At 40.3% G+C, this 144,179-nt stretch overlaps 6 protein-coding genes across 6 annotated transcripts; 4 read left to right on the top strand and 2 right to left on the bottom strand.

Annotated features, from left to right (window-relative positions):
* Positions 1 to 7,152: 7,152 nt before the first annotated feature.
* Positions 7,153 to 12,258, bottom strand: LOC146607358 (mitochondrial coenzyme A transporter SLC25A42-like). The gene is made up of 8 exons (XM_085347406.1): positions 11,948 to 12,258; positions 11,403 to 11,558; positions 10,155 to 10,266; positions 9,891 to 9,916; positions 9,283 to 9,449; positions 8,870 to 8,986; positions 8,545 to 8,696; positions 7,153 to 8,426 (listed from the first exon to the last, which is right to left on the bottom strand). The coding sequence occupies exons 2-8, from the start codon at positions 11,487 to 11,489 to the stop codon at positions 8,101 to 8,103; spliced, it is 987 nt and encodes a 328-aa protein (XP_085203532.1). The 5' UTR covers positions 11,490 to 11,558; positions 11,948 to 12,258; the 3' UTR covers positions 7,153 to 8,100.
* An 833-nt stretch (positions 12,259 to 13,091) lies between these two features.
* LOC146607357 (MAU2 chromatid cohesion factor homolog) lies at positions 13,092 to 24,388 on the top strand. The gene is made up of 18 exons (XM_085348092.1): positions 13,092 to 13,332; positions 13,648 to 13,731; positions 13,892 to 13,987; positions 15,937 to 16,031; positions 16,388 to 16,415; positions 16,624 to 16,779; positions 17,349 to 17,495; positions 18,348 to 18,438; positions 18,543 to 18,646; positions 19,188 to 19,265; positions 19,518 to 19,583; positions 20,137 to 20,220; positions 20,573 to 20,622; positions 20,725 to 20,802; positions 20,885 to 20,996; positions 21,717 to 21,807; positions 21,976 to 22,103; positions 23,398 to 24,388. The coding sequence occupies exons 1-18, from the start codon at positions 13,099 to 13,101 to the stop codon at positions 23,470 to 23,472; spliced, it is 1,797 nt and encodes a 598-aa protein (XP_085204218.1). The 5' UTR covers positions 13,092 to 13,098; the 3' UTR covers positions 23,473 to 24,388.
* A 2,429-nt stretch (positions 24,389 to 26,817) lies between these two features.
* Positions 26,818 to 59,090, top strand: gatad2ab (GATA zinc finger domain containing 2Ab). Its single transcript, XM_085347829.1, has 11 exons — positions 26,818 to 26,932; positions 46,784 to 47,092; positions 53,806 to 53,929; positions 54,180 to 54,311; positions 54,967 to 55,038; positions 55,838 to 55,954; positions 56,134 to 56,334; positions 56,434 to 56,683; positions 56,813 to 57,219; positions 57,347 to 57,569; positions 57,777 to 59,090. Exons 2-11 carry the CDS (start codon positions 46,797 to 46,799, stop codon positions 57,908 to 57,910), a joined length of 1,956 nt encoding a protein of 651 aa, XP_085203955.1. The 5' UTR covers positions 26,818 to 26,932; positions 46,784 to 46,796; the 3' UTR covers positions 57,911 to 59,090.
* Positions 59,091 to 65,210: 6,120 nt separating this feature from the next.
* Positions 65,211 to 108,329, top strand: yjefn3 (YjeF N-terminal domain containing 3). The gene is made up of 6 exons (XM_085348098.1): positions 65,211 to 65,278; positions 96,059 to 96,167; positions 102,564 to 102,674; positions 106,414 to 106,527; positions 107,754 to 107,904; positions 108,133 to 108,329. The coding sequence occupies exons 1-6, from the start codon at positions 65,211 to 65,213 to the stop codon at positions 108,327 to 108,329; spliced, it is 750 nt and encodes a 249-aa protein (XP_085204224.1).
* Positions 108,330 to 114,741: 6,412 nt separating this feature from the next.
* Positions 114,742 to 141,665, top strand: cilp2 (cartilage intermediate layer protein 2). Its single transcript, XM_085347454.1, has 10 exons — positions 114,742 to 114,929; positions 121,184 to 121,261; positions 122,636 to 122,905; positions 123,076 to 123,258; positions 123,811 to 123,966; positions 124,066 to 124,383; positions 135,164 to 135,272; positions 135,932 to 136,089; positions 138,043 to 140,471; positions 140,563 to 141,665. The coding sequence occupies exons 1-9, from the start codon at positions 114,866 to 114,868 to the stop codon at positions 140,448 to 140,450; spliced, it is 3,744 nt and encodes a 1,247-aa protein (XP_085203580.1). The 5' UTR covers positions 114,742 to 114,865; the 3' UTR covers positions 140,451 to 140,471; positions 140,563 to 141,665.
* Positions 125,083 to 128,057, bottom strand: LOC146607354 (uncharacterized). The gene is made up of 2 exons (XM_085347455.1): positions 125,663 to 128,057; positions 125,083 to 125,269 (listed from the first exon to the last, which is right to left on the bottom strand). The coding sequence occupies exon 1, from the start codon at positions 128,052 to 128,054 to the stop codon at positions 125,910 to 125,912; it is 2,145 nt and encodes a 714-aa protein (XP_085203581.1). The 5' UTR covers positions 128,055 to 128,057; the 3' UTR covers positions 125,083 to 125,269; positions 125,663 to 125,909.
* Positions 141,666 to 144,179: the final 2,514 nt, after the last annotated feature.

Genomic DNA, 144,179 nt, shown 5'->3' with positions numbered 1-144,179 from the left:
CATGTTACAAGCTGCATGCTATTAAAAGCCAACATATGCAGACTTCTGCCTTGTTCGGATGGCAGCATTTTTTCTTTTTTCTTTTGTGTCCTGACACGTTTATGTTTTTTGTTTTTGTTTGATTATTTTGTTGGTTTTGGAAACGAATTTAAACGAACTTGTGACAATACTTGAGAATCACAGTGACACATAGTGATTAGGCATATGATTGAAAAATGCCTAGGTTTAGAGCTGTGAGCTATGAGCTGTGAGCTATGCAAAGTTAAATATATATATATATATATGTATAAATGGGAAACAACCCTAACTTGAAAGTTTGAAATGTGTGAGATCCATGAATTGTTTGACAAACTAGAAATTATTCAAAACTGCCTTAAGTGAAAATGTAGTGTTGCATCTATTCTCCCAAACCAAGACAAAAAAAAAAAAGAAGAAGAAGCATTCTGTAACTTAAAAATAAGGCTGACTGTTGACAATAGACTAAAACACTAATTCGCAGGTGGCTATCAGGAACAGAGAGGCGAGCAAAGTCACAAACACCAAGGCTGCAGACAGCCACGCAGAAACAGCAGATAACATAGAGACGACGCCTGCTAGAACCGTGGAGAGGAAGGTCACTTCACACGAGATTGTAGGAGTAGGCCACAGAGAAATAATGCAAAACAGTTTTGAGGCAGCCACTTAAACTTACAGTTTTCAAAGGACAAATTAGTTGTAACGTCAGCTTCAGGCCACACAACTGTACACCAATTAACTGCCCCTTTAGAACTAGTACATACAGCAAGTGGCCGCAGGTGCTTTATTAAATGCATATATGACCCGTCGTGTCCAGTAAATTTGCTAGGTAGAGACGCTCTGACAAAACTTAAGATAGCAGTCATGCCATTCTTTTCTGGTATTAAACCTGAGTGCATGCTAAATGACACCCGCCACATCCACTTTCCAGAAACCGACCGAGTATCACAACATTCTGAGATTTAAACAAACCCCAGGCCCAGATCCACCTTATGATCAGCAAGTGTGGAAGCTAGGAGAACAGCATTTGACCTTACGGCACAGGCCGAAATTGTGTAGGTTACGCAGTAACCACAGATAGTAAGATAATAGAAGCAAAACCACTTTCTTCTTCATATTCTGCACAGAGCGCTGAGCTGATAGCTGTGATACGCGAAAGCTAAATACACAAAGACAAACTAATAAACATACATACAGACAGCCAGTATGTTTTCTCTGCTGTGCATCATTTTGCAAAAATTTGGCATAACAGAGGAATGATTACACCAACTGGAAAACCGGTTCAGCATGCCAACCTCTTACAACGCCTACTGACGCTTTCATTACTACAGGCAACAACTTTGCCGACAGAGCAGCAAAATAGGCGGCACAAAAGACAAACATCACATTGATGGCAGTAAACACACATCAGATTCCACTGGATGTGTTGAAAAATGAACAAAAGCAGCAAGCACAGCAGAGCAGGCAAAATGGCTAAAACACGGTGCAGTTCTGACAAACGACTTAATGATGTGTTATGGCAAGCCAGTGTTGCCAAAAATTCCTCCACAAGATGGCGGCATTAGTGACTCATGGCTGTACGCATTTGTCATCGGGGGGAATGACCTGTATTGTCAACTCTCATTTCTACACTATAAATTTTGAAACCTCAGCAAAACAATTTGTCAGAACGTGCATGACGTGTCAAAAATATAATGCTCAGGGAAACCTGAGACCACACAATCCATATGGACTTTATTTAGCTAAAGGAATGCCAAGGGTAAAAATACGCCCTAGTGGTTATAGATGTATTCTCAAAGTGGCCAGAAATCTACCCAGTGAAAAAGGCAGATACAATTTCAGTAGCAAAATGTATGTCTAAGTTGTAGGAAAATAAAGAGATGATTGTAAATAACGAAGAACGTAATGATGTCTATCAAGTGTCTTGCAGATTACAGCCCGGTGTCTGGGTTCTGATCAAGGTGCTCCAAAGGAAAAACTGGAGCGCACCCAGGTGGGAGGGACCACACCAAGTCCTCCTCACTACACCGACCGCTTGCAAAATTGCGGAACGACCATCCTGGATCCATCAGAGTCACTGCAGGCGAGTCAGTGAAGCCATCTAAACACAGCTGACAGCAGGCTTGCCCACTTGTTGTGATCTCGCCCGGTGGAGGGGTCAGCTTTCCTGGCCGGGGGGTCTACTCGCGACAGGAGGGTGTGTCCCGTCGTCATGAGGTGGTGGCTCTTAATAACTGCAGTGGCCCTGACCATGGCCGGGCTCCTCATCTTTGCTTCCGTGAGGGACAACAAGTCACGCAATATGAAGAAAAGGCAGACACTGTATGACAAAGGACAGTACACCAAGTTTCCCATGGCTACGCCACTAACTTTTGGTGGCAGTTTATGAACACTACAGCTCACTGGAATAATAAAACTGACTGCTATGCATGTACCCATATGCCCCTATCCTCGCAGACGTCTGGCCTGTGGCCGTACAGCATACCTGAAGATCGCAGTTGGTGTCTGTTGGGCCTGGCAACACATCCAGGCTACGGTACTCTTTGGTCCAAGGCCAACTACAGCATCCCAGCAAAAACAACCTGGAGGTCATCATCACCCACAAATGTGAACTGTTCCGGACAGACCTACCTACTGACCTGGCCCCAAGTCTCAGACCCACTGCCTGATGTAATTCTACTGAACAAGCTGAACGCAGCGCAACTGCCAGTATGTGTGATGAACAATGGATCGCGGGCAGTGGGGGAGCTGCCTACTCACCTATCTACCGGATGCCACTACAAACAAAGACTCAGTACCAGACAGGATGTGCACGGACGGCACCAAGCAGTAAAGGAACCAGAGTTTCGCATCTGAGGAGGAGTGAAATTCTTACAGAGCTTGATCCCCGGCATTGGAGCTGCCGAGGTGCGGGATCATGTGGAGATCAACCGATATGCTCTGCTACGACACATCAACTTGACTAAGACCCTGGGAACCGCCTTAGCAGGAGAACAGCAGGCCATCAGAACGATGGTGCTGCAGAACAGACTGACACTAGACCTGCTAACAGCATCACAAGGAGGAGTTTGCAAGCTGATCGGGGAAACATGTTGCACTTTTATCCCTGATGGATACGAAACTGGAGGAGACATTTATGAAGCTTTGCAGAATTTGACCGCTCTGCAAAAATATGTCACTGACCACACACCTGGAGCAGCTACAGCACAAGGCTGGCTGGACTGGCTGTTCAGCGGTTCATGGCTGGCTGCTGTAGCAAAGCCATTTTTCCTTCTAGGTCTCATCATGATAGCACTGCTCATATTAGTGTTGTGTGTGTTGCCATGCCTAAGAGTAATGATTTCAAAGATGATAACAACTACAATGACTGCTTATGTTGCCGTGCCTCAAGAAGAACAGCATCCCGTTGCAATTCTGTTAGAGGAGAACCTGTAATAGCTGCTAATAAATGACGTGGTGATTAAAAATGACTTGTCAAGTGATCATGCACTGATTAACACATTAGTAGTTTATGCAGGTACAACATAAGGTTTATATTCTTTTTCTTTTATTCTTTTACTTTTTGTAGTTTTAGTTTTATTATTGTTATTTCGTTTATTATGCTTTTCTTTGTTCTTTTATTATTTTATTTGTTTTATTCTTTGGACCACATGATTTACATTCCTGCTTTGCTGACATTTTGAAAATTAAAAATTGCTAAAGATGCTTAATAAATAACCTTTACAGACAATTGTTGTATACATTTAAAATAAGTTAAAACAGGAGGGAATATGTTACAGGAAAAATGATTCTGTTTCTTTACCTTCTTTTAAATGTACAAAGATGCCTTTTGTCTGCCCTTTGCCTATGGTTAGATTAGTTTAGAATGATCTTTTTAGACTTTCCCAGCAAAGACATCTTGTTTCTGGGACATATTGTTTTAGATTGTTTTATCTCTCACAGTGTCACGGCTGGCGGAGTGAGCCGTGTGGTGTGGAGGAAAGGGAGGACCCAAAATGCAGCAGTGACTGATGATACGAGTGATGTTTATTTACAAAGTGACAATGGCAGAAACAGGCAGTGAGGCATGACAAAACAACTGAAGAAACCTAAACTGGGAGAACTAAATGACAAACCTGAGACCATACAAAAGGGGTGCGGGGCAGAGAGACGCAGAGACAGGAACACCATAGAACGCAGACGAGCCGACAATGAACACAGACCGACACCCACTAAATATACACACACAAGGTAATCAGGTAATCACACACAGGAGGGAAGAACAGCTGAACCTAATACACATGAGGACCGGAGGATACAAGCTGAACACAATGACAACAGACACAGACCTTCAAAATAGAATAGGAAATCCAGAACATGAGCCTTCAAAGTAAAGCAGGAACACACAGACTGATTTACAACACAACACGGGGACATGAACAGAGCACCAAGGACAGACACAGGTAGGGCTGAATACACACACCAAACTACAGGTTCAACCCTAAACCAATACAAAATCAGAATAAACACAAAGCACAAAAATGAACTTCAAGGAAACACAAAACGCTGGGCCAAAATGACCCAGGACCATGACACACAGCTTTCTCCCAGCTCTCTGCTGACGAGACTAGCGCCACATATGGAGTTGTTTATTTTATCTGTTTTGTATTTTCTTATCCTGTTCTCACTGTCTTTCCTATAAAAAGTGCCCAGCCTCTGTACACGTTGTGAGTTGTTCTTGGCAGCTCACCCGTGTACACGTTTGATAAAGAAAGTAACTTTGTCTCATTGTGTCTTTATTTCTCCTGGGTCTTTTACAGAGTTTTCCCCCAACAAATGCTTTGCCAGTTCATTCCAAGAGATACTAAATGAGATATTTGCTCTCTTGAAATGCTGTATCGCGGTCGACCTTGAGAGCAAGTCATGAGAGGTGGAGGTAGCAAGACAAGTCTGTTCTCAGATGTAGTTCCTTGTCTGGTTTCATAAGCAGTCAGTAAAAAAATTAGCCATCCATTTAAGGACTGTAATGTATTCACTGCTTCTCTATTTCTTGCATCGTCAACAAATCTTGAGATGGACAAAATTCCAGATAAGGTTTGAATGTGATCACCAAGTTCTCTATGGAGCCTCTGATGAACAAAAGAATCTGTAGCTTCTCTTTGAATTTGTTCCAAACATTCTAATACATTATTTAAAAAAGTTCTAATGTCATTTTCATTACTACTTACTCGACAAATTAACTGCAATACTAGCAAAGAAAGCAGGACAACTTTGAACAGCTTCATTGCTTGGTTCTTCTGGTTTAGGTCTGGGTATGTCAAGTAAGTTCTCCAAGTGTATTACATTTCCTGGTTTAAGAATAACTTCCTGCTTAAAGGATTAACTTCCTGTGTTAGGAAATGCAGATGTGAATGTCAGAGTGTATGTATGCAAGGGTAAAGGATAAACACTGGGATTGTATGTGTATATGAGTATAGGAGTACAAATATATATGTGTTGAAAGGTAAAGGGTATGTATATATATATGTATGACTAGAAAGGGCTGCACCTGCAAGGAGAATAAATATATGTCAACATAAAAATATGTAGCATTAAGAAAAATAGAATACATGTGTGTGAAAGGAAGATTAATGGATTTATGTGAGAGTGAATATACATGGATATGAATTAAGAATAAAGGTGTGCGAGATGACAATATATGTATGTGAGAGTGAAAATATATGTATGTGAGAGTGACAATACATGTGCATGAAAGAAGAATATATGTATGTGAGAGTGAAAGTATATGTGTGTGAAAGAAGAATATATGTATGTGAGAGTGACAATACATGTGCATGAAAGAAGAATATATGTATGTGAGAGTGAAAGTATGAATTTTGGCTTGTACGGCCCCTCATACAGGTCAAGTTCAGGCCATGAGGTGATCAGAGCCTAAATATTCCCCATTATAGGCCAGGCTGTGCAGGGAAAGTAGCTGCTCAGTGCTGCCATCTACTGAAAGTAAAGGAAGACCAAGCAACACATATACTCACCCGCCACTTTATTAGGTACGCCTATTTACACGTCTCTGGGTCCATCACACCTGTTCGACTGGGGGAATTTCCCCACATAGCCATCTATAAGGTACACAGAGAATGGTCACAAACAAAGAAAATATCCAGTGGCAGTTCTACAGGAAAAAAATGCTTTGTTGATGTCAGAAGTAAGAGAAGGAAGACAGCAGTGACTCAAATAACCATTCAATACAACCAAACACGCAGAAGAGCATCTCCATGGGCTGAGTGCCACTCCTGTCAACTATGAATGTTTTTCAAACTTGAAAAGCAGACGACTGGAAATACGATGCCTCATCTGGTGTGAGTTCTGTTACTATTTTGGTGTGATCAGGTTTTTGACATAAACAGCATGAAAGCACGGCTCTATCGATTCAAAGGTTCAAGGTCACTTAGTACCAGCTTCATATAGTTTAAATGCCGCAGCCTACCCGACCACAGGTGCAGCTCATGTCCATCCCTCTACAAGTACAGTCTACCTATCTTCTGATGGTGGCTCCAGCAAGAAAATGCACCATGTCACAAAGAACAAATCATCTCAAATGACAATGAGAATCAGTCAGCAGATCTCAATCTGATAAAGCACCTTTTGGATGTGGTGGAACCAAAGATTTGTATAATGGATGTGAAGCAGACAAATCTGCAGCAACTTATCAATATGGACCAAAATCTGTGAGGAATGTTTCCAGGGCCTTTTTGAACCTGCACCATAATTAAAGCAGTTCTGAAGGGAGAGAGAGTCCAGTAAGGTGTACCTGAAATGTCCAATAAGTGTTTTTAAGTCTATTTAAACTTTGATAAGTGACACAATAGACCAGTCTTTGAGGAACCCAATGTAAACAAAACACTTATGACAATGAAAAAGCATTTTATTGGTAGTACAACCATTAGTGAAGGCTTTTCTTCAGCCATGTAAAACTGATCGAACATCAGTGATTTAAATCTGCTCTTGAATGCTGATGACAGCACCATTAGCTTTGCTTGTTACATGGCCCCCTCAAGTGGACAAAAGGATTCATTGCTTAGTGGTGTGGATGGACCCTTTAATGGAAAGACAATCTTAAAAAGAAAAAACACACACACACACACACACACACACACACAAAAGAACTAAATTTACATCACTGGATATGATCCATCTTTGAAATATCCATTTACTGTTTAATTTATTTTTATTTAAAAGAAGAAAAAAAAAGAAGACCAAGTTAAGTGTGTTATGTTTAGATTCTGAGTAAACAATGCTTTACAAGCAAGTACAAGCAATGTGACAACAGTAAAGTAAAAAAGCAGAAATGTCAAGAACATGCAAATAACCCCAAAATCTGTCTTTTGTTTAGGTTTAAGGTTTGATTAACGTCCACTTATTAGACATAAGTACTATAAATTCACTGCACCTCAGTGCTGCATGGAAAGTGAAACTGCACAGTCCTGCTGACGTGATCACCCTCTTTCACTCCATCAGTCCACATTGGCACAGTTACACAATTTGATGAAATTCAAAGACAAAGAACACTGGGTACTCAGCCTTCATTACAAACAATACCTTATTTAATCAGGCTATTTAATACTAACGAAATGAAAGCGCTTATTTAAAATCAAAATTTATCTCCTAATTTAAAGGTTTCAAACTCATTGTGTTCTCTGTAATGATAATGGGTCAAACTGAAAGAACATTGCATGTTTAATAAAGTGCAAATATTTTCTCCATACTGATGCAATCAAAAACACACCTGGCTGTTCACTGCTTTAACCTTCACAAAGGTATTATGATTTCACAACAAAGCTCAGATTGTGTGAACAATTTCAAAATACTTTTTTGTCTCTTCGCTTTCTTTGAAAGTGCATTTTTCAAAGTCTGAGATAAAGCCTATCTGTGTGAACAGCAGATCTCCTGTCCATTCTTCTGACATGCTGCCTTAAGGGAACAGGGGTGTGCAACACAATAGTCCTGCAGAGGCCAGAGACATATTATTGCCATCCCACAGACCTGACAACCTCTCTTATGCCAGTCTCATCTGTGCCATATGTTACGCCTATGTTGTTCCCACATGATTCAGTGGATAAAGTTGCCCATCTGGTGCAATTTGAGCAAAAGGTTGTGCGTAATGTCGAATGTGGTGAAACTTATCCCCACTGCAACGGGCCCTTTCACCCAGTTCATGCTCAGGCCTTTGTACAGTCCGCGTATAACTCCCTCGTGAGTCACGATCTCACGCATGGTTCCCAGAATGGTGCTGTAGGACGAACCGATAACTCCGGCTGTCTGCATGCGCCGACGTACCACATCCAGGGGGTACGACGCCGACTGTCCAATCAGGCCTGCACAGGCACCGAATGCCAAGCGCTCATAAGGGTAAGGCTGGGATCGCTTTGTCTTCTCTGAATTGAGAAAAACACCAACAGAGAAATGCATGAAAAAATTGATAAGTGAAAAAACAGATGTATGTATGTTTTCAACTTTACTGATTTGAAAAGAAAAAGCCTCAATGGTCAGTACCTGAATGTAATTTTTTGAGGGTCTCGTAGGTAAAGAAAGTAATTCCTGCATATGGGATAACACCTAAAATAGTGGGGGTGAAGCCTCGGTAAAGTGTCCTGACACCCTCCTCCTGGGAGATCCGCACAAAGACATGCATGATGTTACTGTACCTGTTGAAGGAACACATGGCAGGCAAGACATCATTTACCAAGCTGACACAAACCTTTTTGTGTTGTGTGATACTGTAACATTCAGCAAACAATGAAGTGTGCTTCATCCATTCCACTGGTGAAGACATGGTGAGGTACACTTTTGCGTGTTATCACAATTGTTAGGTACTTACATTTCTCTGGCAGTCACTGCCATCCTGGCTCGTACCATGTCCAGTGGATAGGTAAGCATAGCAGCAGTTGTACCAGCCAGAGACCCAGCCAGGAAACGTGGAAAAGGAGGCAGAGCTCTGAAACAACCAGGATAATAGTATACAGACAGAATGAGCAAACTAAAATCAAAGAAACACACTAATAATGCTAGAGGCTCTCTGATGCTGTATTTCAGCGTCAGAAATTTTGACCTGACGATGGGTCGGATTTGACAAAACTCTATTAAGAGTTTCAAGATAGATTGCCAGTCATAAGAACCCAATAACAAACAAAGTGAGTGATTTATAGTGACATCTCTAGAATCATCCTGTTAGCACAGCTAAAAACTAGACAGGCTGTAAATATAGTGTATTGATATAAATTGCTTACTCACTTGCCCTGGAAGCCGTAGCTGCTCCCCAGCAGTCTTTTGTACTGTTCATGTGAGCAGAACTGGATGGCAGCATAGGGCATGACCCTCACCATGGTCGCAGAGTTTCCCCTCCACAGACTGAACAGCCCACCCTCTATGTATGTAGAGTAAATGACCCTGAAAGCCTCCTAGATTAGGAACAAGGGTACAGTCCGGTCATGTTTTCCGCACCTAATCATCTTATCACGATCAGGATAACGACATTATATAGTCAAGCTAACCAAGCTTACGAAAATGTGTGCAACTTGAGAATAAGAACATATAGAATATTAGCACTGCAGTAGTCTTCTAGCTAATGGTAGCATTCTTTATTACTGATTTATTTGCTGCTTATAAATCAAAAAAATAACATTATTTACTTTGCATGTTTTTGTGCTACCTAAATCAAAAATACTCTGCTACTAATGTTTCAAAATGAAGAAAAGCAGGCGACTACTCCTATGCAAAAATCCACAACACTCCTTTGTTTGTTATTTGTATTTTCTTATCATTACATTCATGAATTAACCTGCGTCAATCTGCAACTTATCAGTTCCTGACTCACTGATAGGACAGATGCCTGAACTCACCTTAGCTGAGAATCTCTTTGAGGACACTGTGAATAAACAACAGAGACACAGTGAACCTCAAGGCTAAAAAATACACACTCTCCCACATAAGTTAAACATCTACTAAGAGGATTAGTAATTAGTCAGGAACACTTAGCAAGAACTCTGGTACAAACAGAAAAACAGTGGCTGCATTTATGGTGACACCTAATACACAAAACAGAGGTTAAGTCGCTAACATGCCAACCTATATTCTTTCCATATTTGCCACATTGTCACACTTACCTTGGAAAATTATTTTGGTGCGATCCAGAGGTGCAATAACTGTTTTGGCGATAGCTCCGGCAAACGCACCACATAACAGGGATTCCAGAGCAGACCAGCTAGGCCTCACATCCTGCTTGAAAACATTTTGTTATTTAGTGCTGACGTTACCATAACTTCCCATTTCTTCAAAATATTACGCTGGCTTTTAATGGAGGACCAAAAAAAAGTTGAATTGTTTATCTGGGTTTATTTAGCTTTCTAATCCTCATGTACTGCATAAGAAACATCACATGTTTATTAGCACATAGGCTCCCACGTTTATGTGACAGCAGAAATCCGCATTTTGGTTAGAGACAAAAATTTCACAGTTATGAAAGAATCACAAAAGGTAACAATTCACAAGACCAGGAGCTGTTTGTGTGTGCAAGACCGTGAAGTGAGTGGGACAGTTGAACCCAATAAACACTCCCAACTGATAAGAAGAGCATTTGAACTGAAGAACAAAGATGCTGCATTATTACTATGATGATTGCAGATTTAACTGCTGTAATTTAACTTTAGCAAATAAAATAAAAATCTGTTTTTCAGGTTCAGTATTTTAAAACTGACTTTGTACTGGTGTTCAATAAGGAAACAAAAGCTTTAGGCCATTAAAAATCCACTATTACAGCAATCCTAACCATGTGAAACTACTGGAAATATGAATAATTATTCTGGTTACTCAATATTATCCACTCCATTGCTTTGTAAACAAAGACCAGCTTTGGATTATGTGGCAACTCTCTGCTATTTAAAGCACATAGCAGAAGACACTTGTCCTTCAGATGGTGTTATAAGGAAGACTGTACTAGATCTCACAATAACAACAGCACTTCCGTATAACTGAGCTGGATTTGAGAGAGTTGAAAGGCAGGCTTTGTTTCAGGTTTGATCATAATCATAAATAGATATTTTGTTTATTTATTTATTTTCGCAGCTGGTGCCTTTAAAAAATGCTGCTGTAATGCTCATCACCTGATGTGACTGACTAATAGATGACAGGCAGGATGTGATGATCACAGACTGCAAAAATATTAGTTTGTATGCAGTTATAAACGTGTTTATACACAGTCATTAGGCTCGATATGGACTCATATTTTGACTCTTCTTCTGTAAACAAGATGACTCAAACTTTAAATGCCAACCCCACCCTGGCATGCTCAAACACGACTGTATCATCAATCACCTGTTTTTAAGTTTAAGGCATGAATAGAAACAAATCCTCACCTTTGCTTGGCTGGCTGGTGGCAAAGTCAACACAGTTGCCTGAGCCACTGGCAGCCTGTGCTGACGGTCCTGCAAACGATGGGCCATGTCTCCCCTTTAAGGGTTACCAAGGGCTGCCAAACACCCGACTGCTCATTCAATAAACAAAACAAAACACTGCAGACAAAGAGAAATATAGCGAAATATGTCAAGGATATGACAGTTGAGTTCAACACTACACAGCCCCTTGTGTCGCAGTCCCTCTCTATATGTACTTGACGCGAGTACGTGCTTGCACGCACGCCCATGTTCTGCACAAACAGTCTGGCTTGTAAACAGAGTATTGCATTACCGAGGATCGATCCATCGCTATTCTCCATCATTGATCCGAGTAATACTAATCATCACACTTGCTGATTATTCTCTAAAACTGATCCAACAACTTAGTGACCTCACCTCGAATCAAATGAATAAACTGCGCCTTATCCATACAAACAGTGCATAAACAAGCTTGTGTCTGTGCAGTTAAATCTATTTGCACGACGACTGATTATCTCATTTGTTACCTTCGTCTGTGTTCAAAAAGAACTCCGTGTTTGGAAATCTTCGACGTGATAAATCAGTCTGACCTGGTGTCTGATGCACACATGTGTTGTGTTCTCGCACAAACTTGAACCTTGAACACGCTTCGAGGTCTTTCTGCACGTCTTCTCACGATGTTGACGTTTCTGGAGATGGCTATTAAAAAAATACACAAGTGTCAAGCAGCGCAAAGGGTGTTAATCCTTTAAAAATGACGTCTGGGTCAAAACTGCACTCGGAGCAGCACCCTGCTTCTACGCAGGAGATTATTTAGGCTTTTCAGCGTCTTAAAGAAAAAAATTGGGACGGCTTATAACATTATTTTGACTACAATACCCAAGAGCCTATATAGGTGTTGTAGTAAAGTCTCGCGAGATTGGCCACAACATTGGGTTGCCAGGTTTTGCCAACATTTTTAATAGTCACTACATTTTTGTACATTGTGTACATTTTCTTTTCCTTTTTTTTTTTTTGACGTTTAAATTCTGTTACAATCATTTTCTTCATCGCCTTTGTGTCCCGTTTAATTTAGTTTATTGGAAAAAAATGTTTACATTCTTCAAGAATATTTGTTTGGACTGCTCAGTTTACCTAACTAACATGCTCAAACATATAAAAAACTAAAACAAAAGGCAGGAATAATCAAATGTGCTGTTTGGAAATGGGCTCAAATACTTACCACAACTCCAAATTGACTGATTAATTAATCTACTGATCAGTTGATCCCCCCGGGAAACAACTTACCCCCTAAATAACTTACTGCATGTCAACTTAGAAGAAATATTTTTTGTGTTGTGAGTTCACATGGGCGCTTGGAATAGCTGTGTTTGATATGTAAAGCCATACTTTGTCAGGCACAGGGAAAGAAAACTTAATATATTGAATAAGAGTAATACATCACAAATTACAGCCTGATATTGATATTTAAGCAACGGTGTCTGAAGTAAAATGCAATTAGATAAAGTATTTATTTCTAATAAACTCATCGTGATTTTAGTTCGTAGTCAAACATAATTTAAGGTTTACTAAACAGTGTAAACGAAACAGGAGTAGTGAGCAGCTCTTTCTACATGGCCGAACCTGGCAACCCGCCAGTCTGGCCGTAGCGCTGAAAAACTTGTTGTTGTCTGGGAAAATGGCGTCAAACGTAGAGGCCCCGGAGCGCTGGTACCTCGCCCTTTTAGGCTTTGCGGAGCATTTCCGAACTTCCAGTCCGCCTAAAATACGACTCTGTGTGCACTGTCTACAGGCCGTGTTTCAGTTTAAGCCCCCGCAGAGGATCGAAGCTAGAACACATCTTCAGCTTGGCTCGGTTCTCTACCACCACACCAAGAACAGCGAGCTGGCCCGCAACCACTTGGAGAAAGCGGTGAGGGACGTTTGATCTGGGAAAGAGCGGGGATGCTGCGGAGAAGGGGATGGGTGTAGGCCGCAGGGAGCGAAAACGGTGAACGGCGGAAGTCTTTAAATCGCTGTTTATTCGGGAAGGTTTGATTCGTAAATGGATGAAGAAATAACGTCAGTTCGTGTCTGATTTGATCAGCTGTTTGTTAGATAGCCATCCGAGTCTTAGACTTTCGCTCTTTCTTTGCTGTTAGCTTAAAAAGCTACTATCAGCGTTTAATGTTGTCAGAAACGACAGCAAATGCGACGCCGCCAACATTTTCTGTCTTTTGCTTTGCAGTGGTATATATCTCAGCAAGTTCCTCAGTTTGAAGATGTCAAGTTTGAAGCTGCCAGCATTTTGTCAGAACTCTTTTGCCAACAGGTAAGCCATTCTAATTCAAGGTAAGGTCATTATAATTTTTGTTTGTTTTTTTTTACTGCTTATCGTAGGACATTTTAATTTCTGTATTTAAAAAAACAGATATGCCTTGTGGTCTTTTTTTATTGACTTTTAACTATTGATTCTGCAAATCGATTTTCAGAATTTGGTGGACTCTGCAAAACCCCTGCTGCGCAAAGCCATCCAGATTTCACAACAAACACCATACTGGCACTGCAGATTGTTGTTCCAGCTGGCGGTATGTATTAAGTACAATGAGCAGAGGTGGGACCAAGTCATTGTTTTGCAAGTCTCAAGTAAGTCTCAAGTCTTTATCCTCAAGTCTCAAGTCAAGTCTCAAGTAATGTCAGGCAAGTCAGAGTCGAGTCTCAAGTCACTGGTGTAAAAGTCCGAGTCAAGTCACAAGTCTGAAATTTTGAATTTCAAGTCCTTTCGAGTCATTAAAAAAAACGAAAAAAAGCATGTTGCAGTTATGCTAAATGTAAATATTAGACCATGTAATTTTTAAATCTGTGTTTTTCTCAACACATGACAAAATAGTGAACTTAGAAAATATACACAAATTGTGAAATTGCACCTCTTTAGAATGCAGCTCAATTAAACCTAGCTCCAAGAATAATTTTCACAGACAGTTCTGAGATAAGCTGCATGTTATTCTTGGATGCGGTTGTAGGACCGGCTTTAAAATCGCATGACAAAAATATCACACACATTAAAAAAAAACTGCATCACCAACATAGCCTGGAAAACATTTGCTAGTTAGATGAAGTCAGCTATCTCATATTTATATGCATATTTATAAGCATACGGTTCTTGGAGTGAGTGCATACACTCATGAAGTTTAGTAACTTCCGGTCACTGCAACAAGCCCAGGTACAGTTTACCGCCGGATGGGTACAGGACCTTGAAACGCACCGTGTAGAACGAAAGACCATCGTACGTATCATATAAGTTTACCAGTCTCACAAATCGTCTTCATAAATACACATTCGTTAACCGTTTATTAATAGGACCTTTGAGCTCAACGGTAATTAATTAGTAGTGGAAATAATTTCTGGTACGCATCACAGAAATGTAGCAGTGACAATAATACTGTATGCTGTAATCGTACTGGGCAATTAGTGATACAAAAAACCTGTTTTATCCTGTGAATAAAAGTATATGTTTTTGTCAATGTACCATAATAACAGAAGCGAAACGCAATATTGTGTCAGGACAATTCACTATTTAGGCACAATAAATAAAGGAGCATAGCGCGACAATTTCTGTTCAGCGCCAGACTTGCTTGTAACCTATATCACTAATTATGTTATGAAAATGACGTATTAACTACAACAGCAGACTGACCTTTGTGGAAATGCTTGGAGCAGACTAACCTGTGAGCTGGAGTGTTCTGGGACGTTATATTTGATCTTTGAATGGCTGCAATCCAGGCCATCCGTCGCCTGTTTGTCACTTCGGAAACATGGCTCGAACAATTTCTCTTAAACGTCGTAATCCGATAACAACCGATCTCTTTACCCGTCGGCTTCCCGTGGCTGTCATGCGACCGGCTATTGCAGTTAATAATACAACAGCTTCTTGACATTTTTGTGTTTCTTTTTATCTCTGTGTAACTGATTTTAATTGAAAGCCTGCGTGCGCTAGTACTTCTTGCCACGAGTTCCCAGAATCCTTTGCGGTTCTACCCGTGAATGACGTCACATTTTCAATCTCTATATAATATGCATGTTAAATTTTATATTTGGGGTAAAATATCAAGTCTTTTCAAGTAAACCGGTTCAAGTCCAATTCAAGTCCCAAGTCATTGGTGTAAAAGTCCAAGTCAAGTCACAAGTCTTAGAACATTTTTTCAAGTCAAGTCTAAAGTCATAAAATTAATGACTCGAGTCTGACTCGAGTCCAAGTCATGTGACTCGAGTCCACACCTCTGACAATGAGTATCAATGTTTCCCCCTAGGGTATTACTTTACTCATGCGAGATATTTTGATAAGCAGGTATAATAGTGTTCTCTTAATATTAATAAACGTAATAAATCCAATATGAGAGCTTTTTGAACTATATTGGTTAGAGTCTAGAGTTTGTGTCTATAATAAATAAAAAAAACAAAAGCAAAACGTCCCAGTAGATAACTGTGTTCTTTCATTGTTTTCATTTATTCATTGTTTATTAATTGTGTCTCTTAGCAACTTCATACACTGGAGAAAGACTTGGTGTCAGCATGTGACCTTTTGGGAGTTGGAGCTGAGTACGCCCGAGTGGTGGGCTCCGAATATACCAGGTAAATAGATGTACCTGTCTTCTGTTAATTGCATTTAAGGCTTTGAGCGGGTAGCTGGCGGTTTCTTAGGTCTCCTAAAAAGTTTAGTCATGAGAAAGTGGACTATGAAACTCTTGACAACACAGCTGACACAGTCCTACTTTGCCACAGACACTGGTGCGTAATAGAGGAAATGTCATACATGTTTGTCAGATTTTTATATTAATAATCGCTTAACCTGTTCTGAGTCACGTCCATATTTGCTCAGACATAGAAACAGGTATTGTGTTAAGAGAAATAAAGTATTAGTGAAGTAAGGAAACAAAAATCAGATTGTCTGTCTTCCTAAACTCACCTGACTTGTTCTTGCTTTTTAGGGCATTGTTTCTCCTTAGTAAAGGGATGGTGAGTATTTTGTCATACTTCACTTTGTAGGGCTATAGAGTTGTAATACACACTATATTAAATAGTGCATACAATAACAGTTTGTTTTGTTGTTGTTTTGTTTCAGGGTTTATTTGGTTGTTTTTAACACAATGCTAATAGAATTACAGTGCAAGTTAAAATAAACAAAAAGCATTTTTGATTGTGTTAATATTGTCCAATCTTCTAGTTGCTGCTAATGGAGAGGAAGCTTGGGGAGGTGCATCCTCTTCTCACACTATGTGGAACTATAGTGGAAAACTGGCAGGGAAACCCAATCCAGAAGGAGTCTCTGAGGGTCTTCTTCCTTGTGCTACAGGTCACACACTACCTGGATGCTGGACAGGTAAGAGGAAATTGTGTTAAGCAAAAACACTTGGAAAAACAAGGCTTGCTACTCTGCAATTATTCTGTTATCTGAATAAATGTGGAGGGAGCCATAACTTCAACTTTAGTGGTTATTAGGACATAAAAACTGTGTGTATCGAGTCATCTGTTACATTTAATTAAAAACTAGTTAATAAGGTTTAAAAGCTTGTTAAAGCCTTACTAAACGCTCAGTCCTGAATGCTGACATTATAAGTGTTTCTGTCTTATCCCACCAGAGCACTGGGATAAGATTTATTTAATGGTTACGGTAACAAAACTCAACAAATGCCTGCCCATTGCACAGACTGCATACATGGGTCAGTGCAATTGACAGCTGCAGTATTTACCGTTTCAGAGTCCTGCCAGAGATTTCTGTTGCAGATTATTTTTAAGCTTTGTAAGCTATGTTTCTCCTGTAACATCGGTAGGATTATGAAAGTTTTAATGTTCATGCATTCAAATGTTGATTTTAGTGGCATAGGTAGAGGTATAACTATGTGCTAAATGCTACAAAGAGATATGACGGATATTAATGAACATTTCCAGGTGAAGAGCGTGAAGCCGTGTTTGAAGCAGCTGCAGCAGTGTATCCAAACCATCTCCACACTCCATGATGATGAGATTCTGCCGAGCAACCCAGCTGACTTGTTCCACTGGCTGCCCAAGGAACATATGTGTGTCCTCGTATATTTGGTAATGGCGCGTTTCTTTCCGTAACTTGAAATTCGCTTAAAGTTTTAACCTCAGCATGACTTTTAGAGGTTGGTTTTTTATTTTTAATGTATATAGTCCGTTTTGGTTGTCCTCCAGTTTATGACCCTGTTTACACTTGGCTTTAAGTGGCTGATGTGATGTGTTTGCATCTTGGGGAGTCGCATCACAAATGGGTTTTAGAAAAGTGTAAATTACCACAAATATGCAATTTTTATTTATTTTTCATATATATTCGCTTCATTTACTTAAACCATTTACCAGAGTGGACTGGAACACATATAACCGTATATATTTTGTAGTATAAACACTATTAAGTCTCCAAAAAGGACATAAGAGGAAAATCTGTGATAAATGTGGGATCTAATGATCCTTATTTGTCTTGTTTCTGCACTCCTTTGAAGGTTGCAAAAAAATTTTATTGTAAAAGTTTGATTACCAATAAATCTAGTCCTTGACCAGTGATAGCCAGACGTTAAAACTCCACAGGAAAAACTCCTAATGCGTCAGTGGAACACATGATAGCAAGAGATTTAAATATTCTGTCTGCTTGTAGTCAGATGGCCTGAGATCGTTAACAGTCCAAGGTAAACATCTGCTGTAAAATGTTTTTCAACTTCTGACACAGATATTTCCAGCTGGTTTACAAGTAATCTGTAGTTTTAATTTGCAGTGGAAACGCAACTACATTTAAAAATGTAGATATCAAAAGCGTAGAGCTTGAAAGCTTCTGGGACTACAGTTTGGGGAGAGGGAACCCCCCCCCCCCCCCATATTAGTGCTTTGCAAGGGATTTGACTGTACTGTTAACTGTATTTTCTTTTCATTTTACAGGTGACAGTCATGCACTCCATGCAAGCAGGCTATCTGGAGAAAGCCCAGAAGTACACAGACAAAGCTCTTATGCAACTAGAGAAGCTAAAAAGTGAGTTAAAATATTCACACTGTTTATAAAACAAACAGAAAACACACCTGTACACTACACTACTACTTTTGTAAATTTTGTCCTTTGTGTCTTTTATGCTCCAGTGTTGGACTGCAGCCCTATCCTATCTACCTTTCAAGTCATTCTACTGGAACACATAATCATGTGCCGACTTGTCACAGGCCACAAGGCCACTGCATTACAAGAGGTATATTGTTTCTGTTTCTATGGCCAGTTTTTGAGTTTTGTTTTCTATTTAAAGCATGCTATTATGCTTCCTTCCACCTTTTATCCCTGAACTCTTCTAGTGTATCTTTACAGAATTCGCTGTTCGAAAGAATGTTTTTATTTTTTATCTTTAATTGGACCCTTGGTGCAGCCCCTCTGTGCATCCTCTATATGAAGCAAGCCATTTGAAAACCACCTTTACTTAAGGCTGCTTTTCTTCTGATTAACTTCCCTGGAAACTGAGCATGTAGAGCAGCTTGACGACTGACTTTTTTGTATAAACACTGGCATCATTATTTCAAATTTTGGCCATTCTTAACATGTGCATGCATCATTTTGACAGTATATGTGGCAGAAAACAAGAAAAGTGTAATAGATTGACTTTGATATGTGCTCTGTTAAAAAGCATATAGTCATGTCCAGTGCCTTTGGAATCTTATTTTTGTTGCAGGTTATATTTTAAAATAATTTGCATATCTAAATGGTCCTGTGAAAACGAAGTCTCTGTTCTGTCCCTCTAGATTTCACAGGTGTGTCAGCTGTGCCAACAGTCCCCCAGGTTATTCACCAACCATGCTGCTCAGCTTCACACACTATTGGTGAGCATTTTCAGCCAAAACCCTTAAGTTGTCTAAACTCTGTGCTTAATGAACGTATTACCAATACCATATAAGACAAAAGTTACAGAACACGGCTTCAAATTTAAGGAACTATAAAAATGACTTGCAAAAAAAAAGAAAAAGAAAAAAGCTTTAGTCTTATTCCTGTTTTTTGGGTGAGGTTTTGCTGGGGGGTTTTTTTTCCAATAATAAGTCTAAAAGATCTCATCTTCTGTCCTTCCCATATCACAGGGTCTGTACTGTATCTCAGTAAACTGTATGGATAATGCAGAAGCACAGTTTACTACAGCTTTGCGGGTGAGTATGTGACAATTTGTTTGGTTTTCTTGGTTTTTTTTGGGAGGGGGGGGCACTCTTTCTTCAGTTGCTGTAACAGTTCTCGCATCTTCTCATCTTATAAGAAGCATTTAGACTGAACATTTCTAGGGACTCCCTGCGGGTAGCTAGCTACAGGGCAGCTCAGCGAGAACTACATAGCTTACAGGTCTCTGTTATTTATTCTATTTATTTCCCCCTTATTGCACGTCCACCACCGATAGGAATGCTAATGTGACTTATTATCCAGTGGGTAGTTGACATAGCAACAGCTACAATAACAACAAGACAGAGGCCCTGAACATAGCTGTGTGCTTGTTGTTTGTCATGGGTTTGGTTATAATTACAGAGTTGGAAAGCAGATGTGTGGTTGAAAGCACTTAACATTAATGTAAAAAAAAAAAGTTAAAGTACCTTTTCCTTCAAAAGTTTTTAGAATTGTGAAAAAGTTCCTCCATTTCAAACGCTTCAATGCTGTCTTGCAGCGACTTCTTTTCTCATCTAAATTATGTCCACATGTCTTCTTGTGTTTCAGCTCACCACACACCAGGAACTGTGGACATACATTGTAACCAACTTGGCCAGCGTCTACATAAGGGAAGGCAACCGACACCAGGAGGTCAGTTCATAATAATGAGTTCCGTCTTTTAATTACATTAGTGAAATGTAGTGGGCTGCGGGTTAATTCAATGCCTGGCTGAATAAATACTTTTGTCCTGTCCTCGTATACATGGTGTTGCCATTACATTCTCCGTCCACCAGGGAGCACTGAAAAGTTAAATGTTCAAAGGAAAAATGTTCATTCAGCATAGTTAGAACTACATTGTATCCCAGTTCTACCACATCTAGGAGATTAAAGTCATTTCAAAAATAAACATTATGGCTTTGAGACAAAGGGGCAAAAAAAGATTTGTTATTCAATTTGTAATGTTTAACATTCCTTTTTTTTGTCTTTTTCTTAATTTCCTCAGCTGTACAGCCTTCTTGAGAGAATAAACCCAGACCATAACTTTCCCGTAAGGTAAGAGCCATGTTTTATGTTCAACACAAGAAAATACATGAAATGACAATATTAATTCAGACTCTGAAATATACACCCTTTGACTTTTCTCTTTTCATTCAGCTCCCACTGCCTCCGCGCTGCTGCCTTCTACATCAGGGGACTCCTGTCTTTCTTTCAGGGACGGTACAACGAGGCAAAGTATGGCACTTTTTTTTTTCAAGCATGCACACCCAAAAACACACCCCGCGCTGTTGCATAATTTTATTTCTTTGTCTTGAAGACGGTTCCTAAGAGAAACCTTGAAGATGTCTAATGCTGAGGATTTGAACAGACTGACGGCATGCTCCCTTGTTCTGCTGGGCCACATCTTCTACGTATTGGGCAACCACAGAGTAAGACTAAATACTTGGCAAATGGGGCTAATGCTCACACTAATGGTAACCTGATAGATCTGAAGAACATGGTCACTAAATAGAACATAACTATTAAAGTAAGAAATAAATGACTCACCTGTCTAATCTCATCCCCTTTTGCTGTTTAATGTTGCAGCTGGAGCCTCATTCGTTAAACTTTTTATACATTTTGCCCATAAAAGGAACAGAATGAACAGTGATACATTGTCTTGGTTTATGAAACTGCTCTCATATTCATCGCACTTAACCAAATTTGCATGGACCCGTGATAGCCCATAACATTAGTTTGTGGCTACTGAGGCATTTGCTGGTCGATACAGAAAAGCATAGTTCTGCTTGTTAGTTGAGTCTCAGGCAAAGCAAAACAACTAACAGAGAAAGGCTGCAATATGCACATGAATATTTTAAAATGTGAAATAAATGATTCAGTAATTTCTGGCCATCTCTGCTAAATATGTTTAAAAGCTGGCTCTTCCTCTGCTGATGGTTGTAGCTACAACCATTTTAACATTTGGTTTCTTTGTCATTTGTGAGGAGATTTCTTTGTCATTTAGTTGATTGGAGGGTCCTCATTACTCTTGTACAAATAAATGAACATTGTATTTTTAAACCTACCCTTTTTTGCGTGCATGTCTTCAAATGAGGACTGGTTTTGCAGAAAATTTGCAGACATTTTCTAAATTTCTGTCTTTTCTGTAGGAAAGTAACAACATGGTTGTACCTGCAATGCAGCTGGCCAGCAAGATCCCAGACATGTCAGTTCAGCTCTGGTCTTCAGCACTGTTGAAAGGTAGAGAATGACTTTTTCCTGTTTCTCAGTAAAACATAATTTGTTATTTTAGAGCTGCACAGACAGTCTAATCTGTGTAGACTACTTGGCAAAACATTTTTGAGTTTATCACAGTTTCTTACAATACAAGCTTTGTTTAAAGGTTTTGACCATGTGCTGTGCTTGCAGATTTGAACAAGGCTCTTGGGAACACCATGGATGCCCATGAAGCCGCCCAGATGCACCAGAACTTTTCCCAGCAGCTGCTACAGGACCACATCGCTGCCTGCAGCCTTCCTGAGCATAACCTCATCAGTGTACGTTAAAGCAACTTGGTGTCCTAGGTTTATTGTTATCACACTGTGTTATTATTATTTTATGAAAATTTTCTTGAACCAAAAAGAAAAGAAGCTCTAAATCAACAAGATTATGGCCTTAAAGGAAAATGACAAACACCATGATAAAAATATTTGGTATTTACATCTGGTTAATTTGCTCAAGCTCAATATTTCTATTATTGTTCATCTGTTGGCCAGAAATAAAAAGAACGTGCACAATGCATCTGTAAGCATCAGAACTTGGTCGTGATGTAACACGAGGGATGTGGGTGCGCTCAGTCTGCAGAAATATGGCACATAAACAGTAGGTTTGACTGAATTAGTTGAAAAGGTAAATCGGCGAGTCAGTGGACAAATCACAGATTACAGCTTTGAATTATTAGCTTGGTAGGCTTTGAATAGAAAAGGATCAAATGCATTAAGATCCACCAGTGAGAAACTGATTTGTGGTCTCAGTAAAACCAGTGGAGAACTGGTCAAGTGTTAGTGCTGATAATTAATACTGTTTAGACTCACTTGTTTACTAGCAGTTGAGTCTAAACAGATGAGGAGAAGCTCGTATTGATCACATGGCTGACATAAATCTACATGTCTTTGCAGTGTTATGAGAGAGAGAGAGAGATGGAGACAGTTGCCTGACACAGTTTAAAGGTTCTTGTGTGGGAAATGCTACAAATAAGGCTGCAAGCGGTGTTGAACTATCAGGAAGCCAAAAATACCCATTACCATTTCCAAAATGCTATGCTAATGTTAGTTAACAATAGGCTTGTTGCTCGTTGTTTGAGTCATGATACCAACTAACTTGGAAGTTCTCAAATGTTAAATAAGAACTTAAGAAGGCACAAATTTTGCTATTTTCGTCAAGCTGAGTCTGATCGCTGACCACTGCTCTGGTTAAAATTCAAACATTTTCGTCTGAGTCTTGATGTGTTGTAAAATATAAAATCACGGATTAGCGTGTTACATTTAATTTTCAAGAAAAATATAATCTTTTGATGATGATTTGCTGAGGAGCTGTGCTATTCGGCCAGGGAAAACCCGGTATGTTTATTGGATCTTTCAGTAAACATGAAAGCTCTAGATAGATACAGGAAAAAGAAAAGTCTTTGAGATGATGTAATTCTTGTCCCTTTATTATATAATAAAATATTTCAAGAGATCTGTTTCAAAAACGTTTAAACGGTGACCTTGAATATGACGCATAATGGCCTTTTTGAGGCTAGGCGCTTTGGTGTATGGCTGCATTAACGGTTTACTTCCATCTCTCTTTCAGTGGACTGATGGCCCCCCTCCTGTCCAGATCCAAGCCCAAAACGGTCCAACCACCAGCCTTGCAAGCCTGTTATAAGGAACCTCCTGTCTAACATGTGACTGTTGATACTAAATTATCACAAGCAGCAAATTGATCCCTTCCAACCCGCTATCCAGACCACTGTAGCTTAAAAGGATTTTAACAGATGACAGTTTGGGCCTTCACTTTATCAGCTTCTGGAGATTTCTCCCTGATTGACTGCTATTATATTTTTTAATATTGTAGAAAAGTTACAACTGCAGTTGTACAGGTATTTCATGCTCTCTGTTGATTAAAGGAGTGAAGGACACATGGTAAAAGGCTTCTTTACCCTTCACTACATTTGCCAGGACTCTTTTCCATTTGCTGGAAAAACAAGAGGAGAGATGTGGGCAGTAAAGAAATGTAGAAGAAATTAATTTATTCATCTTGCTATTTTTGTAACTGTTGGTAAATATTTTACATCTTGCCTTTTTTGTATGAATACTGTTTTGTTTTGGGGTTTTTTGTTTTTTCTTGCATGAAAGTTACTGATGCAGATTCCTTGTATAATAGTTTTTGACCTGCTAACAATAAACTCTTGGTAGATAACTTTTTTGCACAAAATCCACAGTAGATAAAAATAGAAACCTTGTAATTTATTTTCACAGGATAATAATTTGAAAAAGTTTCCTTCTGAGAATTGACAGTATACATTGCTGCAGAATCCACTGTGCAGAAGATGCTTGGTCTGTTAACAAACAGTGTTTAAATACTTATGTGATTTGGTGGCCACTAGGTTTGCCACATGCAGTTAAAAAAAAACACACATTAAGCAATGTATTTTTGGAAGTTGCATAATATATAAATTCCTGTAGATGTATTACTTTTTACAAATCATGTTTTAACTTTTGGAGCCTTCAATAATCTTCAGATATCACAAAAAAAGAATTTATTTTATTTTGTTCTATTTTAATTTGTCATGATAGTTCCACTAAGGGGTTTCTTTACAGTATGTTTGTATAGATTTGCCACTTGTTGAACCTTTTATTGTACAGTGACGTTTTATAAAGTCAATTTAGTAAAGTGTGATATGTATTATTTTAGCTAACCTGTGTAGGTATCTTGATGCTTGGTATTTAAAGCACTCTGTAAGGACACAGTTTAAGCTTGAGTACTTGCTATGTTCTATCCAGTTCCTATGTTTTTAATTCTTACATTGTTTTCAATAATTTTCCAATAAAAATATGATTGAAATTTTGTAATTGACTGTTTTACCTCACTTTGTAGACATTACATTCATTGACTTATGCTGCTAGAAGTGCTGGGTGTGCTAGAGTTAATTGTATTGAATGGTAATGCATTGTTTGCATATTTTATATGCTTTTAGGTAGTAGGAAGCAAAGCTAGGCCTTGTGCCACATGCACCCAATCACCCACAATGTCAAAACCACTTCTCTAATTTTGTGTAGTTCCCCCTGGTGCAGCTTTGATAGTTACTTATGACACACTGGGATGTGAGCGTAATTTCTCTGGATCATCCTTGGTTTGGGCTCATCAGTTGGCTCCTCAGTCAACTACTCAATCCACGCCTTGGACTTGTTTTATTCTTCCTTAAAACTTTCCTAAGTACTTTTTGCAGTGTGCTGGGTTTATGGTGAGGGTGCTTGCTCTACAGCAATGTTTAGGGTGCAAGGTGTCAAAGTAACATCCACATGACATGCCATGTAATAAATGCTTTCCCAGAACAATAATTTGTCAGTGTTACCTATAGTTTGTTGTAGTGGTAAGAGTTGGTGTTAGTCTGTTTTATTACTAACCCTTCGATGGTGCTAAGGTTTTCGTTCAATGTAATTTCAGAGTTAAAAAAAATAAAATGTAGCTTTTAGCACTTTTACCTAAAATAATTCTTATAAACATTTTCCCAAATTTCTAAACTAAAACTGCCACTCCTTTTTTTGTCTGACTATAAGACTGAATATGGCTCCTGCAATCTCACTGGAAAAATGTTCATTTGCACCTCTCAGAAGTGTCTTTTTAACAAGTTATGAGGCCTGTGTGTAGCTAAGTATAATCTTACTCATGTATCTATCCTTTGGGATTTTCAAAGCACAAATTCAAAGCATGACAAATACTAGGATTAACTGTGTAGCTATCCAACTTGTAAGGACCTTTGTACCTACATCTCTTCCTGCACCTGTTTAATTAGTTAATACAGAAAAGTGTGACAAGACAAGGTGGCTGCTTCTGTGACTCTTTTGCTGCATGTAACAGCGCCTGTAGAGCAGCTGAAATAGTGATAAACTTGGAAAAAAACACATTGTGGTCACTATTATCCCACAGATGAAATGACAGTCAGAGGGGATTATTATGAGGTCAGTTTAAACAGGCCTGCATGCTTACAGTTAAACGGGATACCATTATAAACTCACACAACAGCTCCAAAGCTTATGGCAGTAGATTAGTAGCCTGGGTAATCTTTGTCACATGATGTGCTTCTGCCTCTGGACTGTACTTCAGCAATTGGCTAACCCAGAGAACCTCAGAAATGAGCAGTCTGAAAGAGCAGGAACTAGCGTGTATAGTGAAACACCTATATCTGTTCAGACTCACCATAAAAAGGATGGCACAATCTGTTTTTGCTGTGAATCCCACTGTAGAAGCTGACTATTAAAGGTATCTTTGTGAAATATAAAATCACTTTTAGAATATTTTCTCTGAAAGTAAAACTGTTTTCAACCTTGTTAGAGACATGTTAGGGACATGCTGTCTCTTTGTGTGTGTGAAAGCTTTAGAAAATATTTACTGAATAATTTTTATTTATTCTCTGAAGAATAGAAAGTCTTTTGCGAATCTTCCCCGAAGGGTTTTAACTGTTGAACGGAAGTAAACTTCCAAGAACGTTTTCTTTTCTTTTCTTTTGTTTGGTTTTGTTTTGTTAGACTTTCAGATGACCTCTGGGGAGTTTTGCTGCTGAAAAATATGACCTTCAGGAAACGTTCCAGGAATAGTGAAACATTACATGGAACTATAGACTCAAACTTTTTTTTAACAATACATAAAACATGATATAATATAATCAGTTCTCAGAAAGTGGATTGTGATAGTAATGGTAGTCTTTTTCTCATTTCAAATATGCTTAATGGCATGTTTCTAAAAGCAATATTGCCAAAGCAATTCTTTTTCTTCCTATTATAATTATTGCTATACACCGATTTTATGTCGGTCTGATTGTTTAAAGTTCTCATTCCATAATTCTGTTGCAATTGCTTTTACTTTCACCTCTTTTGCAGTACGTCAGTGGAGTGTGTTCAAACGCATCATTTCCTTTCTCTCTGAGCTCTTAGCATTTCCGAGGTGTGTATGAACGCAGCATGACGCCGCCTGTGTGGTGGCTCATTACATTATCTGGCAGCCGGAGTGGCAGCGGACAGAGGAGAGGGGATCCCCGGGATTTTTTACACTGAAGCCAGCTAAACAGTCGCAACAGACAACTTAAAATTACGGGGGGAATTCAGCCAAGATCCTCCTAGACTCTGTAAGTTCGCGCAGCGCTATTTCATTAGTATGTAACGTAATTTAGGGTTTTTAATTTTCAATTAAAACATGACGACGACGGAAGTTTCTCTTTCGGTGTTAGCTCAGCTAACCTAAGTTAAGCTAGCTAGCGTAGCTTGATCTCAGCTAACGTGCAAGGTAATAGTATGTGTGTCGCTCAGCTACACATACACACACACTTACGTACTGAGTGCACCAGCTTCGAAAGTACAAAAATATTAACCAAACTTCCCAGCAAAACTTGTACATGGATGCACTGATATTAGTAAATAATGTAAGGGAGTGTGTTTATTCACCTAGGTTGAAGCTGCAGAACGCTGAGGTAAAACTGTCATTTTCTGTATGTAATTAACGCTCGATTGTTTGTGAATAAATTTAGCGACTGTCTGCCATCAGACTAGTGGCCGGGGAGATGGCGTTAGCAGGCTAACTTAGCTCCCTTAGCTAGCCTTGTAACACTAGCTGCTCACTTGAGACGAGGTCGGTTTCATTGTCTGTCGTGTATCGCTATTTGCACAGACATCGGTGCTACAAAAATCACACTTTTGCCACAATATTCAAAGGAGCAAGGGCTGCAGGGTTGAGCTTATTTCCTCTAATTTCTGAAACTGATGATAATCACAATGGGCTGTTAGCTCGTGATAGTTAGCCGCTGGTTTAGTAGCCGGACAGATGGACAGGTTGTTGTTGGCAAGCCAAGTTAACGTTAGCATGCGATAGCTTGTTGTTGTTTGGTGGGTTAGTTGAAAATGGGCAGCTTTTCTTTTGGGCAAAGTTGAGTCACTGAAGTTTATGAACATCATAACCAGTATTGCCACCGAATAAGGTTAAACCTGCTGTGCCTTTTCAAAGGCAGATGGGCATGGCTTTATGAGCCATTGATCTAAGAACTTTGTCAGATTAGCTCAACCGTGAAAAGCCTTTTTATGGAGGCGTAATGGTGGACGGTAATGCCTCCGTCGGGTTGGTGTGTCCACGACAGCTTGGTATCAAACACCCACACCAAACCGTGGTAAACTTAAACGCCTACTTTTATTCTTTTAAACCGGAATAGGAATGTTTGTGTAAGTCAGATAAAAATCATACCACTTAATGTATGACATGAAACGTCTTACAGTCAGGTTAAGGGCACACTCTCCAGTTGCTGTACCGTTCATTTCCCGTTGAAGTCAGGCGTTTAAAGGCGTGCCTGCTATTTTAATCATTTGAGGATAATTGTGAGACGCTTCTTAATCATCAAGCCTCGCAGTCACGCTACCTGGTCTTGGTGTCGGAGACTTCTTTATGCTTAAAGGCGGCCTTATCCTCAGCAATCTGGGAACTGTGGGTCATGTTATTCCAGTGGGTAAGTTAGTTTTGTTTCACTTGACTTTGAGGTGTGTCTCCTAAGCTGCACCTTTGTTGTGCAAGTAGCCTACTTTTACTGCAAGCAAACAGTTGGCACTCTTGGCTAGTGATTTTTTATTTTTATTTTTATTTTTGCGTGGGGGGGGGGGTCTTTTATGATGGCCAAGGCCCATGATGTAACTAGACAGGCATGACTCGAGATCCTCTCATATTCTGCCACACAGGGATTGAACCATTTTAAGATACATGTCTATTTTCCACCAACCATAAATATATTTTTGCTTTTGCCATTTTCAAGGCTCCAGGGTGCCTTGCTTGTCTTTGTCATTGTTAAGTTTATTTTGGTTAGAGTTAGCCTTGGAGTTTACTGGTGTCTGGAACTTAATCTTATTGTAGCAGTTTTTTTTTTTCCCACTTGTGAATCTGTGAATTGTTTAGCATGAAAGTAAAGCATCAGAATACAGTTTTTGCCCGTGGTTATTTTTTTAATGGTTCCAAATGAAGTCCTGATTTTACTTGACCATCCTTAACGTTCTATTGTGAATTTATGGTAATCACGAAAACATTAAAAGGTATTGCAGCCTTTTTAATGATGACAATAGACAGTAAGTTACAGAAATTAAAGATATTCTTAGTCCTCATCCTTAGTCTTTGTTCTAGTGACTTTAAGCAATACATCTTCTCAGGGTTGTATGTCTGAATTCTTCCCACTTTCCATATCTGACTGAGGTGTTTAAGATTAAGTCTTTAATAATAATAATAATAATAATAATGGGTTGGATTTATATAGCGCTTTTCAAGGCACCCAAAGCGCTTTACAATACCACTATTCATTCACTCTCACATTCATACACTGGTGGAGGCAAGCTACAGTTGTAGCCACAGCTGCCCTGGGGCAGACTGACAGCGAGGCTGCCATATCGCGCCATCGGCCCCTCTGGCCAACACCAGTAGGCAAGATGGGTAAAGTGTCTTGCCCAAGGACACAACGACCAGGCCAGAGAGCCCAGGGATCGAACCGGCGACCTTCATTAACTGTATATAATGATGATTATATATAAAAAAACACCCAGCACGCCCCTGCGGGCGGTTTATCCTTCAAGCTCGGGTCCTCTACCAGAAGCTTGGGAGCTTGAGGGTCCTGCGCAGTATCTTAGCTGTTCCCAGGACTGCGCTCTTCTGGACAGAGATCTCCGATGTTGTTCCCAGGATGTGCTGGAGCCACTCGCCTATCTTGGGAGTCACTGCACCTAGTGCTCCGATTACCACGGGGACCACTGTTACCTTCACCCTCCACATCCTCTCGAGCTCTTCTCTGAGCCCTTGGTATTTCTCCAGCTTCTCGTGTTCCTTCTTCCTGATATTGCTGTCATTCGGAACCGCTACATCGATCACTACGGCCGTCTTCTTCTGTTTGTCTACCACCACCATTTTGTCCGTCTGTATCTGGAAGTCCCACAGGATCTTAGCTCGGTCATTCTCCATCACCCTTGGGGGCATCTCCCATTTTGACCTCGGGACTTCCAGGTTATACTCGGCACAGATGTTCCTGTACACTATGCCGGCCACTTGGTTATGGCGTTCCATGTATGCCTTGCCTGCTAGCATCTTGCACCCTGCTGTTATGTGCTGGATTGTCTCTGGGGCATCTTTACACAGCCTGCACCTGGGGTCTTGCCTGGTGTGATAGACCCCAGCCTCTATGGATCTTGTACTTAGAGCTTGTTCTTGTGCTGCCATGATTAGTGCCTCTGTGCTGTCTTTCAGTCCAGCTTTGTCCAGCCACTGGTAGGATTTCTGGATATCAGCCACCTCCTCTATCTGCCGATGGTACATACCGTGCAGGGCCCTGTCCTTCCATGATGGTTCCTCATCTCCCTCCTCTTTCTTGGGTTTCTGCTGCCTGAGGTATTCACTGAGCACTCAGTCAGTTGGGGCCATCTTCCCAATGTATTCTTGGATGTTCGTTGTCTCATCCTGGACTGTGGTGCTGACACTCACCAGTTCCCGGCCCACTTCCTTCCGCTTAGCGTACAGCCTCAGGGTGCTGGACTTGGGGTGAAACCCTCCATGCATGGTAAGGAGCTTTCTTGTCTTTATGTCAGTGGCTTCTATCTCCTCCTTTGGCCAGCCTATTACCCCAGCAGGGTACCTGATCACGGGCAGGGTGTAGGTGTTGATGGCCCGGATCTTGTTCTTACCGTTCAGCTGACTCCTCAGGACTTGCCTGACCCTCTGCAGGTACTTGGTGGTTGCAGCCTTTCTAGCGGCCTCTTCATGGTTCCCATTCGCCTGCGGGATCCCCAGGTACTTGTAACTGTCCTCTGTGTCTGCAATGTTGCCTTCTGGTAGTTCAATCCCCTCAGTTCTGACTACCTTCCCTCTCTTTGTTACCATTCGACTACACTTCTCCAGTCCGAACGACATTCCAATGTCATTGCTGTATAGTCTGGTAGTGTGGGTCAGTGAATCGATGTCTCGTTCACTCTTGGCATACAGCTTGATGTCATCCATGTACAGGAGGTGGCTGACAACTGCTCCGTTCCGTAGTCGGTATCCGTAGCCAGTCTTGTTAATGATCTCACTGAAGGGGTTCAGGCCTATGCAGAACAGCAGTGGGGACAGAGCATCTCCTTGGTAGATCCCGCACTTGATGGTGACTTGTGCTATGGGCTTGGAGTTGGCCTCTAGTGTTGTACGCCACATCCCCATTGAGTTCCTGATGAAGGCTCTTAGGGTCCTGTTGATCTTGTACAATTCTAAGCATTCCAGTATCCAGCTGTGGGGCATTGAGTCATAGGCCTTCTTGTAATCAATCCAGGCAGTGCACAGGTTGGTCAGTCTGGTCTTGCAGTCTCGGCTGACTGTTCTGTCTACCAGTAGCTGGTGTTTTGCGCCTCTGGTATTCTTGCCAATCCCTTTCTGTGCCCCACTCATGTATTGACCCATGTGCCTGTTCATCTTAGCCGATATGATGCCTGACAGGAGCTTCCATGTAGTACTGAGGCAGGTTATTGGTCGGTAGTTGGATGGGACCGGTTCCTCCTTGGGGATCAGGACCGTTCGACCTTCGGTTAGCCATTCCGGGTGTCTCTCGTTAACTAGCAGCTGGTTCGTTTGTGCTGCCAGACGACAACATTATTAGCGCTGTACTGTATTTTGCTTTTCTGCTGTGCTGTCTGTTTCAACATTTCCATGTTTCCTTTCATTCTGCTCCATGTGTGTGTTTAACTGTTACACAAAGATGCATTGCAGAGTGGAGGAGAGAACATGAATGCGATTTGATCAATTTGATTTCACTGGTGCTATAAATGCATAACTTTTCTCAATTCTTGAATGCCACAAAAGCAAAATAACAGATCCACACTTTAATTTGGCAGTAGATGACAGCATCCCATTCCAAAGGTGTTAGAGGTGAGGAAATTAAAGACTGAAACATGTATATCTGCATGCAGTTTAAAGTTAATAAGTTTAATCTAAATACTTTGATTTTGATGGCCCATTAATTTAGTTTCTTATTGGCTAGCACTTGTTCACTGTCTGATGCAGTCTTGTTTTTGTGGATTTTTTTTTTTTTTTGTTTGTTTTTCCTTTTTTTTCTTTTTTTTTTTAAACAAATGTGCTGTGTGACTTTTTCCCTCTCCTGGCATGCCTGATTAGCATGCTCTTCATGTGCTTCCTGTTTTATAAATTAAGCATTGTTTTTTGCTCTTCTGCTCAACTACACACCCAGAGTGTGGACCATTGCTGTCTCTCCCTTCACCTTGCAAGAGAACGTGAGTGCAGCTGAGGTCAGAGGCAGGTACTAGTTTGCATGTCGTAAATCTCTACGTAGTGAGAGAGGCAAAGGTGTGGCTTTACATCTGAGGTAATTCAAGGCATGAAATGTCTCAGATGAGAGCTGCTTTTTTATTTTATTTTTATTTTTTTATTTTTTATTTTTATTTATTATAAATGAAAACACAAAACAAAAAATTCTATATGAAAGAATATATGATTTGATGAACACAGATTCTTTTGTTTTTTAAATGGGCTTAGTCAATAGCTTTAGAGGATTGTTAATAGTATCTCAATCACCCAGTGTAACAGTTTATCGCAGCTGTCAGTCAGGTTTAGTTTGAGGCCAGACATTTTGAGACGGCTAACAGGAAGTGCTGGTGAGACTATCAAGTCTCAGTAGAATCAGTCGCCTATCTGCTGTCAAGCATTGTGTGAATGAAAGATCAGGAAGTATTGTTTTATGTTTTTTGTCTCAGTGATGTCATCAGAGGTAATCTACTCACAAGTGAGTTAAAGATGTCAAATAGTGAAAATTCACGTCCTGTGGTGTAGGAGTAGTTCCCTTTGCCGTCTTGCTTTCAATTCTTGACAGTCTTGCATCCTTTGCTTGCTTGCCACAATAAGATTAATTTTGCATTGTTTTTCTAAAGTGTTTTTTTTTTTCTCCATAAATCTGAATATTTTTAAGCTCTTCTAAGAAATTGTCTTTCTGGTAGTTGTGCTAGATGTTGGAGAACAGGCATCAACATATCAGCCAGGGGTTCCCACCCAAAGGCCTTAAGGAATTCTTTGGCCTCTGTAGAGGAATCCTGCACTGTTTGAACTGAACGATTTCTTGTTTACCGCGTTGGACTCCATCATGCATATGTTCTTGCAATGAGATCACTCAAACAGTTTAAAGTACAGTTTGTTGACTGATAAGTTTGGCACTGTGTTTAATGAAACTAACCCATTTGACTTTTTAATTCCACTTTAAACTTTATACTACACGATGAAGAAAGAACCTTGAGATGAGTGAGAAACTAAAATGTAACATTTCAGTTTCCATAATAGGGTTTGATATGTATTGTGGCTTTCAGTATATTCCTATCTCTACTTAACATCTCTAAAAATAACTATTTACTGCATGGCCATGTGGTATTGAGTGAGAGCGTCCAGTTTTGCTCCTCTTCAGTGTTGCTGTGTGCTTCAACCACATTTCCTTATTTTGAATTCATGCAACACTTACAGTAATATGCGTTTAATGGGGGGGGGGGGTTTCCCAGACACTGGATGCTGCCTACATGTAGCACATGCATGCTGTCTGACTGGCCACATCCACAACTAAACACCCTAAGTTAATTTAAGGTTAGGTAATACTTATTTTTTCTTCTGCAACCAATCATATTCTCAAGACTTTAAGATGGATTTGGTATTTTTACTTGGAGTATCTAGTAACATTTCAACATTGCTAATGGAAATAATACTTCTCTTTGATTGCCTACATGAACACTATGTTGCCTAAAACGGGTACCGCTTCCATTATAAGGAAGGCAGTTTATGAAATACACTTTCTTTTTCTTCTCAGGCTGGCTCTTACAGCTGGTTCTATTATGGGGACAGGGTTAAAGTGACAGTTCTCAAACTCTCAGTGCATCAAGCAGACCAGCCGGCAACTTGGATACATGTTGTATCAAGGCATGAGTCCAAGAGGGGACAAACGGTTCTGGCTGCCTTCCTGCCACATGGCTGAATTGTGAATTCTATGTACATGTCATTTCATTAGTGCACTATCTGCCTGGCATAAAAGTAATCAAAACAAAGGTTAATAACATTGGCTGTGGAAGTTTGAACAGCGTGGCCACTTACTAGGGCTGAACGATTATGGAAAATAATCTAATTGCGATTTTTTTTTTGCCCCAATATTGCGATTGCGATGCGATATGCGATTATTTTTTAAGGTCTTTGTCTTCTGTATTATTAAACAAAGACAAGCAATACATCATATAGTATGGCCAATACTATATTACATTAATTTTAAACTGTTCTTTCCTGGAAGACAGACCTCTGTTATGATGACATGAGGTGATGCATGAATTGATGACTGACATTTTTATTTAACTTCTTCAATCACAACAGTATATTTGAACATACACAATAGTTTATTTTTAGCTTACAAACATCTGAGCATAAAGTGCTGACAAGGAACCCTGGTGTAAACATTAAAATGAAAGTCAGTACAATGTGCAGATTGCAGAAATATACATAAAAAAAATCAGTGGCTTTACCACACTCAGTTTTTCGACATCTGTGAACTACTAGACAGTCATTCAATTAAAAAATAATATTAAATAAATAAAACTAATAAATAAAAAATACACACATCTTACTGATCTCTGCAGTCAGTAACATTACACATAAAGTGCAAACATAATAGCAATTGTATAAACACACACACAAACACGCCTTTAAAATTTAAAGGCGTGAAATTGGACGGTCTAGCCTTCTGATTAGCGTCACCGCTGTCTCGGTGGAGTTTAATAAACTCTGCCGTCTGCTTCTTGCTATCTAAAATATAACCAGACACTGGTGTAAATTCTCGACTGTCTCATACTTCTGTTTAATAAGTTTTCTGTTTGACGTTTAGTCAGCTGTGTGAAAACCAAGGAGGAACCCACCCGGGGGATTAATAAAGTTTTATTTTATCTAATCTAATAACTTTAATCTCAGCCAAACCGATTTACTCACGAACAAACAAAACACTGAAAAAAGCCCAACAATAACATTTTTAGGTTGTCTAAGTGACTTATATATTACGTTTAACCCGAGCAGCGAAACTCCGCGGTGATCTGAAAATGATGTGCCGGGAGTTGTGCCGTTCTCGGCCGCATCAGTAACCCTCGAGCTCCCGGCTAGCTGTCGAGCTGGTGGGTAGCAGACGCCTCTGAAAACGTCGAAGCACTTTTGCAAATATGGGATATCTTGATAAACCGAGCAGATATTTGATGTTTACACAACTACTTTCTCGCCTGAAAATATGTTAAAAGTTTATTTTGTGACCCAGAAAGATTAGTATGAGTAATTTTAAAACTTAGTAGCGGCCGCCATTGCTGGAAACTGGAGTTTGGCTGGGCCGCGCTATGAATTCTGGGATATGGTAGTAATTTGGACAGCCTTCGGCACGTCGCTGTGACGTAATCGGTCTACAAATGCGGCCTCAGGAGGATGCAGCCCATGAATTTGGACATGTCCAGAGTATAATCGCAGCCTTTGCGGTTAGAAAATTGCACTTGATCATGTCGCGATATTATCGCAAATGCGATATATCGTTCAGCCCTACCACTTACCCAAATTATGATTTGCAGAGTCAGGTTTCTCTAGTAGATATGGATCAGGTTTGTAAAGTCCCATCTGTGGATAGGGTTTGTAAAGGGAACAGGATGAAGAACCAGATGGAATTTACAGTGTAACACCAGGTAAATGATTGTAAAAGTGGTTCTCAAATGTTTGAATTTGTGTCAGAGTACTGTGTGATGGTCCACACATTGTCTTATCCCGCATCACATTACATAAAAATTAAGTTATCTTCCCAGAAGCTCAGTGTCATTCCTACTTCATTCTTTTACATCCTTATCACACTCTTTGAACATTCAGGCTGCATAAAATTGATGTGACGCAACAGAAACATATGCTACTAACATCGGTTAAATGTCATGTTATTTGCAGATAATCCTATATCAGTCCATAAAGGCCAGTATAGGTATGTGTTTTGGGAGAAATATTCCTGGATCCCTACCTAATGCTGCCAGCTAACATCAGAAGGCTTTCTTTTTTCTTTTTTTTTCTTTCTTTTTCTTTTTTTAAACCATGTGCTTAAACATACTGTCAAGTCATACTTTGCTCCTAGCACCTCTGAAAGTGCTTCACTCAGCTAATAAGGCAGGCAAGACATGAGAGATGCATGAAAGAAGATCTTAACCAAAAAGTGTCTATTCCAACTATGTATACTGCTTTGGACATGCTTACTGGTCAATGAATGAAAGGGAAAAATAATCAACTTAGTCTACTAATCTAAAAGTGAGAAGACATTGTCAAAATTGAACACAGTCAAACAGGAGATTAACCCTTGTACCCTGCAAGTCGTATCTGTGTATTCAAAAACCATTTGAAACTGTTAATCACATGCTTTAACATCTTTGTCACGCTTTTTTTTTTTTTTTTTTTTTTTTGGTGTCACATAAAGGAGTGGCACCAGAGTGAAATTTTAGTATGGAGGTCTTTCACAGAAGTCAGGTGTTTGATACTTCGGGATAACACTTTTGGTGGAGTATGGCTTAAAATGGCACACTTTAGTTATGAGTATTTGTATGTAGGTTAAAAATAAATGATTATATAAAGGGTAATGATAGGTTTACCTTATGTTTAAAAGGGCAGTTACCCATATTACTTGCACTTATGTGAGCTGTTTTAAATGCAAAATGTATGCAGTATATCCTAACTGCAACATGATATTGCACAGCTACATGTGAAAGCCCACGCCTCCTGTCATTTAGTACTTTAATGATATTCCTCCCACCTGTAAACAGACTTGTCATAGCACAAGTAAAGAAGAATCTGACCAAATATGTGGGGCCAACTAAAGAGTGACGAGATACTGGGTGTGGTTTAAAAAGTCAAACAGACATGCTTAACGCCACACCTATTGTGGATTCTGGGTGTGTTGATGCTGTAATTTTGAAAGGGTCAACTCGGGAAAGATTTTGAATTTGAATCCCTCTTCCACACACTGTAAGCAGGGTCAAAGACGTATGCTAACAGAATGATATCGGTGGGGGGGCAAAAACATATTTTGCAGAATGACAACTAGTTAGTGACCATTGACCATTACAGAGCTACACATAAACTGAATGTCTTGAAAGCTGTTTTCAAAAATGCTCTGTAATTCTGAACATTTCCTGATTACCAAAGAAGTGCATAGGTGAACACAAATGTCTTATGCAGCCGGACTGGACATTGTACGAGATGGCAAATTAAAGACAGTTTAAAGTCCAACTACACCAATTCATGGTGATGTGAGAATAATCACATCACCATAATAATGGGCTGGTTGAATTCACAACTAGCAAGTGGTCACCCTTTGCCCTTGCACCACCCTCATCTATTTCCAGTATTGAGGACTAGTGTAAAGTAGACAATCTGTTGTTGTGTGCTACTTTGAGACTTCAGTGTCATGGAGTGATTCTTCGAAACGAAATTGGGAGTTCATGTGTGAATGTGGTTTATATCCTTTTTTTTTTCTTCAATTAAAACTTCACCATCAATTAGATGCTGGATCATGTAGGGCTGTTTGATATAAGGAGGGTCCTGCGCAGTATCTTAGCTGTTCCCAGTGCTGCGCTCTTCTGGACAGAGATCTCCGATGTTATTCCCGGGATCTGCTGGAGCCACTCGCCTAGCTCGGTGGGGCGGATGACAATATAGAAACGTCTATCGTTTCATTTTACGCTATCGTTTGTTTCGTGGTGTCGTAAAATAAACTGTTTATGGCAATATTTTTTCATTGTTTTGATGGTCTTTCTCTTATATCTAATAAGAGAAACCACACTACAGGCGGACAAGCGCCTGTTTTTTATGTGTTGTCGTTTGCAACAACGATGGTAAAACCATCGCGTGTCCGCTTGTTTATTTCCTACATAAACCTTTCACAAATAAGCTCAAGATCCTGTTAAGACTTTTCAAAATAAACTGAGTCACGTGAAAGAGTATGCAGAGTATTTACGGATGAGAAGCAAAAAAGGCCTGTCAGGTGCTTAAAAAATAAACCTTAGACTCAAACATTAGAACAGGCTTTTCCCTGCAGCACGCTGTGTAATAAATACTCACAAAGAAAAAAGCGGCTGTTACAACTTATGTCTAAAAATGTATCGTTTCATGCATCGGTTAAAACACTTGACTCCAGGTACACTACGGCCAGCTGGAAACGTCGAGCTGCCCAAGATTCACAGAATTTACAGAAAATGTTAAATTTTTGTGATTTATATCGTTATCGGGACGATAATGTCTTATATCGGGATATGAGATTTTGGTCATATCGCACAGCCCTAGGGTGAAGGTTGTTCTTCCAAAGGTAGAAAATCCTTGTTGTACTGGTTTAGTTTTAGATTTCCGTGTACTAAACAAGTTACTCTGGAATATCAGGAAAAAGAGACAGGATATGGGTGCCATATTCTTGTTTTTGAACTTCTCCTTTTATTTATATCATTCAATCAACAAGGCTAACAAGTTCTGGCATATCAGCTATCATATCCATTCATATAGCATTTTCATTTCCATTAATTACTCTTTCATTCCAAAGACTAATAAACAATAGTTTTCCTCCATGCATGACATATGAATGAGAAGGTTAGTGTGGTGATTGTGTTTTGTGTAAGACTTCAGTTTTTCTTTTTCGATGCTGCTCTAGTCATTCACATAACCAAATCTGTAACTGCCGTGCACTATGCCTGTGCAAATCTTTGCTTCAGATGAGTTTTCTTTCATGTCTGAAGTGCAGCCTGAATGTGCCTACTGACATTTTGATTTCTCAGCTATACTTCAAAATGTTTTATTTTCTGTGGTTTCCTGTTGTTTGAACCCCACCTAATCAAGATCTTATGAAACCTGATGATTTGCTTTTCTAACTCAGAAGTATAGCTACTCAAAAACCCAAATGTAATTTACCTGGTTGTTCTTCAACATTGTGCACAGATGTTGCACTCACGTTGTGGATTTTGGGACACTGTATTTTTTATTTATTTTTTTGAGCACCCTTTAAGCTCTTTCCCCCCTGTACTCTGGGCACTTCCTGCTACCATTCATTTCTGAGAAATGTAATCTGATAGCAGTCTGCGTGTGTCCTGGCCCTCCTTCTGTATGTGGGTATGTGCTTCTGGTTTTACAGGATTATGGAGTAACCATTTGGAAGCAATTTGGCTGAAATTGGAGATTATCCCTGTCTAGGAGTTTTGAAAACATTTAGTGATTCCTTTTTATTATAGAAAGTAAACATTAATGGTTGAAAATGTATCCAGTAATTTTGTGATTAGGAGTTTGAGAAGACTGCTTAAGCATTAACTGAGATGTTAGTGTTTCTTAGACTTTCATGATTTCGACGTTGTTGTTGCTTGAGGCTCTGTTAATTTTCTGTTAATTGTGTGAAATGATTGCTCTTTATTTATTTTTATTTAATTGCACATTCTGTCTGTGTTTTCTTATCAAAATCCAGATGAGATGTGGGCAGTGAGAATATGTGCACTTCTTATTTCTTAGCGGTCTTGATGAGAATACATGAAAAAGTGTGTCTTCCTCATACAAACAGCTATTCTGTGTCTGTGTGTGAGAGAGATCATGTACAGAAGTCTGTTTTCCTTTACCTGGACTTACCGTTGTTGTCCTTGTCGTCATGTTGCTGAGGGAGAATCCAGGTGGAGACACACAGGGCTCTGTGTGGCTCTGGTTCTCACTTGCACACACACACACACACACACACACACACACTCACTCACTCAGAAGCAGTCTGGCAGATTCAGGGTTAAAGGCTTCCATTTTGTTAGGTAACACCCTAATGGTCTGATCTGTCAGTGGCGTTAAAATGGCAGGGGCTTAACCCTTGGCGTGCAGGACACAACCAGTAGGGGCATACACACACTTACGGGCTGGCGAGCCTATAACAGAAGAACTGAGGAGAGTGTGTGTGTGAGTGAGAAAGGGAAGGGTAGAGGGAAGGACGAAGAGTGTACGTGTGTGTGAGAGAGAGAGAGAGAGAAGACAAGGAAGAGTATTTTTCACTTGGGTACAGTGAGATTATGGCTCAGCTAACCACACGCGGTCTGCACCCTTCTCCCTCCCCCAACCATGGCACCACCTCAGCTGGGTCCCTGCCCCCACTCCTAGCCTGGTGCACAGATTAGCATAGGTAGCCTCATCTGTTGTTGTTGTTGTTGTTGTTGTTGTTATTATTCCAAAGATTATATAGATCCTAAAGGAAAAGGGAGGTGCCATTTTTGAAAATGTTTACTTCGTTAATTTTTTTTTAAAATAAAGTTTTTATGATGGCATTTAGTAAGTAATTGCTTTAATTTAAGATCATCACTTGGTCATATCTCACAGTATGGTAACTGGCAGTTTAAGTTTAATATTACAAAGGCCAGGGCTCATTAGCTACATATGAAACAGTTACTGATTGGCTTTTATTGCACGGTAATAATCTATAGTCGTATTGCTTTTATTGGAGAGTATAATTGTTGTTTCCCCTTGTACTGAACCCTAAGGACACAATTGAAAAGCCCCAGTTTTTTTTTTTAAATGGCTGTTAATGTGTTGCTTGGCTGAGTCCATTCCCAGTGGGAGAGATCATTACAGTGCTGGAGATGAGAGGCTAGCATGCTACCTGAAGGCATGAGTCTTTGCCATTGATCTGTCCCTGTGAACTGCTGGGCACAATAGAAGCTCCAACTGAGAATAAAACGTGATGTGTCAGTCCAGGTCACAAGATTTCCATTGCTTTTACGCTACTGTATTTTATCCCTCCGCACTACATGCCCAGATAGCAGGTTTGTTAGCCTACACGGCACTTGTGCAGAATTGTGCATGTATTAAATGTATTGATTTACTCAAGCCCTTTTGGTGGCATTTGAGAAGCAAATGCTTTGGCACAAAGATTTTAATTTGTTTTATAATTCAAATTGTGTGAGAATCAGAGATATCCGGTCTCACTCACTTGCGTTGTTTTTGTTTCAGTCCAAAATCTACTTTGCCCTCAGGCCTTATTATTCTGGGGGAAATGAGAGAGACATGCATCCACTCATCCTCTACAGTCTCCTGAGAAAAACAGACACAGATAACTAATCACTAGCTGGTGCTCATCTAACCTCTTCCTCATCTTCTTGTCATTTCGGGTTTTTTTGTTGGTTGTGCCCTTTTAATATAAAAGAGATGAATCCTCATGATGTTGTTTACACCAGCATGAATGCATTAATTGTAAAGTGCTGGGTCAATATCCATATTAAATGAGTAGTTAAGTAATTGTCCATTGTATTTAGCCTGTAATTTCTTAAAAATGTGTTGTTGGTTTTGTTTTTGTTTTTTTTGGGGGGGGGGGGGTTGTTTTGTTTTTTTTAGATCTTAATGTTTGAAATATGAAATGGACCCCCTGTAGTCTAGCCATGCCCACATATGTGTTACTTTGTAGTTGGCAGTTAGGTCTAACTGGCAACCAACCATGGTGAATGTCTGAATATCAAGACTTGTAGGCTACAAGTAAATGGGTGTTGTACATCCTTTATTTATGGTCTGTGGCTAAGACATGTGGATAGTGCATTCTTAACAAAGTGCACTGTTTTTAATCTTGTTGGGTGAATGTGTTCTTCTTTGGCAGCAAATATTTTACTAACCTAAGAGCATAATTGGTTACCATTTAAAATTTCTGTAATCGGAGTTCAGACGAAGACTTTGCAATACCGTTTTGGCAGATAATACTGGTTTAAAGTTTTACGTCATATATATATATAGGTGTCATATGACAATATCAGTAATAGAATGCACAAGAATGAAACAAGTCCAGGTATGTCCGAGAGTGAGAGCCCCTTCTTACATTCTGAATATGACTTAATAAAATCATAATAATTTGTTTCTAAAAATGCTTTGCTAAATATGCAAAATAATTTCTGCTAAAAGTGGGAATGACAAACTATATATAGTAACAGTGGTCGGCATACTTGCAGCATTTTGATCAATCATTTTGGACATGGATGCAGAACTGTGTGAATGTGAGAGTGAATGAATAGTGGTATTGTAAAGCGCTTTGAGGGGTCCCGAAAAGCGCTATATAAATGCAATTTATTATTATTATTATTATTATTATTATTATTATTATTATTATTATTATTATTATTATTAACTGATAGTCTTGGTTATGCAGTCCCAGGTAATGGGACTTGTGGTACTGGTTTCCTTCAGCCATCTCCCAATGGTTTTGCTGACTGGCAAGTCAGACCTGTTTGTAGGACTGTATTGTTAGTTTCAGTTGATTTTACGTAAGTGATACATGGAGCTGTGGGAACATGAAATGTGCACTAAGTGCTAATGGTTAATTGATCAAAGATTTTTTTTTTTTTGGGGGGGGGCAGTTAATTGCAATTGCTCATTCCACACACAAATATCCAGCATAATCCGACTCTTCAGATAGTCTGTCATATTGTGTTATAAGTGAAGCTCTTGGATGCATCTTATTACAATCCTAATTTGATTTATTAGTGTTTATTTTCTGCCTTTCAGCCCTTTTGACTGTCACTGGTATAGATGGACTTTTTCCAGGCCTCGGTGGTAGTGAAGAGGTGATGCAGCTCAGATCCTACCTGCTCAGTAACACCTGGTATTTGCTTGATGCTCCTCTGAATCATATGCTATAGAAATGGTTGTGGATAGTGCAGGTGAAGTGTGTTGCTTAAGACTAAGCATGAATAATGGGGTTTGATACAACAGTGAATATAAATTACTACCAGTTAGCCTCAAGTGTATACACATCACATGTGCATGTAGAACCATTGTTTTTGCGCCGTCATTGATAAATCACTTGTTAATTTGAAGTGTGAATCTACTGGAAGGTCCCAGCAGCAGCAGCCATTACTCGCCTCTGATCGACTGATTTTCCATTACAGTTGAGTACCACTCAATTTGCGTGGTCTTCGTTAAAGCAGCGTGGTCGCGTGTTCTTTGACGTAACTGGTATGCGACACGAATGCTACAAAGGTGGACATCGAAGCGATAATATACCCACAGCTCAGTCTGCGGCTTTTTGTCATACTCTGAGACCACAGCATTGTTTTTTGTAGCCATTTCCCTTGTTGCTGGGTTTCAAAAATGTCAGTTTTGATTTTCGTGACGCCACTGTATCAGTCAGTCGGTGGCATGGAGGACGTCACATTTTAGTACCTGCTGAGATCGCTTTGGAACCCCAGTCAAGCAGGTACTATTTTAGTACCAGGTACCATGACCCACTTGAAAACCGTGGCGAGTCGATCAGAGTAGATACTAATGGAAAAGGGGTCATAGAGTGCAATAGTAGTGACCCAAAGTAGTGTATTCCCTCTAAATTTTAAGGAAAAGCACAAAATAACTGTTGAACACTTTAGTTTAACAGTAAAGTAAAGCTCCATTATATTCTCACTTAAACTGAAAAGTATTTTCTGACTGGGATTTTGTATCTTGGATCAAGTGTTTTAGTCATTTGCGTAAAGTGCTGCTTTTCCACCACATAACCATGTCGGTAATTTCCATTCACCGTTAGCTCTTCCTGTTATATGGAGTGTAGCTAGTGAGTGCTCCAGCAACGCGTGGTAGAGTTGTTTGTTTACATTTGGGTTGAACATTGCCAGCTGCCAACATCTCCTCTTTTCTAGCCCATTTGTATTTGATGGCAAAACAAATTTGCTGTTTTCACCTTTAGCAGGAGCAGTTTTCTTGCGTATTTCGCAAAGGTTGTTGAAGTCGTCCTTTACTGAAGTTGTTAATTGTTTTAGGAGGCTGACACTCAGCCATTGCTCTTGTGGCTCCCTTAGACATGCCCAGGCTTGTCTTGTCATTGTGTGCGCTAGGGAGTGGAGGAAAATATTTAGTATACACATCCAGAAATGCATACACTATTATATATTGTACATATATTTATTAGTTTCAGGTTGGCCATTCTTGTATTTTACTCGTTTGTGTTGTTGTGTTTGCACATCTCTGTTGCTTGTGGGGCTCGCACACAAGAATTTCACTCGCATGTGCTGTGCCAGTGTGCCTGCACATGTGATGTGACAATAAAAGTGATTTGATTTGAGTGCATGGCGAGTGCATGCTATACCAGTGATATTGCGATATGACCTTTTTTGTGTTTTTAAAATTAAAAAAAAAAAATTACACTGGCATTGTCACAGATGATATGTGGCACAGTCCTACTGTACATAGCGATTCAGTTGTAACTGTGGTTTTGTTATTAAATGGTCCAATATGGGTAGAGGACAACAACCAAATTCTTTCAGCAGATAAGACAACCATTAAATGATAAGATTCTCATTTATTGGTCAAATATCAGCTAAGCAATCAGATATTATATTATAAGTTTATAGGTTTTTCCTGTCATTGGAATATCAGTGTTTATCAACAAACATATCACAGTGCACATCTCATAAGCTGGGAACAAGTTAATATTTGAGTTTACATGGAGACACAAGACTTTGTTACAATACAAATTATGACATTTTGCTGACATGTGTGACTAACAAATAAGATGCCCTGTGGTTAAATATAAATGCACCCAGTTAACTTTTATGCTGAGTGTTAGTATAATGTATAGTAACTTAATAAACAAATGTGATTCAATAAATGTGTGAGAATTAATTTGGGGTGTGATCATCCTGTGAGTGAGCCAGCATGGTTAAAGAACCCAAAGAACTGGACAGCCTAACTGTTTATACCTTAAAAATGTAGAACTAGTATAAATAGTTCTGAACGTTAAAAGGGATTGAGTACCAGTTCTAAAATAACCACAGATCCCATTAGCCCTAGTTTGATAAGAGAGCATTTAGATCCAGACTAAACAATGGAATGTAGGTGACGTATGCTCTGATTGTGTAACATACAGTGACAGCGGATGACCATGGGTGTTCACTGGGACAAATCAAAAGATATTTAATTTTAAGTACTGCTTTTTCAGTAGTTGTTGGAATAATATCATTTTGCAATGACAGGTCAATTTTTTTCCTCCTTCTCTGTTGGCTTAAGACATTAAGGTACTAAATTTTAACTATTTAGTTTTTTTCTTCTTAACTGACACATAAGTGAACCATGTTTGCTCATTAGCTCATCATCAGCTGATGAGCCCCAAAGCATTGCGGCTCAAGCATTTTCTTCTCCTCGTCTACTGCCTTGTTTCCTGTGCAGCATGTGCTTATAGCCAACCATCTCCCTTGCTTTATTCTACTGTCTTGTCTTGAGATTAAACCTTCATCTCTTGTCAAGCATAAACGAGTTTTAGTCTGGTTTATAAATTCGAACATTTTTTGTCTTTCAAACAATCCTGGGATACAGTTAGTGGTTAGTCTAAGCGTGTCATTAGATATGCAATAGGCATTTTCATGATTTTGGTCAGTCTGTCATATTTGAAACTTTGGATACATGAGAGAAAATGTTTATAAGCACAAAGTGCTTAATGAATATGTGGCCTACATTGGTGTGGTTGGTGTCAGCGTTGCACAGTGTTGGTATTATTTTTCTGCTGTGTAATGGCTTTTTCTCAGAAACCTAAGTGGGTCTCTTATCGTCTGCTGCAACTGTACTGAATGAGATTAAGGTCAGCATCTGGGTCACTGGCAGTAGGAAAGGAGATGCCTGTATTAGATACTACTATTACATTGTTATCATTTTAAACTGTACATTTTATAGACTAAAAAATCCATTTAAAGGTGTATTCTTTTATAGCATACTTCTACAACTTATATTGACACATTTCTTGCTTATATTTCATGGTATAGGAGTGAGTGGAATAAAATGTGATTTATTGCTTAAAATCTTCAAACAAATGTAACTTGTTTAAACTTGATTGGCATCCTACCCTGACTTTTAATTTGAGTTCATGTTAGATTATTCGATTAAACTACCTCCCCCACTCTTCTCTCATTCTTTTGCTTTAAGACAAAGGGTGCTTCCAAGACCATATATGTCAGCACTGTTGACAAGTTGACACACAGACTGCTATCTAGTTTTGCCCAGCTTAGGTATCTTGAGATCTTGACCAGTAGTTTACTTTGAGATGCATACTACCATTTCTTTGTCTCAAATTCCAAAATCAGGTTTGAATTAGCACATTTGAACAATCAGCCCCCACTTGATAGAGTGCTCAAGTGCATCTTATTCACTGGTCTCTGGGAATAGAGATTAAAACAGGAATAAAATATTACTTTGTTTTGTGGATTATTAGGAAAATTATGAAGGTGGCCCACAAGAAGGCTTGAGTCAAAAATGTATGTAGTAGGATTAAGCAGCCTTGCTGATACAGTGTGTTATGTGCTATTGGCAAATCATACAAAATATTTACTTTAAAATAGTGTGGGGAAACCAGTTTCTCTAATTCTCGTAGTAATGCTGAACTATAGAAAATACCCTAGAATAGAGGTTGGAGTGCTCGAGTCGAAGGCAACTGAACTTTTAGGTTTTTGAAGACATTTTGCCTTTTTATTTTATTTATTTATTTATTTATTTTAAAAGCTTTCCTCACAGCTGCCCTCAACTGAAGCACTTTAAACTACTATGACTTAGATGACTGAGAACCTCCACAGATGACGTTTAGTCGTTCTCAAACATTTTCTTGCATGAGGGAAAAAAAACATCCAGGCCGCATTCAGCATTGGGGCAAGATCATGTTGGATTTAAGTCAACTGTGCACAGTAGCATTGGCAAATTTGTTTGTTTCAATGGCGAAAAAATTTTGTTTAAAAACCCACAATTATTCAGCTTAGATTTGCTTAATATTCCTCACCAGTCTGCTGGGGCTTGCCCCCAAATCTGTGAACCTTAGCCTTACAGTAAGAGTGCACCTTAATCTGTTTGATGACAACATTTTTTTTCCACAACCAAATCTTTTTTTTTTTCCTTAAATATAGTTAACTTTATTTTGTAACATTTTCCTTTATGTCTTTCTCTCCAGGGTGAGAGCAGCCATGTCAGAGGACGCAGTGCGTCAAACACGCAGCCAGAAGCGGGCTCTAGAGAGGGACCATGCAGCTCTTGCTGGGTCCCTGGGGGACATGGACAGTAAACGTGTTAAACTGGAGAAGAGCGATGCAGCTGGGACCCCTCTGGCCCTTGTGGGATCTGGAACCGAGAGTGTCAAGCTCAAGAGTGAGCAGGCTGCTAAGGTAGCAGCTAGCATCCTGAAGGCTGGTGAAGTGAAAGCGACCATTAAGGTGGAGGTGCAAACTGGAGATGAGCCTGTTGACATGAGCACATCCAAAAGGTGAGAAAAGTAAAAAGCTCAGAAAAGAAGTAATATTAACAGTGCTAATGTAGGGGCTCAGAGTTTGTTGGCTACAGGGAATGTACTCCTGTTTAGTTCACATTGTGCTGTTGCAGACATTAAGTTTGTGATTTAAAAAGTGAAGTATTTAAAATGGAGCAATACAGATGTTTAGCTTCAATTTAACTCATAACAGGTGTGATTTATATTCGTCTTTCTAAACTGAAAATGAACTAATCTGTAATGACAGTTAAATTTTAATGTTTTTTTAACTTTATTACGTTAATGCTGAACATTTTAGTCAGCGCAAAACTGATTTGACTCAATGATTATCGCCCACTGGTATCGGTAAGTGTTTATGACTTGCGTGTACACTGGGTCTTGAGTTTTGCATAGTCAGCCAGCTGTCTCCAAAGAAAACAATTTTCACGTATTTGCACTTTCATAAAATAGACCCTAATCATCAAAATGCAAAATTCTTTCTGTTTCCATTTGATTATGTTTAACTATTACTCAATCATCAAATGGGTTAAAAGGACAGTTGAGTTGGAGTACTCATCCACATTTTTTGTGTGCAAGATTGTTTGAAAACTTCTCAAGAGTTATTTATGTATTGTAGGCCCTGAAGTTCATGCCTTCATGCACAACGCAAGGTTTTGTGCTGAGACGTGTCGATTGGAGTTTCTCGTTTCTTTGCACCAGCAAGTGGTCTGACAGGAGTCATACAGGAAGTCGCTGTGTGGTTGTCGGCAGCCTGCCCCCATTTTGAAAACTTTGAGGCTCCTGAGGCCTGGGCTCCATTTTCTCCCACAGCAGCACCTGAACTCTGCCTCACACTTCACACAAAATGAAGGCTATGTGTCACAAACTGGTTCTAACTGGCCGTTGCCATGGTTTCCACGTTGGAAGGAGCAGTTGGAGGAAGGAGGGGCCAGGAGGGGTAGTGGGTGTGTCACATGACTACTCAGAGAAGTGCCTGATGTCATGTGATGCGTGTTTGGTAGAGCGATAAATACACACACTGATCTGATGGCAGTTAAAGTGGAACAGGGTTGTGATTATGCTGAAAGTTTGTTGGCTCTGTCTGTGGTGCATCATAACGACACACAGGCGTCACCTTTGGCCCCCGTTTAACTCTCAGCATGCGTTTGTGTGCATACTCGCCGCATAATGATGATTTTATTGTTGTACTATATAGAGGACTTGGTGTGTCTTGGCAAGCTTTGTAAAACTATTACTGAAATGGAATGCAAACCACATCTTTCTTCGCCAGAGAAAAATATAGTAACTGAACTGAGCTGGACATCTTGGAAGTGTGCACGTATTCAGTTGGAAGAAAAAATAAGTTATGAACCCTTTGAAATGACCAGGATTTCTGAATCGATTACTCATAAAATATGGTCTGATCCTCATCTACGTCACAACTATTGAGAAACAAAACTTGACTAGACTTTGGAAAAAATTAATCTTTATTGAAAACACTGAGTCATCATTCACAGTGCAGGCTGGAAAAATCAAGGGCGCTCTTAAATTTAGTGAGCTTCTGATAGGGCTGCTCGATTAATCGAATTTTAATCACAACTACGATCTGGGCTTTCAATGATCATTAAAAATGACTGAGCCGATTATTAGCCCCTCCCTCGTGCTTTACTCTCGCGCTGCTCCGTGTGGCAAATCGAGCGCACCTTTCTGCATTTCGAACACGTGTCACAACAATTAAGAGCAGCGGTCCCCAACCTTTTTTGCGCCACGGACCGGTTTATGCCCGAGAATATTTTCATGGACCGGCCTTTAAGGTGTTGCGGATAAATACAACAAAATAAAACTAGTACCGGTACCGAAAAAGATTTATTCATAACACACGTGAAAAGACCAAGGAAAACCGAGTAAACGATAACAAAATAACACTGAAAACCGATAAAAACCCTGAAAACTATACATTTCACACCTGAGCCTCAACTCTCGCGGCCCGGTACCAAACGACTCACCCGGGGGTTGGGGACCGCTGATTAAGAGGACCCGAGGGAAGCTCGGAAAGCTAAGCAGAAGTTATTTGGAGAGGAGAGTGACTGCCAAGAGAGGTAAAAAAAACTTCAGTGGTGTGGAAACATTATGGGTTCGCGGAGTCAGACATGGATCAAGTAGACATTAGGGCTGCCACAAACGATTATTTTGATAGTCGACTAGTCACCGATTATTTTTGCGATTAGTCGACTAATCAGATCATCATCCATTGAACGTAAAAGTACAGCTTATTGCACCAGCAGCATCTGCTCTTATATAACTATCATTAGCTTACAGCTTTAAGTGTTTAAGGTCTGTGCTAACTAAAAATAAAGACAAGATGATAGTTAATTGAATTCTAATTAAATGTGCAGATTGTTTCGGTGGAGTTTAAACTCAGCCGATTTACTCAGGAACAAATAAAATACTGAAAAAAGCCAAACAATAACATTTTTAAGTTATCTAAGTGACTTGTATATGTTTAACCTGAGTAGGGCGGTGGGTTTGAAAACGATCTGCCGGGAGTCCGGTGCTCTCATGGCCCCCGGCTAGCTATCGAGCTAGTGGGTAACAGACGCCTCCGAAAACGTCGGAGCGCTTTTGAAAATATGTGGTGTCTTGATAAACTGAGCAGATATTTGAGGTTTACACAGCTACATTCTCGCCTGAAAATATGTTAAACGTTTATTTTGTGACCCGGAAAGAATAATAAGAGTAATATTAAAACTAACTAGCTGCCGCCATTGTTGACAACTGCGCTGGGCCGCGCTATGAATTCTGGGACACAGTTTCTTCTTCTTCGGGGTTTAACGGCAGCTGGCATCCTTGTACATGCAGTGCTGCCATCTTCTGTTTCAGTCCGTTATTACACTCTTAAATCCTGCTACTTATTCCTGCTTTTGGGATCTTACAAAGCTTCAAATGACGCGTCGACTATTAAATCAGTCGTCGACGATTTTGATAGTCGACGTAATCGTGACTAGTCGACTAATCGTGGCAGCCCTAGTAGACATAGTGTGTAAACTTTGCTACAGTGTTGTAGCTGCACCACAGAGCAACACTGCAAAGTTCACTAAACATAGATGTTTACATTTTTCATTTATTTTTTATATTGCAAACATTTGCACTGTTATCAGTATTTGCACACTATTTTATATTCTTTTTTGACAATCTTTAAAGTCATTATTCAATACATTGTTATTGTTAAATAAATATCGTCAAATAATCGAGATCTCAATTTCAGTGAAAATAATCGTGATTATCATTTTTGCCATAATTGAGCAGCCCTAGCTTCTGAGATGTTATCAGTAGATGCTCAGGAGTCTTACACAACAATGAGAACTTTGTATTGTTCCTGCTACTACAAAACACACTTTCAGTTCATAAACAAATGTCAAATGTATCAACAACCCATTTTTATGCCATAGTGCAACATCTCAGTTAAGACAGTGTTACAGTTTCCACATTTGCAAGTGTGTGTGATTACTTGCTGGGGTTTGAGCAGCATAAAATAGATAAACTGAGAGGGACTGCAAGGCCCCAGTTGGATGTCTGTGCTGTCCAATATTTGTTTTTGGGTTGTTGTTTTTTTTCGGGGGGGGGGGGGGTGATTTTGCAGACTCATTCACATGATACACTATAATGAACTGGCTACACATGCGTTTTTCAAGCTCCTTCAGCATCACTTGTTCAGGGCATCTGTCAGCTGACCACATCCACAACCTAGTGTAGTCTTTAGGTCGGTGTTGGAACTCTTAACTTGGACAGTTCAAAAACACTGGTTTTCTTATCATGACCATCATCCAGCTCCTTTCTTAAGCTTCACATCATTAAATGCTCCCCTGAAATATGCTAAACTTTCTTGATTCAGTTGAATTCATTGTTCCCTAAAGAACTGAAGGGCATCCAGGCCCAGAAGTAGCAGTTCAGCCTCAACCTTTGATCCTTTCACATTTTTAATAGTCAAAACAAGTTACTGGTTTTGGTCTGCCATGCCCTTGTTGATCCAGTCACATCATTGCCTTTTGAAGTTAACTTGAGACTTATAACAATGTAGTATTTTTGGAGAGCATAGACTTCCTTTGCGCCGTCCTTCCATTAACACCATTCTTATTCAGTGTTTTACTTAGCAAGGACATGTGAAGCCAAATTTTAGCAGCTCATAGAGACTTCTGTTTTGGGCGGAAGCTTGGGTTTTGTGTTTTTTTTTTTTTTTTTTTTTCCCTCTCCCCCCCCCCATTGATGACCATCCACATCTTTAGGGTGCTTTTATAGCATTTTTTTTTTTTTGTCATTTTCATACCATACCAACTAGTCTTGGTTAGGTTTTTTTTGTTTTGTTTCATTTTTTAGTATTTTTTTAATACAGAAGCAGGCTTCGACAGTAACCAGAATTTTTATAACTTTACTTTATAGCCTTATAGCTTTTGCAGACCTTTCGACCAAGTTTTTGCTTGGTGTGTTCAACTTTGCAGTTTCACAAGTTTGTCCCTAAAGCAGGCATCGGCAGCCTTTGACATCAAAAGAGACATTTTAGCATCTCCTACCAAACAATCGGAGAAAAAAAAGAGCACCACATGTGAGTGATGGGTGGATGGCAGTAATTGGGAGAGGATAAATTAATGCATATAAATTTTCACAGTTAACTCTAATTCTAACCCATGCCTCGCAAGGGCAGGTTGTCGACCTCTGCCCTAAGGTAAGGCATTACTCAAGTAGTTTGCATGCATGTTAATGCTTCGTGTACATTATAACTATATGCCAATATTTGCGCACGTTGTTCTATTTGCTATTGTAATTAGCCATGGAATTTTGTTACCTTACGAGAGTCGTGCGTAGTCTGAAATGGCACTTGGCAGTATTGCATTGCGTTCTGAATGAGAATTCCACTGCACCTCATGACTGATTCAGCAGTCCTACAGTAGGTTCAGTGTGAATCTACGATTGGGGAAGCCGAGCATTGCAGAAACCCTGGACATTACATAACCAAGTTGGTGTGTGTTGTGACGCTTGTGTAAGCTGTTCTCAATAGTTACTAGCTTGCAGTGGTTGGTGCTCTGTGTCATTTGGCAGAGCGACTAAGTCAGTCAAGGAGCTGGGTTGCCATTAAGCTTTTGTTTGAGAGGATGAAGCTCCCACCTCTCCTCTAGTGCCTAGTTATGTGTTGTGCTGTTTTTAAACATGTTGTATAAAAAGACAAGTAAACCTATGGGGAGAAAAACCTTGGCTGTGCTTAGGGAGGGTAATCTTTCTTGGAATAGCATTTTCTAAAACTTGCAGGTTATCTCATGTTTTTTTGTTGTTTTTTCAAACCAGATTTTAATGAATCCTGTCAGGAAAGTACTCTTTTAGGAGGGTTCGTGTTCTCGGCAGTAGCTGAATTTTCTTCCCCCCCCACCCCCCCCCCCTTTTTTTTTTTTTTTTTTTTTTTTTTAATGACACCAAGTGTTTGTTGGGATTTGTGTTGTGATTGCGTAGTCTAAGGAAATGATTGTCCCATAAACAACATGGTTATTGCTTGCCTTATTGAACTGAGCGTGCAATATCTGCTGAGGGTTGTTGTCAGGGCAGCTGCCGTGAAGGAGGAGTAGATGGCACAGAAACGTGTCTGGAGACAGAAGTGAACAAAAGGAAGAGAAAAATGTGAAGGTCTGAGTCAGTGAGTTGGAGTATAAAAGATGAAGAAGTAAGTAAGGATGGGGGAGGGGTGTGTGAAGAAGTAACAGAGTAAGAGAGAGTGTACACAATAGGTTGGCTCCTGGCCATGTATATTCCCCTCCCCCTCACTGTCACCCTCTCCAGTGTCTCCAGCAGACCGCCGCTCTGCTCAGCTTGTGACTCTGATGTCGGCAGCTGGGAGGGAGGGGAGAGCTGAGGCCCAGGCTGTGCCGATCTGGCTAGGCCACAGGCCTCGCCACAGAGTTAGGGGAGGGGTGAGGCCTTGTCTGAGTGGCAAACTGGGTCTGCGCTTGAAGCCCTGAAGCCTCCAGCTTGACAGCAATTGAACAATTACATAACTACACTGCATGTGTACATGCATAACTCCACAGTATGGCACTAACCACTACCCCTCACATAGTGTCATATCACAGCCCACCCTCCCTTAGTTCTCCTTACCACTGAGTCTTTTAGTACCTGACAGGCTCCCCACCGTGACAGAGGCAGATTTATTCTTCTGCCATGGTCCATGAGCTGTTAAATTACAACAACCCCCAACTTCTTATCTCCACCCTTCTGCAGACTCATGCAAATGAAGCTTTCCGCTAGTCGCCTTTGTTCTCCCTGGTGCTCAGGAAAAGCTACTTAACATCTCATCAAAAGTCTTCAGCCTTTTCTTCAATTTAAAAACAAAAAAATAAGTGCATTTAATTTGGCCTTTGTGTTGTTTGGGTGCAATCTTGCTGTTGGACGGGAGCGTTCAGGACTGTCGATTTTACCTTTCTTCAGAGATAATGGGTTGTTGCTTTCTTCCCCTGCCGCCATTACTCCATTATTGATCTCTTGCTTCTTTCCTTCTTGTGTGTCCTAGCACACATTCACACTACAACAAGGAAGGTAAACTTATAATTGAATACTACCATCTACTGGGTGAAAGACAAAACTACATTGTAACTACAGTTTTGTTTTTGTTTTTTTTAACACTAAAGTGTATCAAAGTATAATACAAAGCGGCCTCTTATTAAATGATCTTTCAATATTTCTCTCCTCAGCGACATTAAGAAAGAGCGACAGCCGCCCTCGCCAGATGATGTGATTGTGTTATCGGACAATGAGCCATCTAGTCCCCTCATGAATGGCCACTGCTTCTCAAAGACTGACACAGATAAACTTATGGTAGGAAAAAAAATTTTATACATCGGTAACGATTCCTTTCTGTTTACTGATTTAAAACTCCATTTTCCAACTTTGTCCGAAAAACGATAGAAAAATGTATCACTTAAACAGATGCAGCAATTTTTGTTGACGCATTCTATGTGCTTTTATTTCAGTTATCTAATGTGTTGAGTTGGCCCAATTAATCTGTTGTGGAAATTCCCAGCCTTATAATTGATTTCTCATTATTATCTTCTATGGCATTTTATAGAAGAGTTCACCTGAGGAAAGGGAGCGCATCATCAAACAGCTCAAGGAGGAACTAAGACTCCAAGAGGCCAAACTAGTGTTGCTGAAGAAACTACGACAGAGCCAGATCCAAAAGGAGAGCACAGTACAGAAGGTAACCAGACCTTTAACATTTTTTTTTTGTAGTTTTATCTGTGTTTTTGTATGAGCCAGTAGGTACAAGTAATTCTTATCAGACAAGTCCCATTCTTCTGATAGCCCTTTTCCACTAGTACCTACACGATTGTGTTTCGGTCATTTTCTTTTACAATGATCTACCACCTAATGAGCATAGGGTTGTTATAACAGTGCGGCTGAAAGTCCTGTGAGGTCCTCCACAAAAAAGGACATCGAGGCTGGTATATGGCTGCTCAGTGAATGGCTTTTTGTTGGGGACCACACTTTTTTTTTTTTTTTTTTTTTTTTTGCCATTTACCTCGATACCAGGTTTAGAAAAGGGTGGTTTTGATTTTTGTGAAGGGAGACACATTCATCAGTAATTGCCTGACACCACTGACTAGCCAATCGATGGCATGCAGTCTGTTGACATCACATTTTCGGATGGCCTTCGATCACTTGGAACCCTGCCTGAGTAGGTACTAAAAGAGTACCAGGTACTACCACCTAATGGAAAACCCTAAAAACTGAGTCATCCCAAGGTGACCTGAGTTAGGTACTCGCGAAGAAGGGCTATAAATGTCTGTTTTACATATGATGTAATGTTTGTACTAAAATATTATGTTTTGTAATGCTGTTTCCTTAATGTTCAGGCTACTGGCTCTGTGGCTACTCCTCCCCCGTTGGTGAGAGGTAGTATTACATCAAGCAAAGGATCCCTTCAGGTAGCTACTCACTTATTCGTCCGAACTTGTATTGCAGAGTCTACAGTTGCACTAGTTGTTTGTGAACCACTTGGAAAAACCAGAAATTCTGCATTGACTGCTCTAATTATGTGGTCTTGTCATTAACTAAGTCACAGTTTGACAAACACAGTTTGAATAAAAAGGAATTGCAAGCAAGTTCTCTTTTCATTGTCATCAAACTCACTGAGTATTGACTTACAGTCCAGCCAGTTGGTGAGATACATGAATCTGAGGCTCAAAATGTTTTTTCACGACTTGGGCATCCATCTATTCACAATGAGACAAACTTTCTACAGTTGTTGAAAGTTCAGGTCTTGGTAGTCATTGTGCTATTATTCCACCAAGACCACAGCATGCAAATATGAAAGAACGTAACTGCTGAGACATGTTTTAAGTTCATTATAAAACACTCTTGGGACTGCGTTCTTTGGGCAGATGAGTGGTTTGGAGAGGTTGGATGACATATCAAGACAAGAAAGCACACAAGTTATGGTGCGGCATAATCTAGCTCTTTGAATTACTAAATTTAAGAGTTCACCTACTCTGTACAACAGTTCATGTGCTGTTTGTTTATTCACATTGTATTTGGCTGTTATTGTAATATAGACGATTAGACCAGAGTTGTTAGTTGACAAACTTTGTCTTGCTATTGTGTAATTGCATGTAAAACTACAGAAAATTATAGCAGTGATAAGACACATAACACACACGGCAGACAGTTTACTACTTGTGTGGAGGAAGGCCATTCAGTTTTGATCAATTTGTTTTTACTTTACAGGTGACGGGTCGCAGCTCAGGCACAGTGATTCCCCCTCCCTTGGTGCGGGGTGGCCAACACATCCTGTCCAAACACAACTCTCAGAGTGTCATGCCCCCCCTGGTCAGAGGAGCCCAGGTTAGTGTTTTGGAAGTATATAGAACCTTAATTTTTTTTAAATTTATTCTTCTGTTAACTAACTTTAAGGTTCTTGGTTGATATATATATTTTCTTTTTCCTTCTCGCATCTCTCCATGATTTTGTGGATAGTTGTCCTCTCTAATGTCTGTTTTTGTGTGTCCATTGGTGGCTATCAGCCTATTGCAGTGACTCCCCAGCAGATAGCCAGTCTACGTCAGCAACAGCAGCAGCATAGCGGCTCAGGGCCCCCTCCACTCTTGCTGGCTCCGAGGGCTTCTGTGCCCAATGTCCAGGTCCAGGGCCAGAGGATCATTCAGCAGGGACTCATTCGGGTGGCTAATGTGGCCAACAGTAATGTCATGGTCAACATCCCTCAGGTAAGGTGCATTTAGCATAGGTCTGCTAACTATGAAAATGGTGTCTTCATAGTCATTTGTAACAGGATTTTTTTTCTTCTTCTTCTTTTTGGTGTCTAGGCCTCTCCAACCAGCCTAAAGGGCTCTTCAGTCTCACCCAACTCTAGTGTCAATGACTCTCCAGCCAGCCGGCAGGCAGCTGCTAAACTTGCACTACGTAAGCAATTGGAGAAGACGCTGCTCGAGATCCCTCCACCAAAACCTCCTGCCCCTGATTTCAACTTCCTGCCTTCTGCAGCCAATAATGAATTCATTTATTTGTTGGGCTTAGAGGAAGTGGTGCAAAAACTTCTGGAGATGCATGGCAGAGGTGGGTACATGTTTGCACTAGTTTGGAGATGTTACAGAACAGCAGTAGATCTACCTGCAGAATGTTATAGTATGAAACCTTGTCCAAAGAACCTCTGCGTTTACCATGGGTCTGTTATCCATAATGTAGGTAATCTTGGCCCAGCTGCAGCAATGGCCAGCTCCGTTCCCAAAGAGCCATACACCTGTGCCCAGTGTAAGACTGACTTTACCTCTCGCTGGAGAAAGGAGAAGGCTGGGACCATCCTCTGTGACCAATGCATGTCGTCCAATCAGAAAAAGGCCCTAAAGGCCGAGCACACCAGTCGATTGAAGGCAGCCTTTGTCAAAGCACTCCAACAGGAGCAAGAGATTGAACAGCGTATCCTCCAGCAGGCAGCCTCCTCTTCTTCCTCCTCTGCTTCCTCAATCTCTAAATCCACCTTGTCCTCCTCCTCACTGTCCAAAAATGAGGTGCTGGTCTCCCACCACTATAAGCAGGTCAGGGCTGCCATGCAGCACATACCTGTGTCTACTCACCACTCCAGCATTAAGCAGGTAAGCATTTGACTGTATTGTTGAACGACCAGGCTTGTGGTTTAAATGTTTTTCCACAGCCACAATGTTGGTTTAATGTAATGTAGTGCAGCTGCACCAAAACTCTGATCTTTGTGTGTCTGTACAGGGTCATCTGTCACACCTCCAGTCTGCAATTAACGCTCGTGGTGTGGCCCACTCTTTCTCCTCCTCACAGCTGCAGAATGCTGTGACAGCAGCAGCACTGGGTAGTAGGTCCGGTAAGCATGCTGCAGCTCGCTCGTTGCAGCAGGGGGCAAAGGTTGGTGCTGGTGGCAGTGGTAACCAGGGCAACGTGGCTGCCTGGAGGAAGCAGACCGGTGGCAATGCAGGTATATAAACCGGAGACAATTATGTAGAGAATGCACTTCAAATGTTCTTACATTCTACTCATCTTTGGAGTAATCGCTCTGTTGTAAGGTTGAGTTGTACTGTTACTTTTTGTTCTTCAGTGCCATTCCTTCTGGCATCACCTTTTCATTTCCGTATTTCATTGTAGTGCTTTTCAGGTGTTTGCTTATGTATTTGTACCTTGACAGGTGTGACCATGGCCTACGTGAACCCCAGCTTGTCTGCTCATAAGACCTCTGCTTCAGTTGAGCGTCAGCGAGAATATCTTCTGGACATGATTCCCTCCCGCTCCATCTCCCAAGCAGCAAACGCATGGAAATAATGCAATCCCACTCCCTTTGACACCATAACATTTAGCTCCCTTAACATCAATAACAGCCATTCACATTATTGTTCTAATTCTTTCTATGGATTCGGCCTCTGGCCAAAACGGTGCAGAATTGGCCTCTTCTTGTTGGATAGAGGTGTCCTTACACCTTTCACCATATACTTCTGCTACCTTCTTCCTTTTCTGAATCCTTCCCCCATTGGAGTTGTGCTGTGACAGCTTCAAGATACAAGGAATATGTTAAATATAAAATGGGTACCCTTTCAGAGGGATATATGGATGACGTGTGTACAATTTTACAGACTTCTTCAGTGATGTTGCCTCTCCCCTTCCCTGTATATTGGTTGAACCTTCCAGTTGCACCAAGAGGAAGTTTCCAGAGAATCCCTGAGCTCCTCTGCCTCTGGATTAGGCAAGGAAAAGTAATAAATACTATTACCCACCGTAAGAGATTCGTCTTACTTCCTGCCCTTGTCTAGTCTGAACCAGTCAGACTGAGGCTGTGGTTGCCAAACTGAACGTAACTGAAGACCTCATTACAGGAATTGTTGAGCTTTGAGGACCATCCACAAAATAAGAACTGCGTCAGCTTTGCAAAAATGAATAAAGTAAAAAAAAAAAAGAAAAAAAGAAAACTGGAGGAAAAAAAAAATCTTATCTACACACAGACTGCCTCTTCTCTCAAACCTACAGCGTGTATAATAGAGAAGTTGATGTGTGTTGGATTATTTTGTATGGCTGAATGTTAGGATTTTGTCTTTTCTTCTGTAAGTCATATACTGTGTTTGGAATATTGTGCTCCCTGATACTTTGGAAGTGGCCTCATGTCGAGGTCTGAATTTAAAGGCTAATGTTACTGTTGAGGTGGTTTTACATCTGCTGGGTTCCATGTTGCAGCCTACTTTTAAATGCTTTGTTTTTTCTAAGATCAAGAGAAAGAATAAAAATTAAGGTTTCACTGACTCGTTAAAAAAAAGAAAAACATGGGGCATATTCTTAATGAATATTGTAAAATAAACCTTCCAAAGAACTAGTGGAGCCCAAATGGAATCCCTTCTGCTAGAAGGTTTCTAGTTTATTTGAACCCTCTCTGAATATAAACATGAATTCATGCTAAACTGAGGGGGTGTAAGGAATGTCATATTTTTGACATTATTTTTGCTTTTAGTCATAGGTTGTGGTGCATTCCCCCCCCCCCCCCCCCCCCCCCCCCCCTTCTATAGACAAACTATCTGAATTTATTTATAGGGTTAGTAAAGACATATGCGTATGCCCTAAGTTTGCAAGGATCTTCACTTAGAATTTGTTTTCTCTTGTTTGTCAAGTGGCTCCCACATACCCTATGATTGGTCCAAGAGAAGCTGGACAGCATTCAGAATGTAGTTATGCAAAAACCCCTATAGCAACAAATGACATGAACTTCTAGTCTTTAACATTAAAGTGTGTGTGATTTCTGTCAGGTCATTGAATTGAGCTAACTCTGCCTTTCACATGAGCTATAGTGCATTTCTATCAGGTTGCAGCAGCACAGGATAAGCTAGTGAAGTACAATATGTCTACATGTAAAATGGGAATTTTCCATTGCATGTGGACTTCTGTTATTTTACTACCATGTGTTGTCCCCCCCCCCCCCCCCCCCCCCCCCCCCCCCTTCATTTCAACCCCTGGGGTGGTCCAGGTTTCTCCACTTAGCAATGATTTTACAGGCACTTTTTGAAAAATGTCTCTAAATTAAAATGTAAAAATGTTGTCTTAAGTTTAATCACAGAGGTTTGTTTAATGAGAAGTGGTATAGCCATCTGACAAGCTGAACACCCCAGCAGTGATTTTTTTTTTTTTTTCCCCAGCTTCCTTTATCTTTTATTTTACACTTTTCACGTAGAAATGATCCAGTTACGTCTTCATTGATCAGAACTCCCAGTCTTACAGGCCCGTTGCTTCACTCTGGATTTCATCAATACAGATGTAATGTTTTTTTTTTTGTTTTTTGTGTTGTTGTTGTTGTTTTTTTTGTTTGTTGTTTTTTTTTTTTAATGGCATAAGGATGTGAGTCCTTTATTCATGTCCATATACTCTTCAGCTCAGAAGTTTTTGTCAGGTGCCCTGCTGGTATGTGCTGCCAGCATTAGGTAAATGAACATCCTTTGCGCTGTGTTATCACTGTACACCTGGGTTTCATTTAGGATGGTGCACCAGTACACTGCTGATAGAAGTACAGGAATATAGTTTCTAACTTGATTTGCTCAAGATCTCGTATTTCTGTCTCAAAGTAGCATCAGAAATATTCCAGGTTATCTGCACATTCCTGACAGGCAGAAGATAGCGGTCCACGTCTTGTGGATGCGAAAGAAAAGCAATCGAAATAAGCCCATCACTTCGTGCCCTGCTAAAAGTAACCCTGCGCTGTCCTGACTACTGCCGCCTGCTGCTGCTGTTTGACAACATCACCATTCCGTTTATTTGGGGTCGACGCGCTGTTAAATGAAGTGCTGCCCAAATGAAAAAGAAAACAGTGTGAAAATGTTTTTTGGGGTTTTTTTTGATTTTTTTTTTTTTTTTCTCCTGCTCTATCAAATAATAAAACTAATTTTAATCCCTCTTTCATGGCTGGTTGACCTGTTTATTTGTGGTGTAAATCAACTTCTAGAACTGACTGCATATAAACGATAATTAATGAAGCTAAAAAGCACACATTAACATAGACACTGTGTGTGTGTGTGTGTGTATATGAAAACTCAAATATAACTAAGTGACCTCTTCCTTCGGTTTGACAGCTTACAGTCAACAATTGCTGTTCTGCTAGTGGCCACTTGAGGGCGACTTTAGAACAATCCCTATACACCCAAGCTAAGCTGTTGATTTTAAGCAGCACAAAACCCTGGTATAGTTTCCAATGGCGTGTCCAGCGGGGTGGCCTGGGGGGGCACAGGCCACCCCCCAAACCAGACTGGCCACCCCAGGTGCCACCCCAAAGGCAAAACAATAAAATTCAATCAAATATCAAATGTCCGATTATGTTTTCACGGTGACGCTCAGATATCCGAGTGTAAGTGAATGCAGCATCGCTTCTGCGCTATGCGCATCACGTTAGCAAAGGTAGGAGAGCCAAGCGCGAAAGATGGCACTGCAGGAAACAATTTTTCGGTGAAAGAAAATGAGGACAGAATAAATGTCCCGGTAAGTAATATCAAGTTTGTTGAGTTTAGTAAACTTCGGTGAAATTAGAATACCAAGGAAAAAAATAACACTTAAAGAATTATTGCAGCCGTGGAATATTTCAGACAGTATGCTACTGAGGGCAGCTAACATAAGAGTTATGAGTTATAAGATATAATCTAAGTCGTAACATTGCTGTATGGAGCTGCAAATTTGGTTGCAGGTTAACATAGCTGGACTGGCCATCGGGCATATCCCCAGTGACTTATTTTTTATTTTTTTTTGTAATGGCATGAACAATGAGAGGTGGTGGATTGGCCAGATGCAGGTCGATGTGTAGAAATAACTCCGTTGTTTGGTGGTGGCTATGACGGGGCTTCCACAGAGGCAACAGGTGGATGAGGGAAGGGGAGGCAGGAGGAGAGACCCGAAGCAGCCACCAGTCCGAGTGTCAGGTGAACTGAACTTCAGGTAAGAAGTTATGACCTGCAGTCTATCTGGGTCAGATATAAACCAAGTTTAGGTGGAGTTTATTTTCATGTTGCTGACTTTTTACTGTCAGTTGCAATAACTCATACTGCGTTCTAGCCAGTTTGACGGAGTTTTTATACAGCTGGGTGGGTGCTATGATGTTACTGATAGTGAACTTTATTTTATTCATAAGGTTAGTAGAGTTGCCAACGGCTCCTTAAAAAAATGGAATGGTCCCTCAATCAGAGAAAATATTACGCGTTTCGTATTGAGCTGAGAAGAGACGCAGTTTGTCCCGGACTTTCGCTATAATGAAAAAAAGACACAAAGCTGGAGTTATTCTGTCGTTACGCTGCACAGCTGCCTCTTCTTCTTTCATTCTCTCCCCCTCCCTCTCCTGTTGCTACTTCAATCATGAAACTGATCAATGATCAGCTGATCGGCTTTTCTCTCTTGTTTGTTTATCGCCCACTTTGCGCCAGAAAGAGGAAACCAGCAGATATTGCGCTAAACAACAGCAGCACATTTAAGCTTGATCAGCTGTTGTTAGAATGTATTTAATATTAATTTCTAGTATCAGCTGATGTTTGCTGGAGCCACAGCTGTAAAGCTGCTGGTCATGATGTCGGTTTAGATATGTGGTGAGAGGGAAACATGAAGATGAAACCAGGAGATGTCCTTACTGAATCATCAGAGCTGAACAGGTGATGGAGAAACAGGTTTACCTTTTAGGTGACATGAATGAGTTGAAGTTATCAACTGTTTCTGAGAGACAAATAACACCAGGATCCTTTTTTATGTAGCTGACAGCTGGTAACTGTGCAGGGGCGGGTCTAGCAAAGTTTTGCCAGGGGGCCAGGTAGGGCATTAACAGGGAAAGGTGGGCACAAAGAAATACTTTTCTTTCTTATTCTCATTTAAAATACCTAGTTTTTATTAAATAATTATCTAAATCTTACAACCAAAGTTTTTATCTGACGTAAAATGTATAGAAATCATACATATACCAACAAGACTGTACATCACTGTCACAACAGCATTTGTTTTCATTCAAAGTCTTTATGGCTTTACTACCTGGTGGGTCGGTCTGTAGTGAAAATGCCCGATTTTTTGTCCCAGTCCAGCCCTGCAGGTTAATACTGGCAGTGTCACCATGCCAGCTGACTGTATTTTATCATCAGCCAGTGTTGTTCTTTATCAATATTACCAAAGTTTACCATAAGGCAGCATAGAAAGTATTTACTTGCTTTCAGGTTTTATTCAAATGTTAGTCTTTTCATTTGTTTCCCCACTTTTTTCCTGTTTCAAAATCAAACACCAGTTTGTGAGAAGATTATCTTCTTTTTTTAACAGGCAGATAAAGTTTTGCATTGGCATTGGCTAATTTGTCAATTGTTTGTTACAAATGTTCGTATTTTAATTTTCAAAAATGTTTTTGCCCAAAACATATGTGCACTATATGTCAGTAAAAATACTATGCAAATATTGCTGTCCTTGAATGCTGAGTAAACACTGACAAAGCACTGATTGTATCTCTTGTACTTTATCAACGCAGTATCTAAAAACTTTGCACCGTAGTGGTTAAAATCTCATTCTAATAAGAGTTAAAAGTGCATTTGGTTATTAGGTTTATAGGATTATTGAATTATGGTTAAGGGTTGGTAGAATTTTTTTTTTAAACATTATCTGCCAATTAAATCTGCCACCCTTCTCCAAATCTGTGCCCCTACCTGGCCCCCCCAACAAAAATTTTCTAGACACGCCACTGATAGTTTCCTCCCTGAATGACATATCTACTCATCCATCTAGATTCTAGAAAAAGGGTGTGGCCACTTTGAAAATTTGGAAGCCTATTGGTGTGTTTAAGGCTGGAGTTGTAGAAATTGACCCCCCCCCCCCCCCCCCCCTTTTTTTTTTTGGCTCCTTGCTTGTTTACCACTACCAGCTATATGTATCTGTGCATTGCCCTTGCACTTTTTCTTTTTTTTTAGGCTGTTCTTTTAGAATACATTACACATTGCAAAAACCTTTTAAATGCACAAAGTTAAAAAGGTCAAATTCCTTTTTAAGTCGATGTAAAATTCCAGTCAAAAATTAGTTAACTTTCCCCGACAGATAACACCGATGTTAACCTGTCTGGTCTCTTATTTTTGTTTTGCTGCTGGTGGGCAGACCGAATGAAGTAAGCTGGCCCTGTACTGTATATACTTGGTATTGGATCAATAAGAAAATTTGCAGTATGGGACAGCAATATTGTTACTGCCCTCAAAATGCCAGGAAATATAATGCAAATTGAAATACATGTGTTCAAATGAATATTTAATTTACTAAAAATATTGTCAGATGGTTCAGTAAATACCAAATTTTTAAAGAATTTGCGTTTTTTGGTAATTTTTTCATGGTTCAGGCTTTCAAAGGTTATTGCCCCCTTTTTTTGCTGCTATTGGGCTGTTATTGCTATATTAATTAAGACCACTAGGGGACAGAGTTTACCAACATTCCTTACGCCCAGGTTTTCCCTTTGTTTTCCTCCTTGGAATTTGTCGTTATCTTCCTAATAGGTACATTTATGCAGCTTGAAATAAAATGCAGGAGAATAATTCTGTAATGGAAAAGAAATACAGGCGTCAGTCTGTTAACTGAGCTGTAAGGAGTCAGAAAGTCCGGGCAAAGTGAAGGGTGAAAAAGGGAGAGAGACCTTTAAAAAAAGAAAGTGGGCTATTGTTTATTACCACAACCCACTCATGAGCCTCATTCCTTGGCAACCACAGGTTCTCCTTGTGATACTGCTATACATATCCCTTCTCTGTGTGTATGCGCAGCTCTGTGTAAATTAATAGGTTTGCATTTTCAACAGGTTTACATTTTATCAGCTGCTTCAGATTGATATCAAGAGGCAGCATTTATTAGGTCCTAACTATCACGCTGATAATATCACCTATGATTAATGCCGGAGCTGCAAAAATACTGCTCTGTAGCCACGTTGGCATTAAAGTGTTATTACTTCAGTTAAGGTAATAGATTCAATTTATCTCTCACCACCACGTGAGAGATGGTAGTGTTTGTGATTCACGGAGCAGTCGAGTGTTTCCTCACTCTGGTGCTTGCTCTCGATTCTCCATCAAGGGATCCTTTGGCAACCAGGGAGTATGCATGGACGTCTTTGTGCTTTTGTGAATTTAGGGGAAGTGAGGGAGGCTGTTGCACCGTCGATGACTGAAAAGCTATGATCGTGGCAGCCCGAGCCAATCAGCCAAGGAGCACCATGCCTCCTGATTCTTAATTGGCTGGGTTTCCCGGCAAGCGCAGCTGATACACACAGCCGGCTGGTTTTATCAGAGAACAAGTCGGGGCCACAGTGGGAAGGAGAGAGAGACAGAGGGGAGAGGCAGAGATACAGAGACAAGATTCAGTATGTGTGTGTGTGTGTGTGTGAGTGAGTGTATCTAGCAGCCAGTAATTACCATCCAGCGCCTGAACCAATCAAGAGCCGTAGAGAAAGATACAGAGGGAGGAAGCCCCTTTCGATTCTCAGTCTATTCCCAGGCAAAGAAGTAGTCAGTGTGTCCACTGAATCTGAGTCAGACAGAAGGTACGCAAGTGTTTTCTTTGGAGCGGCACAGCTCATCCCTTCTCATATTTGCCGAGTCCTGCTGGGTGAAAACAGATGGACAAGATGAACCATAGCTCAGCTGAGGCAGAGGCTGAGACCATAGAACCACTGCGCTATCTCAGGTAGGCACCAGCTCTGTTCTGTTGCTCTTTTACTGCTTCGTCTCTGCTTCGAATTCGTGTCTTTTAAATTTCCTTCCACACTGTTTACTGTCATCACTTCAGGAGCACAGTGTGAGAAAGACATACAATAGTGACAGGCAGAATTAGCAAGCAAAGATGGAGTGAAACATCAAAGAGAAGGCATCAATGTATTGATTTGAATCTTAGTTTTTATTAATGTTACAATTTGTTCAGGACAAGCTGCTGAAAGATACTTAGGGAACTAATGAGGGACATCAATTACAGTCACCAACAGTGGAAATTATAGTTAAAGTAATGATTAGGGGGTCCACCCCAGGAAACTTTTATACTGCTTTGCCCGTTGTATATTTTCTTCATTGCTCTTCCAGTCATGCATCAAATCAAATTACTACAGATATAGGCTATTATTTAATTAGAACACCCGCGGTTAATTTAGACCAAGCAAAGCATCTTATTATTCTGTGTCCTTGAGGATAAGATGTGTAATCTTGTAATGCAATTTAAGGTTAGTGTAGTAATGCTGTTCTCTTTGCTACCTTCGTAGCATCACTTTTACTGGCAAATTGGAGATGGGGGAAAAAATAGTAATACTTACTGTATCATGGGCTTATGCTGTATTTGGGGTTTATAGACATGTGCTCTGCCTCCTTGCCTTTTTTCACATAAGGCACTTTTCATGTAGGCTGCATACAACCATTATAAATCTGGAATCATCTCTAACCCTCCGAAGACTGGAGGACACTTTAGATGTTTAGACATTTGTCTGGATGTTTCTGTTTGTCAATTGTAATATCTGGTCTGAGAGCTACAGCAGTACAGCAGCAATGCTCACTTAAGTTTAAATTAACTCAAATTAAATACTGATAACTGAAATATATGAACTAGTTCTCTATGACAGCCACATTTAACAAGGAGATCCTTTACTTAATCTTCTGAAATAAAGAGTTGGGCTTTCTGGAGGAATTCTAGGCTAGTTTAAATCTTGTATATCAGAGTCAGGCATTCATCTGAAACATTAAACATTAACAGCGGTCAAGCTGTATAAGTCCCTGAGGCAAGATGGACGAGCATCCTTTAAATGGCACAGCCTAACTCACTATTGAGCTGACCATGCCCATCCCCTTTAGAATGTAACTTTTGCTGTCTGCTTCACGCTGAATAGCATGTCATATTGCAAAGTTAATATAATCTCAAAACTGGTTTCTCGAATATGAGTTCAGTGTACTCAAATGGCCTTCACAGTCATCAGGATGTCAACCCAACAGTGCTGGGAAATGGTGGAACAGGAGACTCAGATCATGTGCAGCTGACCAATCTGCAGCAGCTGTGTGATGCTATCATGTAAATTGACTTTGTGTCAGCCACTAAAGAATGGATGAGCAAGAACCTTCTAAAAGCTAGATGAAGATAAGACTGAAATCTTTCTTCCTCACCCCAAAACTAAGGAAAGTCTTGTTTTGCCAAACTGGGACCTTATAAAATGTCCCAGTTTGGCATGTAGGAAACCTCAGTGTTATTTTAGAAGGTGATATAAATTTACAGTCAGTTTAATTGATCATAAATGCCATCACTGAAACTTCACTTAGGCTCGTAGGCATATTGGTTATTTTAATGATCTTTATACTGGCATACAGAGAACTGCCACTGTGAATAACACACCATCCGGAAAGTTGCTGCCATGAAAACAATGAAATTAATATTTTACCTGCTGTTTTAGGTAAACTACAGTGGATAATTTAGACTGGATTTGCCTTGTCCCACCAGTATCCTGGACTCTGTTTTTGATCCTCTAAGAAATTGAGGCTCCTCTAGTTCTTTGCCTCTAAATATTAGATGTGGTGATGTTTTTAATATGTTACGGATAGCTGTTAGTTTAAAGTAAAGAATCTGTGACAATGTTGTTTTTAAAATAAACTCCACTCATTTTGTCCCCAACCTGTTTGTGTACGTTGCATAATTTAACAAGAAACAAACAATTTTCATTATTTCTGTTGTTGTATAGTAAACCACTGTTTATTGCATTGTTTAACTGAAAAAGTGCTATTCAAGCAAAGTCACTTATTTTCAATCATGTAGCCAATTTCATTATTCCCATCCTTATACACTAAAGTGTATATGTGCATACTAATAATCCTATTTTGATCCACTTTATATTCAAAACACCAATCTGTTGTCATTCTGGGATGCAGTGAAACAGCGATAATACTCCCAGAGCAAAACACGCAAATAAAATGTTTTTCCAGAAAACGTTTAAAGTCAAAAGAGTCTGCACAGATAAGAGAAACCCCATGTAAGAAAACATTTTACAGCCCATTTAGCTTTATGTTTTGGTCATTAAGAGCAAGGGTTGTACCCAAATGTAGACAAGTGATTAATTTCAGTTTCTAACAGAATAGCAGTTTTGGACGTCGTTCAGTCATATGACTCAAATTGTTGTGGAGTATATTCTTCCCCTGGAGTTAAATGAGATGAAGCTTACACATCAAAGTCGACTGCTGGGTGTGTGAAAATGGTTGCAAGTATGAGAAAGATATTGTATTAAGCTTTGACAATGAAGAAGAAGAATAGCAAGCAGAAAAAAAGATGATTCTTTTTTTGCTTTGCTTTATTACTTTCTGTAAATGTTTTAATAACTACGGTAACATTTATGTATTTATCTATGTGCTTTAATAACTGTGTAACACTAATGGTATTTTAAGGCATGAACAGGCACACAATACCACTCCCACATGCACAGTCAGAAATGATGGTGCTTATCAAACCCCTTGAAAGACTCTGAACGGTGTTAAATTTTACAGTGTGATGGCAGGATTAGTGATGCGAACGCCTGGATGCTTTCCAGCCCCGCTGTTTTTGTCTCAGGCTAATCTGCTGAAACTGTGTGTGTTCACTCACAAGTGAATGACAATTGCCTTATTCTTCCATCAGTGCACTTAAAATAAGATAATAGAATTAACAAAGCCCTGACAGATGGCGTCTTCATTTTCTTTTTAGAATTTTTAAATAAAAAATATTCCGTGTCCCCCGTTGGATTTTATAATATATGTAGGCACACGGTACCTTCGGATGTCTTCATATTAAAGTTTCTGATGCATGTTTCTTTCACTGTGTACATATTATTTCAAAAAATCAATTTTTTTTAAATGTCTCTATATACATTACTTTTTCTTTCCTCATGCACTGCCTGCATTTGCATTCTTCTCCCTGTGTGTTGACATCCGAGCAGCTGAGGCTCACAGATTAACTGTCACCCAAGAGGCTTTTTCCCAGTTGTCAACCTCTCAGATCTCTGCAGCTTGACTGGGACTGGCTGGCAGTCAATTAAGGCAGTCAATTAAAGCCCCCATACACACATAACTGGGGTAGCTGATTATAAAGCTGTTCTCATTGTCAGTACACAAGGTGCGACTTTTAAATAACGGCATTTGGCTTGTGTAATTCTAAACAGCATAAAGCTCATTTATTAGCTTCAGCATGTATTTATATGTATGCTTATAGACATATTGCCTGTGTATGCGCCATTCTTCTAATGTATTGCCACAATGAAATGAAGCAGTGATTCATAATTCGTTCTAAAATGACATATTGATTTTGAGTTGGTAACCGATATCAGTTTAAAAGTTGGTAGATGACAAGCTGTTTGTACAGCAAACCTGCAAATAATCGCTGCCTTAGAAAAATAAAGCTGTTCAGTGATCTGATATAATTATACAGAAACTTTAATGCATTTGCCAGAGGCAAGCAGCAACCCATTTAGTTAACTGACGAAATCCTCAATATACCACAATCATGCTGTGTTAGTGTGTTAATGGTGGTGACTGCAGAAGTAATAACAAACTACAGAGATACACAGATAATACAATATAGGATGTGTAGCACTAATTCTTAAAAAAAAAAGCATTTTATTTGGATCTCAAATCAACTCAAGTACTTGAGTTGATTTCAACTCAAGTACTTGAGTTGATTTCATGCCCAAGGCAGTGGATAACCTGTCAATGTTGGCAGTAGTTCTGAGCTAGTGATGACTTGGCCTTGGAATCAGCACAGGTGCTTGATGCTGCCGGTAGCCTCTAAAAGTTCAGATGAGTAAATCGCAGAGGGCAAATTTTGGGCTTGTGTGTTGTGCATTCAGGCAAATAATGTCCTCCTGGCAGAAGAAGTGAAAATACCTCAACGCCTGGATGTTTACCAGGCTGTATTTAGTAATTGTGTTCAGTGGAAAATTTTACAAGGCCTTCTCAACATTTGCCAGCACAATATATCCTCATATTTATATAATATGTCCTCTCTCTCAGCTCTAACAGTGATTGTAGTTTTAGTCCCATGCTGGGCCTACTGCACCTGAGGCCTGCAGCCACTCACACAGAGAAATTTTAGACTCGTGGTCTGAGATGTTTTCATGTGTCTCCTGCCAGAACGCTCAGCTATCTGAATTTACCTGCTTTGCCTTCATGTTCTTCATACCTTGACGAAAATTATTATTGAGCTTATTGTTATTCCCTTGGCTTGCCTCCCTCATTTCAGCTCCCCGCCACCAATTCCCACGTTGGCAGCTCCATTTATTTGTGTGACAGCTCCAGCATTTATTTATAGGCTTCATGTAATGATTAGGGCAGAGAGGTTGAGATGCAGAGAGGGAGGATCAGGTGAGAGATGATTTGCCAGAGGGCAATGTTTGGCCATGATTTTTCTCCTCCATTAAAGACAGATTAAGTCCATTCACCATGTTTGAATGAGGAACATCGTGTGTGTGTGTGTGTGTGTGTGTGTGTGTGTGTGTGTGTGTGTGTGTGTGTGTGTGGGCGGGGGTTTCAAAGTTTTGTGATCTACTTTTTTAAAAATGTCATTACTTTTCTAGCATACATAGCGCAGTGGTAATTAATGAAGTTCACTGAGTGCTTTTGATAACCCCCCCAATTATTAATGAAATATAACTTTCTTGTTTTTTAAATAGATTTAAGTAAGATTTTCTTGTATTTTTATTTATTAAATCTTAGTTTTTGTGATATTGAGCAATATTTCCCCAGGCTTTCTGAAGGTCTTTAAAATGTTTCTTTGGGAATCTTTCTGTCAGGGTCTTGTACCTGACCTTTTTAAGAGGAATGTTTTATTTTTATGGTCTGTTAAGCCACTTAACACTGACCTATGAATCATTCAGGCATAAAAAAGGCACCTAACCAAGCAATGAACCAGTGATGTGTCTACACATAATAGACTAACAAACAGTTTTAAATGGTATCTTTAGTTACTTTGTTACTAGCAGCCTGTCACAAAAGCAAGCCATTTATTCCCATTTGACAAGAATGAATTCCTATTTTAAGATTTATACTTACAATAGATAAACAGTATCTGAAGGTCATGTCCTTAAGAAATAGGGAAAAAAGCCCAACTAAGACCTCACACAGGGCTCAAGAGATGCATCTAACCCTTCAGTTGATTCATCTACTGTTTACTGAAGGCTCTTCAGAAATAAACTCATTGGAAGCGTGGATGTCAAGAAGACATTCTGAAGGAAGGGAAACAAGGAGAAAAGGCTGAGGCATGCTAAATCACACAAGAACTAGATTAAAACTCAGTGGCAGCAGGTCTGATAAGTGATGAATCCAAATTTGGAATTCCTGGTTCAAATTGTTGTCAGTGTGTATGTAAGAAGTCAGGAGAGGAGGGACATCTGTAAAACATGGCAGAGTCTTTGTCACAGTTTTCTGCTAGTGGTTTTTGGAGATCTTGCCAAAACTGAGGGAATTATGAACATAAATCAAACACGATCAGAATCAGATTCAGCATAAAATAGCACACAGAAAGAGTCTGACTGCCTGAATACAAATTTGAAGTTTAAACATTATTAAAACAGTGTGGGATTCTCTTAGGAACAGAACAAAAGGCAGCCAACATCCAAAGAAGAGCTTGGGATGTCCTTCAAGAAGCTTGGAGAACTATTCATGAGGATTATTTAAAGAACTTAGAATAAGTCGAGCAATGTGCAAAAGCCTTGTGACTTTTTCACATTTTCAGCAGCATTCTAGACCCTGATTGGTGACCGGCCAGTCAGCCTCATACCAGTTGCATACCAGCTAACAACAACTTAGTGTGGAGTCACCAAAGTAAGGTGTGCAGAGACGACCAGCTCAGACTCTCATCTCCTCATTATGCCCACACTGTGAATCATGGGATTTCAGTGGAAAAAGCAATATTCCCCACAAAGTGCCCCAATTTATTTAAACAAAAACACACACATACAATGGCAGATGCACCCTCCCGCACAAAACCCAACAATTGCTTTAGCAGTCATCAGTTTGAAGAAAAAAAGAGCAGACACAAAAGCTCAAACACTTACTGCAGATTGAAGTGATGGGGTGGGTTCGGTTCGCTTATGTCCACTCGTGGTTTCTGTGACGAGACATATACTACAAATTATCCTGCAAACTACAGCAGGTGCACATGGTATATGTCTGCATGTGCAGATTCAGAGCGGTAAGACAGACGTTTTTTTGCAAAAACACAAGAAAATCATTCGTGCTTTAAAGTGACGAGATGCAGTATGGTCAAAAAGTGTTAAATATCGTAGATCACAGGAGCGACCTTCTTGCAGAAGCTCACACGGATTCTTTTAAAGTGTAAGCTGTGCTTATCACCATCTGCTCACCTCTAAAGGCTGCTAGTTTTGTATTAGCCCAGATAACTGTGATAGAAAGATGTTGGAGTGTAAGCACTGGAGCAAATTTTAATGATTTTCTAAGAGGTTGCTCAATACATCCAGCTGTTAGGAGTTAAACCTTCTTTTCCTACCACTTGTGCTCAGCTCTCCATGTTGCTCGCTGTGAAACAGTGGATTCTTGTACATGCATAACAAGATGAAGTTAAGAGGGTTCCTCTCTGGGTTCAGTCATTTCAGGTGTCTCTTAACAGAGACATATTTCATTTATTATTCCTCAGACATTTAATGTAATTTAGAGATTTAGTATTGGATACTTAAAACCTGAAAATTGAAAAACATTTCACTGTGTACGTCAAGGATGCTTGTTTGTGTGCGTGACTTAATGTGTATCAGATCGGTTTGACAAGCACTTTTGTCTCTCTGGTGGCAGAAAACATATTCAGCTATGACATCTGTTGAAAACCTAGATCATCTAGATGCCTTAGGAGCCTTCACCCCTAAATTTTCATCAAATGCTCAAACCTACATAAAGTGCTAACAGACTGCTAAATAGAAAAGGCAACCAATAGCTGCCTGGAAAGCACAATAACACATTTTGCTATAGTAGTTTTGGGCTATGATTTGAATATAGTGCACAGTTTTAATGCTGATTTATAAATTAATTATAAATGTGTTCTCTGTTCTGTGTTTTATTCACATTTAGTTTGAACGACACAGGAAATCATTCCTGCCTGTGGCCATCTCCCTGTACAACGCATCCACTTAACACACTGTTTGCTGCTACAACTACACATGTTTCTTTTCCAACTATTTATTTATAAGTGACTTATGTATGTATGTATGTATATATATGTATATATTGTACTATTCTTAGTTAGCGTATTGTCTGTCTTGTCTTAATGTTGGTTTAAAATGGAGCACTGTAACAAAAAATAATTTCCCCCAGGGATCAATAAAGTATTCTGATTCTGATTCTGATTTAAAGAACATACCTACATGGCCTTGCTTAATATTTTTGAGTTTATGACAGTGTGTGTCTTGCATAATCAGTCTTTGTATGGCACATTCAGTTGTTACTTTCATATTTTTGTGATTTAAAAAAAAAAAAAAAGGTACAGAAGTACTCACAACTTCCACTGATGACAGGCGCTTTCACTTGACTCAGTGAAACAGAGCACCAGGCTATTATTAGAGACAGGGCATTATTTCATTTGGCAGGTCCACACTGTGCTTCAATTACCTTTGGTTAATTAAACTATTGTGTTGCTTGAATATGAGCTTTTCATATAGTTCAGTAGGCTTAACAGTGTTGCAGGTGAGACGTGCTCTCCCCCTCATTCTCCTTGTACGTCTTCATGTTTTTCCATCTCACTTTAAGTTTTTTTTGATCAGCCCGAATAATATAGCTGTTATTAATCAACATGATTATCTGGCCACTCAGGTTTCCTGCCTATGATGTTGTTTGTTCCCAAGCTCTGAGCAATGCAATTAGTGAGGGAAATGTTATAATGAACAATAGAAATTGACAGACATTGGCCACTTTGTTAGGTACACCTTGCTTACACCTGGTTTTCCTTAGAACTGCTTTAACTACATGCATTTAACAAAATGCTGGAAACATTTCTTGGACATTTTAGTTCTTATTGATATGAGAGTGTCATGCAGTTGCTGGTGAGTCGTGGTCGTCTGCTGCTGTAGCATATCAGAGATGCTCCTCTGTATACCTTGGAGGTCACGAGTCATTATTTGAGTTATTGTTGCTTTTCTGTCAGCTTAAAGTTTGGCCATTCTCCTCTGGCATCAACAAGGGATTTTTTTTCCCTTAGAACCGCAACTCTTCAGACTATTCTTTGTAAACCCCAGGGATGACTGTGTAGGGAAAATCCCAGGAGATCTGCGCTTTTTGAAATACTTGAGCCTATATGGCACCAATGGCCATGGCTCATTCAAAGTCACTTACATCACCTTTCTTCTCTTGCGCTCCAGTTTGAATTTTAGCAGGTCATTTTGACCATGTCTACATGTCCAGAACGCGTAGAGCTGCTGGAATGTGATTGGCTGATTATATATTTATATTAATACTGTTTGAGCAGGTGTACCTATAAAGTGCCTGGTGAGTGTATCAATAAGATCAAGGTTAAAAGAAAAATGTTTTCTTTGAAGGGGCCTTCTATACACTAAATGTAATACTGAAAAAATATTAGCACCAATAGTTTTCATTATATTCTTTAAAAGTTGTCCAATTCCCTTGTCACATTATTTATGGCAAGAAAGAACTCATGAAAATCTGTGTTTTTCTCAAATATGTGATATGTTTATTTGCCTATTCATGCAGACTTCAGTGTGTGCAGACAGGAGGAAAAAAGAGGCACGGCTTGTGGGTGTGCAATGTTCCTGTTTATTTGTGTAGATGACGGTGGCGTTAGATAAAAGCTTAAAAAATGGTTTAGTGTACGCTGCCTGGCACCTCACTTTTCTGTTTCATTAAGGGAGGGATTTCAACAAGAACACTTGAGCACGCTGCTTTTTTGATAAATACCTTCCAACAATTCAAACCATATCAGCCTCTGATGGAGGCTCACATCCAAGCTATAGGTTTGTGCTTCACTGAATAACAGATTTCAGTCTGCTGAAAAGAAAAAGAGACAATGGCCTCTTTTATTGTGTACTGAATAATCCTTGTTCTGTCATTACTGCCTCATATCCATATTGAGCTATAGTTTTGTTATGTATTATTTTGTATTATTATTGTTAGTATTGATTTTTTGTGGGCTACTATGAGGGATTGATTATTATAACTTCCTTTTCACTTTCTTCTTAAACCCAGACTGAGCTGTGCACACATGCGCTCAAGCGCTTACATTTCAGTGTCCTTAACACATTGTAAATGGCCTGTATTTGTATAGCGCTTTACTAGTCCCTAAGGACCCCAAAGCGCTTTACACATTCAGTCATCCACCCATTCACACACTGGTGATGGCAAGCTACATTGTAGCCACAGCCACCCTGGGGCACACAGAGGCGAGGCTGCTGGACACTGGCGCCACCGAGTCTCAGACCACCACCAGTAGGCAACGGGTGAAGTGTCTTGCCCAAGGACACAACGACAGAGACTGTCAGAGCCGGGGCTCGAACCGACAACCTTCCGATTACAAGGCAAACTCCCAACTCTTGAGCCACAATCGCCCAGGAAAAAGCCATCAAGACATCATCATGCCCACAGAGGAATGACAGAATTTACATGGAGATTTCTGAAAGTGAAAGATGGTTATCAATCTTTTTTGTGCACATTTTATATCTGTGATACAGGTCTAGATTCTAGAATGCCTGGCTTGTAAATTACAGGGAGTGCAGAATTATTAGGCAAGTTGTATTTTTGAGGAATAATGTTATTATTGAACAACAACCATGTTCTCAATGAACCCAAAAAACTCATTAATATCAAAGCTGAATGTTTTTGGAAGTAGTTTTTAGTTTGTTTTTAGTTTTAGCTATTTTAGGGGGATATCTGTGTGTGCAGGTGACTATTACTGTGCATAATTATTAGGCAACTTAAAAAACAAATATATACCCATTTCAATAATTTATTTTTACCAGTGAAACCAATATAACATCTCCACATTCACAAATATACATTTCTGACATTCAAAAACAAAACAAAAACAAATCAGCGACCAATATAGCCACCTTTCTTTGCAAGGACACTCAAAAGCCTGCCATCCATGGATTCTGTCAGTGTTTTGATCTGTTCACCATCAACATTGCGTGCAGCAGCAACCACAGCCTCCCAGACACTGTTCAGAGAGGTGTACTGTTTTCCCTCCTTGTAAATCTCACATTTGATGATGGACCACAGGTTCTCAATGGGGTTCAGATCAGGTGAACAAGGTGGCCATGTCATTAGTTTTTCTTCTTTTATACCCTTTCTTGCCAGCCACGCTGTGGAGTACTTGGACGCGTGTGATGGAGCATTGTCCTGCATGAAAATCATGTTTTTCTTGAAGGATGCAGACTTCTTCCTGTACCACTGCTTGAAGAAGGTGTCTTCCAGAAACTGGCAGTAGGACTGGGAGTTGAGCTTGACTCCATCCTCAACCCGAAAAGGCCCCACAAACTCATCTTTGATGATACCAGCCCAAACCAGTACTCCACCTCCACCTTGCTGGCGTCTGAGTCGGACTGGAGCTTTCTGCCCTTTACCAATCCAGCCACGGGCCCATCCATCTGGCCCATCAAGACTCACTCTCATTTCATCAGTCCATAAAACCTTAGAAAAATCAGTCTCGAGATATTTCTTGGCCCAGTCTTGACGTTTCAGCTTGTGTGTCTTGTTCAGTGGTGGTCGTCTTTCAGCCTTTCTTACCTTGGCCATGTCTCTGAGTATTGCACACCTTGTGCTTTTGGGCACTCCAGTGATGTTGCAGCTCTGAAATATGGCCAAACTGGTGGCAAGTGGCATCTTGGCAGCTGCACGCTTGACTTTTCTCAGTTCATGGGCAGTTATTTTGCGCCTTGGTTTTTCCACACGCTTCTTGCGACCCTGTTGACTATTTTGAATGAAACGCTTGATTGTTCGATGATCACGCTTCAGAAGCTTTGCAATTTTGAGACTGCTGCATCCCTCTGCAAGATATCTCACTATTTTTGACTTTTCTGAGCCTGTCAAGTCCTTCTTTTGACCCATTTTGCCAAAGGAAAGGACGTTGCCTAATAATTATGCACACCTGATATAGGGTGTTGATGTCATTAGACCACACCCCTTCTCATTACAGAGATGCACATCACCTAATATGCTTAATTGGTAGTAGGCTTTCGAGCCTATACAGCTTGGAGTAAGACAACATGCATGAAGAGGATGATGTGGACAAAATACTCATTTGCCTAATAATTCTGCACTCCCTGTAATATAAGAGAATAAAATCTCACATGGTGAAGCTGAAACATTGCTACTGCAGCAAGACAACAAACATCATTTATAAAAACTAAACACAGTTTCATCAACAGTTACCGTGTTATGTTAGATTCCACTGCCCTACCTTGTGCAGCCAGTGGCCTAGTGGTCATTTGGCAAAATGCATTAGCCTGCTTGGGATTCTTCCAGATTTAGATTTAGTCTGTCAGGCCAATACAGTTGCAACTGATGATTTTATAACTGGTGACTGTAGCCTCAAATTGTAGCTCCACTTTAGGTATGTTTACGAGGAATTCTTATGAGTTATCTGAGCGAGGACCTTTGCAAAACTCTTGCTTTATTATTTCAGAGCAGTCTGTGACTCACTGTGTGTGTGTAAATGTGTGGATACGTGCTTAAATCAAAGTTGGGATTATCCTGTTCTTCGTAGAAAGTGTTGCTTATCTTGGCAGGACGTGGGGTCGAGGTTACTTTATTTTTACTGGAACCTTGAACTTGGGTTGCCTATTGAAAAGGTTAAAAACTGGTTAAAAATTATTTAAAAATATTTTTGAAAGATCAGCTCAACTCATCAATTACACTGAGGTATCCATCATATGTTCCCCCATTTTCTCCCAATTATCAATTTCAGGACTCTGGGAGGCCTAGAACCTATCCCAGCTGTCATGGTGTAAATTCTTATGAGTTATCGACATGAGGACAGATCTGTTACCCTTAAACCCATGTCTTTGTACTGCTGGAGTAACTGAAGAGAACCCACACAGACATTAGAGAATTCTTGCTGTGAAGCAACGGTGCTTACCACCATACACTGAGCTGTCTGTGTTGTGCATTTGGGTCTTAATCCTGTTTCCCCCACCATTAGGAATAGAGCATGTGACATCTCAGTGACATTAGTTACATGAGTCATGAGGACAAAACACTCTTCTACCATTTACTCAGCAATGTGATGCACTAAAAATAAGAGGTGCACACTCATCATACACTATGCGTTTTATTGTATTTTAACTTTTTTTAAAGTTGTTTTTTTAGCCAATGTAGATCTGAACATTTGAAGTAAATGGAAAAGAAGATTTGCATCTGGATTTCTTCATGTGGAAACTAAAAGATGATACAAGCAGTCTGCGCCTTTGTTGCTGCTGAACATTTCTTGTATTTCCATATTCAAAATTGTCAGTATCCACCTTTCAAAGCTAAGCTTAGTAGGTCTACTTGGACATTTCTATGAATTGGAGAATTTCTATCCAAGTGTGCACCGGACCATATCTCTCCAGTGCCAAGAGGCACTACAGCGAGTCTCCTCCAAGGTGATCATGCATGCAGCATCTCCCAAGGAAGCTGCTGAGTGGAAACTCTTGAGCCACATTTCAACTTCTCTTCAGCAGTGCCTTAAGCTGATAACAACAACAAAAAAGAAATAAATTAAAAAAATCCCCCATTTACTATTTCCACTGGAGATAGTAAGTGGTATTTGAAGGTAAGGGGGTCCTTAAAAACCCGATTCTTAAAATCTGGGAGTCAAACAGACAATTTCCTCAAATGGTAGCTATAACAAATTGCTCCACTTGTAATTTCTCTTCCTTCAGCGTTTTTTCTTCTGAAGCCTGTGGAAGACTCGCTGACAGGGGTCAGAGCTGTTCTGAGGAATGTGACTACAAAGAATAGTGTTCTCATGGTGACAGAATGGGAGCGACGCCCATTAGCAACTCGCCTTATGTCGTCTTTGCTGGAAAATCAGCGTGAGAAGTACATGTAGAGTGCGTGGGTGGGTGGATGGGGGTGGGGGGGACGGGACTGGAGGATAGCAGAGAAAAGGAAAAAGTGGGTGAGGTCCGGTGAACAGTTAATAAGATCCAGAGGTTTTGTGCCAGTTGCCATAGAAACCAGCCCTGGCTACACCCCAGTGAGGGATGTAGTCTGGCTCCGTGTGAAGTATAGGGATGATCTTTTTGTTCACCCTTTAAACCCTAGGCTTTTGTTTGAAATGTTCACCTGCAAAAAGATTCCCCAGAACACGATATAAATGAAAGAATTTGAGAAACATAATAAATGCAACAAAGCATTACTTCAGGAATACCAGCAGATCAGCTGATCTCAATACCCGATATGCTCCTACACACAATTAGCAAATTTCATTTATGACCATACTATTTAGCCTTCAAGTAATTTTGCTACCCACCTCCATCCCAGAATGTCTTTTCCTGCATCTGCTGTGTTTGATGCCTTCTTTGTTCGGTGCTGGTTTTGCTGCTGCTACCATGCTTTTCCTTGCATGCATGTGGAAGTGCTTGGTTTTCTTCCGAGTGTCAAATGCAAATTACCACTGTGTAGTGGGTTATATTCACCTAAAAAGAAAAAGATCCCTGGTTTGAATCTGAGAGGAGACATAAATCCCTTTGGGATTGTGTCAGGAAGAGAGTAGAAAAACCTGCCAAGTGTCAAACATGAGAGGAGACCCCTTGTGAATAAGCGAGCCTTCAATAGTATCCTAGGAAATTAAAAAATCAAAAATCACCTTTTGAGTTTAATGATCCTGTCTGACAATTTTAGTTGTGCCTATTTTAAATGGGTCATTAAGATATAAATGTGCTGGTGTGTTTGGCTGCAACTGCTCACAGGTTACTATAATAATTCTTTAATTGCTGGGCATAATCAGGTTCCCTCCAACTGGCTGTCTTAGTGCCTGGCTCCGATTGGAAATTTGGATAAACAGGATGCTTGTGTGGTCCATGCTGGTCTGGGTTGTTTTACTGATCGTCAGCCATCCCTCCACCTGTGGCACTTCTCCACCCGTACATCACTTTCAAGCCTCGCCTCAGAATTGCAATCACAATGACACCAACCCAGTAAAGTCCATCTGGTCTGCAACTCATTGTCCTTCCTGTAACATTAGTCTACTAAACATTCGCTCACTCACTGGCAAGCGCATCTCGACCAGGATCTCCTCTCTGACCATAAACTAGACTTTCTCTGTTTGACTGAAACATGGCAACAGTCCAATGACTTTGTCTCGCTCAATGAAACGCCATTGGAGCTTATTTACACCTGTAAACCTCATTGATTGAGGAGAGGAGGGGTCTTGCGATGATCCACTGTTCCACAAGTTCTTCTCATCTCTGCTCCTGTCTTCCACTTGTTTGAATACACCACTTTACAGCTCTCTGGACCGACCCCTACCATCATATGTACTGTTTACTGACAAGTTTGGCCCTTTACCCTTGTACAAGACACTGACGTGGTGGCAGCACTTCTTTATTAAACATTCTTTTATTGTGGTTTGTAATGGGACACAGACACTCTCGCTCCGCTGTCACGTCCGCTCTCTCCCTCCTCCAACTGTCACTGCGCACATATAAAGACTCACATTCACATGCCAGCACACCTGTTCACCCCGCCTCTGCGCCACCCCGGGAGCTCGCTGCGCCACCCCTCCTCTGCAGCAGAGACCACACCCATGCCACATTTACCTATCACCTAAGACAAATAAAGATTTTTTTAAATGACTTTGCTGTTTTTCTATCTCATTTCGCTGTACTTTTTTCTAACATGATAAACCTAACATTCATATGGACAGTGATAATAGCCCCCCTTCCAGAGACTTCCAATCCTGTCTGGGTTGTTTTAGACTGCAACAATACATAGAATTTTCACTCACTGCAAAGGTCATATATTGGATCTAGTGTGCTGTTCTAGTGTCATTCGCACTGACTGCAAAGCCAAATTGTTTAACGTTTCAGATCATATGTTTTTCTCCTTTAATATTCTTTTCACTTTCTGGGCCCACGTCCCCATTTTAGGTTTGACAGCATTTTAGTAGGTAAAGGTGATTGCCTTGGACATGAATTGAGCTGCGGTTTGGGGAAAGCCTTGAAGGGGACTGGCAGCGGCTCCTGGGCCTGGCAGATCCCCATGTACTAAATAGAAGTGAAGAAGTTAAAGAATAGAAAAGGGCAGGGAGGATGGGGCACGAAAACGAGAATGAACAGCTTGGAGAGCTGAAGGAACATATTGTAATTTTCTCAAGAACCAGACATTTTGATCTCAGTTTGTCCGTTTATTTGGTGACACAGGCAAACGGGCCATTAACTCTGGGGAGAGTGCTCTCGTGCAACACCTCACTTCAGCCCCGTACAGTCACTCAACAACCCAGACCCCCCTCCCCTTCCTGCACACATTAACTCCCTTTTTCCGGCAGCACAACCAAACATGTATCTTAAAGAAATAACAACCATGTGCAGAGCTAGCAAACCTGTCACTGTAAAATAACATTTAACCATCGTTACAATATATAGATAAGAACCGGAAGGAGTGTGTTTGGAGGGATGGTCTCAAAGCTAAGGGGCGCCAACTGGAATTCCTCTTTAAGAAAACCGGACTAACCGCGCACAAAGAAATGTATAATAACCACATCGAACTGTATTGCCTCCTCCAAATCTACATACTATTCCCATTTATTTTTTCAAGTGTATGTAACCCTAAGTCTCCTTTTTCTTTGTTTAATCATATGACTAGGCCTCCTGACTCTTTTCCTTCTCATATGTACGCCGCTGATATTTGTAACTCTCTAAGGTCGTTCTGCACATTCAAAATTTAACTCTGCGGGAACTGTAGTCTTTTAAGATGACTCCCTCCTCCTCTCTGTCAAATAGTTTTCACAGTTGCAATGTGTGCTGATAACACAAAGACTTCTTTTGTTTAGTTTTTTAAAACTTTTTACCTTTTAGTCATGCATCTCAAACTTTGTGCTGCTGTATCGCTATGTTGCTAACTTTTGGAACTATTGTGAGGCTCCTTGATCTGCCATTACTGTAAAAAATTGGTCCATTGGAGTGAACAGAGATGACTCTTTCATTCAGTGGCTCTGGGCGGTACTGGGTGTCCTCTGAAGTGAATGTACCACATTTCACAAAAAAGACAACAAACACTACAGCAGAAAGAAACCAACTTGCTGCTTGCCTTGTATCAGTAAAGAGACCTCCAGCGAGGAAGAGTATTTTCCAGGTGCTCAAGTTAAATTACTTAGTTTTTTTTTGTTTTACAAAAGAAAACATATGATCATGACAATATGTTTAAATATAATGTAAATTTTTACTTTCAAGTTCCCAGTCAGGTCCTACTCTTCACTAGGACGTGATTGAAGATTAAATAAAACTGACGAAGATAGAGGAGGAACGGACTGTGAAACCGCAGCATCATTGTGGATGTACTTTTTTCCCCCTTTGTGTCCTAGTGAGGTTAAGAAATGAAGATTTCTGTGTTTATGACTGTCTGAAGGTATTGTACTTCAAACTGTTTACGGCTGTGTTTGTGAGCGTCTGAGCGTGTGAGTCACTGCTTGCAGCCAGGAAGGCTTTCCCAATTTCCCAAGTGTCTCGCTCTGCTGAGCCCTGACTGTGGTTCTGTTTTGTTTCACTTTGGAGGAATGCTATCACTGAATTGAGATTATGTAAATGACTTGTCTCTGTTTCTGTCTCTCTGTTTTTGTTTACCACAACCTCTACTTTCAAATGTGAACAGTAGAAACCAAATCATACATTTAAATTGCAGTTTGTTTTTGAACATTCTAATAATAGACTAGCAAAAAACAATGTCCATATTTAATTGGGAGTTATCTTTTGTATTCATTTTGTGGGGTACAACAAACATACAGCATATCATCATAAATGCATACTTCCAGTTACTTTCTTAAGGCTGGTTATTTTTCAGAGCTGCCAGAAAACAACTGCAGCATCGCACATTCATATACAAACACTAGAACTGAAATCATTTAGCTTGTGCAATTATTATTAATATTTAATTTAGTCTTTATTGTTTCTGTGCAGTTGTAATCGCCTGGAAACACAGCTGTATTAAGGATATCATTTCTCCGTTGCCTAACAACACCTCAGAGCCCAGGCTGAAATGTGTTATAATAAAGCAATCAGCAGAAGTGGAGGGGAATCCTTCCTCTTGGTTTGATGGACAGTTGCTAAGGTTGGACTCCCTCACCTGGGAGCCACCTGGTTAATGGTAAAGCAGACAGAGGTATGCAGTAAGAATGGCAGCAAACTGAGAGCCAGACAAAAGAGTCAAGCCACAATCAACTCAGTGTTTACTCGGAAAGAGCAGATCAAAACCCCGGTGAGATAAGGAGGGTGGGGGAGAAAATAAGAGAAAACACGTGCTTTGGAAAGGAGCTGTGGGTTTGCCTTTTGTTTTCTCATATTTTTTCAGTTTATTAGCTTTTATTAGCTCACATTGTTCAGATTTTTTCTTCTCACAGCTAAAAATCTGATTTCTACATTTGCATTATCTCATAGCTGTTGTAATGATAAAAAGTCAGACAGAGGGGCAGGGACACAAGCTTCTGTGGCTTTGTGGATTTCTTTTAACTCACTGTAATTAGTACAAATAAAGCCCAAGGACTGTCACAGTCATTAGAGACGGAGTGGGTGGCACTAAAATTGTCAACACTGGATGTAATTTCTCAAGACTTTATATAACACTGCCAACACATGATTATAATTGGTTTTAACAAAGATATACAAGAAGGAAGATAATGTCAGGACTGATGGAAAAAGAAAAACAAGCATTACCAATTGTAGCCATAGTTCTGTGAGCTGGAAGTGCAGCCCTTGTGGTCAACACTCTCCAGATTTACTCTGTGTGGCTTTCATAACTAACCTAGCATCCTCTAAGCCAGCTGGTCACAAACAGAGGCACGAGGTTGGGCGAGTCCAGCCTGTACCCATAGAAGGTCTTTGTGAGAGGCTGTTGAATAAATGTTATGACTGTACAGCACATATTTCAAACTAGTTCTGAATTAGTATGACCTCAGGTCACCACAATGTTATCAGCTTAAGTCTTAATCCCTGTACATTTCATTCTTATACTCTCGTACTATTATATACACATAAACATGAACATATGCTACCACATTAATGCATGAATTGACACCTACTCCTACACCACACACATACTTGTTGTCTTAATTAATTCAGTCTGTGGCACTGAAAACGTGTAGCTATTGCATTTTATGAGACATGCACTGAGGATTTATTATTTTTTCAGTCCTTGTCCTTTTTTTGACTATTTTAAACCGTTAAGCCATATATATATATATATATATATATATATATATATATATATATATATATATATATATATTTTTTTTTTTTACTTCATGGCTTCACGGTTTGTTTTGTCCAGGAGGGTTTGGCCTGGGTTCATTGGCTACTTCAAATATCCAAGGCTTTGATGTTGACCCATTCCTGTTTCTCTTTCATTACTGCTGGCATGTTTGTGTGAACAAACACCACAACCCCTGAACAAACCAGGTCTGTTATGTTTTGCCACATCCTGTTTTTATTGTGTGGGTGGACAACAAAAAAAATCTGTTTGTGATTTGATTTTGATTTATCGACAAACTGTAATTCTGTTGTTGTGTGTGTGCTGTGTGTACATCACCACCTCAGACTTTTACAAAACAAAGTTTTACATCTTATGCCTGATCTAGCTCCACACTGCTTTCTTTAGAGGAGTAAGAGATGTGTAACGAGAAGCATACAAGAGTATTTGGAGCTGATCGGAGATGGCTGAAATAATAGGAATTAGGTTACTGGAAAAACACATTATGTTTAAGTATTTGAAATAAAAACACAGCAAGTATTATGCTGAACTGTCCTTTTAGCTATTGTCCTATTTATCAGGGATGTATTATTCATTTTCTCATGGGGCCACATGAGAAACTGGGACTGGTATGAAACGTTGCACCAATAAGCTGAACTCATTTCTGCTCACTATTAATTTTATACAGGGCTGCATTGGTGCAAGAAGAAGAAAAAAGGAAAATAAAAAGGATAGTGTACAAACCATGTAATATTCCCAAGGTATGAGTTTCCAGTTTATAACTCCGGATTGGACCAACATCCTATCCATATATCTGATCGGTAGTGTGCAAATGTGGTCTGTGTGGAGGACTATGAGAATAAACGGAGATGTATTTTTCAAAGCAGCAAGAGTTAAAGCTCCCCTGTCAATTCAATTTTCCTTCACCACACAGTCAAGGTCAAGGTAATGAGATTAGTCATCCTCGAGGAGATTGAATAACGAGCATGCAATTAGTTATGCATATTAATACTAAAAATCTACTTGACTGCTCTGCTTACATGCATGAGATGTATCTCCTGTTGAAGCAAGTTAAAGCAAGACTTTTTAGTGATAAACTTAAATAAATAAACATTTATGTTGTAATAAGATGAAAAGACACCTGTGAATGAAAATGATTGCCAATGACATTTTTCACTCTATTAGCTATGAGCTGGCAGTGCTAGTGTAAATCAGTGGAATATAACAGGTGATGGGTCTGTTTGTGTGGGCAGTAGCGACGGAAGCAGGCTCTGCATGATGGCTCCACCCCCACATCACACCTTTGCAGCATGTAGCTGACACATCTGTGCCTACCTCTTTCGCTACTATTGCACTTTCACCTCCCAATCATTTTCAAGGGTGGTGAGGAAGCCTGACTCTATGCACACATATACACTGTCACAGAATACAAAATGTGTGCCCCCCAGGACTCACACAATCACACAGCTGCATGCAAAAACCCACCAATTCTCATATACGACACCCTGCCAGGCTCCTCGGGCTGCGCAGCTTGCGTGACAATCTGTTCCTAATGTATGGGAAATGCCACATGTGCACACATTATGCAGCTAAATCTGTCAATGTAAAAGCCGTTAGTAGCCTGAGGTTACAGCTGCATGCACGGACCTTTACCAGACAAACTCATCAGTCAGTTGTGGAAGGTGCCAAGGGCAAGCGGAATTGTGAGGATGTTTGAGCAGCAGCTGGAATTTGATAGTCATTTCTGACATTGTGGGGCTGTTAAGTGTGAGTGTCTGTGCCCTATAATCCAACACCACCACAGCGGCAGGCTAATTGCTTGTGTAAAACTCCATTTGACAGAGAGAAGAGTGTTAGGTTTATGTGATTGACACACATCAGAGAATAATAGCCCCCCCTCAGAGTTGTGTCCAGGTTTATTGAAACCCCTGCCTGCTCTGCTCTCATTAGAAGCGTCTCACTGGAATATTACTCTGTAGCTCCTCAGCTTTCTTTCAACTCTCTCATCATCATCAAAGCATCTCTGAAGTAAACGCTCATCATTTCTTGCCATCAGCCTTGATCTCCTTACACCTCTGAGACATTTCTTCTTTGCCACCTGCCTCGTAAACCCAACCACCCATACAAACACACACACACACACACACACACACACACACACACACACACACACACACACACACACACACACACACACACACACACACACACACACACACACACACACACACAAACTGTTACTCTGTGTTCTGTAGTTAACCAGCCGTGACATCTGGAGCTAAATGGGTGTTAGAGCTGCAGACAGAGGCCTAGAGGGATTATAGACTGACCTGAAATAGAGGAAAAACCACATGTTTCTTTTTGGCTGTTTTCAATAGTCCTACCAGTTCCCAGTCAGCATAAAGAACATAAAGATAGACTGCTGACACTGATTAAACACTTTCTCAGGATGCCCTGTAGAGGCCTGGTGCTCTCAGCTTGCACTCTGGCTGAAAAGTGTTTATCTAGCCACTTAAAGCAGAGAAGGCTGTAGGAAGACTGTCCTCTTCATGGCAGGTTTTTATTAGTCTGACTTGTTTCTTTGTATCTCAATACCGCCAGTGGCTGTACTAATTATACTGTGTCACTTTCTCCGCCTCTGTTCTCTCCCCACCTTTCCTTATCTGTTCTTCACTTACTTTCAGGACATCGCTATAATACTTTAGACCCCAGAAGCTTTCCTAACTTTTCTGATAGTTCCATACATACTGTATAGATAAATGTTGAAGAGTATAGCTGATTCAGAGGTGCCACTAGAAAACACCTCAGAAAATCAAGCAGTTTTTATGTGAATCACCCGAAAAAGCACTGCAAGCTAAAGCTTCTATATCATATTCAGTGGTGGTGAGGGCTTGTGTATTGCGGATGATAAATTTAACCATAGAATGCTCTGGGTAAAGTAATGTATGCATCTATAGTAAAGGGTGTACTGACCTTTTTTTCTTCTTTATGTTCAGTCAAGTGATTCTGGTAACTCTGTTGCTAGGACACCAGGGCTGTGCATAAGGGGCCCACGAGGGAGAAAAATTGGGTCGCCTTTTCCTTGTATAGACCATCATTAGTATTGCACAGAAACATTACAAAATGGATGCTTACTTTTTGTAAAATAAGTCTCGACCTTAATCTAGAGATGGGTAGATAAACTGTATGTTCATTCAAACTTGACAGCCAGGCTGAAGAGCAGCTTCTCCAGCAGCTCAGCACAACTGATTCATCTGATACATAGTTTGTTTTTAAACTTCAGGTCACTTAGTAACATAAATGGGTCATCTTTCTTGTGTGTCCTGGCCAGTGGCCTTATAAATTGCGTTATCCATTCTGCTCTGCCTCCAGTACCTGGAGGACAAAGATCTGTCTCAGGAGAAAGAAACAGGATGTGACAACGCATGCCCTATAATTTATGATCCTTATGGCCCCTGGCATCAAACTGAAGAGACTGGGCTTAAAGGAGAGGCAGAGATTAAAGACCACTGACGGGGCATGGCATGATGTAACCTGTGGGTATGTGGGTGCGTGAGCACCTCTGTTTGTCTCGTGTACTTCAGTACATTTGTGTGACCTGTATGCTTACAAGTGCGTGTGTGTGTGTGTGTAGGTGGGTGCTCATCCATCTGGATAGAAGCTCTTCTCCTTGTGCAATCACATGACATCTAAAAATGAGGGATAAGCAGACTTGACTCATGGATATTTTTAGCTCCTGAGAACACTCACTCTCTCACACATACAGGAAATTTAACACCAAAATGAACTTGCCATCACCTGTGGCTTTAGGTTAATATGATCCTTGTTCATCTTTTGTATCTACAGGTACATGGCTGCTGGAGGATGAAATGAGTTATGAGAGCAAATGGAGGAGCCGCTGATTGAGATTATCTCAAGAATGTCTGTCTCGTTGTACCGGATATGAGAAACATGAGCAGACAACTAAACTGATTAAGGCAGATTTAAAAGAACGATACTACCGGAGATAGTCGTATGGATGTGATTTTTATGGCTGTCTTTCTCTCTCTCTCTCATACACACACACTGACACACGACATACAACAAGTCCTAAATTATCACCTAAGGAGACTTGAAAAAGTGAATCATAGCGTCCTGATTTGATAAGAATTGAGCAGCATGACGGGGCTCATGCTGGCCAGTTAGAAAGGGACCATATGGCGGCTCAGAGCCAACTCCTATCTGCCAGCTGAGACTGTTGAAGCGACGCTTCCGCCGCTGTGGCACCTGATCCCTCCAGCAAGCCAATTATACAGAGTGAATCATTGCAATTTTATATTTGTTTTTCATTTTCAAGCATATGACAGGACATAGAACTGGACAAGATATAGGACCACTCATAAAACAACACAATCTTTATGCCTTCAGCAATATACGCATGTCAGTTTGAATAGAGTTACACACTCGACACCTCTAATGAGTCATGCTCGCTTGATTTTGGCTCGCTATGATTATTCTGGATTATTCTGCACCGTGGTCACTTAAGCTGGAGGGAGTTTATTATTTCACATCTATCAAACCAAAATACATTTGCTACTTTGTCTACATTCATAAACATAAACATATAAAAACATCTATATATTCATCCATTCAGATATACTCTCTCCCTCTTTTAGTTTTATTACCAGCAGTCACACATCTGTCTTCTCTTAAATGTAGACAGTTTGTATGTGAACCTTGCTGCATTTCTCTTCTGCCCTATACTTTCCTTGGATGCTGTGGGACTTCCTGGAGGCACGCTGCAGGCAGTGCAATTGATGATGAAAGGTGTCCTGAGTTGACACATGTTAAATTAGATGCACACATACAGACATAGGCCTGAGAAAGCCCGCTGATAATCTTGTTATAATTGCAGGGGAGCCATCTTTTTGTAACATAGTACAAGACACTTTAATGCTTAGCAGGGTATGACGCGTGGATGACCATCAGCATGATATCAAAATTATGACCAAAACCTTTTAGCGGAACATGGCTGAGGGTCTATAACGAGATTCTCTTCAGAGTAATGATTAAAGTGATGCTTGCAATGAAGGATGACAGTAGACTTACCTCTGAATCTACCTGCTCCACTCTCCCTCTAAAGGCATTTCTCAGATCAAAAAGCGTGTACATAAAAAAATAATAAAGCCAAACAGATTAAATCAAATGTTGGTGAGTCATTTCCCGTGTCTGCTCTCCCTCTCTCTCCCTCCCTCTCTTGCGCTTTTCTCTCTCTTTCTTTCATTCTGTCACCTTTCCATGTGGCATCACTCTGGTTCAGCGAAGTGCAAACCTCGATCAGAACAACAGAGAAATGGATTGCGGCAAAAAGGGAGGACAAGAGTGGCAGAGGGAGATAATGCAGAATTGATAGGCAATAAAGTAAGATTGGCAAAACTGGAGATGAAAGGACAGAAATGAAGGGAAGGTGCTACCAGGGTGTGAGATCGAAAGTAGGCAGATAAAAGCAGAAGAATGTCTGCCAAAATATTTCATGAAGAGAGTGTGGTGTATTTTTGTCTTAACAATCCTGTTTTTTTTGTGGTTCATATTTCGTTTTCCACTCTTCAGAACGGTGTGAGCATGTGTTAATAGAGTTTTACAAGAAGAAGGTGAAAGAAAACAAATGTGAAATTCATCCACACAGTCCCACCTTCACATTTTTTGTCTCTGCCTATTTCTGGTGATTTCACCTGAATTTCTATGATATTCCTTCGTCTGGTCCATACATCACTACTAGTGTTTTTATGATTCTGTAGTCATTTATATGTCCATACAAGGCATAAACTTAGGGATAACATTGTTCATCGATTAGGCAACCTAGTACTTTGACTCAGACTAGACTCCATCTGTCTCATTAGACAACTGCACAGACATTTTTGTAAGATATTTGTCACAGGTTTCAGACATACTGAGGCTCAGACCTCCTTTTGCAAAGAGATTCAGGGCTCCAGGGTCTGCAAGAGGGAAAAGGGGAAAAGTCCACACACCGATGCTCTCCAGAAAACGCTCCACTCTCCTCCGCAGCCACTCATGCTCCAACTCTAACACACTTTGCCACTCAGTCGCTCTCAGACGATCCACACGGGGAAACGGGAACAGGTCCAGGGAAATCTATTTACAAGAGTAGCTTAGTCAGAAACAGGCTAGGGAAAACACACAGATTCAGATATTGGTTGCCGGGCTAACTAACACGGGTTACTCAATGATCCAGCGATGAGAACCACAGAACCGCCATCTTAAGTAGTACTCAGAATAACAGGTGGATTAGCAGCATGTGTGACAATCAGGGCAGGTGCGTGGGCCAGAGGCGGGACCCTGAGGTGAGCTCCGCCCAGGCAGAACAGAGACAGGGGAGAAAGAGAGAGAGCACAAAAACAAAAACAGAAAACATGTGGCCTGAGATAGTCAGCCAGGGAGGCATGGAGACCATGACAATATTATTGTTGCCTAAAGGATGAATCATGCTGTTATGAATTTTCCCCAACTGACATGTACAGTTTGACATGTTGGCTTTAAGGGCTCAGTTATACAGGCCTAGAGACCAATAGGTGACTCGTTGGCAATCACAGGTTGCAAGAGGAAAAATATGTGTTTACTCACAAGTTGGCAAGTGGTTGCTGGTAATTGCAAAGTATATGGTGCTGCACCAAAAATCTCCTTGAAATTGCTTTTGTTGTCGCTGTCAGCTATAGTTTTCACTTGACAACTACAATATTTGCAGAGTTGTAGTGACGCTATGAAATGCATCACACAAAATGTTTTCCAATTCTCTTGCTTGGAATGATGATGCAAACCTCTGAAGGTCAGTTGTCTCCATTGCTTGTTGCTTTTTTACTTTGCATGTTTTCCATTTCTGCTTTCATCATGTTTTTTTCAAGTTTGACTACCACTCACCAAGTTCACCTGTGTGACTGAGGCCTAATGAAAATACAGCAGAAGACACACAAGTGTAGCGGATATAAAGTAATCTGTGCAGACATTTATGGTTACCACCATGGACCTTTTTTTCTACTCCCACAAGCAGGTCAAAGTTTTGTTTTGTAAAGTGGGATATTTTTACAATTGAAGACAGACTAGATTCAACATTTGTGTCAAAATGCTCCCCCTACTGACACTTGAGGTGGGCTGACTTCATTTTTAGTTCCTATGTTGAGACTGGAATTTATCACTTTAAGTAAAATGTATATTGGATCGATTACAGTGAAAAATGCCATATTTACAAGTCCCAATTCCAGTTTGTCTCCTTGTGTCATTTGCATGAAATTCTGTTGCATTTATTCCTCATTAGAAAAGTGCTAACTATCAGCTTGTGAGCATTAGAAACACACTTAATATCATCATTTTAGAATTTGCATTACAATACTGTGCAGATGGGACATATGCATAGATTAACTAACCAGGCTTATGTTAACTCTATATATCTTACACATTAAGCCAGCATATTAAGCTATAGGTCTTTTGCACACATCTGTTTCAAATCTCCATATTTTGTCTCCTTTTCTGTCTTCAGCTATTTATTTGTACTATTTGTTCTATTTCTATTGTATATATTAATCGGCATCTGTGGGTGGACAGCAAGGAAAGAATTTCATTGCACAAAGAAATGCCTTTTTTCTTGTGACACATGACAATAAACACTTTGAATCTTGAATCTTTGAATGCACCGACAGTCTCTCGGATCCCGTTTCAGGTCTGCTGTAGTTGGTTTTTTTAGGCCTCCCGTTTCTTCTTTTGTCCTTTTTTTTTGGTATTTTTTATAAATTAAATCAACAAAATGAGAAAAAAATATATATTTTTAAGACAGCCTAATAGTATCAAATTACCTAAAGACACAATTTAAAATGGCTTCTTTTCTGAGTTATCTGTGATGTGTTGACACAGGTACAAGTATTGGAGCTAGTGAAAAGGCGACGATTGCCCAAAGAAAAATATTAAAAGACCTTCAGAAAATCTGGAGAACTGTTGATCAGTGTAGGTTTAAAAACTACAGAGTCAAGTCTGGCTCCTTAGAAGCAAAATATAAGTAACTGAGAGGTGGCTCAATACTTTTGCACAGAACTGGACTAAAAGGGCAGTTACAGAAGACAAATGCTTCAACTGAACTGGCTGAGTCATCACTCTCTCCTCTTAACTTTGCAACAAAATAGATAAAATTGAATAGAAATGTCACAGATTAGTATTGTAAAGGGGACATAAACAGACACAAAAGAGTGCCTTTCTTCAGATCAACATGTTTTTTTCATGTACTTTATTTGTGTTTGAAAGGCCTGAAGTATCATTAACAGCTGTCGAGTAATAGACTTAGCAGGAGGTGGACAGATAATGACCGAGAGAGGGAAAAAAGGGCTACTCAACTAATGAACAGTGGCTTTTTTTTATGCTTTTTGTCCCCTCCAAGCAAGAGTCTGACTAATTATTAACAGCTCATTATTGGACCGGGATGGCTCCCTGACACATACGGCCTACTACTAGTTCAGGTAATTACAAAACAGTAAATTTGAGGCAGGTAACAGAGATGTTGTACAGTCACTTTTATGAGTAAGTGCTGGTTCTGAGTATTGAAACACTAAATACGGGAAGAAGAAGTGTTTACTACATTAGGTTTGACTGGATTGGCTGGATGCCCATGATTCAACTCTCCTGTTGAAATCTGGTCACTGTAGAAATTATTTGATTTGAGCTTTTTGACAATGAGTTATCATGAATATGGGTGCACTGTCATAGGCAACAGTATTCAGGTAGTTTGTGGTGTTTAAATGGTGGTCCGATGGTGCTAAAACACCGAAAGTATGCCAAGAAAATATACCCCACAACGTTACACAAGGTCACCTCGTCATTCTGATGCTCTGTTTGAACTTTAGTAGGTTTTCTTGACCACATCTACATCAACCTGCTCCTATCCAAAGCTAACAAATGCAATACAGTTCTTTTTTTTCTCTTTTTGCCGGGGAGCCCTGAAGGCAGCAGTAGGGGAAACACTGCTTGTTGTATCATGATATACCGCTCTGCCTGGCAAGTAAAATCTCAACCACAGTCTTTCACTATTATTTTAATCATGCTCCTTATCACACCAGAAGATCACTCTTGAAAGATGGAAATTAGGCAAAGTGAGTGGGCGGGGGTTGTAAAATGTGGTTATTTCAGTCTTCCAGTGTGAGGAAAATAGAAGCTCTTCTGATATTCAGGGGAATCGTCATCTCTCATGTGATTCAAGGATGCTTCACAGCTAGAAAATCCACACTAGAACATATTATTTATGAGTTTTTCATTCGCCTGTATCAAATTTATCATCCTCGGGTGCCTCTTTTGGCACTTTCATCGTTTTTGTAGCAAAACTGTTGAATTCGATTGTCAATATTTAACATCTGTTCATTCCAGATATTCCAATATTTTCTGTATATAATTCACTGCCTATACATTTAAACTCCTAAAGTATTGAAATATTTCTTTCAGCAAACATCAAACATTGCTTCTGTTTTGTGTAATTTTCTCTTGCTACAAATCTATCCAAACATTATTATTTATTCAAATGTTTGTGTTAAAATTTTTAATGGTTTTATGACCTCCAACTTGTCCATTATTATTCAAATTCTTTTTTTTTAATCTTTCCTACATATCCTCCTGCCATTTCCTGCTGCTGCAACTGGCCCAATTTCCCCACAGCAGCCATTTAAAGTTTCATTTTGTATTATCTCGTGTGTAAGGTAAACAGACTCATTAAGCATGTTGTGATCATAGTTAAGCTTTGCTGCAATGAGGGTGGCACACTGCCGGCGCTCAATTCATGCACCATGGGGAAATCAACTCTCCCTCCAGGGAGAGACTCCTAGCTGTTGCATGACTGTAGCTACAGGTGCAAGAGAAACTATTACTCATGAGGCCTTGTTTTCTGCAACACACACACACACACACACACACACACACACACACACACACACACACACACACACACACACACACACACACACACACACACATGCATGGACACAGCTGTTGCTTTTTTGTTGTTGTTTTTTTTAACGTTTTAACGCCAACTTGTATATATTTGCACTTTTCTTCAGAAGCACTTTTCTATTAAAACTTGTTGCACATTCAAATTTTCCTCACTAGCTTCAGCTAAACAAATACTAATAAGCATGATTATAAGTGGTAATTGAGAGAGCATGCAGTATGTGGCATGAAGCAGCCATCTGTTTTTAGTCCTGAACACAGTGTGCTGTTCCTCTTGTGGTAGAGCCTCCTGGCTAAAACTACCAGTCGTTGATTTGCACACCCACAACATTTTGTTCTGTCTGTGATGTTAAGGATCAATACTAATTGCCCATTCAGCAGCGGTACTGTTATCGCTAACGCAACAATCCTGGGCTGAGATTTAGCCTCCCCGCACACACACTCGCACACCCATCAACAGCTATTTTTTACACAGATTGGATAATTCCCATTTCTGTTTTAAAGGCAACCTCACAGAATAGCCCATCCTGAGGCAGAATCAATTCTGCTCAACAAAAGCTGTAAGAAGCTCGGAATATTTTGGGCACAGCAAAACACAGAGTAAACCCTGTGAACTGAGGTGAACTTTCCAAAGATCAACTTGTCTCAGTGACTCAGGAAACATCCCTGAGGTGAGCCATGGGTGACAGCTGCTGCTGCTCCACTGGCACAGGTAAATGCCAGGAGCCCCACTTGGATACACTGACACACACACACACACACACACACACAAACTGCTGTGTCTTATAAAAATCTAAATGGAACAAAAGCAGGTTTAGCATTAGTTACACTACAAGCCGCAGAGAACAGAGACAGATGACCCAGAATGAGTTTATGTGTGTCCATTGTTTTCTTCATAGACATCAATAAAACGCACACATTGCTGCAAGATCAGAGAAGAACCCAGGGATTCAGAAACAAGCCTTCACTGTAATGGTTCAGAACAATAATAATCTTTATCTTGCTTGTGCTTGAGTTTGTTCCTGGAAAATGAATAGAACTACAGCTGAATAGCACTAAAATAATTCCATTACAGTTACATTAATGATTGAGTGTTTAGATACAAAAATACAGATTTTTTTTTTAAATGCATATTGTCCTTCCTTTTCATTGGGACAATTTAGTAATCTGTATGATTATTTAGATTCCTGGATTTATATAGTTAAACTTGGAGTATAGTAGATATCAGTGTTAGCTGTGGTCTATTTTCTTCCATGTTCCCGATGTGGGGTGTTTTTGTGTCGACACATGATGTAATGAAAAGTAGCACAAATGATGTAACGAGAAGAAATGCCCATACACATGCATCAGTCAGTCACATTACAATCACATTACTAAAATGGTTTAAGTCGTTCTAGTTCCTCCAAAAACTGGAGCCTCTACTGTACTCTACTGTAGAGCATTCCTACATTCAGGAATCTGGAACAATTAATACATCCATCTGTTAAAGTTAAAGTAAATGTTTCACTAATTTCGGTTTTATTTTTGAATTGCAGTACTGCAGAGGACCACCAGGTGTCTGTAGAGTAATAGAGATGTATCCTATTTTAAAGACTCAGATCTCAAATGTAGATTACAGACTTAATGGTTTTACTTGGTCTTCATTCTCTCAGTAACAGGTCATGCCACTTGCCCACAGCCACATGTAAATACACCAATTTTGCTGTGTCTTCTTTTAGTCTATTTTAACACACAAGCACACACACACACCACATGCACACATGCACACAGGCTCTTTTGAATTATTCTGTTCAACATGGGGTTTATTTGCCCCAATAAACAAAAACAGAACAAAACTTACTATCTAAAGTGGAAACAGAAAAAACAACCTCACTGGGATTCAAGACAGGAAAAAATATACACATTTCAATGTATTTGAGCTAGTTAAGCTTAATTTGCTACAAGTGATAAAACGTAAAGCATTTCTTATTGCAAGCCACTGACAACATGCCACATGTGCTACATATCTAGCATGGTCTTCTCTCTAAACAGCCTCACCTACACGCTGCAGATGCTTTTACTGATGATGAACTTATGTTGCTTACAGCACGTCTGTATTTGTGTCTGGCAGTAAAGGGGAGGCAGCAGCTATAGAGACAGAACTACTGAGGGACTACAGGTTTGGACAACAGCAGCTGATAGAGATCTGGGGACAAGCATGCGCCCTCGCCATCACTAAGGTTAGTGTATCTCCCATCTTTCAGATAAACTGTGTTGTTCTGTTTCTCTTTTTATATACAACTAATTCTCAGTTCAGCCACTTCAGCCGACTTGTTACTTACCTGCCTAGCCCATCACTCCACCATCATTGCCTGTGCCTGGGCGAGACGGACTGGTAATTCTAAATTGACTGTAGACAAAGTGCTGTGTGAACATATGGTGACTTATAATCTTAAGTGCATTCACTGACTAGAAAACTGCTACGTAAATTACATTAGTGTATGCATGCATTACTCACACATGAGTGCACTGCATCTGTGAATTTCAGGTGATAGTGTCTCAAATTGAACATGGCTGACACTTCAATACTCATGAACATATAATGTGGTGGTCACTTCCTTTCTGCAGGACAACCATGACATTAACTATTCAGGATGAAAAATCCACAGTGGGACCCACTCAGTTTTTTTGCCTGTTATTATGAGTTTCTCTAACACCAAGATATTCTTTGTACTTCCAGTGGCTGTGCTTGCAAATGCACTCATGCACTCTCAAAGTCAGCACACACTCAAAAGAAAGCATAGATTTGAAAGGTTTGAAACACTGCATTTTTCTTCCTTTTTTCCCCCTCATTGCTTGTTGCCTTCACTTTACTAGAAGTATAAGTCAAAACAACAGCATGAGCCATCTATCGCTATCCAGCCGTCTCAATCAGACTAAGCATCCAAATTTCCGTGGGTGTGGATCCATCCAGTCTATCTTAATTTATTGTTGTGAATGAAAGCGGTGACAAGAAACATATTTCCAGTCAGTTGTTTTTGCAGTTCTCTTTTTAATGTGAAATTAACATTTAATCTGCTGTTGTGCTTTCAAAAAGCTTATTTCTTTGGACCATTACACCAGAGGGATCAAACACAGGGCAGTGGTTATTAACTGTGGAAATTTTGTGTGTGTTGTATTTAAATTTTCCTGCGTTTTAGCAGGACCTACAATCTGTTCCATATAACTAGCATTTCAATCTTATTGTTCAATTTTTATTTAATATGGGTGTTTTCTTTGCACTTTAGTGAAAATGGCAAAACTGCAAACATTTAATGACCATTTAAAAGTGTCAAAGCTGTTTTTTTCTTTCTCCTCACAAGTTTTGCAGGGATTAGCTCAAATCCAATTAAAACTTTCTTTGAGAAAGTTTTTCTTCAAATTCACACTTTTTTTTTTTTTCTGTAAAACTGTTCAAACCAAAGTATGTCATGCAAATTTTTCCAATTACAGAACTTTTTGAGTGTCATATTGCGGCTGTGTGCAGGCAGGATGAGGACCCAATCGCAAACTCACAGAGGCAGGAATGAACTCAAAATTCACAGCTTTATTGTGAGAGCAAAACCATACAAACTAAACTGGGCAACTATCACAGTACAGAGAGAAACACATGGCCATGAATGAGGGAGAACGCGACACAGAACTGAGAGAGACGCGTACATAAATACACAGAGGGTTAACGAGGGAAGTAGGAGCACACGGGGAACACAGGCGACACCGATAATCATAACGAGAAACGGCAGGCATCAACGCAACACTGACGGGAGACTGTCAAAGTAAAACAGGAAGTACACAGAGGTGCAGACAGGAGGAGAGAGCGAACACGGGGAGAGCACAGACATAACGGGATGGGGAAAACATGGAATAAAACACAAGGAGGGGAGACTAGGGCTCACAGATACACAGAGGGGCACACAGGGGGTAAAGTCACAAGGGGAAATCAAATAAGGAACATCTTAACAGAACCACCTAGGAACCAAGGCATAAATAAAGAACAAAATACAAAACACACGACAACTAAGAATGCTGGGCCAACATGGCCCAGGATCATGACATTGAGAAAAATAATTCAATCCAAAACTGCAGTTTAAAGCTCACATCCAATGACATCAGACAACTGCGGCCTCAGCAACCCAGTTTAATAACCTCTGCTGTGTCTCTCCAGCAAACCATTTCTAAAGGTCACAGATTTCAGCCCATCCTCCTCACGTTCTGTCCCTCTGAGCCTCAGTAATCACAGCAAAACTCGTGATTGTCCGAGGGGGCAGAAAGTCACAGTTGTGCGTCTTACAATTTCATATTTTGCATGAACATTCATAGAAAATGTTTGATTACTGTGTGGAGGAAATGTTCCAAGTTTCTGTGACATTTGCTTCCAAAAATGTGAGCAGCTCACCTCGGGTGGCACAACACCTGAGCTCACCCAGTGGCACTGCTCCGTTTACCAAACCACGCCGGTCCAGAACCGCAACTTTTCAGCTCTGGTGCGGCTGCAGTTTCTTCTTGTTGTGATCTGGACTCTGTCAAGCGAAGAGTGTGTATGTGTGTGTCGGTTGAGAGCTGTTAGGAACACATGTGGTTCCCTTTGACCAGACCGCTGACTTGGTTTAATGCCACGCTGGTTTCCTCAGTGGGCTCTTCAGCAGGCTGATGAATAAGAGTCTGAGCTACAAGACATATGAAACCCTGCTTTGCTGTCAGGAGGAAGGATGACAAGAAAAAGAAACAAGAAGAGAAAGACAAAAGGAAATAAAAAAAAAACAAGCAAAAGCACAAAAGAGTAGTTACACTTCCATAAAGTGGGGCATTATGCTTACAAGAGGCAACATTACCTCAGTGAGACACCTTTGATATCCCCCTTCAAAACAAGAAAAGAACAGAAGCGGGAACAAGAAAAGTGAACGCTGAGTGGCAGAGTGGCAACATCAGTCAGAGGTGGAGGTTTAGTATTCTCCCCTCATAGTGTGTGATTAAACCCACCACATCCACTTCCCGACTATTACCATTAGCTGTCACTGGCCCCGTGCCTGGCCCTCCACCACCAGCCCCCCAACAGCAAAGCCATACTAGACAAACATGGTCTGGATGGGGTGTCTCATTGCTGCCCACAGCCGCCAGCAGCACGCTACCGCGTACATGACATCACTGCTATTTAAAGAAAATTACAGTCGAAGGAGATGCAGACAGTCTGATTTTAGTGATTACCTTGCTGGCCTACTGCTGCTGGCTTCCAAGTATACCACACAAACAGGCATATGCTTCCTCACACCTACACCTTGCCAGATAGATTATAGGTTTTCTGTAAGTAATCCCCTTACTGTTCAAACAGCAGCAACCACCAGGTCCAGACTGTGTGTGTCTGCGTGTGTGTGTGCCTCTTTCTGTATCAGTCTGAGACTTTTCAACACCTGAGTGGAGACAGGAGACATTTTTGTTGCCACACAGCAATAAATTAGTCTAGGCTATAGTTTGGAGTAGCCCCTGGACTTTGGTTTGGTCTTCTAGTACAAATATTAAAGGTAACATTTTTCTGGATATGTGAGTATATTTGTGTTTTTAGGAGCCTGATAATGTTTTCTCAGGCTCAGTGTGTGTTTCAGGTTGATTGGAGGTGAAGGCTCATGTGCCTTTTACATTTAATTCAAAGCAGTATACCCTTAGAGATGTTATTACAATCAAGACGGGTATATTTTCTATATTTGGTGTGTGTTTGTGTGAGCATGGGAGGGGGGGACGGGGGGTCGTAAAATCGCTTAGCTACTCTTGTGACCTTTCGTTCCAAGTTTGCCCCTTTGTTTAGTATCAAAAGTTTACCGAAACCTTAAAATGTACATTTGTTACAGATGTTTATTTAGACTTGTACCAAAGTATTTAGACGCTTTAAACAAAGAAGCACAGCTATCATCATAGCTGCCTATAAATCCATTCAAAATCCATCAGAAACACTCAAATATTGGGTCAGACTGGGAAGCTTGATTTAATATGATAATTAAAGTAGTTGTGAAATTTCATATTTATGGGAAAATTGCTCTAACAGAACCTCATTTTTCGTTCTAAACTAATAAAAAAACACAATCAGCAGTACTGACCTCATGATACAGCATGCTTTGTGTCCCTTCTCTTCCTAATTTCTTTCATTTATTACGTTTTAGTATCACATATTGTGGAATATTAAGCATTCTCGGTAAGATTACACACATTTTTCATAATGCAAAATTCCCTGCCTGAATTGATCTGGCCTGATCCCTTTATAGCTGCTCACCGTCAAGAGAGTATCTCTAATGGTTTCACCAGAAGCAAGACTGAGCCTCCCGATGGTCCTCAACATTTATAGAAAAATGTCATTAAACCTTCTCATGTGAATTTGTTAAAACAAGCAGAAAAAGAGAGTTGTGTAGCGTGAGGAAGACACAGGATGGCCAAGTAATTATGGGCTGGCTGGTTTTGTTCCACGCAGGAAATCCATTTAAAAATCTGTGATTTATGATTATTGTGTTTTTGGCCATTTGGGGGAGGCATTCATATGCTGTTGTAGTTCTCACCACCACTTTACGTATAAGCTCGGTTTCCCTTTTTACAAACAATTTACCTTCATAAACGCTACACAGTTTATATGTTGGGAGCTAACTTTGTCTGCTTGACACTTGACACGAAGCAAGTAGCAAACAGTAGGTTTCCTGAATATAGCTGCTGCAGCTTGGGAAAGGGCCGAGTTGTGGGCTCAAAAACTACAACAGAGATCCAGGAAAACTAAAACACTCTTGGTATATCTGAGAGAAACTGCAGAGTTGTATTTTAACTCTATGTAGTACAACTTGCATACAAATACCGGTTGGTTCATCTCATTAAATAAGGAGACACAAGACACTGGCTGACTTTGCTCTCCTCTACCTTTTAATCCTATCAATCATTACCTTCTTTCTTCTTGTTAATATGAACTGTGTGGCCCTCAGCAGCTGTAACAGCCTGTCCTCCATCTCATTGATCCTGTGTTATGATTTCTCAGTCGAGCTGTTACGATAGAGATAATGGCTGCTGTCTCTCTTCTCCTGGATTCATCGCTCTACCTAATGCACTCTGAGTCTTGTTGTATCCAATTATCCAATGTGGAGAACTGCCTGTCTCTCCATTTGAACTTTCTCCTGTCTGGAATACATTAGTGAGAGTGGAACTAAATGGGTTTTATGCACAGTGGAAGAATTTTGGCCTACTTGAAGTTCATCTCCAATGTTTGGAGGCCCATCACGGCAAAAAGGTTGATCTTTCATGATAACAATAAATAATTGTAGGGTGCAATAAAATATTCACAGGGAGCCAAAAACTTATGGTATAATTGTTTCTCAAATACAAGGTAGAGAGAAAACTCTAAAAGAGTAAGCCTATGAGTACATTATGGTGTATAAAGGTGTAATTATGGTACAGTAATGGTAAAATTATTAGATGACGCAGCATTTTACAGATATATATTTAAAGAACTGCCTTTTAATAATAATAGGTTGAGTTATCACTGTATCACTACACCCAGTAATAATTGGTTTATTATTAGCTATACTTATTCTAATATAACTCTTATTTTACAGCATCTATCAGTTCTATTAATACATCACTTTATATGTGCCCTGTAATTATGAAACACTTGAACTGTAATTTGTAGGTTATGATCTGAACATTACTATGAACTATAGTCATAAACTATTTATCGCAGTGATAAAACTTGGCTAACAAATTGTGTTCTGACACACATTTATTGGGCTCTAATTGGACAGGACATGAACTCAAATGTTCCTCATATTCAGCTTGTTCTGGTTCATGAAGTCATGCTGTAACCTTTATAATAATGAATAATAATTCCTGTGTAATGCCACAATGCAGAAACTCTTCTATACCCCCACCTAACATTGTTAGCAGTAGCTAACAGTCTGTATATTATTGTGGCATTGATTTTGACGCTGTGAATAATCTGTGGGAAAAGAAACCACAGACAGGGAGTGCATACACACAGACACAAACACTCACTCACACAGTCACACAGCACTGTTTATGTGGAGATGGAAGATTAACCAATCATGATGACAGTTCCGCGGGCGAATACCTGTCTCGTTTAAGAAGGTGCAGGATGATTTACAAGGGAATGTGTGGCCAGTAAAAGAGACAGATGCCAGCAGCTCGCTGTAACCAGGATGCAGACAGAAAGTGTGTTATATATAAATATATATGGAAGCATCCCGTGGTGAGGACACTGGGATTTTTTCCACTGTAGTTATTTTAATGAGATTGGACCTTTTCTCATAGACACAAGAGACAGGGGAGCCGGTGCCATTTCCACCCTCGTCTGGCATCCCAGGCACTCAGAGTATGATGGAGAGGCTGAGGTGAGGATCGGATAACCTGGACTGAATAAGAAGCCTAAGTTGGAGGGATGATAAAGAATATTGCCAAGAATTTATCTTCCTCTCCCTGTCGCTATTGTTCTCTATCAATAACCTCTTCTATCCACCTCGTCTTATTGCGGTGCTTTCCCTCAATCATCAGCTCATAATCTATTTCTAATGCTTTCTCTCTCTCTCTCTCTCTTTGTTTTATTGTCTCTCCACCAGGCCTACCCTCTTGGCTCTTTAACAAAGAAGCAGCCAACAGTGCTGGTGATCTGTGGTCCAGATCAAAATGGTTCTATTGGGCTGGTGTGTGCCCGACACCTGCGCATGTTTGTAAGTAACCTAGGAGGTACACTAAGGCAGGAGTTATATTCAGCAACATGACATGTTTGGGACATTAGGGAACTTACTGAGCCATTCAGACAATACAAAAAGCTAATCTTGCAAATGATTACATCATGACTAACAGGGGATCCCATATACAGGCCCACAGCACTTTACAGAATTTCATTTCAGCTCCTGTAAATGGCTGCAAGCAGTTATCCCATTACCCTCCCTGCAAGAGCTCTCAGACAGTCATGATATCATTGTATTGTTACTCTCGTTAAAGCCGTCTTGCGCCTTGCTTCCGCAGCCACGATGTGATGTCATGACCATGATGTCTGCAGCTTAGGCCACATACTGACTGACATTACAAATTATTCTTCAAGGAGCTATCCATCTTCACTGACCCCGCTGCAGATCACAGCTTTGAACATCCTTTATTCTGAGTACATGGTGCTGTGGTCAGTCCCGGTCTATGATTTTATTACAAGGGAAATTTTGGATATGTGTTTTTGGGATCTTTGGCTTTGAATGGAATGCATCTATACACTTTACCATATGTGTCTGACTTACTAGATTTACAGCACATCGATAGTTCTGATTAAAACCACGTTTTCTTTATTTAAGAAGCCCAATCTCTATCTTCCTTCACCTCCCACTCTGTCTTTTTTTCTCAAGGCCAAGAACAAAGCCAGAGGTTAGCTTTGAGAAGATATAGTTTGCCCTGGAATTCCAGAAATGAATAAGAAATGTTTCTGTAACTTAACTTAAGGATTTGGGTATTGATTCCCTGCTTTAAGTATATTGGGTGTGGGGTATTATTATGTCTGCTTGTGTATCCTTTTCCCCCCTAATGTTTTTACCTTCTGTGTCCATAATTTCTGGTATATTCTTTCCCCCTTTCCCCAAAGTGAAACATTTACTTCGTATTGAAAAGTGCTGCATAAATAAAATTTTATTATTATTATTTTTAAAGAGTCTGCACACTGCACCAGCCTGATCTGGGACCACACTTGTCTGAGCTTGCTCTAACTTGAGAAACTCGAATACTTTCTTTGGACTGTGAAGCGCTCTCTCGGTTTAAGACTGTATGTTTTTCATGGTGTGATGTGATCCCTGTCAGCAGGATGACATGCAAGTATACACACGAGACACACATTTTAATACATACACACACAGACACTCATGCACAGCCACAAACTCTGATGCAGAGCTGTGAATGTGATTAGACAGAGCAGAGAAATGAATGATCATTTGCAGGAGAACAGTCCAGGTTGCTTCCCACGTCACTCCAAGACAGCCATGTTAACAAAAACAGGTTGTGTCTGAATCTGTTATGGATTCTTTAATATTTTCCGCAATGCCACATACCTGAGAGCACAAATATTCCTTGACCAAAGCCAGTATTTGATGAGGATAAACAACAACTACAGTGGTCATTAGTTCTGGTGCACTGCTCATATTAAAACAGGTGGACATCAAGTTAGGTTTGGCTCAGTTCATATGCTCTGAGGCATTCACTGCATGGAAACTTGTGCCATTAGTTACAGTAAACTAAAATACAAACTACTATTTTGCTTAGCAGTTTTGTTGCCTTTATTAACTCTGGGCAATTACAGTTCAGGTAAATTTAACATTCAAGGTAACATTTGAGACATTTCTTTGAAGTTTTTGCAGGTCTACTTTTTTTAAATTTTCTACTTTTTTTATTATTTTTATTAAAGGGGACATGTTATGCTTCTAACATATATACCTATTACAGTCTTTACTGTTCATCAAAATGAGGTCAGTGCGTGTTAAAGCAATCTATCCAAGCTGAAGACCGCTGTGAATGCTTGTTTTGTTTACCAAAGATTTCCTCTTCTCTTGTGTGGGCTGATGTTAGCTCACCACAGATTTCTTATATGTTTAGCTCTGTCTGGCCTAAAGAGGAGGCTTACAAGAACTGGGTTGTTTTTTCACAAGCCAGGTGAACCAGGTGGCAGCCAATCATTAGATAGGTGGGGTGTTTTTAGGGTTTGGGGTAATGAAAGAAAGAAGAATTAACAATGAGCTGACCAGCTGCATAAATGACCGTTACAATCTGTACAACAGGTCCCTGGAACTGTAAGGAAATGAGGATAGCAAGTATCCTTTTAAAGATTTGAGTGTCCTGTGTTCTGCAGACCTCTTTCCTTTGTTGCTAATGGGCTGCACGTAATAAAAGAGTACTACAAGACACCGTGATCCCTCAGGGAGAGCAAGTGTAACCCTGTTAGAACTGAGCATTAACTGGAGAAAGACCCTTTTTATGCTGTGTGCTTGTTTCTGTCTCACGGCTCATTTCTCTTCAAGCTCAATGACACTGACAGTCATTTCGCACTCTCCCTTACTTTCACACATTTTGATGGCCTAACTGCTGATGAGGTCAAGGCCACCCCAGTGGCGCTGGCTAACCCCAGGAGAGACGCAGGCACTGGATTGTATTCTTCTCTGCTCTCTGGTCTGTGGTGATGATGGCAGTGATTGGTGATAATGGTGATTTATAATGGTGATTTAACTTGACAGATCACCTCCTTTGTAGGATAGCCTCAGCTAAAACAGATTTAAAAACATACTTTTACTTATTAATTTACTCATTCTTACTCTAAAAATGTATAAACATTAATAGTTCAGTTGGTATATAAAAGGCGCAGGAGGAGACAGTGTTTTTGAGAAAGGGGATAATTCCACACACGAGGAAACTACTATTTTAAAAATTTGAATAAATTCACCAATATCTTAACTTAAAAAACAAAAAACAAAAAACTCAGCAGCCACTTTATTAGGTACACCTTGCTAGTGTTGGTTTGGACCCCTTTTGATTTTTGAACTACCTTTTTTTTGTGTGTGGCACAACAACAAGGTGGTGGTAAACATTCCTCAGAGTCCATATTGGCAGGACAATATCACACAGTTGATGTAGATTTGTTGTCCACAGATCCATGATGCAAATCTCCTGCAAATGATCCCTAGTAGATCAGCAGCCCATCTGACACCACCAACCACGCCACAGTCACTTAAATCACCATTTTCCATATTCTGATGATTGGTTTGAACTTGCCTACATGCATAAATGCATTGACACAGTGCCACGTGATTGGCTGAGTGGATATTTGTGTTAACAGCTAATTGTACCTATTAAAGCGGCCACTGACTATAGATAAAAAGTCAATTTAAAATATTACTTAAATTAAAATTATCCCTGGGAGTAATATGCTTTCTTTTGAAAGCGATTAGATTAGATTGTCAGTAGTGACTGAACAATACATACCACACATGTATGCATGTGTCTTATTACTCTAATGATGCTAACATAAAAATTAACTTGATGAACTTACAAACACACTCAGTCAGACACTGACACTACAGACTACACTTCTGTTCCCGGGTTTTAAGATTTGTGTTTGTGACTGTGAAAAGGTCATGGATCACAGATGCTTCCTGCAGAGCATCACAGACCTTTCAGAATGCAGGGGTCTGGATTTCTACTCTACATGGCTTCCACTTCCTGAGGGTGGTATTCATTCAGAAAGCAGACTGCAGAAACCACTACTTCTGATCACCAGTCAACAATATTTTCAGTTGTACCGCATGCTAAATATACTGAAACACTATCCAAACTGAATCATGTCAGTGCTGGCTGAAACCAACATAATTAACTTTCTTCATTTCTGTGTTTTTCTCCCCTTCTTTCTGCCCTTTGTCTCTGCTGCCTCATCTGGTTCAGGAGTATGAGCCCACCATCTATCACCCTAAACGCTCCTCTCACAGTCTACATCAGGATTTCACAGTTCAATGTGAGAAGATGGACATCCCTTTCCTATCCTATCTCCCTACAGAGGTCAGCAATTCCTTTACAGGACATCACATTTTACAGAAACTTTAGCCATGCTGCTGAAAAGATTGAGTGTAAAGTTTAATTTAAAAAGAGTTTTTCAATAATTCTCTCTTTTTTAATTTCTGAACTTTTTTTGAGACCTTTAGCTCCCTTGGGTCTTTACTGGTTGCAGGAGATAGTCAGTTAATTACTGAGCTATAGAGGTTTCTCCGTTGTTTGTTTCTTGTAACCTCTGGACTGAGTCCGAACACTTTCCCCTCGTTTCAAGCCTTTATGCTATGTTAACCTAATTGGCTGCATTCTCTAGACTTTTATTTAATCAGCAAGAAGGAGATGATGCAACACAGTGATGCAGTGATTAGTGGTGTTGCCTTACTGCTATATGACTGAGGCCTTTCTGTATGGAGTTTGCAAGTTCTCTTTGCACCTTTGTGGGTTACCTTTTGGTGCTCTGGTTTTGTTCTCCAAAGACATAGCGGTTGGGTTAATTACAGATCATACAAAACTGTCTGGGAAAGGCTCCAGCCTCCCCTGTTGTTCACTTTTATTAAATAAAAAGTGCAGTTTAGACGGTGGTATATTTACTTCTATATCTTTCTCATGTTTAATGAATGGTTGCATTTTATTAAACAACCTTTTCAGATGGGTTTATGATAAAATCTAATCAAACTTTTTAGCCACTACTGTGATTTTGTGCTTCATAATATTTCATAAACTGAAAATCTAATGACAGCATTGATGTAGCAGACATGCAAAAGGGGTCTTTTAGTGTCCGAGCACTGATTGCAACACTACTGGATGTTCACAGTTCTGGTAGTAGAGGAAGCAGCCTTCAAAGTCTGCAAAAGGAGGAAATCACAAGTTTCCAAGTGGTTTGTTTCCCATATGGGATCTTTGTGGGTTTCGTTAACTTTGTTTTGCTTTGTTTTCTTTTGCTAATTGGTTTCAAGTTTTGCTCACATTTCACTTTTCATACACTTCTGCATAACATTTACCCTTCATTTCGGAAAATTTTGGATCCTCTGAGACAACATTGGGTTTGAGATAATCTGTCAGTCTGGGAATGACAACGGATAATAACAACTGCACAGACTGTAAACCCCACACGGGTAAATGTTTTACTCTTATACAGATTAATCTTGCCTTTAACCACTGGAAGGTGATTCCAGTGAATTGTGTACAAGAAGTAAGCTTCTCATTTTATTCATACTGAGGTATTTTCTGTTTAGGTGCAGCTTATAAACGATGCCTACAACCTAGTGATTGATGCCATGATGGGCCCAGAAGCAGACTGTGCCAACATAAAGGAGCCATACTCTGGTATTTTGGTCACCCTGAAGCAAATCAAGATTCCCATTGCTAGTGTGGATGTGCCCTCAGGTAAGTGTTAATATAAACTGTAGATATAAGTCTTGAGGCCCAAAAAATACGATGATAAATTACCCTCCAGGCAGCTCTCTCAGTTTTCCAAGTCTAGAGGCACATTTAGAGAATAACTCTTGCGCTAAAATCAGATCACTATGAGTTCATCCTACTCCATATACACTAACTGCTGAAAATGGCACAAATTTATTGAAAAGCTCCTTTCCTTAAACGCATTTTTTCCAGGTTGGGATGTAGAAGAGCGAAGTCAGGATGGGATAAACCCAGAAGTTCTCATCTCACTTACAGCACCAAAGAAGTGTGCCACGAGTTTCACGGGGAAGCATTTCTTGGCCGGACGCTTCCTACCCTATGACATCCAGAAAAAATATGAGCTTAACCTTCCAGACTTCCCTGGCACAGACTGTCTCGTAGAATTGTAACATGTGGAACCACAAGAGCCCATGTTGACCACTCCTGATTTTGAAAAGAAACAACTGATCTATTCTTTTGTTTTGTATTTTATAGACTATCGGTGTGATTTAATGTTGACATCTCAGCTGTGTAGATCAGGCTATGCATTAGCCAGATGTGCTGTTGAGCTACAGTAGGAAGATTCATATATAGAAACTGTGGTTTGAGTCATGTCTATTTAGGGTATGGCATGAGGAGTTTTGTGTCAGTCTACTTGTAAAAGGTGTAGCATTGCACTGTTTTCTGATTACTTTGCAAAACAAATGTCTTTCTCGAGGCTCAGCAGAGGAAGGTGAGATTTCTATTGTGCCAATCTAAGGAATGTTTTAATGTTCTGATACTTTTTCATTCTTATGCTTGACTTTCTACTGAGGTGTGCTGCTGAGACACACTGGTGTAGGTTGGTAATTACATTTTTCAGATGTGTTGTTGATTTGTGTGGTCAGGCTGCACTTTTGCATAACCTTTGTTTCAGTTACCTCATTTGCTTTTTGTTGTCCAATAAAAAACAAAGAACTAATTTCAAAGAAGTGTTCAATTTCTGGTGTTTTGCTTTTCTTCACTTTAAATGGCACTGACAGCTTGTCTTAAAAAAAATTAAATCATGAAACGACCAGGGCTCCAGATGGATAAAAGCTGCACCAATCAGCACTTTTTATAACGTCAATATCAAATAACTATGCAATGTGAAAAAAATCATTTGTAATGACAAAATAACTGAAAAATTACAAACAACTCGCCGTTTACGCCAGCTTGATGTGATCTTTTGGTTTATTCTGATTCATTGTTTTGGTTTTCAGGTCTACTGATCTGTTCTCATTAACTATGTTTCCAGCTTCAGTGGGCAGCTGTTTTCAGTAAATAAGATCTAATAGAAACCCAGTGAATGCCAGCTTCCCAACCCCAACAGCAAACGGACCTAGGTTGCAACCAGCTGGTGAATACATTAAGTTTTTTTAGTAGTATTTCTCAGGACTTTTTATGAAATTAAGAATTGAAGCCAAAATTATGAGAGAATATTGGACAAACTTGACTCATTTGACAGGAGCAAAAATACCTCAAATGTCATTCTTTTAGTCTGAAATTGGATGGGTTTTCCAGAAGTGATCCAGAGCACACAAAACCAAAAGTATTTTACATTTTTATACTGATATACATATATCTATTCAGATGGATTTCATGTGCCATGTCTCAGTGTAGTTTTTATGGCACAGTGATGTCAAAGTTCAAGGGGGACCTTGACACTGTCACGAGAACTGTCTGTGTTCTCACCACATGGTCATGGTCACCTGCTGATCTTTGAATGGTCCTTGGAGAATCTCAAAACAGTGAATTAGAACCACAGCATAGCTTTGGTAATGCAAGCTGCACATACGGAACAGAGGTTATACAGAGGTCAGAGAATTAATGAGTACAGTGCATTGGCACCTGCAATGCAACAAATAATGTAAAAATAAAAAAATCGGAATCATTTATTGTGAGCTATAAATATTATAAAGGCATCTGAGCTGCCATTAGCTTAGATATAAAGTTATTAAATTATTAATTGATGTTTGACAGGCAATTTACACCTTTTAAATCAGTAGTTTAACATTCAGTATGGACATTTATTTCCATACTTGAAATATATTAATTAATTTCATTGATTAATGTCTTTAATAGGGTCAAAACTGACTGAAAAGGCATGAAATATAAACAGTATGTAAGGGTAAACGCATTACCTTACCAGAAACTGGAGTCTAAAATAATTTTAATGATGTTTTTAACTACATGCCAACATCAATATTAATGTTTTATAAGCTGAATAAGTCCAAGTCCAGCTTGTGCCAGAAAACTAAATGATGATGGCTTTAAAGAAACATAGACAACATACATTTCCATCTTGGTATTCTAGCTAATATACTGTATACCCATACTAAAGTAATTTTGCTTCATTTATTACCTTTGATCTTCAAGAAATGCCCTTCAGTGTCAGGACAGCTGCCAAAATAGACTTGAACGCTGCCTGTTCTGTTAAAAGCATCCAGGCCACCAAGCTATGTAATGTGCACTTCTCATGCGATTATTGCCGGGCATCTTAGGTGTGCACACACTGTTACATCTGTTTATGGATTCCAAACTGGATTTGATTTGGTAATGAAACCCACAAAGAGGTGTCATCAGGCTATAATTCGCTGTAGAGGAAGATCCCTCATTACTAAGCTCAAGGTTGTGGCCTTCAGTGATGCTACAACTGCTGTGCTGTTTATAAATGAAGTAATGTGTATATGTATGAAGTGCATATGTTGCACCCTCAGAGAGACATGACTCCATTATCCTTTTTTTGCAACTTTATTCTCCTCAGTTCAGGTTTGGAGTTTACAGGCAGCATAGCATATAATCAGCAAAACATCGCTCCCACATCTCAGACACTGTTTGTTTTTCTACGCTTACTGATGACATCACACGTCTGAACTCTGACCTCCTGGAGGTCACATTTTGGACACATTTCTAGTTAATGTTTGTGGTTTAGTCCAAAAACAAAACACAATTAAATAAGAATAGTCTTTAAAGATTTTCCCAACAATTCAGAAAAATGTAAGTTTTATAACTACTTTTAGAGCGCAACACATACTAATTCACTAATGCCCAGTGTGGGTGCACATGTGTGAGTGGGTGTAGAAAGTCAGTGAAAAGGAATGTTGATTCATTTCTTTTTTGCTCCGTGGTATTAAATCTGTCAGAGGCAAACTGAAAAACGTTGTAGAAATATGTCTCGGCTCTCAGCAGCCGTCCCTTTCATGCCTGTCCAATCGCTGTCAGGGAACAAGACTTGTTGCCACTCTGTCTTTTGTGCTTTTCATTAAAGTGGCGGTGTAATGAGCTTTAGTGTCATCAGTGGCCTGGAGAAATGAACAGCCATAACTGACACTAGCACTTGTTTGTAAGAGTCAGCGAGATAAAATCATACATGGGTAAGAAATGTAGGCCAAAAAAACCAAAAAAAACCCCAAAAAACAATTTAGGGAGCAGCAACAAATAAGAAACATAAATCCAGACTGTCTATGGCATAAAAAATTAAAGAAACTAAAGGATCTGCCTCTGAAAGGACTCCAGCACCTTTTCATGATGATAACTATCATCTTTAAGGAGAGAGAATCATTGACTATCCGGCTCTTTCGGTTCGGCTCACTAAAAAGAGCCGGCTCTTTCGGCTCCGAACCGGCTCTTCAGGTTGTTTTGTTGCTTTAATTAATTTATTATTAACAATAATATAAAATTATGCACAAAAGGAATTACTAACATAAAAACAAGTGGTTTTATTTATATATGTTTATATATAAATATATGCGGTGGCCCCTAGAGACAAAACACGTACAAACTCCAAAACACATTTCTAGCATGAACTGAACTTCCAAAGCAGAGCTACTAGATCACTTAAATTACACAATTGAAAGCATGTGTGTATTGTTTGTGTATTTATACACAGGCACTCATATATATATTCAAATAATTTTAAAAAAAAGTTCATTTACCTGTTATTACCACACACCAAATCCGGTCGTTGGTACTTGCTGGCTTGTGTAGCCACAAGATAACAAAGGCTCAACACTGCGCCCAGCATCCTGGAGCACTTCTGTTGTCTTTTGTACGTGTTTTGAGTTTTTATATGCTTCTGAGTTTTTATGTGCTTCGGAGTTTGTACGTGTTTTTACGTGTTTTGGAGTTTTTACGTGTTTTGGAGTTTGTACGTGTTTTTACGTGTTTTGGAGTTTGTACATGCTTCAGAGTTCGTACGTGATTTGAAGTTTGTATGTGCTTTGTCTCTAGGGGCCACCGTAAATATACTTTTATTTATTCACTCCACATAAAATGTAATAAATAAATCATATAATACAAAAATCAACTATTCACATTTCAAGTTTTAACTATTTAAATTTTCAGCTTTTTCCTTTCACAAATTTAAAGTGAAAAGAACACAAAACACTGCAAACCACAACACAATTAAATATAAATTATAATATGAAAACTAAAAGAACATGCATATTCTCTGTCATATGGACCTGCATGAATAAACTTTCTCAATCCTTTATCATCTGCAACTGAAAATAGTTGTGGATGATTACTATACCTTTCTAATGTTGTTGTCCCTGCCTCTCTTTCTCTCTCTCTGGCTCTGTTCCTGTGCTACTGAGTGTAACTACCGCCCCTCCCCCCTCTGCCCAGCGTAAAGCACAAGGCTCGCGTGCAGAGTGAAGCGGAAAAAAAGTGCGAGAGAGAGGCTGAGAGAAAGAAAAAAAAAAAAAAACCCACGTGACGGCTCGCGATAAGGAGCCGGCTCGCGTCAAGGAGCCGGCTCGCGTCGTTCACGTCAAAGAGCCGGCTCTAAGAGCCATTTCGTTCGCGAACGACCCATCACTATTAAGGACACAACTGTGTGCTAAGTGGCTTAACAAACAAAAACCATTCTTCTGGAAGTGTTCAAGTACAAAGACTGGACTCAAAATGAATGAAAAAGCAGCCAATGTCCAAAGAAAAACTTTGAAAGAACTTTAGAAAGCCTGGAGAACAATTCCTCAATCTCCTGTTGACCACTTTAAAAACGTACAAAAAAGTCTGGCTCCTTGGAAAGAAAAGAAATTAGGGATGAGTATGAGTGCTATAAACAACAGTACACTACAAGCAAAACAACACAAAACAGCTTGAGTAAATATAGAATAAAAATGCATTTCTTAATGTTTCTTCGTGACAGAACCGAGAACTTATGGGAATCTATTTCCTAAATATTGTCTTGTTGAACTGTAATCCACATGCAATGGTGGAAAATGAGTCTTTACCTCATTAAGAAGTATTTCATACTTCAGCTGTCTGAGATGGAGCTGGTGCTGGTACTCCACTGGTTGCCAGCCCAGGGGGCAGGCCTGTCTAACAGGTCACAAGAAAAATGTGGGGGGCCACTGGATGATTAATGAGAGAGGAAAGAAGGAAAAACAAAGTTCTGATACACAAATCTGTATTTATTCTGTGGACTTGTTTGTTTGGTGGAGCTGCTAACAGCTCATCTGACATATGAAACCTTACGATCCTTTTAGCCAGTTTCATTTGCCAGGGAGCTAAGGGTGAAGGTGGGTGGCTGGTGCAGTTAGGAGGTTCAGGAAACACTGGTGCTTTCTTTAGGAGTGCATTGTATTTTGTATCATTTTAACAGGAAACTCTTAATGTGAAAAGTAACTGATAATAAGATTAGTAGTAAAAGCACATTTTTCTAGGTTTCAGAATTGAACCTAAACATAAATCTCATTACTTTTCAGCCAATTAACCGAACTTAGCTTTAGTCCTTATCAAGATGCAGACGGGGACTCTGGAGACTTTTTAACACCTTTTTAAAAGTTTTAACCCAGTGGGATGTTTAAACAGTTCAGCCTAATTAGTGTATTTAATTTCCATTGCTTTTACGAGGATCTTTACTAAATAAAACACTTCACATCCTGTAAACGAGTCCAAGTACATTGCACCTCATAAGCATGTCTCGTGTCTGCGCTCTGAGGACTTTCCTGAATGGCATGCCATATGACGCCACTTCCACTCTTTGGCAGTGCATCACCCAGCAATCAGCAACTGCTAAAGAGTTACAAAACTGAACCAGAAGTTGAACCCGAGGGAGAGCAGCATCTGGCACTGTCCCGTGTCTGCTGGTAAGACAAAGGTAACACAGATTGGGAGGGGGGCCAGCGAAGGACATGACAATTTACAGAAGATGATTATAACTGTCATCTCTTGTTTATAAACACAGTCTTGAATTATTATTGCAAATCACAAGGAAATGTATTGTGTCAGCTAGACGTTCATATTTTAAATGCCTTTTAAAAAAAGCAAGAGAAAAAATAAAAATAGATTTTTCAATCATCCGGAATTAAAGTTCTAAAATTCTTTGCTTGACAAGACACACGTAGAAACTAGAATAGAGATTTAAAGATGGAAACACACACGTGAAGCCACACACCTGTTGTGTTGCTAAATATGTATTCGCTGGTGCAATAGGGTGGAGGGGGGTTACAAATCAATGTAACTCTTGAGTTAAACAAATGCAAGTAATGCTTTAAATAAGCCACAAATAGTGAAAAAAAAAGCTAAGAAGAACAGGAAAGCACCCTTTTACTTTCAGTAACCACAGGCACATGTACACATTTGCCTTCTCTTTCCTTGCGTGTGTGTGTGCTCCTTCCCCTCTCTTCCCCCACCATACCCTTACCTTTTTTTGGACCATGATACGGGGGACCCAGATGTTGCATGTCACTGGCCAATGGTGAGAAGAGAGGGGCTGGATTGGTGTGCAGTCCCGATGCCCCTTCTTTTAAAAACGGCTGAGCTCCTGTCTCCAGCTCAGCAACTCAACTCACACGAAGGAGCAGAGGCAAGAGTTTGTCCAAACAACAGCCTCAGTCACACCTGAGGACCTGAAGTAGCTACGCTCAGCTGAGAGCTGAATTAGTTCGTATCGATGCTGTAGAGAATCGCCAGCACAATGTTGGGATTAAATAAAGTGGCGCTGCTGCTGTCTTTGCTGGCCTCGGTGGCTCTGAGCCAAGGTAGGTGAAGATTGATGATTGAACTGCTAATATATTATTATCATGTCAGAATGACACAATCCCAAGAAATTGTTGTAACTACAGATTTGCCAACAAAATGATGCTCGTGAAACTGCAAATGTTGAAAATGAACCTTGAGCAATTTTCAGTTTTCATTTCATAATCACACAAGAAAGAGGGCCAGTTTATGAGTATTAACACATGTGCCGCACAACTGACAGTAACTGTAGAGTTTCCCAAGTTGACGGCATTTCCCTAAGGATGTCAGAGCGGGATGTTGAAAGAATTTAGACAAATGTCTGAAGATGAGCTCATATGATAAGAGTAGTGCATGATTAGTGTCCGTGTACTTGGATTACTTACATTGTTGGGACATTAATCTGTGTTCAAAGTCAGCCTACTCCCTTCTGGGGATGTGAAGTCATAAAGTCCGTATTGTAAATCACAAAATGTTGTGAAAGAAGATGTGGTTTGAGGTTAGGTTTAGGAAAGTAGAAATACTTTTTACGGGGATAATAAGTCTCTGGCAATGTAAAACTTTGAAGCGATGGAAACGTGCGATAAGACTGCCTTATTACCTCTTTATCTTGAAATCTCGAATCTAAAGCCATATGCATGTTTCTCCTGCACTTTTAATAACACAAAGGAGTTGGATGGAGATGGAGTGGGATGTTAAGGAGAAGAGGTCGTGAAAACTGTCCCTGCAGTCTCGTTTAATCACAAAACAACAACAATTTCACAGTAGCCGCCACTATCAGCAAACGGAAGGCCTGCTTTATGAAAATTGTGTCCAGCTTTTATTACTTGACCAAGATCCAGTTTGAAATTATAGCTTTTTTTGCACTATTTTTCTAATGTAGCTCCCGGTTTTTAATGCTGGTTAAGTGTTGGTTATCTGCAGACATTAGCACAACACAGTTTCTTCCAGATGAGATTAGAAGTTCTTCCCAGCAAACTTCACTCTTATCGTCCACTGAAAGTTTGCCATTCTTCCTGAATGACACCAGTAGCAGCACTTTTTCCAGAGCTGTCACTTTCTGTTCGCCTCACAGCTGCTTCACATTAGGTTTTTCTCTCTTTTTTCCAAAGTGAAGGAGCTGGCAGTTCATAAAAGCAAATGAGTGTGAATACACCTTAATAGTCTCCATGTCTTGTTGGGCTCTGAAGCCTCTGAACTGTAAATGTCTTTGTGCCATTCACTGATGAGTATATATAAAAAGATTAGAGACCAGTGAAAGTGTATGTATAAATGGTGATTCATGCTGACTCTGATTGAACAGAACACTCCAACCTTAAAAGTTTAACGCCTCATGCCACGCTCCTTTAGCAGTACATCCACATCTTGCAGTAAGGTGGTGCATTTTTGTCCTTATTTCACCCTCTAACATTGGGAGCAGTCCCTAAAGATATAAACGCAGTCACCTTGGAAACAAGGTGCAATAATCACAAACCCAGTGGCCCACTTTTCCACCTGCTTGGTTTGTGCTCGGCTTAATGACAAAATGGAATAAAAAAGAGGAATAGGAGAACAGGTAAAATTACTTTACTGCCTTCTTTTTTTTCCACCGTCACACTGGCCAGCATTTCACTCTTTCCTTTTCACTTTTGATGACCAGTTCAGCCCTCATAACTGCATTCAATCCACTGCTAAAGTAACGACTGCGTGTCTCCATCTGTCCGCTCGTCTTCATCTGCTCGCCTTTTGTTTCTAATCTGTCTCCCTCAGGTATTTCCCCACAAATACTTTCCCCACCTTTCTCCCTTCTATCTCTCCCTCAATCACACTCCCTCCTCCAAACATTCTCTCCTTGCCTTGTTTCTCAGTCACCCTCTCCACACACCTTAGAGCTTAGAGGTTTACAAGCTGTTTTTCTATTTAAAGTTGGCAGCTGCTGCTGAATGCCCAACTTAGAGGGGAAAACAGTGGTATTACCACCTTTGGGTCTAAATCTTTCTCTTCTCTTCTCTTCTCTTCTCTTCTCTTCTCTTCTCTTCTCTTCTCTGCATAATTTTCAGGCAAAGCCAAAATAGTTGGTGAGTAGCTGGAGGGCTGTTAGTCAGACGGAGGGGTAGTTCTCCAGATGCTGACCACTGTCTGCTATAAAGCACAGAGCTGTCTGGCCAGCTGACTTTAATGACTGACGCAGAGATTACATCGGATCAAACGAAAAGGCGCAAACTCCCATTAGTGACATGCTGCAAGCCACAATCACATCTTTCATTGCTTTTCTTTTCTACTCATGTGTACAGACACAAGAAGAGATGCCAAGAAATTATTTGTTGCAGGAGTAATCAGCTGCTTTACATTTTCAGCTTCTGGCTCAGTACCTGTGCACAGGTGGGGAAGTTCAACCTCCAGATATTTTTTCTTGAGAAATTCAACACTGACTAACGTTTTTTAATAGTATCAAGGAAACAATGCGGTGTTCCACAAATATCCTCCTTTAAATACACAAATCATCTGTTATACTTTTGTAAATCCTTAAATCATGTGGTTGGTTTCCACCATTAGTTAATATCACGGACAAAACTGCTGATTTTAAGGAGCTACAGATGTTTATAAGTTTTGAGAGCCTTTTGGGAAAAAGAAGAAACTTTGGGGTAAAGAGAGAGAGAGATAGGCACTGAGAGAAAGAGCAGACTTTTCTGAAACCACACACACCTCAGTTAAGGAGCTAGCCAAACGCATAAACAACTTCCAGATGACATGGCAAATGGATCATCACATACACAGGCCCCCACACACAATGCATACACAGTTCATGGATGGAATGCCTCTGTTATTAACAGAGGACTCCTGTGGCAGCTGTCACACACACTCCTGAGCCCGAGCACGAGCGACATCAACAAATAAAGCATAACCCCATTCTTTGAGCGAGCTGTGCTTTGTCTAGTAGGTTATGTAACACGAGGAAGGAAGCTGGTGTTTTCACATCTTTTCCTTCTTGTAGGGATCTGGAATATTATAAATAAACAGGATCCAGACCTTTTACTTAGCCTCATCTGTCTGCCAGCCTGCATCTGGCACAACCATACCTCCCTAATATGAGTGAAATCGTGTTGGGTGAAACTTCATAAGGTCCTCCATTTTCTCCACAGTTCCACTCTTCAGCAGCTTTTTTATTAGATTTTGGCTAAGGTAGAAATTTCTCACTCAGAAAGTGAAGGAGAGCAAGGCTGTCCTTCACAAAGGCACCAGGGCTTAGTGGATTTGCCTTTGTGCAGCCAGGCTGTAAGTGAACCAGCTGTATTTCAGAATGAACCACTGTGACGTAAATCATTGAACCCAAAGCTAGTTCTCTAAAATAAGACTTGCAGTTGTCACAACAGACCTATGGTGGATAAAGAGGACAATGAATGCAGCGGTGGATGAAAAGTAATCCAGTAGCTATGTTTCAGACATATAAGTGACATTGCTTGGTATTCAGGAACTTACCATGTTGCTATATGTGGAAAAGGATGCAGATCTCTTCGAACGCACCAGTGCAGCTATCTTGTTACCTTGTCCAAGGTTTGTCCAAGGTTTATGATGGTGAGCATGGCTAAAACTGCTGGCACTTGAATGTAAACATATTTCATTTTGAAATGACTAACGTAGTTGTTTCTAACAGGACAGCCTCACGTTTCCACCAAACTGCATCTATTTCCTAAACTTAACCATGCGATCTAAACAAAGCTAAACCACAACATGTCACGTCATAAAAGAAGTTTATTGTTCAGCGGTGATTTGACAAGCGCCAAATGGGCCGTTAAATCAGAAAATCAGAAGCAACATACACAACGTTTGGGTTGTGTAACAGCAGCTGCAAAAAGTCAAAGCGTAAAGACATTTCTGTTCACAAAAAAACCCCAAACCCATGAACAAGGTATAGTGCACCAGTCAGTCCCTTTAGGGTGTATTTTCCTAAAGCTTAAAAAGGAAATAATAAGTTCTAACTTTGGTCCCGTTGGCTTGAAAAACGTGTGTTACTTGCCTCTTGATGAGGTAAATTCGCTCACATACCAGCCGCATGAAGCAGTGCCCCCATAAAATCCCCTAGCATTTAAAATTCATAATGTGTTAACATGTCCCTCAGAAGCACAATAAGCTTTGAGTGCGCTGTGGGAGCCAAGCCACTTCATCCCAGCCATTACTAAGGTCACTACCCCAACATTTGCCTTCTTCTGTAGCTAATCTGGGTTTCCTCTGTCTGCTTTCTAAAACCATTAGTCACCCTATAATCCACAGAATTGTTTGCCATTTCATTTTCATCATTATCAGACATCTTGAAATGATAATCCTGCGGTTCTGCTGTGAATTCCCTTTGCTCTGGTGTGAAAAGGAAAGAAAAATGTTATGTAACAGGAGCCGAAATAGTGTTTTGGAACTTCTTGGAAATAACATGCGCTTCAGGATGGGGAGCATTATTAATTAGCCACAGGAGTTTTAATTCATTTTTAATAAAAGAAAGAAAAGGCTTCTTTGTGCACACAGACACACATAAAAAATGAACAAAAAAAAATCCCCTCTTGCCCCTGCGGGCGGTCTATCCTTCAAGCTCGGGTCCTGTACCAGAGGCCTGGGAGCTTGAGGGTCCTGCGCAGTATCTTAGTTGTTCCCAGGACTTCTGGACAGAGATCTCTGATGTTGTTTCTGGGATGTGTTGATGATTTGTGAACATCATTGTCACTGAGAAAAACTGTGCTTTACCTGCTCGGGAGACAAAAAAAAATTGTGAAAAAACTATTTGAACTGATTTACTAAACTAAATCTGCAGGAAGAGCCACATCTGCTCACCAGATCAGTGTGAAAGCATTTGCTTCTGTTTAGAAGTCATTCCAGGGTATCAGAGAGACAAAGCTGATCTGGAAAAATATCAATGGTTTTTAAAGCCAAGGGCATAAAAAAATCAACAACCATGAAGGTCAGCTGACTGTCTACGTTACCTTAAAATGTGAAGTTGATGTTTGTCCTGCTGAACTGTTATCCTTCTTTTGGTAAATCTATCAAAAGCCATCAGGGCTTGAAAAGAAATGTGCTGGCATGAAACGAAAGACTTGAAGTGAGCTGTAAAACCAGCGGGGACTGGGATCGATACCGGTCTCTGTGCTGGGCGTCTCTGCTCGTAAACTCAGCAGCGTCTCTCCCACAGTTCTAAGCACTTGCACATATTACACACGCACACTAAAGTGACATAAGCCACTTTTTGTTTCTGTCACAGACTGACATTTATTTTTTCCGCATGGCCACATTTCACATTTCTTCCCAGAGTTTCTAGCGAAAGGAGAAATGTCAAGCAAACAACTGACGCTTTTCAAAACATAAAAAAAATTGTGCCGCAGGAAAATGAATCATTGCACATCAAAGCATGCGTGAAAATGTACGGTGCATGCTTAATAAATCAAAGGGAAAAAAATTACATGAATGCCAGCTTTAATATCGTTTTTTTCTAAAAGGTTAGTATTTGCTTACTTCTTACATCTACTGCTGTGTGTATGAACACACGCGCTTAAAAGAAGATGATGTAAGACTTATTTAGTGATGTAGGCATGCAGTTTGTGTTCAATACATATTTTGCAGTCATATGTCCTTCAAATAAAACCAATTTGCATGAAATTGCTGCATGTGTTTGAGTAGGAGAAAGAGGTGAACAGAAAGCTTCTGCACAGAATATCAGATGACTCTGCAGGTTCAGATTTTCTCAACTGAAGGTTCATTAACATCCTCAACAGTAGGTGCTTATTGATGGATCAAGAGGAGAAGGGAGGACAGAGGAGGGCAAGAAGGACTGAAGAATGAGAAGATGCATGACAAAGATTTCTGGGGGAGATTAGAGAGGGATTAGAGAGTGCCGCTGCTGAAGAGCAGCTATGATAAAAGAGAAGACAGAGAGGAGTGAAAGGGGAAATATAGGAAAAAAGAAAAGTGATGGATAGATGAAAGCTTACATCTGAGAGAAAGAAAAGGGAATAAATCTTCAGTTTGTTGTTATTTAAGCAGAAAGTCTCCTTGCCTCGAAGAAAGAGCAAAACGTGCACGTGTCCATACAAAATTGGAGTAAATCTCAGCAGCTGTTCAAAACGCACACACATTGAAAACTTGATTTTATCAATAGTGTAGTTTAAGCAAGCACAAGTATAGATATTTTCAAAAAGGTAACACACTCTCATCTCCAACACATGACTTCTAGAATTTCTTTTCTTTCTTCTTAAAGTTTCTCAAGGAGAAAAAGTGTAAGCTCGGTCTATAACCAGCTGTTTTCTTGTGTACGCAGAATCACTGAGAACTGAGAGTCATTCAGACAAGAGACGGAGAGTGGCCTTCAACATGTACGCTGACTCACAGACAACAGGTACCGGCGGGAGATTGAGAGCTAATTCTTTGGCAGACATTTTCAAACCGCCAGAGTTTAAATATCAGCTGAAAGCAAAAGTGCAGGCAGATCCTGGCCAGTATTATAAAACTATCAGTACGCTCGTTATTGCTATTTGACTTGCTGATTTAGCAGCCTTACTAATGGCTGTGACTAAAACTTTAAAGACTCAAGGTAAATCCTTTAGCGCCCAATAAAGATGTTACCTCAGAGATTTTACTCCTTTGCAGACTCGTAACTCAGAAAACTTTAAACTCCAAGGCATGAGGCCGAGACATAATTTTAGACGCAGTGTGTTTTGTCTTTGTATGGTGTCCATTGCTTTTAAGAACACATCTGCTTGGAAATAATAGAAAAAAGATGGTCCTTTTAACTTTGTCTAAGTCATCCAGCGATGCTGTCTAGACATCCTTGGCTACAGTAGTAATAATAGTTAATTACAAAAATACTTAATTACAGATACTTTATTCAATGGAATAATAGAAGCAAATAAAGACAGGGCTCAAGTCTGGACCCAAAGCTAAATAAAAATCACTTCGTGCACCATAATAATTCCTGTTTGTTCCACTAAAGGCCTGTTGTTATGGAAACTGTGTTTCTGATCAGTGAAGTAAAACAAAGAGTGGGAGTTTTTAAAACTATAATTGCTTATGTGGATGAGGTTATCTTGCAGCTCATATCACAGTTTTTTCAGCAGTTATTAAGAACAGATAGAGGTGTAACACTAAAAGACATTTCTGTACAAAAGATGTATGACTAATCTGCTTTCTAATCATTCACTGTTAGCATAGCTGGGAGGATCGTTTGCCTCAGTCAGCTTTCCGTGATGTGAACAGCTTTAAACCACAACATTAATACAATTAGGAGCATTTCAATAAACAACATTTTTTTTAACTATACAGAAACAGCTGTCTGTAACACATAATCAATTCTTGGTGGACATTATTGTTTGGGAGTAAAGCAGTGCTTTACTTTAAAAGGAAAACAATCTATCACATGAGGCTAATTGGTTCCTTTTATTTGTAATTCCTCATGTTTCTCAGTAGGAAATTGTTCAGGTTTCAGAACATGCCACAGATGGAAAATTAAACAGAATGCCTCATGACTCAAGCCAGGGGGCATGGAAAGATCCTCAACAATACAAAGCTCCCTGGAGTATATGAAGTCAGTTTCAGATGATAGTTGCAGACCCCTGAAAGCTTGTAACCCATCCCTGCTGTTCAAGTCTTTCTTAATTCTTAACAGTCTCCCCCCATGTAAAACTAGCTCCAACCTCCACACCACAATTATTAGTTTTTTCTAATGTTCTATCTTTGTGGTTTTCATCCACGTCTTCCCTTCATGCGCCTCCAGGCGTGACTGAATGGACATCTTGGTTCAACATTGACCATCCTGGGGGAAATGGAGACTATGAGCGCCTGGAGGCAATTCGTTTCTATTACAGAGAGAGAGTTTGTGCACGGCCTACAGCCATGGAGGCTCGTACTACAGACTGGGTGGCAGCGGCAGAAACTGGGGAAGTGGTTCATTCAAGTCTGGAGAAGGGATTCTGGTGCATCAACAAGGAACAGCCACATGGTCGCGTTTGTTCTAACTACCATGTTCGCTTCCAGTGCCCCCCAGGTAGAGCCGATTACAGCAGCCCAGGGCTGTGGAAGCTTTTTCTTCACAGAAATGAATATTTAGCCAAAACACTACAAAAACTAAACAAATATTAAACATTGTAAACATTGGTGCATAGCTACATCTTTCAAGATTAGAATGTCCCTCTGTCCTCTGTAATATGTTTTTAGTGCAGAGCTATTGGACTGAATGGAGTGAGTGGGGCCCCTGTTCAACCACAGTTTGTAATGACGTGGGTGTCCAAGTCCGCCGAAGGAAATGTGTGAGCGCACAGCCCATGCCTCTGCTGTTGGTGCCAGCATGTCAGGGGCACCATTCAGAGAGAAGAGAGTGCACCACCCCACCATGTACAGGTAACAGCCAAATATCAATCACCACCAAATTTCGGACAGGACCCTAAGCTAGTGTAGAGAATATGGTCTTTGAACTACACATAAACTATTTTAATCAACAAAGTGATTCATAATGTCCCTTTTTATTGGTGAAATCCCCAAAACATTCCTTTTAAACCATTCAGTACACTGTAAAAAAAATTCAGTAGAAAAACGGAAAATGTCCTGGTAATTTTCTGCCAGTACATTTTCTGATTTTTTTACGGAAGTTTGACGGACTTTTCTGTAAATGATAAAACGGAAAATTCTGTAGATTTATAGTATACTCTCTGTACCATTTACGGACATTTCCTTCAGCTATAAAATGGAAAATTCCATTTATTCACAGTATATTTTCTGTATCATTAATTTATGTTTTCCATTAATAGCAACAGTCTTATTGATTGAAGCTGTTTCAGTAAAGTTCTAAATGCAGCTAAATCCTTTAGAAATCCTATAGTCAGCACAAGGGAGTTAACAATCCATTTGATAGAATGATTCACTGAAACTCCCTTCCGTTGTGTCTTTTTGTAGCTAAATGGAGTCCATGGGGTCCCTGGGGGTCATGTTCAGTGACCTGTGGTGGAGGTCGCAGGATTAGGAGAAGGACTTGCGTAAGGACTTCAGCGACAGTGCAGTGTGTGGGACGGCCTGTTGAAATCCAGAAATGTGGAAAGACTCCATGCCCAGGTATGCAAAGCCACACTGCATTTAGCTGTAGTGAGGCATTTCTTTACTTTGGTGTCTTGATCAGTATCTGCTAACATCTCAACGCTTTCTTTACAAAAGCCAAATGCCAGTATGTGTGCACTGAAGGCCATCCCAGTGAAGACTGCAGTCACTGCGTGTGCAAAGGCCACATCCTACATGGTGATATCCACAGTGTGACCGGTGTCCCTGTGGCAGGAGCCTTTGTGTCACTAGCCAGCCATCCCAAGGTCATCCGTGCCCGTACAGATGCTATGGGTCACTTTAAGCTCCTAGGAATCTGCTCTTCCAGCCCAACTTTAATCACCATCAGGAAGGAGAAGTTTGCCCCTATCACTGTGTCCACTTCCAGTAACACCACAGGCATGTCCTGGGTCCGGGCTATTCTTAGATCAGCTGGTAAGTGCAGATAAATGAAAGAAAAGTGATTACATATTTTGGGTTGTTCTTAAAATAGGTATTATTACAAGACTAGCATTATTATTATTCCACATAGTCTACAGATCCTTCAATCATATTCTCAGACGACTGAAAACAGGAAATTGACAGCTCTACAACATAAACAGTTTGGACTATTGTGAGACTTTACATAGCTTTGAGCAGTGACTTGGTTGCATGTGTCACCCTTTTTAACTGAGTAGTCCAAAATCAGTCAAATCCACAGTAATCTGTCATACAAAGTCAAGGAAAAAAACTATATTTGGGAATCTACTCTTGTTGGGTTCAGTTAGGATCGTAAGGAGACTGGCAGTGGTAACTCAACTTAAAGAAGGAATATCCCTCCACTCAGAATGAGACACTGACAACAACTTAAAGGGAGAAAAGTGATTTGAGTGTATTCAACATTTAAATGCTCCAAAACATAGACATGAACAAAACATTTAGACCATTTCAAACATGTAAATGTCAACAATGTACAACATATCACTTAAAGTGTCCATAAATATATTAGGTAGGCTGTCCTTTTCAGTTCAGTGCACTTAGTATTCAGTGTTCTTAGTAAGTGTTAATTGTCTTTAGTCACTGGTTTGCTTTTTTGATGTTAAGTGGAATCAGATCTGACCCAAAAAAAAGAAAAAAGTAACAACATAAAGTGTCCTGAGATCTCAGAAAAAAACGTTAATCCAAAAAAAATTGCAAATCGTTGTATCCTACCACCCTCCAAGGAAACAGGTGGCCTTCAGATTGAGAACGTCCTTTCTAGGCACCTCCAGTGGCATCCAGTCCTTAGATGGCACCGCTCGGTCCTTGCAGCAGATTTCTACCACGTAAACAAAAAACCAGCCTGCACACAACGTGCAGTGCAATCACTCACTTGTAAAATAAAACATGTGTTTCTCTAGTGTTATCCCTTTTGTTCCCCCTCACACATCACACACCTATACAGTTCTTATTGGCCAATAACAATTTATCAACAACAAAAATACATTTCACTGCAAATCATGAAGCATGAAAAGTGTCTCCGTGGTGTGTTAGCTAAAACTTCACATGTAAGCGCATTAGCCCAGGGAGCACATGTGGGTACGCTAGCATACTTTCCACAGGCTAACACAGCTAAGCAATCGTTAGCAGGTTCTAAGACAAACATCACATTTCCGACAAGCATAGTATCCTGACTGGTTTTATGCTCAGAAACTGGACTATGAATCACAACTGAAACTGCAACTGTGAGACTCACCAGGATATTCTTCATAGAAAACATTAATTCCGTAGCGCAACACGTTACAGGACTGAATATCCACACAGCTTTGCGCATCTAGCTCCGTGCAGGCGGATGCAGTGAAAGAAAGTCACCACGCACGCGCTATGGTGCATTCACGGTACATGGGGAAAACTCAGCATTTAACAAAACAGTAACACTTCAAATTAGAATAAAAACAGAATACAATTGGCAATAAAATAACCATGGGTTACACTCTCCCCCTCTAAACGGCATGAGTCCCTTCATGCATCATAGACCAACTGGGGCCTGGTAAAGGTGACATGACAGTTTTGGAGAATGCAACGCCTAAGGTTTGGAAAAAGGAGCTAATAGCCAAGGTCAGTGGCTCTCCTAACTCATCATAAGTGAATTTCTGAGGTGGGCGTCTTTCTCTGTCAGAGCGCCTCAACCTCACTGGTTCTGTAGCACCAGCATCAGTACTAACAGCATCATCATTAATGACTGCAGGCTCTGGTGGAGTGAGATCTGCATCAGTCATGGTAGGTGTCAAGTTGGGTTCGGGAATGTCAATCACAACATGGTCTGAAGACCTCGCATCGGAAGGAACATAGTCCACATGACTTGTGTTAGAGACTTCAGGTTGTGTCAAGGTAGGTTTTCCAATATCAGGTAAGGACGTTTCCGGTACAGCAGTGTCAGGGGATGATACAGGGGGATGACTGTCCAATTGCTGTTGGGCTTTAGGATGAGCTGACTCAATTTGAATGTAAGGGGCTTTTGTGATGATTTGTGGATTCCATATGCCAAAACATAATTCCTCTTCATCACTCATCTCATCACTGTACTCTCCTCCATTATCCTTGTCGTTGCCTTTTGTGCAGTTTGGTTTACTCCTGGTCCTCATTTTCCTTTGATTCCCATTTTGAGAGTCCGATCCAACCTGATCTTCAACAGGTAAGAACCCGCAAGGGAGAAGCAAATCCCTGTGCAATGTACGCTGGGGGCCGTCTCCGTTTTCCGGTTTGACAACATACACTGGGCTGTCTTTGACCCGTTTGACAACAATGTGAATATTTTGTTCCCAACGGTTAGCAAGTTTGTGCTTCCCTCTAACATTCACGTTCCTTACTAAAACTCTGTCACCTGGAAACAGTTCTGCAGCTTTGATCTTTTTATCAAACCTCATTTTATTCTTCTCACCCATCTTTTGTGAGTGTTCGCTGGCAAGGGTGTAACTCTCTTGGAGGTTTTGGCGAAGACCTTTAACATAGTCAGAGTAAGACTTTGGACTGGTTTTGCCCGGGTGAGTACCAAGGACAAGATCAATAGGCAACCTCGGCTGTCTGCCGAACATAAGTTCGTATGGACAGTACCCTGTTGTGTCATTTCGTGTACAGTTGTAGGCATGTGTTAATGGCCTAACAAAGTCTCTCCAATGATACTTGTCTTTGTCCTCCAGTGTGCCTAACATGTCTAAGAGAGTCCTATTGTACCTTTCCACCGGGTTTCCTCGTGGATGATAGGGCGTTGTGCGAATTTTGCTTGTCCCAATCAATGTGCAGAGCTCTTTCACAAGCTTAGATTCAAAATCTCTGCCTTGGTCACTAAGCAGACGGCTAGGGATGCCATAGGGGATGATAAGGTGATCCCAAAGAGCCCTGGCTATTGTCTTAGCCTTTTGATCTTTTGTCGGGACCGCAACTGCAAATTTTGTGAAATGGTCCGTCAATACTAACACATTTCTGGTGTCTCGACTATCGGGCTCAATACACAAGTAATCAATGCACACTAGCTCAAGAGGGTAAGTTGCCTGGATATTCTGTAGTAGAGCAGCCTTTTGGGGAAGGGCCTTCCTCATGAGACAACGTGAGCATTTCTTACACTTCTCTTCAATAGACTGAGCCATTCGTGGCCAGTAGAACCTTGCCCGAGCGAGATGTAAGGCACGCTCAACCCCGAGGTGACCAACCTCGTCATGTACACCTTTCAGGGCTCTGTCGCGGTACTTTTGGGGCAGTACTAACTGGTACACAAGGGAATCTCTGTCATTGAATTTCCTGTAAAGCACGCCATTACTGAGCTCGAGTTTGTTCCATTGTTTCAGAAGGAGTTTAACATCTGACGATTCAAGATTTGCTTCTTTGGGGCTGGGTTTCAAGCCTCTTCTCAACAGGGCTATAACACGAGCGAGAGAAGGATCATCCTTTTGTGCAGCGCACCAATCAGCATCTGTCATTGAGGGTAAGATGTCTTCTCCATAAGCCTCAGTGACTGAGCTGGGGTCAATAGCAAGACTCTCGACAACTGAGAGGGTTTCTGAATGGCATGACACTGAGTGACGCTGACACAAGGCAGAAAACGTTTCATGGTCAAGATTGTTTTGCATGTTAATGAGACGTTCTTTCATATCATCAATGCGAGCTTTTTCTTTGACAAATGCCTCATCTTCATGAGGAGGCTCTTGAGGCCGCCGTGACAACCCATCAGCATCTTTGTTTGCTTGACCTGCCCTGTACTTAATATTGAAATTGTAAGTAGACAAGGCAGCCAGCCACCTGTGTCCTGCCGCATCTAATTTCGCAGTTGTCAAAACATAAGTTAGCGGGTTATTGTCGGTCAGGACTGTGAAGCTAGAACCGTAAAGGTAGTCATTGAACTTTTCACACACAGCCCACTTGAGGGCTAAGAATTCAAGTTTGTGTGTGGGATAGTTCTGTTCACTCTTAGAAAGCCCCCTGCTAGCGTAAGCAACTGCTCTCAGCCTCCCCTCTTGCTCCTGATAGAGCGCAGCTCCCAACCCATCCCGACAAGCATCCGTGTGCAATACATAGGGGAGTTGTGGGCTGGCAAAAGCAAGAATTGGTGCAGAAGTCAGCTTTTCAATTATTGTTCGGAAGGAGGTTTCACACTCATGAGTCCATTGCTCCCCGAGAGGCTGAGTGGGACTGTAGGAAAGTCTGGGTGGTTCTCTCTTGTAAATCTTGCCTCTCTTCTTCGGTGACCGGTAACCGGCAGTGAGACGATTCAACGGTTTGGCTATCTTGGAGTACCCTTCAACGAAACGCCTATAGTATCCAGCGAAGCCTAAAAAACATTTAAGCTCTTTGAAATTGGATGGGCGCGGCCAACATTTCAGAGCAGAGATCTTTTCGGGATCGGTGTGGACTCCGTGAGCATCCACAACATGCCCTAAATACTTCACAGATGTTTTGAAGAAGTGGCATTTTTCTGGGGATAATTTAAGACCGTAGTCTCTCAAGCGACTAAGAACTTTCATTAGCCTGGATTCGTGCTCTTCCAATGTGTCTGAGAACACAATCAGGTCGTCTAAAAAGACAAGCACTTCGGTGAGGTGGAGATCACCCACACACTTCTCCATCAGGCGTTGGAAGGTGCTTGGGGCATTTGTAACACCCTGTGGCATCCTATTAAATTCATAGAAGCCAAGAGGACACACAAAAGCTGTCTTAGGCTTGTCCTCCTCGGCTACCTCCACCTGATAGTAACCGGACTTAAGGTCCATGACCGAAAACCATTTAGCTCCACTCAGAGCTGTGAATGTCTCCTCAATATTTGGCAGGGCATATGCATCTCGAATAGTTCTTAGATTTAGTTTACGGTAATCTATGCATAGCCTTATCGAGCCATTCTTTTTCCTTACCAAAACAATTGGTGAGGCGAAAGGACTTTGTGACTCTCGAATGATGCCTGCATCCAGTAATTCTCTTAAATGTTGTTTGACAGCTTCTCTGTCACTTGGGTGTATGGGCCTTGGCCGCTCTTTGAAAGGTGTTTCATTGTTCAATTTGATTTGGTGCTTCACAGCTGTGGTGTGGCCATGGGACATGTCATTGAGAGCAAAAACTTCAGGGATGGATCTCAGTTTTCCCAGAATTCGCTCTTTCCATTGCTCTGGGATGGGAGAATCATCAAGGTTGAATGTGAGGTTGTCGCTGTCTGGTTCATTTTGACTTGGAGGATTCCGAGTTTGACTTGATGCTAGTGGGGAAACGTGTTGGGCTGCACAAGCTTGAGCGACAATGCTATTTGACTGCAACGTAACAGCATGTTCACTAACATTGTGTACAATGACAGGTACTTTACTGCTGGAATTAAAAGGAATGTCTACTAAAGCCGATTCAAGAAGCAATCCACCTGGTAACTTGTATTGCTCATGCGGCTCAAGGACAAAACTTGTGTTCTGGTTGTTCTTTCTTAACCTCACATTTCCCATTAGGCATTGTTTGTGTCTTGCAGGGATTGTCACTGCCCCTTTGCTATGCAACATGACAGGGCAGGAATGAGTATCATTTCTTTGTACTTGGGCAACATGTTGAAGGATCGTTGCAAACTGCTTAGAGTGTAGCTTACGAATGAACTTGGGACCATCTTGATGTACTAACTGTCCATAAACCCGTAAAAGCACATTTGTCCCTATCAACAGCGGAATTCTACTGTTAAAGTGACACTCAGGGACAACAAGGGCCAAGACAGTTAATTGTTGTTCTTTGCCTGCAATGTTTTCGGGAAATGTAATGCAAGTCTGAACATAACCCAAGTATGGCACGTTTTGCCCTCCTGCTCCTTCAATTTCAAGAAGAGCATGTATTGGCTGGATGGGAAGGTGGGAAAGGTGCATCTTGTGAAAAGACTCAGAAATGGTCGTAACCTGTGAGCCTGAGTCCATTATGGATTCACAGGGTACCCCGTCAACAAGTACTGAGGCTGCACAGCGTGGGCCTATGAGGCCTTGAGGGAAGAGGAAGTTAGGATCTAGGCTGCCTATGGGATGAATGGGTTCTGTGATTTGCACTTCAGGACCACAAGCTAATGTCTCGGGACTGGGGAAATCAAGGGTTTCAGCTCCTGGGTGTCCCACGACAGGAGCTGCCACTAGTTTAAAGCAAACGGGGCTGTGGCCTGTCGTGCAGCAAAATCAGCCTGTTTCTTTCTCAACTCTGCATGCTTTTCTCGGACAAGTGTAGGATTAGCGTCATTTGTGCAGCTTACTGCAATATGATTGTCTTCCCCACACTTAAAGCAAAACCATGCCCTAGGTGTGCCAGGAACTTTAGCAAATGTCTGTGAGTTTCTGGTGTTGACAGCTAGAGAATTTTTGGGCTCATATTTCTCAGGTTTGGTTGAATGTCTTTGGCTTTGGACAAGCATTTGGACTTGTTTGGTCAACTCGGCTATTTGACTTTCAAGCTTGGCAGTTTCATTTGGTTTTGGGTTCACAGATTTGGATTTAGTGCTTACAAGAGGTTCAGTACTTGGGGTGGTGCTCCTTGGCCTTTGAGTTAAAGTTAACTGTTCAACTTGCTTTGTGAGTTCATTGACTTTTTGTTCGAGTTTCACAGCTTCACTGTCGGTTGGAGTAGGAGTCGCAAGTGGCGCTTGGCCAAGGGTGGGCATACTAAAAACCGAGTGTGCATGTGCAGCAGCTTTTGTTGCACCCAAATGTTTCTTCATGCGGTCCAACTTGGCGAAACGACGCTCTTCCTCAGTCCTTAACATGAGGAGAAGCTCCGAAAATGAGGGTGGAAAGCTCTTTTTTGCTTCAAGCTGGAGACTTATTATCAAGCTTTGGTCCCAGCAGCCTCTAATGAACTGCTTAAGAAGCAGTTCATTTACATTTGTAAGAGGGGCTCCCCCTCTAGAAATGACTCGTGTGAGAAGGCTGTGAAGACGGTTCAAGAAGGCAGATGGGTTTTCTCCGCTGTTTTGATTCGAGCCAAGAAAGGCAGTGTAAAGCTCTTCACCGTCCTCAACAACTCCAAAGGCTGAATCAAGCTGAGTGACATAAGTGCTTGGTGTCGCAGTGACCCCCAGAGGCTTTACAATTTCAGATGCGGGGCTAAGTAAGCTCTCAAGTATCTTCCTCACTTTGAGGGCATCAGTCAGGAAAGGGTCACTGAGTAGAAGATCGACTTGGGTACGCCATGTCTCATAGTCGACTTCACCGTTGGGCCGTGGAAGTCGGCCTGAGAAGGTACGTATCTTAGCGTGAGCAAGGGGTGCGTGACTTGGCTCATTACGAATAACATGTTCAACCACTACTTTCTGAATATGCGAAGGGTTGTAGATGCTCTCGTCTACATGTACTGGACCAGCAAAAGTGTCAGTATGTGGGCTGAAAGCACTTGTGGGTTCTACGGGTTCACTTGAATCAGTATTGGGAATGATGTCAGCTGTCGTATTAACGTTATGGTCAACGGGTGACTGTGTCTCAGTCTGGGGGGTAGGGCTGGCCTGCAACTCGCCTTGGAAAATACTGAGGAAGCCTGCCCTCCCACTGCCCCCCATAAACTCAAGTTCCTTCAGGTATCTACGGGCCACTTCCTTGCCCATTTCTTCTTGGGTGATATCTCTGATGGTTTTGGAAACCCATTTCACTGTAGGGTCTACAGGGCTGACAACTTCCCCTAAGGTGGAAGGGTCTATCTTTAAGATAGCCTGTTCAGACTCATACACTATAAGTGTTCTGCCTTCGGGCTGATGTGGCTCATCAGGGACCCTGACAATGTTAGAGATCTTACCATTGACTTCAAAAACATTAGTTATATCATGTTCACTACGATGTCTTTCAATACCTGTAATAAGCAGGGTTTTCTGGCTATCAACTCTAAAGCGTTCACAAAGGTCAAGTGCCATTTTCGAAAATAAAAGTATCACTCAGTGTGTCATATGAGTTGGAGGTAAAACCACTATGCCAATCTCCTGGCTGGCTCGCCACTAGTTGTCACCCTTTTTAACTGAGTAGTCCAAAATCAGTCAAATCCACAGTAATCTGTCATACAAAGTCAAGGAAAAAAACTATATTTGGGAATCTACTCTTGTTGGGTTCAGTTAGGATCGTAAGGAGACTGGCAGTGGTAACTCAACTTAAAGAAGGAATATCCCTCCACTCAGAATGAGACACTGACAACAACTTAAAGGGAGAAAAGTGATTTGAGTGTATTCAACATTTAAATGCTCCAAAACATAGACATGAACAAAACATTTAGACCATTTCAAACATGTAAATGTCAACAATGTACAACATATCACTTAAAGTGTCCATAAATATATTAGGTAGGCTGTCCTTTTCAGTTCAGTGCACTTAGTATTCAGTGTTCTTAGTAAGTGTTAATTGTCTTTAGTCACTGGTTTGCTTTTTTGATGTTAAGTGGAATCAGATCTGACCCAAAAAAAAGAAAAAAGTAACAACATAAAGTGTCCTGAGATCTCAGAAAAAAACGTTAATCCAAAAAAAATTGCAAATCGTTGTATCCTACCACCCTCCAAGGAAACAGGTGGCCTTCAGATTGAGAACGTCCTTTCTAGGCACCTCCAGTGGCATCCAGTCCTTAGATGGCACCGCTCGGTCCTTGCAGCAGATTTCTACCACGTAAACAAAAAACCAGCCTGCACACAACGTGCAGTGCAATCACTCACTTGTAAAATAAAACATGTGTTTCTCTAGTGTTATCCCTTTTGTTCCCCCTCACACATCACACACCTATACAGTTCTTATTGGCCAATAACAATTTATCAACAACAAAAATACATTTCACTGCAAATCATGAAGCATGAAAAGTGTCTCCGTGGTGTGTTAGCTAAAACTTCACATGTAAGCGCATTAGCCCAGGGAGCACATGTGGGTACGCTAGCATACTTTCCACAGGCTAACACAGCTAAGCAATCGTTAGCAGGTTCTAAGACAAACATCACATTTCCGACAAGCATAGTATCCTGACTGGTTTTATGCTCAGAAACTGGACTATGAATCACAACTGAAACTGCAACTGTGAGACTCACCAGGATATTCTTCATAGAAAACATTAATTCCGTAGCGCAACACGTTACAGGACTGAATATCCACACAGCTTTGCGCATCTAGCTCCGTGCAGGCGGATGCAGTGAAAGAAAGTCACCACGCACGCGCTATGGTGCATTCACGGTACATGGGGAAAACTCAGCATTTAACAAAACAGTAACACTTCAAATTAGAATAAAAACAGAATACAATTGGCAATAAAATAACCATGGGTTACACATGGAAACCAAATAAAAATAGACTTGAGCTGCTTTCGAAAAGGCAATTCCCTCAACAATCATTTTTCACAAGCTCAGAGACCGACGGGCGAATAAAGTGTAATATTTGAATTTTATGAGCTCTCTAGTGATGGGATTTCCGGCTCTTTTTAGAGATCCGGCTCTTTCGGTTCGGCTCACTAAAAAGAGCCGGCTCTTTCGGCTCCGAACCGACTCTTCAGGTTGTTTTGTTGCTTTAATTAATTTATTATTAACAATAATATAAAATTATGCACAAAAGGAATTACTAACATAAAAACAAGTGGTTTTATTTATATATGTTTATATATAAATATATGCGGTGGCCCCTAGAGACAAAACACGTACAAACTCCAAAACACATTTCTAGCATGAACTGAACTTCCAAAGCCGAGCTACTAGATCACTTAAATTACACAATTGAAAGCATGTGTGTATTGTTTGTGTATTTATACACAGGCACTCATATATATATTCAAATAATTTAAAAAAAAGTTCATTTACCTGTTATTACCACACACCAAATCCGGTCGTTGGTACTTGCTGGCTTGTGTAGCCACAAGATAACAAAGGCTCAACACTGCGCCCAGCATCCTGGAGCACTTCTGTTGTCTTTTGTACGTGTTTTGAGTTTTTATGTGCTTCTGAGTTTTTACGTGCTTCGGAGTTTGTACGTGTTTTGGAGTTTGTACGTGTTTTGGAGTTTTTACGTGTTTTGGAGTTTGTACGTGTTTTTACGTGTTTTGGAGTTTGTACATGCTTCAGAGTTCGTACGTGATTTGAAGTTTGTATGTGCTTTGTCTCTAGGGGCCACCGTAAATATACTTTTATTTATTCACTCCACATAAAATGTAATAAATAAATCATATAATACAAAAATCAACTATTCACATTTCAAGTTTTAACTATTTAAATTTTCAGCTTTTTCCTTTCACAAATTTAAAGTGAAAAGAACACAAAACACTGCAAACCACAACACAATTAAATATAAATTATAATATGAAAACTAAAAGAACATGCATATTCTCTGTCATATGGACCTGCATGAATAAACTTTCTCAATCCTTTATCATCTGCAACTGAAAATAGTTGTGGATGATTACTATACCTTTCTAATGTTGTTGTCCCTGCCTCTCTTTCTCTCTCTCTGGCTCTGTTCCTGTGCTACTGAGTGTAACTACCGCCCCTCCCCCCTCTGCCCAGCATAAAGCACAAGGCTCGCGTGCAGAGTGAAGCGGAAAAAAAGTGCGAGAGAGAGGCTGAGAGAAAAAAAAAAAAAAAAAAAAACCCACGTGACGGCTCGCGATAAGGAGCCGGCTCGCGTCGTTCACGTCAAAGAGCCGGCTCTAAGAGCCATTTCGTTCGCGAACGACCCATCACTAGAGCTCTCTATGACCTGCGGCACCATTCACAACAATCAGAGTAAAGTCTTGATGATTTGCTCCTTTCTGCTTTCCACAGAAAAGCCGTACATTGTGAAGCACCCAGAGGATAAAGTGCGTTACGAGGGAGGACGGGTGCTGTTGTGCTGCAAGGCAGCAGGATCACCAACACCTGACAAATACTACTGGTGAGATGAACATCATTGTTGGCACACTCTCATAGAATAACACTCAAAAAATAGCTACAGTCCTTCCTACACTTATGAAATGTATAGTTTTTAAGTTACAGGTTATAAAACTAAAACATAAGCTCTATAAGCTAAAGTCATCTGATAAATCTTCCTATGAAAGTCATTGTACAGTCATTGTTAGCATAAATCATCAAAATAAGTATAACTGGTGGCATATTTGCTAACATTTTAGATATAATTTTAAATATAATTGCTTAGCTGATTAAAGTTCAATAAACATTCCACAATGGTAAATGGCCTGCATTTGTATAGCACTTTACTCAGTCCCTAAGGACCCGAAAGCGCTTCACACTACATTCAGTCATTCACCCATTCACACACACATTCACACACTGGCAATGGCAAGCTACATTGTAGCCACAGCTGCACTGGGGCGCACTGACAGAGGCGAGGCTGCTGGCGCCACCGGGCCCTCTGACCACCACCAGTAGGCAAACATGGGGTTAGTATCTTGCCCAAGGATATTTGGCATGCAGCCAGGAGGCAGCCTGGGATCAAACCACCGACCTTCTGATTAGTGGCTGACAATAATGTAAAAAAGTAAAGTGAAGAACAAATCACTCTCTCTGTTTCTTTCTTTGTGTCTGTTTATCAAGGTATCACAATGGGACTCTGCTGGACAGGAAGGTATACAAGTATAAAGAGGAGCTTGTACTGCGAGATCTGAAGCCAGAGCAGTCGGGACAGTATTACTGTAAAGCCAGCAGCCCTGCAGGAAGCATCAAGTCCTCCCCCGCCTTCCTTACTGTAATTGGTATGTGTAGCACCAAACAAGAATGGCAGAAACAAAGAAACCACTTCCTCTGCCAGAGCTAATGCCCCATTTAGTTTTTTGTAAGTGAAGACGCTGATCTGGATTGGCACCAATAAGATTTTTCCCTTGCCCATGCACCACCTCCGCACCAAGTTTATGAAATGCAGACTAGTAGTATGTATGTAGTCCTGCTAAGAGAATGACAGATGTGTGACCCTTGGAAAAAGTTATATAGTGTATTTACATGTACTGCATGCAAAGCACTGAATACCAGTGTTTTTTCTGTTTCAAGGTTGTTCTTTAAGTAAAAATAGTAAAGTTCTAGTAAAATGTAATTAATCTTCATCAGACTGAGAAGAAATAATTTGCTATGATGATAGAAAGCGGCACACAGGGATTATTGCTCAGGATGGCTACCACCCGAGTGCATTTGACAATGACGTATTTAGTCAATGTCTTGTACTGGTTCAAGTATAACCACTGACAAAAAGCAAACAACCGCAACTCTACTGTATAAAGAGCAGCTGCCTCAGAGATTGAATACACAGTTAAAGAGGAATGTCAGTGCTGAGCTCAAACCAAGTCATCCATGAGCCATGTCTACGCATTAAGAGGAATCAAACAAAACCACAGTGGCTTACAACTGAAAGAGAGGAGAAAGTCAGTTAATAAACTATCTTTCATTTAAAAAAAAAAACCAACATGGGAAAATGAAAAATATCAGTCTTACGATCTGGCAGAGCCTGGAGGAATAGATTTTTATTGTGTTTACATTGGTTGAAACTACAGCTTTCTAAACAGGGATTCTTTATTGTGTGAGAGGGCTCTGGACACTGTAAAACCTCAAACCCAATTTTTCCAGAACACCCAGTGTTGAGATGAAACCCAAGATTGTCAATAAATTATGTTTCTTTTCTCTCTCAGACTCAGACAAGTATGTCTTTCCACATCCATGTGGGAGAACCCCACATACACAGCTTATATTCTCCAGGTGCTTGTTAGTTAAGACACAGATTAACAAACAGGCTTTTCATGGAACAGTGCTAAAGCAATCAATTCTAGGCAACAGACAAATCCCTGTACTCCAAAAGTCATTATGGCTGGAGAGACTTTATGTGTGCAGAACAACACCTGCACCTCAGAGCGGGATGATAAACATGCCTTCATCCCAATAGTTTCTTTTCCCCTTACACATAATGCAGAAGTTTAATTTGAATAACACAATATGTTTACAGCTGTTCAGGAGGTTATATGTTTTATAATTCATGATCAAAGGAAACTTGCAAAACAATACAGCAATCTACAAATCAAACTGCTTCATGTGTTTGCAGTTATTGACTTATGTGGGAGATGGTGAGCTTGACAGGGATACTTAACTACAAACAGCCATGATATCCTGCATATTAATTATGCTGCCAGTGGGTTGTTGAACAATTGGTCGTTCCTTCCAGTTCCCAGTTGGATGGTTGGTGAAGAAACCTTTTCTTAAGCTTGAAGTCTAATTACCATTTTATGCATATTTCACAATCCAACTTGGCCACTTAAATGCACTTTCAGGTCACGCAGACCTTGGACGTTTGTGTGTACTGTGTTTTTAATGTGAGCATCCATGTGTGAAAAATAAAGGTATAAATATTTTTATACATTCCACCAGCAAGTTCTAACTATTCTCTATACCTGTTCCACATTATGCTTATAAATCAATATGCAATTACCCTCAAACCAGCAATTTTATTTTAATGCTAGATTGTATATTTGACAAACTTTCAAGAGCAGATACAGCAAAGCAAATAGAACATGAACTGCCCTGTTTTTAATATGTTAACTCTGCATTTACTTCCGAAACACCATCAAAGTCACATTACACAGCAGTCAACTTAAAATTTATGGCAATATTTCTTTCATGATGATGAAAGAACAAAAGCTTAATGTCATTTATTGTCTATTTCACAGACAAAGGAGCACCAGCATGCAATTCTACCCCTGAAACACATCTCATCAGGCTACCCACAGACTGTGTTCAACCCGGGACTGACTCCAAGTACTACAATGCTGGCCGCTGTCCTCACAACAAATGTGCTGGTTCCCTAGATTTTGATATGGGCTGCAGAGATGGAGCTGGATTCTGTTGTGGTGTTAAAAATATGGAAAGCAGAATTATTGACTGTGGTAGCTACAGCCTCCCCATCCGTGCTATGATACAGTGCGGTTGTCAGAAGTGTGTGCAGCCAACTGTGCTGGTTCGAGGTCGAGTAGTCACAGCTGACAATAATGAGCCTCTGCGTTTTGGGCACATCTACATTGGTAAAGAGAGAGTGGGTACCACTGGATACCAAGGAGGCTTCACATTAAGAATCACCCCTGACACACAGAGATTAGTTGTAAATTTTGTTGATCCTAGTCAAAAGTTTATTGACACGCCCAAGGTGTTCATCTTTGACAAGAAAAGTGGATCTATTTACCACGATGTGAAAGTGATGAGAAAACAAACACCAATTGATATCAATGCAGGAGAGACCAATTTTATTAGCCTTGGAGAAATTAAAGATGAAGATCCCATAGGGCAGTTGGTTATTCCTCCTAATTCTTTTCATAAGGACAATGGAGAAATCTACGAAGGAACTGTCAAAGCCAGTGTCACATTCATTGACCCAAGAAACATCACTACTGCAGCAGCTGCCCCTGGCGACCTTAACTTTGTGGATGATGAAGGTGACATGCTTCCTTTAAGGACCTATGGCATGTTTTCTGTAGACTTCAGAGATGACTCCAACAAGGAGGTACTTGGAGCTGGCGCAGTCCAAGTCCTCCTTGACACACAGCACGTCAAAATGCAAGAACATATTCCCCAGATGAAACTGTGGTCTTTAAATCCCGACACAGGAGTCTGGGAAGAGGAGAGCGACTTTTCTTACAGCACAACAACTACTGGTGGTCATGGAAGGAGCAAGCGCGAGGAGCGCACATTCCTCATAGGCAACATGGAAATCAGAGAACGCAGACTTTTCAATTTAGACGTACCTGAAAATAGACGCTGCTATGTCAAAGTTCGTGCCTACATGAGTGACAAGTTCCTACCTACTGAACAGCTGGAGGGTATCGTGATTAGCTTGATAAACTTGGAGCCCAAGCCTGGTTATTCTTCTAATCCCAGGGCATGGGGCCGCTTTGACAGTGTCATAACAGGACCTAATGGGGCCTGTTTACCAGCTTTCTGTGATGCCCAGAAGCCTGATGCTTACACAGCTTATGTCACAGCAATGCTGGGTGGGGAGGAACTAGAGGCAGCTCCTTCCTCCCCAAAGATGAATCCAAACATCATTGGAGTCTCTCAGCCCTATCTAGATAAAATAGACTACCAGCGTTCAGACCATGATGATCCAGCATTAAAGAAAACTGCCTTCAAAATCAATTTGGCAAAGCCTAACCAAAACAATTTTGATGAGACCAATGGGCCAATATATCCATATCAGAATTTAATAGCTTGTGAAAATGCCCCTGTTGATGCTAATCATTTCAGGTTTTTTAGAGTAGAAAAGGACAAGTATGAATACAACGTTGTTCCCTTTGAGGAGAATGATTTGACAACCTGGACAGGAGATTACCTGTCCTGGTGGCCTAACCCCCAAGAGTTTAGAGCATGCTTCATCAAGATCAAAATTCTTGGACAGAAAGAAGTCATGGTCAGGTCAAGGAATCTGGGAGGAACACACCGAGAGACAAAGGGCCAGCTTTATGGAATTAGAGACATTCGCAGCACTCGGGATATGCGAGAGTCCAATACCTCAGCAGCATGTGTAGAGTTCAAATGCAGTGGCATGTTATTTGACCAAGCTGAGGTGGACCGGTCCCTCATATCAATCCTTCCACAAGGTAACTGCCGCAGGATCAACACCAACAACCTCCTACAAGAGTATCTCATTAAACATCCACCAGTGGCTCAAAACAATGAGTCTCATGCTTTCACCATGTTAGCACCCGTTGACCCTTTGGGACACAACTATGGTATCTACACAGTCACAGACCAGAACCCTAGAGTGGCCAAAGAGATCGCTATTGGGCGCTGCTTCGATGGCACCTCAGATGGTTTCTCCAGAGAGATGAAGTCAGACTCTGGAGTTGCACTTACCTTCAGTTGTCCAGAGAGGAAAATCAACAGGGAAAGCCTTTTCCAGCGTCTGCAGACCAACCCAGGTCAAACTTTGTCTCAGATGGCGAGGGACATGAGAGAGTTAGATGGTCTGCAGATGAGGAGATCATCCACCCAGGTAGTTGCTTATCCTTCAGAGCAACGGGGTAGGACCCAGAATCGCAGAGTCACCTCAACCACCAGAAGAAGAGTATCTACACGCATTCAGTAATGCCAACAGAAGTGATAAAAAGTAGGTTGAAATAATATAATTTGATCAGTGTTTACACTAGCAATCACATCAAAATGATATATCTATAATAATCTTTTCTTTATATTGTTAGGTCTTCAGTTGAGAGTCATATGATGGCATCAAGTTCAGAAGATTGTCTGTCTGCTGATGAGTGTGAATCCCTCCTTTACTATGAAAATCACAAACCCGAGACAGACATCAATTTAGAAAACTCATTAGGTCTGACGTTTATTCGAAGAATTTGGTATATTAATTTCTCCCATCCACGGTAAAAGACAGGTATCATTTGTTTTTATGTAACTTGGTGACCAGCTTTTATTGACTTTGCTCTCATTTTATGAATGAATACACTAAATTGAGGGTTGAAATTGGAACTTTTATAGAGCTAATTTGTGGCATTCCACTTCCATAGTGGGTGTTTTTGCTGACATATCTTGATGCTTGACCCAAAACCAGAAATTTAAAAACTATAAATACTATGGTAGACCCCAAACACTTGGTAATTGGCCATAGCTTTCCACTGAACTCATGCTTTTCCTCAAGATCAGAGAGAAACCAACGTGAGGTCCTTGTTGTCTGAAGCAGACACTGAGCCCTTATTATACAAACTCAGAAACTCTCCATGAAGTGGAGGAACATGCAAAAGAGACAGTGGGGTGAAGCATGCCACCCAGTGAACAGAGAATCTTTTCAGCCATGCTTCTCAGTGTTTTTCATTAGTGTACCATATTGCCAACTGTGATTCAGACAGACGTTCTTCCACACTTACTTAAAATGTGGAAGACTGAGGCTGTCGTCATGACAAGCAAGGACCTTACTCTAGACTGGCGCTTCAAAATAACGATAATTGTTTTTGGAAGCATGACATGATTTCCTTCCCCCCCTCTGCACATTCCACATTAGAACATCACCAAACAAAGTGTTACTTATAATAATCTATTCCTCAATACTTTCATTCTCAGCAAGAAGCTCTTTCAGGGTCTAAATGAACTTTGTTTTTGTTCTAGTGCAAAGTGTTTATGAGCTGCCTTTATATCTTGAAGTGCAATAAATATCATTAAACTTGAGAATGAATAAAATTCAGCATGTTTCAAACTATAACAGTTCATGAAAAGTGCTGCTGGTGAATTAAATAAGTTTTTCATGTTGCATGTTGTGTGGCTAAGGTATTTGTACCTTGCACAAGAATCTTGTTGTTGATTTAGTTGTGTGATTTTCAGCCAATAACTGAAGTTGTGTTGTGCAACTCTTTGACTCTCTGAGTCACTGTTTTTTTTTTTTTCATTCTTTGTAGCATGAATCTGCTGACTTTACAATAATCTTTTTGGCTTCAGTTTGCAATCTTGTTAGTAGGACAAAAAAACTCCATTGTCATTTCTTAATTAACAAAACATGATTTCTTAAGCATGAGAATTCAGAAGAAACACAACTTGTGTTTACAAGTCAGGTTTTTATTAAGCTGTGTAAAAGTATGAGTAGCAATACAAATAAATGTAGACTATAACGCCATATGGATATGGAAATAGACACATGAATTGAGTTTTTGGCTACTTTAACTGAACTAAGTAATAGGCATGGAGTTTACTCAGTGATTAAATCTATTGTTTATCTGCAGTATGGGGTTTTGCAGACCCATGGGAGAAACCCTTCGAGCTGAACTAATCCCAAAATGAATAAGGTGCACTATGGACCTTGGAGAAACCAGAAGAGGCTGACAAGTAAATATAAGCCTGCTGCTAATTAGAAAATAAATTACATATTCTCTTGAGAACTGTAAAAACAGTTTGACTTTCACAAACAACCAAATTGAACTTAAGCAATCAGCAATAAATTGGGCACAAGAGTATTATGGACACATATTTCCTTTGAAATTGCTACCGAGCTCTCTGCACATTTAACATTTGAAGATGTCTTTTTTTTCTCAGTTCATTTGTGCTGTTATATTTTTAGTTCTGATGTGCAACAGATTTATCATTTAATATGCTGTAAATGGTATCATTTCAAACTTATAAATCTTTCTATGTGGAGCACATAACAGCACTCCAAACATAGATCTATAGCTTGGCAGCCTGTGCAAACTTCAGAATTATCATTGACCTCTCTAATCACAGGCCTGTGGGCTGTGTGTGAACGAACAGTTCAGATGTCCAGTTGGAAACAAACATGTCCCAGCAGCAGATACAGCTTCCACCCCGTAAGAAAGATGATGATTGAATCCAGGTGTAGGAAGAGATAAGTCCTATAAAATGCAATAGTTTGTGAGGTCAGCTGAAGGGGCCAAACAGATGTAGAGCAACTAAAGGAAATGTTAGACCAAAGACATCAGAAGGAAGAGAAGCAAGATTATCTAGTGATGGGTTTAATCATTTCAGGGTACGGTTTGAAAAAGAAAAAAGGGAAGGGAAAATATTAGTGGTCTTTGGCCTCATAGCCCATCACTTACAGAATCTTGAGCTTTGAAAGTGGTTGCACATGGAAGAATGCAGATTTTCTTCAGGGAATGCTTTGACAGGAGAATTGGCTTATTCATGAGAAGAAGTTATCAGGAGAGCTTGAAGGACAAGGTAACAATAATAGCCTGAGTAAACCATTATGTAAGGCTTTGCATGGAAAAATAAGCTGTGCTCTCCAAACAGCCACTTTGTCTTTAGGGAACTTCAAAGGAGATTAAAGAACCTCTGCAATGTTTGGTTTAATCGCTCAAGAAAAAGTTTCCAGATACTTTAAAATCAAATAAAGACAGTTTGAGCCTGAAACCAACAGATAAAAGAAGATGAAAATATTCCTTTTTTAATTAAAAGAAACTGTTTATCTTGACTCGTTGGCAGTAGTAGTGGCAAACCTTTTACTTTATTTAGTGTCAGAATCATGAATATGATTTATGTATTTGTGTTTTAAACTTCTAAATAAATTGTTTGACATTTGGAGTTAGCTGGGTACTGGCTGTATTTTTTTAATGAACCCACTGATGTAAGGGTATCATCACTATTCTCATCTCCAAACTCTGGCAAGGAGGAGAATGAGCGTTTTTCCCAAAACGGGGAACTAATGTCTAAAGCATACTATTGGTATAGTTACAGCTTTGCAGAATTCTTGAATGGTAGAAAATTGGATATTTTCAAGTGTATTTCAATCCATCTGGCAAAATTTGAGGTTTTTTGTGGCAACTGATATTCGAAAAAAAAAAAAAGAATCTAAGGAGTGGATTTCTATTCAAAATACTTGACCTGAGTTTGCCTCTGTTCTGCAGAAAAGCACAAGTCTCTGAATCCACCAGAAACCATCCACAATTTATCAGAAACTTAAGCGTAAACAGACATATCCATTTTCTCTTCTGTATAGTCCAGCAGGGTCTCAGGGAGATCATAATTTATTCACAAGACGGTCAGCCTTACACCTTTCCACCGCTTTCTGGAGGACATGGAGAGAGTTGCATACTTGCCACTGCACCCCAGGAAGAAATCCTGAGTAGTAAAAGAATTACATAAATCAGCTCTTGATAATAGTCTGTAATGCTAACTATTGCATGGAGATGCTGAATGCTTTGTTTCTCTCTGAATTAGGTCTTTATGTGTAAATTGTGTATTGTATTAAATTTGGTATAAATGTACGAACGAACAAGTGTAAATAAATGATTTTGTGTAAACATTTTGTTTGATGTTGTCCTCTGAACTGTGTATAAGTTTAACAAATGAACAGTCTAAAAAT

The sequence above is a fragment of the Diplotaxodon limnothrissa genome, linkage group LG23 (assembly GCF_057381915.1).
Source record: "Diplotaxodon limnothrissa isolate DT_005_m linkage group LG23, D_limnothrissa_male_GT1.1, whole genome shotgun sequence".
Lineage (NCBI taxonomy): Eukaryota > Metazoa > Chordata > Actinopteri > Cichliformes > Cichlidae > Diplotaxodon > Diplotaxodon limnothrissa.
This window is presented reverse-complemented; position numbering and strand designations above follow the sequence as displayed.

Bases quoted from the DNA above. Each gene is read 5' to 3' on its own strand.
- LOC146607358 (XM_085347406.1), bottom strand. From the start codon at position 11,489: ATGGCCCATCGTTTGCAGGACCGTCAGCACAGGCTGCCAGTGGCTCAG. The intron at 8,987-9,282 runs GTGAGTAAGCAA...TGGTTGTTTCAG, and splicing joins AGCTACGGCTTCCAGGGCAA to AGCTCTGCCTCCTTTTCCAC. The intron at 8,697-8,869 runs GTAAGTACCTAA...TTCCTTCAACAG, and splicing joins GCAGTGACTGCCAGAGAAAT to GTACAGTAACATCATGCATG.
- LOC146607354 (XM_085347455.1), bottom strand. From the start codon at position 128,054: ATGAAAGAACGTCTCATTAACATGCAAAACAATCTTGACCATGAAACG.
- gatad2ab (XM_085347829.1), top strand. From the start codon at position 46,797: ATGTCAGAGGACGCAGTGCGTCAAACACGCAGCCAGAAGCGGGCTCTA. The intron at 54,312-54,966 runs GTAACCAGACCT...CTTAATGTTCAG, and splicing joins AGGAGAGCACAGTACAGAAG to GCTACTGGCTCTGTGGCTAC. The intron at 55,955-56,133 runs GTTAGTGTTTTG...GGTGGCTATCAG, and splicing joins CCCTGGTCAGAGGAGCCCAG to CCTATTGCAGTGACTCCCCA.
- yjefn3 (XM_085348098.1), top strand. From the start codon at position 65,211: ATGGACAAGATGAACCATAGCTCAGCTGAGGCAGAGGCTGAGACCATA. The intron at 65,279-96,058 runs GTAGGCACCAGC...TGTGTCTGGCAG, and splicing joins GAACCACTGCGCTATCTCAG to TAAAGGGGAGGCAGCAGCTA. The intron at 102,675-106,413 runs GTAAGTAACCTA...CATCTGGTTCAG, and splicing joins CCCGACACCTGCGCATGTTT to GAGTATGAGCCCACCATCTA.
- cilp2 (XM_085347454.1), top strand. From the start codon at position 114,866: ATGTTGGGATTAAATAAAGTGGCGCTGCTGCTGTCTTTGCTGGCCTCG. The intron at 121,262-122,635 runs GTACCGGCGGGA...ATGCGCCTCCAG, and splicing joins CGCTGACTCACAGACAACAG to GCGTGACTGAATGGACATCT. The intron at 122,906-123,075 runs GTAGAGCCGATT...ATATGTTTTTAG, and splicing joins TCGCTTCCAGTGCCCCCCAG to TGCAGAGCTATTGGACTGAA.
- LOC146607357 (XM_085348092.1), top strand. From the start codon at position 13,099: ATGGCGTCAAACGTAGAGGCCCCGGAGCGCTGGTACCTCGCCCTTTTA. The intron at 13,732-13,891 runs GTAAGCCATTCT...ATCGATTTTCAG, and splicing joins CAGAACTCTTTTGCCAACAG to AATTTGGTGGACTCTGCAAA. The intron at 21,808-21,975 runs GTAGAGAATGAC...CTGTGCTTGCAG, and splicing joins GTCTTCAGCACTGTTGAAAG to ATTTGAACAAGGCTCTTGGG.